Genomic DNA, 112,543 nt, shown 5'->3' with positions numbered 1-112,543 from the left:
GAGAAATCAATACATACCCAACGACCTCTGTCATTTTGTAGGAAGCAGACCAGCTAGGGCGCCTCCAGGCAGGAGTGGCAGATTGCCTACCCTGGCCAGTGATCCTGGAATGCAACTGGGAACATCTTTGGACCCTCCTGGAAGAGAAATTGTTCCCTCCAACCCAGACCCTCTTCAGCCACAAGAGAAGACACCCTCCGCCCCTGAGGATACCTAGGACATATTTCCCCATCACTCCATCTGATCTTTTTGAAGTCTCAAGAAGGTCCCAGAGATCAGAAAAACAGCAAAAGAAGCCTTGGATGGAGGACAAGCCTGGGCCTGTGCTGGAGGCAACTCCATGGAGCCTGGAGAAGAACCTTCCCAAAGGGTGGACCCTGGGGAGGGAACATTCCAACTGTTTGTAGGTTATCCCCATCCACAGACACTGCAGGCCCCCTTCACGACCTAGACTGCAGCATCCTGAGTGACATCCGTGATGTTGTGGCAACTCAACATGACAACCAAACACTCCAGGAATGTTTCAACCAACTCCCCATAGTCAACAGGGTGGTCACCACTCAACATGCATCTCATCAGTTTCCCTGCTTTGAATTATGGGATGAGGTTTTTTTGTACAAAGTAGAGAGACATCCCCAAACTGAAGAACACAGATACCAACTCCTAGTCCCCAAGCCCATCTGACAGGAGTTCCTATGGCTACCCCATACTCTTCCCAACGGACACCTAGGTAAGGTGAAAACCCAAGAAAGATTGTTGGCCCAATTCTTTTGGCCAGGGATATATAAAGAGGTAGCCAATTTCTGTTTATCATGTCTCAGTTGCCAAAAAGTAGCCCCAAAGGATAAGGACTGGGCCCCCAGCAGTTCCCTTCCCTCATGGCAACCCCCTTTGAGGGGGTGGGGATTGATATAATAGACCCTCAGGAGAAGTTCACCTAAGGTCATTACTTTGGTACTTGTGGACTATATTGCCCAATAGCTAGAGGCAATTCGTTTATGAAACACCTTTGCCTCCACCCTAGTGTGAGAGCTACTCCAAATGTTTTACTGGGTTGGCCTTTCATCAGAAGTCATCACTGATCAAGGGATTAATTTCATATCCCAGGTGTTCCAACATGTTTGGGCACTGTTGAAAGTATGACCGCTCTGGACCTCAATCTACTTTCCCTAGACAGATATGTTAAATAAGTTTCTGGGAACAGAGGCCAAAGACAGCTGCTCCCCTATCATTTCTTTGGAGTGCAAGAGGTACCACAGTCCTCCATGGGCTTCTCCCCTTTCGAGCTTTTTAATGGGAGTCAGCCTTGAGAAAGATTAGACTTGGTTAGGAAGTTTTGGGGAGCTCATCTCCACCCACTCTACCACTGTCTTCCAATATGTCATTCAAATGAGGGAAAGGTTAGAAAGCTTGGACCACTTGGCCCAAACTAACCTCTCTCTCTCAGGCCCAATAGACCCAGATGCAACAATATGATTTCTGGGAGACTGAGTGCTCCTGCTCCCTCCCCACTCATACAGAAAGTTCCGGCCAAATGGCAGGGCCTGTATGAAGTGTTCCATGGGGTGGGACCAATAGATTACAAAATGTATTGCCCAGACCAGCAAAAACAAAGAGATTTATCATGTATCATTTATCATTAAAACCCTGGCAGGGGAGGGGTAAAGGAGATCCTTCATCCACCTGGAGGAGGAGAAGAGGATCTGGGGCCTGAGGTCCCTAAGAGGGCCAAAACTGGGATAGAGGAGATGTCACTTGGGGAGGAGCTGTCTAATGGGCAGAGAAGACAAATAAACAAGCTCCTGGGATCTTATAAGGAGGTGTTCTTCCCACTCAGGGACAAACCTTACTGGTGACTTGCCACATCCACAGAGGGCTGGGGCCAAGCCCATTTGGAAGTCATATCAAATACCAGAAGGTGTAAAACCTCTGTTAGTTCAGGAAGTCCAGGAAATGTAAAGATTGGAAGTAACTGCAGAGTTTCATAGTCCCTGGTGAAGTCTGATGGTTTTGGCACCAAAGCCAGATGGAATTGTACAATTTTGTGTTTCCAGCAGTTAAACACCATTTCTGACATCGATGCATATCCAATGCCCCAAGTCAATGATCGCCTGCTGGATCACCTCAGTCAAGCCCATTTTATCACATTAGCTCTAACTAAGGACTATTGGTAAATTCTCCTTACTCCCAACTGCTGAAAAAAAACATCTTTTCTACCCAAGTGAGCCTGTTCCAATTTGTTACCATTCCCTTTGGGCTGCCTGGGGTTCTGGCCACCTATCAAAGGCTGATGTACAAGGTGTTATGACCCCACCATCACTGTGCCATGACCTACCTAGATAATGTGGTTGTCCGGACTGGGCCACATGCCTCTGGAACCTAGCAGCCATACTTCAAGGCCTACAGGAGGCCCAGCTAACAGCAAACCCAAAGAAATGCAAGGTGGGAAAATGGGAAAAGAAATATTTGGGCTATCTAGGGAACAGTAATGTCCAAGCCCTAGTGGACAAAGTTGACACCCTAGCAAACACCCCATACAAAAAACTAAAAAGCATGTCTAGGCCTTCCTAGACCTAGCAAGGTATTATAGCAAATTTGTGCCCAATTTTGCCTTATTGGTTGTATATCTTACCGACCTTGTTAAAAAATCAGCCCCTCGACAAGTTACATGGTCCCCATGTGTGATCAAGCATTTCAAAAAATTAAACAGATTCTCTGCAGCAAGGCAGCATTGCACATCCCTGATTTCTCTCAAGAATTCAGTGTACAAAGAGACATCTGAGGTGTGGTGCTATCCCAAACTTTCCACGGACAAGACAAAACCCTTGCCTTTACAAAAGTAGATAACCTTTAGACTGGGAAACCCAGTACTCTGTCCTCAAGAAGGAATGCCTGGCGTACACTGGGTCATAAAGGCACTGAGCTACTTCCTGGTTGGAACATCCTTTGTCTTAGTCACTGATCATGCGGCACTAAGGACTCGAATGGCCTCAAAGTACTCAAATGCCTGTAGGAGACAAGTTAGTACTTACTTAGCTTTACAGCCTTTTCGATTTCAAACAGAACATTGGCCCAGGAAAGCAGATTTCCTTCCAAGAACCAAAGAAGGCAAAGGGCTCTGTAGTGAGTGTTCCTACAGGGCCACTCAAATGGAGGTGGCAGGGAGGTATGTCAAGGTATATGGGATACCATTCCTCTGGGGTCAAAGGCCTGCCGCTGGCTGGCTTATTGATTAGCCCTTCCTGCTGCACCTGAGAAAAGAGCTGGAAATTAATTAGCTGGTCGTTATAAAAGAGGGCAGCAGGCAATGGAGAAGGGGAGATTGCAATTCTGTCCAGAAAGCTGAGGGAGACACTGTGATGTCCTTTGTTGCTGAGGCTCTGAGGTAAGAGCCAGGAAATTTTGAGTTGCTGAAGTTACTGGTGTGAGGGACAGACTTGGAGAGGGAACTACTCGGCCTGCACAGGCTCTTGAGGGAAGAGTCTGCCAGGTTTTGATTTGTTTTGTGAAGAAGGCTTAAAATAAAACTACTAACTCCACTGGAAACTGCTTCCCTGGATTCCTTGAGTGAGCTCAGGCAGATCTGACCAGGTAGTGAGCTGGCTCAGCAAGAGCAAAACCTGGCCCACTGGGAGGAGGGCACTATAAGACAGACAGCATGTGAAGAGGCGGGAAGGAGAGTGGGAGGAAAGCTACAAAGAGAGAGGTTGGGTATGAGGCTCGAGTTTCTTTCAAGTTTCCTGCTTGAACCATTCCCCTGTTACTAACTGCTGTCCTGTGGCCAACCCCCTTTTGCCTTAGTAAGGCTCGGGTGATTTTCTCTCACCTTTCCATCCACCACTGCAAGAGAACTGCCAGGGATCGACCATTGTCAATGAGGATTCAGACATCCTCCTTCACAGTAATTAACTATTGACCCCTGGGCTTCGCATCTGTCTCCTCTGGTTTGACCTGACCCCACACTGGTTGTTTGTCTGTTCTGTCAATCACCCTCTCCATGATCATGCCAATCAAGACCCAGGTTTGCCTGCAGTTTTCTCTCTGGGTTTGAATCCTATGGGCCAGACTTATCAGCTGTGTAAGTGACTCCACTGACTTTAGTGGAACTGTATCTACCTACACCAGTGGTGAATTTGGTCCAACCCCAGCCAGTCTCTTTCCTTTCTGCTGAAGGCTTTGAAGGCCCAGTTCCTCACTGCTTTTGGCCTTGTTTCATCATTTATACTTATGAAACATGGGTGTAAAATGCTATTCAGCTGCGGTAGCATTTTACATGTGCCCACCCCAACATGGCATAGGTGTAAATGATTACAGGAGGTGCAAGGCAGTGAAGAACTGGGCCCTGAATCTTTCCTTCATCCCTGCTTTTATGTAGTGATTGAAGGCTTAAACTTCGTCCTTTTCTCCACCAGTCTTCTCCTGTGTTGCTAATTGCAAATTTGGACGTATGTTGTTGTTTTCCAGACAACACAAGTAATACTTCATGAGCCTCTCTCTTCCATCTGTATAGTAAATGACTGTCTCAATCATATCCTAACCCCTGACTACGTCATGTCGTCTTACTGCCAAGTCCTCCAAAGTGTAAACCTCCTCCTGGTAAAAGCTTTTTTACGCCACATGTCTGACTCCATGGTCACCCTCCTTTGCTCTTATGATCAGAAATCTTGAGAGTCAGAGGTTGGCCATGAATTTTCTCTTTCCTTCCATGTTGCCCTTCACTGTGTCTGCCTAGTCCCATAGCTGAAGTTCAGATTTAATTTGGCTATACTGACAGTCTCCCCCACGTATTAATTACTTCCTATTGCACAGTACTCACTTTTATGAATTTCCTAAATCTCTCTAATCTTGGAGAGTCCAGGATTCTGGACTATATCAACCCATCCTTCTAGCCCTTCCAGTTGCAGAGGAAAGCTTGAAAGTGCAAACTCTAAAACTCTCAGAAAACAGAAGGCAAATGAAAAGATTACAACTTATATATTTTTTTAAAGTCTTATGATTTTTTTTGCAGGGCCTGACTCATATAATTTTTAATGCTTGGGGTTAGCCACCCTGTTTAGCAAAGGTGCTTGCCAGAGGATAGCCAGCCTTCTGAAACGGTCAAGTGTGCCGCATATCTCTGATAGGCTCCACAAGAAATGAGGCAACTCGGATTCAGACAGGACTAATTAACTTATTGAGTAACTGGGAGGCAGTTAATTAGGCAGGGAAGTCCCTGGGCTTGATGAAAGGAAAGAAACAACCCCCTGTATGAGAGTGTTCCCGAGGGGAGGGCTTCTTATGAGGAACCATGTGAGGAGGGCTCACCAGGAAAGGAAACTATGGAAGAATGTTCCTAGATGGGAGAAGTTCCGAATGGGATGAACCACGAGGGCCTAGTCTCACCAGAATGTGCCCCCGATGGAAGGACTTCACTAGGTAGCACCAGAATCCCCAGATCAGAGAGAGTATATGCTGTTCTGAGGAAGGGCTGTTGCAGTTTCCCTTCTGTGGGCACCTAGACCCAAGAGGAGAGACACTTCCCCAGCTGATAACAAGAGGCCCTGGCTCCTGAAAAGGGTTCCAGGTCAAGAAGGCTTCACTCTTTAAAGGGACTTGGACATAAGTGGGGTTGCTGGACGAAGGTAACTCAGTCCCCTTCTCCTCCTGCTTGAGATGCTGGGGTGAGGCCTATTTGTATAAAGTTTCATCTCTGAGTTAAAGAAAGTAGACCCCTGAAAGGGCACTGCTCATAGATATAAGCCTTTGTGTGCTTATTGAAAGCCCATTGGGGAAACTGAGGCAGAGATGTAATGGTGATGCTGCACTGGGCTGCCAGAGGGATGCTCCCATAACAGTGTCTAAATCAAGTAAATTGATCCATGGTAATTCTGTTTAAACTGAAAAAAAAATTGATCCTCAGTAAAATGTTCTTAACGTTTTTTGAAAAATCAGCCCAACTAACTCTATTAAAACTGCACAAGATGAGCTTCTATATCCTTAACCTCATTTTTTCCAGTGATGTCTCAGAAATTAGCAGTGTCCCCCATGACTGACCCCCCAATGATAACCATTTAGGTGTAATTACGTATGGAGTTTCCCTAATTCACTGGGAAACTATCGTGGTTTTACATTCTCGACAACGACTTACTAACCCATATATCATTTTTGGGGAGGACTGGAAGTTTACATCACTTCTGCCCCTAAAGCCACAAAAGCTTCCTCGTTGCTGTTCAATGAACCCACAGGTAAACAGCCAACACTGTACTTTGATGTACATCCATTATGCACACCATCAGGACAGTCATGCAGGAATTGGCTTGTAGTTGACTAGGTATAGGTTAGGGAAATTCAGTCCTCTCCAGTTCATGGGCTGGTCCTTGGCACAAAGCCTATGTACTCCGGCATTGCATGACGGATGTGAGTGTCATCCATTTCCCATGGTTATAACACTTCTAGTTTCTCTCGTACTACTGGGATTCCTCTACAAGTTGAGTCCTCTCTGACTTTAAATTGGTGCAGTTATGTAATTTCTAGGTACATTAAATAAGAGATGCTACTTAAACATTATAATCTAAAGGTTTTGTTCTTGAAAGGGTCATACTGTGATGCTTTTTAAATAATAAAGAAACTGAATAGAGAAGGAACTATTAGCTAATTGTGGGCTAATCTTTGAACAACCTTGTGCGGCTGGTTTTTTAAATAGTCTTCTACCAAAAGCACTGAGATGAATGTGGTCTCAATAGAACCCCCTACTGAGCCAATTTTACATATCAGTATATGGATACTACATGTATTATTCTGCTAGATGTGATTATAACTTCTGTTGTAGTGACATGAAGATTCAACACAATTTGCAAACAAATAAAATTGGACTCAGTTTCTTTATTTCAACGGTGCTACAATAGAAGAAAGCTAGCCCATTGTCTGGTGATAGTAATCATCCATAGATGTACTGTACAACAGTAATGCATAAACAAGAGTTATTAATAAGATCTGCTGTGGTAGGCGCCATCCCTCTGAAGAAGTGGAGGTTTACACACACAAACCGGAATCTCATTGTACCTGTTAAAAATGTTATGGTAAATAAATTCTAAACCATTATCAGCTATTCCACCATATGTATGATTCCTTTAATTTTTAGAAATTAAAACTAAGCTATATCATGCTAATTATGAGATACTGCTGATCTACTTAGTGACCTACATATATACAACTCTTGAGAAGTTAGGTCAGGTGTACTGAAACTTCTGTATTTCCTGTTGTGTGGTGGTTGCTCTGACTGCAAGGCAGTGACTCAGTGACTTGGCAAAGTGGAATTACTTGCATTTGCAAAAACCCTGCTGCTAATGGGAGTATAATTTTTCAAAGCTGTGTTAAAATCTGAAGTTCAATGCTGCCTTAATATTACCTCGCACTGAATTTATCCAGTAGACTAGGTCTTATTACATAATCGTTCAAGGTATCTGCAGCAATAGGTGAGGGAAACTCAGGCCAAAGATTAGCATAAATGAGGCCACCGAACCACAACTCCCATAAGTAGGGCCTACCAAATTCACAGCTGTGAAAAACACGTCATGGACTGTGAAACCTGGTCTCCCCCATGAAATCTGGTCTTTTGTGTGCTTCTACCCTATACTATACAGATTTCACAGAGGGAGACCAGAGTTTCTCAAACTGGGGGTCCTGACCCAAAAAAGGGTTGCAGGGGTGCCGCGGTATTGCCACCCTTACTTCTGCGCTGCCTTCAGACCTGGGTGGCCAGAGAACAGCGGCTGCTGGCCAGGTGCCCAGCTCTGAAGGCAGCAGCACAGAAGGAAGGGTGGCAATACCGTACCAGGCCACCCTTACTGCTGCGCTGTTGCTGGCGACGGCGCTGCCTTCAGAGCTGAGCAGTTGGAGAGCGGCGGCTGATGACTAGAAGCCCAGCTCTGAAGGCAGTGCCGCTGCCAGCAACAGCGCAGCAGTAAGGGTGGCAACACTGCAACCTCCCTACAATAACCTTGCATCTCCCCCGTTACCTTATCTGACAAAATATGACCAGGTAGATCATTGTTGCTGCCACAGTTATATAACTGCAACAAACTTCGTACAAAGGTTGTCAAGTAAGGTGTCGACAAAGGTTATGATTTGCTGAGTACGATTATGCTATCTGTATGCATGTATCATTTTTGTATCTGAAGTTATGATTGACTATGTACCTGTATTTCAAATGATTGCTCCTGTGGTAACCCCCACACGGTATTTAGCCTGCACATCTTGGGACTATTCAAGTTTAAAGGCTCATCAAGGAACACTTAACTCACAATGGACCATGGAAGACGCCTATCTACGCTTAGTGGACTTTCCTGTGATGGCCTCTGCTAGGACTAAGCAAAATCATGCATGGACATGTGACTTGCCCATGTGACTCCAAGCACCATCTTGTTACCTGTAATTTTCCACAGTAATTTTCCTTCACTTGACAGAAGCTATAAAAGGCCCATCTCCATTTTGCCTCTTTCCTGCCCAAACCTCTGGACTATGAATGTATACTAATGGGAGCATTCTAACCAAGGGACTGAAGACCTTCCAATGATTTAGAAGCCACCAGAGACTTAACAAGCCAGCAGTTTATTCCATCACCGCTACAAGCCTGAACCAAGAACTTCACAATTATTGTGTGTATTTGATTCCTTTAATTTTAACTCGCACCTTTCTTTCTTTTTATAAATAAACCTTTAAATTTTAGATACAAAATGATTGGCAACAGCGTGATTATTGGATAAGATCTGAGTTATATATTGACCTTGGTGCATGGCTGGTCCTTTGGGATTAAAAGAACCTTTTGTTTGATGACACTGGTTTTAAATAACCACTCATCATGAAGTCTCGTGTCTGGGTGTTGAATCCAGGCCTGGAATACCTAAAGAGGCTGTATTTCTGACTTCTTATTAGCCAGTGTGGTGAGACAGAAGTTTACTTTTGTTGCTGGTTTGGTACATCTCATGGAAGAATAACCACCAGTATTGGGGTATGTCTACCCTTTTCCCCAGCAGCTTGTCCTAAATTTGGTATTCTAAGTTGTGATCCACAGAGGCATGGTGACACACCCCACAACCCCATTCTGGGTCAGGACCCTAAAGTTACATCACTGTGAAATTTCAGATTTAAATATCTGAAATAATGAAATTTTTTTAAATCCTGTGACTGTGAAATTAACCAAAATGGACTGAGAATTGAGTAGGGCCCTATCCCTAGGGCACCACAGCACTATTTCCAAATAAGTATTTCTGGTTCTAGCCATTCCATTTGGGCAAAAAATGGAAAGACTGGGTGGGAAATTATTTTTTAAAACAAAAATATGCTTTATCGAAAACCCAGTTTTCTATCAAAAACACTCTGGAAAATTTTCAACCAACACCATTTTAAATGGTATTTGAGTCCTTGTGAAATGGGCATGAAGAGCTTGATAGGAAAGGGTAAACATTTCTAAAGGAAATCATTCAGCTGAGGAAACTTTACTTCTTCCTTTTTTTTTTTTTTTTTTTAAGACAACCTCCCCTTCTGGGGTTAACAGTTGTATAAAAGTTTCTTACATCTTGTTTATAGTGGTAGGAGCTCATTCCTGATACCAACATAGAGCAGCAAGCTGGTTTGTAAGGGCCCAGTTCAGAGGAAGCCTTGGTCTTTCAACTTGGACTATGGTCTTTGGCTCTGGATCCAGTTAATCAATGATTCCAAATGTCAACTTGTCTATAGTGTGAGTAACTGAGCTTTTATAAAGAGCAGTTCTGGACTCTTCCAGGGCAGCAGCTTGTCTTCCAGAAGGCCACAGAGATTGTCTGACCAGCTGCCTCTGTCTGTTGGAAGAGACAGGTTCACTGAGATGGACTCTCAGTGGCCTTCTCGAAGGCAAGCTACTGCCCATGTTGGGCACAATAAGCTGAACAGAAACAAGACAAACTTGATTTTTTTTATTTTTAAATGTATACAAAATTCAAATTCTTTATTGTACAAATATATTTAAAAACAGCAAACATTAACTTAATTTTTTTAAATGGCTAAGCAATTATTTTCACCTACTTCATGTAACTTGCTTTTGTCAATTAAAAAGAAAAAAAATAGGCCATCAGCATAAATCACCATCAATTTTAGCTGTGACCATCATTACAGTAGTTCACTCACCCAGAAACAGACAACTAGAAGAGGTAATTGAGGAGTATGAGAGGGTAATTAAATACATGTTTGAAATGAAGGTTTACCCCCTAGTATCTAAAACCAACATTTAAAAACTGGTCTTGACAACAGTACAGCCATCCATATGGATACTCCAGACATGGCTAACAGTGATCCCATATAGTAAGCTGTCAAAGTCTTCTAGGCAAGAAACAAGTGTGTGGGTTTTTTAAATTATTTATTTTTAACTAGAACAACCCTAGAGTCCTAACCAAAACCTCAACATGTGTTGCATATTTTACATCACATTTGTTGAAATATTAAATGTTGCTTTTTTGGTAGTAGGGTCAGATACTGCTAAATGACTTTATGACAACACCGTCCTGTACATATTCAGAATTCATACAGGATTATGAACAAACCCCTAACATAACTATCTCCTAACTCAGCCATGCTTGAAATCAAATGTCTGAGGTACAGTATTAGGTGAACGATGGTATCGTCCCATAATACTGTTCTTGGAGTACTATATTCTTGTAGTAAAACATCTTTAGAAACTATATACAAGTTGTATACAAATAATTACTGTCAATTTCAAGAGATGCCGTAACTGAAAGATTAAAAGCAGGCTATTGTAAAATAGTACATACTGTCTACCCACAGCTCCCATCTCTTTCAACAGAAGTGTCAAATGTTTGACACCTCTCAGGGTCAGGCCATCTTACCAGTACATGAAAGGCCCAAAATACAAAATTTCCCAAAAAATTCCACAAAACTGCAACAAAAATACATCATTGTACAAAACAGTGACTCCCTGGTGGAACACACTACGACTTGCCCCAGAAATTCTCTTTCCTCTTCTGAGCTCGTTCCAGAATCTGAGATGCTAGTGAGCTAGAGGCTGCAGAGCGAGCAGAGATCTGGGACAATCTGTCATCTGTGAGTGCATGCAACAAGGAAAACAAATCTATAACTAAATCCACAGATCAGACATAAATTTTAAACAATTAAGACAGCTGTGGCTGACTTCTCAAATACAAAAGTTTTTATGCCACTTATGACCATGAATGCTACAAAATCAAATACAAACAAATTTCTAAATTGTTAGCTTTGTTCTTGAAGGGGAAGCTAATTAGAAAGCTACAAGCATACTGACTGGGATTTTTAAATTAGGTGCTCAATTCCCAATGAAATGCAACGGGAGTTGAGCAGCGAGCTCTCCTTTGAAAACTGGAGTCATTGTGCCCAATCTTTACAGCATTAAATGATCCTCCAGTAGCACAGAATTGGCATAGTAACTTCTATGCTTTTTTCCCCTTCCCCAGCATATTTGGTGTGGTTTTGGTTCGTGTGTTCTAGTAATCCCCGGGTGCTGTATGGTTCCTTGGCGCTTATGGCAGCTAGTGTAAATTAGAGCTGTTCTCAACCTGTTCTCAGTTACGCCAGGGGACCAGCTTAAAGCTCCTCTGTACCCTCCCCGGCCTTGAGATGCATTGTGTGCTCCTTGGTTGTAGATGAGGATCAGGGCAATTCTTTTTATTTTAGTCACCGCAGCTGGCTGGAAAGCATGTGGGCAGTGCAAATTGCTCAGCAAAGCATCTGTATATCTGCATAAAGTATGTGAAACTCTGTAGCATCCCACAACCTCACCACACATTTTAGATAACAGCGCTGTACCAGACTGCATCTTTGTTACTAAAAACTAGTGACAAAGCATGAGCTGTCATAAATAGACTCAATTATGCCCAAATGCAGGCATTTTGAGTGTACAAATTTGTTATGCATACAAATGCATTGAAATCCCAACCATATACTTATATACACAGCTACAATTAGCAGTATGCTCATAAAGGGGATTTTTTTGTACGTGCAATTTAGGAACCTATTTTAAGAATGTTTTAACCAAAGGCTTTCAAAGATCTAAGGCAAGTTTCAGAGATGGTACTAAATGTTAAACAATCTGATTTAAAGTCACAGAAAACACAGCACATTGTGGCGTGTAGTGTCAAGTTCTCTTTGATTTCTGAAAAGTCACAGTACTATTTGTTCTCTTTGTCTGGAAAACTGATAATCTAAGACTGTTCCTGATAGTGACCATTTTGCTAGAGCAGTGACAAAATCTGTAATAACACTATGGATGTACAGCAGTGCATCAGGTCAGAGAGGCAGTCTCCTGGCATAGACACTCAATTTTGAAAGCTCCCTTGGAGAATACATAGAGCCTGTATTCAAATGCTCATGAGGACAAGATATCCAATAAGATTACAAATACTTCTATGTTCTATCTAGTTGGATTAAAAATACCAAAGCACCCTCAGGCATAATACTTTTGCACTTTGCATGTAGTCAAGGCTTGAACCAGAAAGCAGAAAGGCTTGTGAAAATGTCGGGGGGCTAAAGGGGTAGTTAAATCTGAGTTTGGAACAAATATTTATATTAGCCATACTGAACCACAGTTATGAACGGTTTCATTTTTAACGACATTTCATGGTTTGTTCATAGGGTTTGTACTTAACTTTTCAGATTACTGGGCAGAGAAAAATATTTGGATTTCTTTTGATGACATGATGATCTGGTTATGCATAAAGGTTTTACTGGTCTAGGTATGAGATGGCTGCATTATGTCCTGTATACACCCATCTCCCTTTGGGGTGCAGATAAAGTCAGAAGTCATCCATATGATACATACTGTTTAATATTTCAGAATGAAAAATACCTTCATCATTATAGTTTCTTTCCTGCAGTGGTAACTGGAAATGGCTCATCTTTGGACTTGCAATGTTCCCTAGAAGAAAAGACCACAAGTGTTATTTTTACACCATTAAAAAGAGCTGTTTCTGCATCACAACCCTATATGGGATGACACTTCATGTCAAAAACTATTTAGAACATTACTTCTAAAAATGTAACTATCAATTAGGATACTGCATACTTGCTAGTTACAGGACTGAGACTCCCTTATCCCCATAATAACAACTTCCATTATAATAAGTTTCTTATAAGGGTACCCTGAAAATGGTGCTGAGATGAGGATGGAATAAGTGTATTGGACTGTATACTTTTCAAGGCAGCATCTTTGGAGGCTGTTACTGTAGTTACACATTGAAATAAGATCTAATGATTTGCATTCAGGACTTGGAGGTAGGATATGGCCCTAGTTCTAATCCCAGCTCTAAGTGACTTTTCTCTGGATTTAGGCAACTCACTGAACCTGTTTACCTCTTGCTCCATTGTAAAATGGAACTATTACCTTACTTCATCCATCTCTGAAGATGCAAGGACTTTGTGTGCTTTTCAAGAGCAGGACCTTAAGCATGTGATTAAAGTTTTGTGGAACTGGGATTTAAGTATATAAATTTCACTTTGACATTTAAGTGCTTGAGGGGTTTTGTTATTTATCACATAGATGCCACCATAGTATGGCTACTATTGTCGTTTAAAACTACTCTGAGCCACTCTGGCTCAAATCGCTCCTCTAATGAAGAGTTCACACAGGGTATGTGTACGCTGCATTGTAAACCTGGGTCTGTGGGACCCAGGCTTATGGACTCAGTGTTTACAACCCTGTGCTTGTGTCCACACTGCGTTGTAAGCCTGGACCCAGGTCTCTCAGTTGTCCTAACACATCCATACTGCGGTATGCAGGCCTTCTGACTCTGCTCTTTGGCTTCAACTGCATCCACACTGCAACATGACAAGGACTGGACCCAGGGCAGGGCCTTAGGACCTGGGTCCTGAGTACTTGCCGACCTAAGTCGGACTGATTTGTGTGAGGATGGAAGGGTGGCTTGGGCTCAAATGTGGTTAGAGCATGGACTTACTGTGCAGTTTAGACACAGCTGCAGGGACCAGGAAATGCTGCTGAGATTCCAACAGACCTTTTAAAGACAGAGATGGCTGGATTGTCCCCTTCTCTCCCACTCCACACACAAGGGTCCTCAAAAACCTACAGTTCTCTCAAAATCCACATAGATGTCTGGTGATCCTGTAGAGGCCAGGGCCACCTCACAGATGGGACTATGATGACAGATTTTCGTCTGCCAGCAACTCTCTCCTGAACATCCCAGCCCTGCAAAGGCGGGTGCTCCACAGCACATAAAAGGGCACGTAAACATCACAGCCTCAGCTTTTCAGCTGATTCCCCCTGGAAAACTATGGTGAGAGCGGGAAATAAGGGTTGTATCACACCTAGCCTACTGTCCTTGCTCTTCTCACACAGGGTGCCCTGTAGAGTGGTATGATGATGTTGTGGAGGTGTCCAATTACTCATCTGTGTGAGTAACCCTAAAAGGAAATGTACTAGATTCCCCCCCTGCTGTCTACAGAAGAGATAACAAAACTGTTCACACAGAACCAATTATTTGAGGTATCCAGTAATTCCTTACTAAAATCAAGAAAGCTCTATTAGACAGACAGATACTAGAACCTAAGCATAGAACAAAGGCCAGATCTCCCCATAGCAGTGTAGCTCAAAGTATCTCATTTAGGTGGAGAATAGTACAGTTGTTCTAGCAAGATGAAACATACTGGTACAAAAGAGTTTCTCTGCAATAAGCAGTCATTCTTTGTTGAAGTCACAAAATTTTGGGCCCTGCACATTTGCAAGATAGCAATTACCATACAAACTAAGTGGATGGAAAAATCCTATTTTAAAAAAAAAACCCAACCATTATGCTGGAACTCGGGATCCCTGAGAGTCCCTTGAATGCGACAGCATGGATTCCAGGAGGGGAGAGTAGCGCTTTTGACTGATTTCTGCACAGGAGCTGTAGTTGGATGTGCTGAAGTGGGAGACGCTCTTTCATCAGCAGCATTGACAGTGGGCCAAGAATCCTTCCTCAGAGGCAAAGGATCTAAAGTTTTCAATCCAGCAGCTTGGGAGGCAAGTAGTGATACAGCTTCTGCTTCCCCTTCAAACTGAAATACCATAGAAAAGGCTACTATTAGTTTATACACACAACTGAAAATTTGAGTTATATCAAACATCAAGTACAGAGGCATATGCAGCTGATACATGTTGGCTGTGTCTTGCTGGAGCTTCCAGGACAGGCAAGTGACTTGAGGCTTTGGGACAGTGTTAAGCGAAGCTCACATTATGAGGGATAATCTAAACATGACCCAAAAAAGGCTTTACACATGTGTAAAAGCACTAGACTGCTTTCTCAATTTCATCTGGCCCTACACTATTAGGCCATGTGTGCATTCACGTACAATACCAGGTCAGATTCTTGCCTTTGGAAAATAAATCACTTCCAAGCTTCCATTACCATCTCTAGGAGCAGAGAAAACATGGAGACAGTTTAAACTAATGGACTGAGCAAAAGCCTGGTAGTTGGATTCCTGAATTTCTAATCCTACCTCTAACAACAACTTTGTGGTCACAATCTTTGTGTTTTGATTCCTCATCTGCAAAGCGGGACTATGAGATTAATATGGGGATTAATACTCAGTTACCTCAGAGGAGCTTTGTGAAGGTTAATGTTTATGAATTGCTCAGTATTATTAACACTGAAGGCCAGTGTAGGACTTTGAAAAGTGGGCTGACTCTTTTATAACAATAAAACAGCATTAACTTAGTCACAAAACCCCTAAAGGATTTAAAACACTACTAAAAGACAGCCAGCAACTAAAAGATGTTTGGAACACTTGGGAAGCCAGGAACATTGCTACAGTGACAGGATCCTAGGTATCCCAAGCAGGAAATTGGGAGACAGGATGCAATAATATTTGTGGCACTGTTAAAATACCAACTATTAGATATTGAGGAAAATCCTGAATAAAGGGAACAACCAATATTTTATATCCATGAGGGAAAACAGCGAAGGATATAAAGAGAGAAGGAATTATGATTATGAATAAATTTTAGTGGGTAGCCAAATAGGAAAGCTGAAGACATAAGATAGTTATAGCTGACTTGTCATTTCAGACTGAGGCTTATTACCCAGGGCAAAAGTTGAACTCTGAATTTAAAAAAAAATTTCATTAGTGTTCCTGCTTCTACTAGATATTCTACCTCACTGGGAGAAATCTGCAGTGAAATCCTACACATATTTAGAAATTGAGACCACACACCTGCTTGTGAAGTGATGTGACTAAGGACTGGGAAGGTTTTTGGAACGCAAGAAGCTCAATCTATTTCACTTAAACAGAAAGCTAAGGGGTGAATTAATCAGAGTTTATAAGTACTTACATGGGGAACAAAAATATAATGGGCTCTAGAATACAGAAGCATAACAAAATCCAATTGTCAGAAATTGAAGCTAGACTAACTCAGATTGGAAATAAAATGTACATTTTTAACAATGAGGGTAATTAACCATTGGAAAAACTTGCCAAGTGTTGTAGTGGATTCTCCATCACTGACAGTTTTAAAATCAAGATTGGATGTTTCTCTAAAAGATATGCTCTAGTTCAAATATGAATTAATTCAGGAAAATTCTGTAGCCTGTTATGCAAGATGCCAGACCAGATGACCACAGTGGTCCTGTCTGGCCTTAGAATCTATAAGCCACAAAGACCCGTGAAACTAAATACTGTCCTAGTATCTTTTTGACCCCTACGCTAGGATGCACAGAGAAATCAAATCTGAAGTAAAATGAAGCAGAAAATTCCAAGAACAATGGAAAGGGAGACTGACACCAATGCGGCATACTTCTCTACCCAACTCATGGAGTTTGGAGCTCTGCATGACTTCAGGAATGAGCTGGGATAAGGGTAGCAGGGAGATCAGCTGCTCTTGGCAGCAGGCTTTCCGCTGGACTCCGCACACTTCAGAGCAGAAATATATATGGGAAATAATGCAGCATTCCCTCCCATAGTCCTTCAGTTTCCATTGCTTAACAAAAATATGTAACTATCGGCATAGGTGCTGACTCCGTGGGTGCTCCAGGGCTGGAGCACCCATGGTAAAAAATGAGTGGGTGCTCTGCACCCACTGGCAGCCAAGCTCCCCCCGCATGCCCTACCTCCTCCTCCTCCCCCTCCCCTGAGCTTGCTGAGTCCCCACTCCTCTGCCTACCTCCCAGCGCTTCCCACCCGACCGCCACCAAACAGCTGTTTGGCAGGGTTAGCACACTCCGGGAGGGAGGGGGAGCAGTGGAAAAGTAGCATGCTCAGGGGAGGAGGCAGGGAAGAGGCAGGGCTGGGGCAGGGATTTGGGGTAGGAGTTGGAATAGGGGCAGGGAGGGGACGGGGTTGGGGCAGGGGTGGAAAGAGGCGGGGCAGGGGCGGGGGCAGGAGGAGGGTTGAGCACCCACAGGGAAGAGGGGAAGTTGGCGCCTATGACTATCAGCCTCTCCATCACAGATAACATTGAAAATTTTAGACTGGAACATCCCAATCCTTAAACAAGCTTAAAACAATTATTCAAATTGACATAAAAAGGATATCCTATCTGTATCTTTCTACACTGCATATTGACAAATGCTTGCTTTGTCTCACCCTTCTGGATTTTCTTTCTCCTGAGGCTTGTTTAGATGAAGAATACTGTGTTTCTAAAGACTTTTTCTTTCTCTGCTGTGGCGATGAAGACTTCACTTTAGATGGGGACACTAAAACTGCACCTCCTAAAGTAACAGAAGATAAAATATTTTGTTACATTAAAAACTTTTAATAAATGAATTCCCTCAAAATGTTGTTTTTCATTTTAAATATTGTTACCGACAGCTGGCGTGGTAAGATCATGATGAGTTCTTTGGGCTTCACCAATTGTTTTCAACTTTGGAGTAGAAAGCCTGCCACGTTCTCCTGAAGATACTGAAGAAGAATCTGACCTATCTGCTGAAGGTTTCGGTAGTGAGGCATTTTCTCTGCAAAAATGAGGAAGGATGGTCCAGTGGTTAGGGCTCTGGCCTCGGTCCCTGTTCTACCACAGACTTCCTGCATGACCCTGGGCATGTCACTTAGTCTATTTGTCCCCAGTCTGTTGAATGAGATAACAGCACTTCTCTATCTCACATGAGTGTTGTGAGGATAAATATGTTAAAGACACAGATCCTCAGATACTACCGTGATGGAGAGTCATAAAAGTATTTTCTAAGATAGAAAATATGACTGAACATCATGTGTTACTAACGGAGTTTGTAAAACATGCAGGGTAAAAGGCCTAGAACTCAACTGTAATTAGAGGAAACATGGGAAAGTTGACTGCCAAATACTGTACTCAGAAATAAGTCCTTGATATTTCTAAATATCTTCCTACTTTTTTTCCTACACCCAGACATTTTCAGAACTCCAAGGTTACCAATACATCCCCTCCCTCTCCCCCGTAACAGGAAACCACACCCAGGGAGATCTGGACATAGCTTCCTGCAAAGCCCATCAACACTGTTCAAGTTTGCTGAAAAAGTCAAAGGGTATGTCTACACGGCAGCTAGGAGGGTGCTTCCCGGTGCACGTAGATAGACACACTAACTCCGCTCAAGCTAGCATGCTAAAAACAGCAGGGTGGATGCAGCAGCAGGGGGAGTGGATTGGGCTAGCCACCGGAGTACAGTCCTGCCTAACCCTCTGGGTACATGCATGCCACCCTGCTATTTTTAGTGTGCTAGCTGGGGCGGAGCTCGTGCATGTCTGTCTTCCCACACTGGGAGGCACTCTTCCACCTGCAATGTAGACATACTCTTAAGCACTATATTATGCAGTCTATTCAACAGTGACAGGACGGACTACCCTTTCAGTCCTACCAATCCTCCCAAATTGAGTATGAAGCAGACTCCTAATTTTAGTTTTCCACGTGGCTATATGTTGCGCTATCACTTGCCTACTCTGAGTGGCCTTCTGTACAACTTTTAACATTTTAAATGTTATGCATTAAGTTTAGTCATATTAATCACAATAGTATTTTGTGTTTAGTTTCTACAAATTACACTTTAAAAAAAAAAGTTTTGCATTACTAAAATCTAATTTTCTTTGACGGAAATCATTCGCTGAGCCAAATCTGCGAAGCAGCTCAGGGTCTATTTCTTCCTCCATTTTGCCCTTCACCTCTGAAGGAAATTGGTGTAAGAAACAAATCCTCTCTTATTCTGAAGTTTAAGACACTCGTTGCTAATTATTAACATACAGAACTTGTCAAACTAGTGCCCTAGCTAATTACCTGTTAAGTGCATTAGCATGTAAAGTTTAGTTTATTTTTAAATCACCCCATAAAGCATGGAAAGGTAAGAAGAAAGACAATGAAATTTTAAAATGTACCCTTTTACTTTGTTGTCCACAGTAGGATCCTTATTTTCTTTCAATTTCTGAGCCTCTGCTGACTCTTGTTTATTTTCTTTTTCTTCATCTTCCTCTAATCCTGGTGGCTGATTTTCCACTTGTTCAGTACTGTCTTGTTCACCCCAAGCTAGACGTCTTCTGACTGGTACAGTAGAGGCATCTGACATGCCTAACTTCTCTGTATTGTTCTGTTGGGACTGTTCTATTGAGTCAGGCTGCCGCAGTATGTTTTGGCTTGCAGACATCTGTTTCTCAGGAACTCTATAAAACAAAGCAAACTATGTTTCCCTCACCAAATATTCACTTGTTTTTTTCCAATTTACTACGTATGTGTCTCCATAAACTGCATACATCCAATTCAAGAACCTGTCAGAAATTAAGAGTTTAGTTATTAAAATGAATACAGATTAATCAGTCATTTTCAAAAAAAGGAGCTTACAGTAGACTTTTAAGTCCATACTTCAGCACCTACTTAATTTTCACATGTGCTGAGCACCTCCGTCAATGGGAATTGTTTGATGCTGAACACTTTTGAAAATTAGGCTGGTGTTAAACAGACTTTAGAGCCTATCTTAAGGCTCCATCTTTTGAAAATCTTGTTCTTTAAATTGTTCATAGAAATCAGGCATTTGTGCATGCAAATGAAACTAGTGTACAAAGATCCATTTTGCACAAAAACAAACCAGACAGTTTTGAAAATCTGGCCTTGTATTTGATATCAGACATTATGGTGTAATAAACCATAATGTCTTAAGTTTCATCTTGCTTTTATTATGGCTACAATTACACAAATAGATCAATTATTCTCCCTCCCCCCTAACCCCATACCTCCAAGACACTGCCTGGGAGAAAGTGGGTTATATATATAGTATCCCATACAATGTTTTGAACAATCAGATTTAAGGTGAGTGACCAAACTGCTTTTTTTGGTTTAGGAATAATTACCTATACAACATTATTAATAAAAGTCTCTAAAACTTATTAGCAATAAATGACAAAATTAGTATCTGCTCAATCCATCTTTATGGTCCCCAAGGGGCAGAGGCAAAAAAATGTGAATACATAATTGCTTTTTCTTGATTTTAGAAACAGAAGTGCAGTGGGACTAGATCTGCTAATCACAAGCCTATTGTTTTCTACAAAAACACCAATACAAATGTATGTAGGCATGACAAAATTTACATAATGTAGGGTTGTGATAGCCTGGGAGTAGCCTAAGGCTAACTCACCACTCTGTAAACTTCCCTGCAGGTGCTAAATTAGGAGATAATTGATTAAGGACTGAATGATTAATCAGTTAACAGGGGTATTCAGTTCATCAGATGAGGATGGTTAAAAGGGAGACAGGAACAGAGAGGGAAAAGGAAGGGCAAAGCAGCCCAGGATCTCAGAGAGAGGAGATTTCTTCCCTCCACCCCCAGCTTGTACTTAGAGAGAAGGGTGAAGCTTGGGGAAAGTCTTATTCTGCAGAGAGACAACCATAGGCATGCGCAGCACATTTCATTAGGGTATGCACCCAGGGAATTTTTTTTTTAAGGCGAACATTTATTAAATACTCAATCATAAAGGACATTATTTTTATTTATCAAACAAACTAAAGAAACTAAAACTTAATTAAACTTAATTTTTTTTAAATTAACAACTAAACTTTACTTAAAAAATGAGACACAAAATACTAAATTTTTGCTGTAGTGATAACCAGGCGTATACAAAGATACAGTCAATTTTCATGATCTTTATCTTTAACCAGATAATGAGCTAACCCAAATTGACCAAAACAGATTAAGGTTTCTTCATCTTCCTGTCCTAGAGAATGACGTCGTTCACCAGGTTTTATGGACTTAAATTCCTCAATCACATAACTGTAATTAACTGACGAAGCCAATTCTTGTTCAATGTACAAAATAATAAGTGAATCGAGGCGCTGTTGCGACATTGTACTTCTTAGTTTGTTTTTCACATGTGCTAGTTTCAAAAATGCTCTTTCACGTGAACAGCTTGTCTGCTCCTTTTCTTATCTTAACAACAAACCGATCCATATTTTAAAATTAAAAGGGGGTATCATACAATTGAATTAAAACGTAAAGCCACGGGCTTGTTATGCTGTTTCAGTAGAGTACACGTGACAAACATTACCAACACAGTAGACACTGCACTGGGCACGCCTCACGCGGCCACTTATATAGGTCAAAAAGAAAAGGAGTACTTGTGGCACCTTAGAGACTAACCAATTTATTTGAGCATGAGCTTTCGTGAGCTACAGCTCACTTCATCAGATGCATACCATGGAAACTGCAGCAGACTTTATATATACACAGAGAATATGAAACAATACCTCCTCCCACCCTACTGTCCTGCTGGTAATAGCTTATCTAAAGTGATCAGCAGGTGGGCCATTTCCAGCACAAATCCAGGTTTTCTCACCCTCCACCCCCCCACACAAATTCACTCTCCTGCTGGTGCTAGCCCATCCAAAGTGACAACTCTTTACATAATCAAGTCGGGCTATTTCCTGCATAAATCCAGGTTTTCTCACATCCCCCCCACCCCCATACACACACAAACTCACTCTCCTGCTGGTAATAGCTCATCTAAACTGACCACTCTCCAAGTTTAAATCCAAGTTAAACCAGAACATCGGGGGGCGGGGGGGGTAGGAAAAAACAAGAGGAAACAGGCTACCTTGCATAATGACTTAGCCACTCCCAGTCTCTATTTAAGCCTAAATTAATCGTATCCAATTTGCAAATGAATTCCAATTCAGCAGTTTCTCGCTGGAGTCTGGATTTGAAGTTTTTTTGTTTTAAGATAGCGACCTTCATGTCTGTGATTGCGTGACCAGAGAGATTGAAGTGTTCTCCGACTGGTTTATGAATGTTATAATTCTTGACATCTGATTTGTGTCCATTTATTCTTTTACGTAGAGACTGTCCAGTTTGACCAATGTACATGGCAGAGGGGCATTGCTGGCACGTGATGGCATATATCACATTGGTGGATGTGCAGGTGAACGAGCCTCTGATAGTGTGGCTGATGTTATTAGGCCCTGTGATGGTGTCCCCTGAATAGATATGTGGGCACAATTGGCAACGGGCTTTGTTGCAAGGATAAGTTCCTGGGTTAGTGGTTCTGTTGTGTGGTATGTGGTTGTTGGTGTGTATTTGCTTTAGGTTGCGGGGCTGTCTGTAGGCAAGGACTGGCCTGTCTCCCAAGACTTGTGAGAGTGTTGGGTCATCCTTTAGGATAGGTTGTAGATCCTTAATAATGCGTTGGAGGGGTTTTAGTTGGGGGCTGAAGGTGACCGCTAGTGGCGTTCTGTTATTTTCTTTGTTAGGCCTGTCCTGTAGTAGGTAACTTCTGGGAACTCTTCTGGCTCTATCAATCTGTTTCTTTACTTCTGCAGGTGGGTATTGTAGTTGTAAGAAAGCTTGACAGAGATCTTGTAGGTGTTTGTCTCTGTCTGAGGGGTTGGAGCAAATGCGGTTGTATCGCAGAGCTTGGCTGTAGACGATGGATCGTGTGGTGTGGTCAGGGTGAAAGCTGGAGGCATGCAGGTAGGAATAGCGGTCAGTAGGTTTCCGGTATAGGGGATGTGAGAAAACCTGGATTTATGCAGGAAATAGCCCGACTTGATTATGTAAAGAGTTGTCACTTTGGATGGGCTAGCACCAGCAGGAGAGTGAATTTGTGTGGGGGGGTGGAGGGTGAGAAAACCTGGATTTGTGCTGGAAATGGCCCACCTGTTGATCACTTTAGATAAGCTATTACCAGCAGGACAGTAGGGTGGGAGGAGGTATTGTTTCATATTCTCTGTGTATATATAAAGTCTGCTGCAGTTTCCACGGTATGCATCTGATGAAGTGAGCTGTAGCTCACGAAAGCTCATGCTCAAATAAATTGGTTAGTCTCTAAGGTGCCACAAGTACTCCTTTTCTTTTTGCGAATACAGACTAACACGGCTGTTCCTCTGAAACCTGTTATATAGGTCAAAGAATTTTCTAGAATAGTAGTCGGAAGGGGAGGGGAGGACCAATGGTAATGTGGCACCACAGTAGTGGGGACGCATGCTGTGAGCAAACACGGGTTTTCTATATAGAGCATATCATGCAATTAAATTAAAACGCAAAGCCACTTTTTTCTTTTTGAGACATTAGGGCAGGCGTGGGCAAACTTTTTGGCCCAAGGGCCACATCGGGGTTCCAAAATTGTATGAAGGGCCAGGTAGGAAAGGCTGTGCCTCCCGAAACAGCCTGGCCCTGCCCCCCACCCATTTCCTGCCCCCCTCAGAATCCCTGATCTATCCTGCTCCTTGTCCCCTGACCTCCCCCACCCAAGGTCCCACCCCCTACCCAACCCTCCCTGCTCCCTGGCCCCTGACTGCCCCAACTCCTATCCACCCCCCCGCCTCCTGACAGACCCCCGGGTTTCCCACGATCCAACCCCCATTCCCCGTCCCCTGACCACCACCCCCAGAACCTCTGATCCATCCAACCGCCCTGACTGTCCCTGGGACTCCCTGCCCCTTATCCAACTCCCCCGGTCCCCTTACCATGCCGCTTACCCTCGCCTCCCCCGCTGCAGCGGCGTGGCTCCGGCGGGACCTGAGCTCCTGCTGCTCGGCCAGAGGGAGCTCGCAGCCCCAGTGGCAGGAGCTCAGGTCCCGCCGGAGCCACGCCGCTGTCCAGGGCCACTCCTGGACGCGCCACGCTGAGGCTCTGGGGGATGAGGGAAGGCAGGGGCGGGGGGAGCCTCCCTGGCCGGGAACTCAGGCGAGCCGGGCAGGACAAGCTTGCCCACCCCCGCATTAGGGTGTGCCTGGGCTCACCCGACACACCCCGTACGCATGCCTATGGACACAACTGTACATGACAAACATAGGTGCTGGAAGTAGGGGTGCTACCGCACTCCCTGACTTGAAGTGGTTTCCATTATATCCAGGGTTTACAGTTTGGTTCAGTGGCTCTCAGCGCTCCCACTATACAAATTGTTCTAGCACCCCTAATGACAAATAAAACACTGGTGAACCTACACAGGAGTGTGTGAGGACTGCTTGCCAAGTGAGAAGCAGGCTGCGGGGGAGCATATCCTATCTTGTTCCTTCAGTAAATGAAGTCAAACTTCTTATTTGGGTTCTCAACACATTACAATAAAATTTTAGTAGAAAAGTATTTGAAATTCCATCTGCTTTAAATACATTCATGCAAAGTCTTGTAAACATTAGGGATCTTAAAGTTGTGTTAAATCTCAATTTACTTTTTAAAAATTTCAGTTTTTAAAGCTACAATTCTACATTCCCTTCACATCCAGGATAAGCACCTTACCCAGCTAGATCTAGAGCTCTGATGGTGTTGCTAACGGTTTCTTCTGAACTGGAATTTGAGGACACGTCCCAAAGTCTGTTGTTATCTGAAAGAATCTGATTCAGATGATATCGAGAGAAGTGGGTTCCCTGTACTCGTTGCCTGTAAGCCTCCGCTTTCTCTCGAAGTTCTTTCACCTGCACATAGAGATGTCACAGGGTACATTTGTTTGATATTTTAAAAATCAGTTAAGTTATTGTGAAGTATTATTTGCGCTTGCTAATGCTAATTACAGTAGAAAGGCATGTTACACACAGAACAGGACCAGTCACAGCAAAAATACTGCAAGGTGCAATAAAAGCAAAAAAACAAAAAGTTAAGCCAAAATAGCAAATGTATTTATTTAGAAAGCATGTGTTTGAGCAGTCAAGCTAATGCATAGTTACCGATCACTTATTCAATAAGCATGAAAAAATTATGCAGCATCTATGGACAAGTTTAGTGCTGGATTCTATTTCTTCGTCAATGTTCAGAAACCATGTAATTGTTCCAAGCATTAAAACAAGAACTTAGGTGCAACCAACCTCCATATACCACATGTAATTTAGGATGTTTTGAGAATCCTAGGGGGAGGAATACAGAAACAGTCTTAATATTTCTTTTCTACGACATGACGTTAACATAACTACTGTGTGAACCATTGTAAAACTGTCACCGTAGCACTATGCTGCCTCCTAGAGATTAGGTACAAAAATGTTGTAATCCGTTATATTTTAGCAATATTTTGCATTTCTTGCAGTGATGCATTTAAGCATCTAAGTCTAACTGATCACTTTTAAATCCATAACTTCTGAACACTTCAAGGTGGATGTTTAAGTCAATAGACCTTCTCATATGTATAAAGTTAAGTATGTGCAAATGTGTTTGCAGGATCAGGACCTTAGACTGAGTTCTTTGACACTGCAATAGTCATTTGCTATACGTTTGTACACCACCTAGCACAATGGGGAACTGATTTTGCAAGGGGCCTCTAGATGCTACTATAATATCAATATCAATAGCTACGGCATTCATGCTAAGATACCATCACTGTAACATCGAGGTATGAGATGGAAAACATACATTTTAAGAACAGTAAGAAATTACTTTTGGCCTTAAAATATAAACGTTTTAACTCCTTAGTTTTAGTCATTATAATGCCATAATAATATTGCTAAAAATATTTTCACAAAATTAAGAAATTAGATTGTGAGAGCTCTCCCATTTCTCTCTCACACACACACATACAATCTTGCCCGCCACCCAAACACTGTTTGCTAATAAAAAAATCTTGCTTATATTTTTATATTCTTAAGAATTATACAAGGTCCCTGATAGCAGCAGTATTATTGCTATACTGATACTGGCTCATGAAAAAGGTTAATGGAAATGCAGGAGAATAATATAATGGCTGAGAACACGCATGCTTTTGTATTAAATCTCAACTAGTTTATTTTATTTACCCTTCATTCATATATTAGATTTCTCTGTTTATCTGCTGGAAGAATTATACTAAGGGGGCAAGTTCTGCCTTCTGTTTTACCCATGTAATCACAGTGCAGACAAATGAATAGAGGAGTGAAAATTCACTGGGGTTGCATTGATGTAACTGCAGACTTTGGCTCACTGGGCCTCTCAATTTAAAAACAAACAAACTATTCTTTGAGAATCTGTCATTTAAGACTACAGCATGATGATAATACAATGAAATTTGTAAGATTATTCAGTTTAAGCAGAGGGATGAAAATTAATGATAGTTGATAGGCTGAACTGTAACAGGCGGATATAAATTCAGAGCAATAGGACTCTGCATGGGAAGGAAAGGCATACTGAGAATGTCTGCCTCCAGTGAATTGTGAAGTACAAAGAACAACCAAGCTCTTTCAATGACCCAGGAGCTAGCATTATCTCAGCAGGACACAGACCCTAGACAGTCCTACTGTGATTATGAATTACCTCACATTAATTTTTTAAAAGGATAATTCAAGGCGATTTTTATTCTACTGCTGAAAAATAACCCTTACTAATACATCTTAGAACAAAAATAACAAGGAGTCCTTGTAGCACTGTAGAGACTAACAAATTTATTTGGGCATAAGCTGTCATGGGTTAGAACCCACTTCATCAGATGCATGGAGTGAAAATACAGGAGCAGGTATAAATACATGAAAGGATGGGGGTTGCTTTACCAAGTGTGAGGTCAGTCTAACAAGATAAATCAATTAACAGCAGGATACCAAGAGAGGAAAAATAACTTCTGAAGTGGTAAGAGAGTGGCCCATTACAAATAGTTGACAAGAAGGTGTGAGTAACAGTAGGGAGAAATTAATATTGGGGAAATTAAGTTTAGGTTTTGTAATGGCCCAACCACTCCCAGTCTCTATTCAGCCCTAATCTGATGGTATCCAGTTTGCAAATTAATTCCAGTTCTGCAGCTTCATGTTGGGAGTCTGTTTTTGAAGTTTTTTTGTTGAAGAATTGCCACTACCATTCTAAAATATATTAGAACAGTTTCCTGGAAGCAGTCACTATAGCTAAAGCTATAATGAGACTGTCATTATAACCCTTGTTTTCACATGCTTTAGAACATCTCTTTTGGGGCTGAAATAGTGTGGTCTCAGCTCATAGGTGAACGCTTTTGCAAAATTTGAGAACAGCTTCAGGTGTTTAAATTACTAAAGAGTGAAAAAACAGTTTAGTTTATGGGGGTGTGATGATGTGTGAACCCCTGACTGACATGTGTGTGCTGGCAAGGACCCCCATACTGTAGATACAGTTACACCAGCAAAACTGCACTTTTGCTGAGGAGAGGCTTGAATAAGCTATGTGGCCGACTGACAATATCTTGAATAAATCTCATTGAATTAAGAAACTTTTTTGAATTTGGTTAAACCTTATTCAATTAAGGTTAGTACCTTTGGGCTACACTGTATTAAAAATGCAATTGTGTATGTGCTATTGTGGCACTATAGGTACCTTCTCTAGTAGGAAGGGGGATGCTAATGTACTTCCTCCATTATCAGCCCTTTGAGGCGACCTCTCTGCTAAGATGTACATACACTAATTCAAACTGGATTCTCCAGGGAACAACAGAGCAGGTATAAATACATGAAAGGATGGGGGTTTTTGGATAAACACCCTGGTTTTAAACTGGCTCATGGCCTTCTTCCTGATCCAGCAAATGGAGAGGATTCTTTGTCCTGAGGGCCCTTATTCTTTGGGAAGAGTTAAAAGGACTGGATCTATTGAGGCCTCATAAATCTGGGTGCTTGTTCTGAACTGAAGCTGTGATGAACTTGTAGCCACAAGCAGTCCCTTTGGATGTCAGAATCCATGTTAGGGTGAACTCTGGTAAACTTATTAGCATGCATGTAATTTCTTTTATTTTTAATATATTTTCTCTGTAATGTTTTTTATCTTAAGAATAAAGTAGGCTTGCATAGGAAGTGCTGGGTAATACCTTATAACTGTAGCAATTATACCTATTAATCGTCTCTGAAGAGAAAGCAAGCATGTGTCCTTGAGCAACCTGTCTGTGCTGGGGATAATACAGTGAAGGCAGAGAACTGTGTATGCTGGAAATACCCCTGTTGGGAGGGAGAGAGATGCAGGTCTTCACCCAGAAAGGCATCAACTGGGGATCTGGAAGCCTGAGAGTGGGTCCCTTCGCTGCGGAAACACAGGTGCAGTTGCCATGACTATACTAGCAAAAATGCAGTTTTGTCATTATATTCTGCGTCCGCTCTAGGAGCACGTTGCCAGAACAGAATACTGATATAACTATTAGAGTGGTAGCCATGTTAGTCTGTATCAGCAAAAATAACGAGGAGTTATAAATAAATTTGTTAGTCTCTAAGGTGCCACAAGGACTCCTCGTTATTTTTGCTGATACAACTATATTGGTAAAACCTTCAGAGTGTAGATCTGACCAAAGGCCTGGGAATGGGGATATAACACTCAAGGAAATAAATACAGGCATGACTGGCACAGTTTTGTTACACTTTTTAAATTGGAGGTAGAGGTAAAGTAAGAGGAATGGTAGGAATGCGGGAACCTATCTAGCTAGAATCAGCAAGCAATGTTTTGTAGATGTCAGAGCAGAGGCCAGTTTTAAGGAGAGATTTGACAGAGTTAAGATAGTAGTTGTATAGATCTTTTCATGGAACTTTTCCACATGCATCCAGGATGGCATGGAGAAGGCAGGGTGGTGGCTGAACGGAGAAGCTGACAGGGTGGACAGTAAAAGCTAGCGTTGTTGGCAAAGTGACAGTGGTGGATGACAGCATGATAAATTACGAGATCAGCTAGGCACAAAAAGTCTAAGTTGTGAAGGACCAAAGCACATTTGTGTCACTGTTTTTTATTTTCTTTTTTTTGGAAAAGGAGGGGCGATTGTTTTGGGGGTTTTTATTTAACTGATCATAGCTTCACTTTTTCTTTCAGTTAGGGATTTATATTCGTCTCACTGATTTGCAGAAATCTATTTCTCAGATGGTGGAAATCTTTTAAATTGCAAATGTATCTGAAATATTTTATTCGGTTCTATTTATTATTTGTCACATATGGCCTGATCTTGCAGGCCTTAACTCAAGGAAAACTAGTGGAGAAGCAAAGATCAGGTCCATAAGAGTTATTAACTTGTTTTAAGTCCTTCTTGTACCTTTTCTCCTGAAGCTTGGTAAATTCCCAGCTTTAACTTACTTTTCAGCCTTTACTACTTCAACTCATTTTTAATTAGTTAAAAGGTATAATAAAAATAACTGCAAGCCTCCCTAGTGAAACTATTTCAGAGACAAAGGGTTATATTGTATTCTCATTTCATTGTGTGAGGATATTAGTCAGACACAGTAATAAGAGCCAGCAAGATGAGAACACCCCTCTAGAACAGTGGTGTTGGAACACTTTTTATAGTGGAAGTGCTCAAAGCCATTGAACCAAACTGTAAACCGTGTATATGAGGGAAAGCTACTGCACCCCTGCTCTAAGAGCTATATACTGCTCTCTGTCTACATGCAGAACTAGTCTGATATACTCTCAGGTGAAGTATAAATCAGAATCTGAATGGCAGAGCCCAGTCAAGGAAGATGAAAGGGAAAGTTAAACAACTTTTGAAGTATACACTATAAAAATATACTGTCATAAGTAAAAGAGAATCTGGTGGAGAGAAGAGTGAGTGAGTGAGTGTATAATCCTACCAGTTTTGTTTTGAATACTTCATCATGGAACCTCTTCGTTCCCATGTGACTTCCAACTAGCTTTCTCTGTGACTCCCCATAAACAAAAAATCTCCTGGGGAAGGCCAGGCTCAACTGGAAACATACGTCTATTGTCCTAGAATGTGGGAATTTGCTCATTTCCCTTACTCTCTAATGAAAGGCCACAAACATTTACCTCCTAAAACTCTCCACCTCACCCCAGTAAGGATCACTATTGCCTGATAAGGCACAAAGTAGTTCTCCATTAACAGCAGCTTCATCCATGATTTTGATAAGTACTGCATGATTAGACTAAAAAGTAGTAGGAAAAAAGATTCTAGCAGATAAACATTTTATTTCCTTGTCCTCACCCACCCCATAACCAGTTTGGGTCACCTTACAGCCACACACTATCTCAAACTCCTTCCCTGGAGTTTTTAGTGTTACCTTCACAATATCTCAAATCCTACGGGCATGGGAAATCGTCATCTGACAAAATGGTATTTCACTTTAAAAGCAAAGGGTTTCCATAACACTTGCAATCAGAGTGTGCTCAATAACTTAGAAATTCCTAAAATTTTAATTGTACTAAGCTGAGGTTTAATACATACCAAAACTAAAAAATACTGTTTGTTTTTAGTCCTCTTAGGTCCTCATGAGTTTGGTTTCACAGTAATTATTATGAGGTTCAATTGTTCTAAAATTTTACAGTGACACATCTCAACAAATTACAAAATTAGTTCCCCATATAATACTATATATACACATTTAGGCAAAACATATCTTTATCTCAACAAAGCAAAGTAAACTTGCTTGGTATAGCAAGTGAAGCAAGGGGTCGGAATACAATTCCTTTTCACTCCCTCTGCATTAGTGTCTTTGGACGCTGACTCTGCAAACACTCAGAATGAGAGGCCTTTCCCACAGACCATCTCAATTACATTTCCACTCTGGTTTGATCATAACTAGTTGGACCCTACCTTCTCAGCATGTCCTAGGCACAGAAATCCCACTGTGGAGTCACAATGTCTGCCCCATGGACCACACAAAGATATTGCAAGGATTTGATAGAATGGAGTACCTTGGGGTTGGGCCCCCTACAAAGGGGGTGAATCCTGAATTTCCTCAATGGGAGATGAGGACCCTCAGCACCTTGCTCACTGGGGCCCTAAAAGAATGCTTAGAAAATTTTATATGGATACTCACTTGATCTGGTATGTTTCTCCTGATACGTGACCAAGCTCCATCTTTGTATAAATATTGAGCTGGGGACAAAAATTTTGATCTATATTCAGTGTTCACCTTCCTAGAACATTAAGGGGGGAGGGGGGGAGACAGTAAAATTTTATTTTTTTTGTTTATCATCTAGGAGACTGTTTAAAAACAAATTTCATAATTACATAAATATAATTATAAGTGCTCTTGCACAGTAAAAGCTGCATGACAATTAAAGATGAATTCCAAAGCCAAAACTTTGAAAAATGTGTGCCTCAAGTTAGGCATATTTAGGCACCTAAAGAAGTACTGTGATTTTCAATAGTGCTCAGCACTTACTAAAATTAATTAGTCTTCACACATTTCCCCTCATGTGAAATATACAAACATATAAACATATACTGAAATTAGCTCTGTCTACCTAAAAAATTGCTGAGCAGTTCAATCATCCTCTTTTAATCTTGGCCCAAAATACAACTAACTTCATTTTCAGCATAAACGTGAAATAACCCTTTTGTCCAACACCTCTTCAGGAATACAGACTATAAAAGGCAAAAGTTAAAAAGTAAAATTAACCCAGTATATATTAATATGTAGGAAAAATTCAGTTGACATCTCTCCTAACTTTTGACCAGAGTCCTGTTTTCCCTTCCCTGAAACTGACACAACTTGGTCCCATATGTTCTACTAATGACGGTGTGACTGAACCAGCTCAAGAAGCAACACTGCAGCGCATCCACACTAGTCATTCTGTTTCAGGAGTATATATTGCAAAGCATTGACACATATCAGATGCAGTTTCTTTCTATCAAAAGATAAGTGTTGTGTGTTTGCATGTGTTCACAATTTGGATTTGCTCTAGTAACTGCTTTGAATGCTTCTGTCCTGCACAAATAGCCACTGTAGAATCATGAAGGGCAGCGGCTACAGTCTTACAGAAAGCAGATACCATGGCAGAGGATCACCACCCTTCCCTCAAAAGCCACTGCCAAACTGACTCTGAGCCTGAAGGCCGAAACACTGACAACCAAAGAGTTAAGGAGCCTAATCTCATTTTATTTTCATTTATTTTTCCATGAATAAATTGCATCTGTTGCCTTTGTGTTTTTTCTTGGTTTGTAGCAAAACAAACTTATCTTCCAAGGTCCAGAGACAGGAGTGGCCCAGGCTTAGACAGAAGACACAGAGCCACCCCATCCCAGTAAAACCTTAAAGAAAACAAGTGGGTGAAGGAGCACAATAGGGAGGCACATGGATTTACTAGAGAATGAAGGTGATGGGGTGGATTGTACGTTTCTGATTAATGTCCATTTTCTGGGGTTTTCTCTTTCTCAGATCTTAGAAGCATAGGAGCTGCTGCTTTAAAAAAAAATTAAAAAGTGTATGGACTGCCAAGGCAATCCTGGAAATGTAAGTAATGCTGAGAGGCAGAAGGTATATGCAATACCCATAGCATCATCTGACTAACTCAGTTTTCTCCATGTTTTTCAGGTGACTCTATGGCTCAGGAAAGTTTTCATGTTAATCTTGTGTGCCTTCCTATGATGAGGCATGGCGGAAACTGGGCAGAGCAGAGAACAACCAAGTACCTCAAGGCCAGCATGCAACCAGTAAGTGAGCAGCTTGACAGGTGACTGAGTTAGCAGTCTACATTTTCAAAGCAGTCACTGAAAGATAAACAGCAACAATAGGGGACTGGACTGGGAGAACTAACCGAACTCCTGCTTTTGTTTCCAGCACTACACTGGTCCAGCGTGAGCTGATGAAGGATGAAGCAGTGTTTTGGTTTATCCACAGCAAGCACAATCACAATGCTAGTATGAAGTTGAAAAAAAAGAGGTATGTGGACAAAAGGTGTTAGACAGATATGCTAAGGTAATGCACTTGATTCCAATGTCAAAATGATGAATGCCCACCACACCTCACAATATTAGGGTGCTGAATACCTAAGTTCAGTTTTTCTATACATACATACCCAAGACTTGTATGTAAAGAGCGGGGCTTTTGAGTAATATGTTGTTTATTTTTTTGTTTGGGTGGTTTCTGTTCTGTTTCTGATTTCCCTTGTTTTGGTGAATCTCCCGCTGGCTTTAGGAATGTTTCTTTCCTTTCATTCTAAGGCAAAGATAATTTTAGAAATACCATATTAGCTAACAAACTAAACAAACTCTGTAAATGCAAATTCTATGTCACACTAGCCTTTTTTTTTTTTTTTTTTAACATTTTAAATGATAGAATCATAGAAATATAGGGCTGGAAGGGACCTCAAGAAGTTATCAAGTCCAGTACCTTGCACTGAGGCAGAACCAAGTATCCCAAAGCCATCCCTGACAGGTGCTTATCCAATCTGTTTTTTAAAACCTCCTATGATGCAAATTCCACAACCTTCCTGGGAAGTCTATTTCAGAACTTAAATACCCTTATAGGTAGAAAGTTTTTCCTAATATCTAATCTGCATATCCATTGCTGCAAATTAAGCCCTTTACATCGTGTCCTACCTTCAGCGGACATGGAGAACAATTGATCATAGTCCTTTTTATAACACCCCTTAATATATCTGATGACTGTTCTGAGGTCTCTCCCAGCCTCCTTTTCTCAAGACTAAACATGTCCAGTTTTTTTAACCTTTCTTCACAGGTCAGGTTTTCTAAACCGTTTATCATTTTTATTGCTTCCCTCTGAACTATCTCCAATTTGTCCCCACCATTCTTAAAGCGTGGAGCCCAAAACTGGACACAGTCTCCAGTTGAGGCCTCACCAATGCTCAATAAAGTGGAACATTTACCTCCTGTGTTTTACATATGACACTCTTGTTAATACATCCCAGAATTATATTAGCCTTTTTTGCAACTGCATCCCGTTGTTGGCTTATATTCAGTTTATGATCCACTATAACCCCCAATCCTTTTCTGCAGTACTGTTGGCTAGCCAGCTATTCAGTGCACACTAGGGAACTTTTAGTGTACGCCAGCAGGGTCTACATGGCCAGTTAGTCCACACCCGCATGTTGTGCACTAACACACATGTAGACAAGCTCTCATACACATATTTAATGTAATCTCTACAAGACAGCAATGTTAAGCTTGCTTGTTTTGAAAAAATCTCAAAGCCTGGAAATGCCAATATTCAGGTTCCTACTGCAACATTCACTCAGCCACATCATACATCCTATATACTTTGTGGAATACATTTAACATAAAACTACACATTTAATAAGAAACCACAGGAATAAAACAGCACTACACCTATGCAAGGTGGCTAAGTTAATACTGCTATATAAATCTTATCTTTGTATTTCTGAAATTTAAAAAATATGGTACATCTTTAATGTTGCACTAAAGTAGGGGGAATTTTTGTATTTCTTCTATTATTTTGTGAGAAAGCCCCTAAAAGTGACGTGAGAAGAATTTTAGGATTTTTTAGAAAACTTGGCTTGCGCTCTTTTTTGCTGCGTTGTGATTTACAAAAGGTTTGAGGGTTTTTCCCCTGTTCAAATTTTTCATTTTTCCTGCTTGTTTTTTACCTTAAATCTCAGCTTTGTCACATGTGGCTATCTGGTTTTGCTGGAGGCTCTCAGATATATATTGCAAGAGCACACTGAACTGAAGGGGCGGGTGTGATGAATCTTTAGAAACACACTGTTCTCCAAAATATATATTCATCACTGAAGATAAATATATATAAAAAAATGTTTCCGACAGCGTAACTAAAAATTCCTTACTCCTTCATTTGCTCAACTGTCTCTTCTCTTGTAACGTTATAATTTTACTTACTTCTCCTGTTCTCTTCCAGGGTACACTATAACCTGTATTTCCAATGTTTAAAAATAAGCAGAAAACTTAAACCAAACCCCAAACTTTTCAGACTTTCTTCATACTTGCTAGAGAAGCAAAACAGAGGGCAAAAGCTAGTTTATCAAGAAACAGATATGATGGACTGAACAGAGTCCCATCCAGACCTCATTACTGAAGGATGCATAGCCTACTCTGTAGGGCTTTAAAATGGGTAAAACAGTGAGCAGCATACTAGAAAAATCTTGTTTATCCTACGACTGTGCAAAGTAGGTTAGATTTTACGTAGTTTGGAACTCTCAGCCAGACAGAATACCATTATTCCAGTGGATCTGAATTTAATAAAAAGACTATCGTCATGTTCCCTGAAGGCTGTGTCTACACCGATATTTTTTCTAAACATTTTCTACTACTGGTATAATTAGTTCAGCTCTGCTACCAGGAAAAAAAGCCCGTCACTACCAGTGTTCTTACCATAGTGTATTCTAAACCAACTCAAGATGAATTGGTGCCAAACCTGCACCAACAACCCACACCTTCTCTCAACTTCAAGTGCACTGGTGGTAGTGCAGCTGAACTGGCAATAGCAATGGTTAAGAAATCTTTGCAAAAATAATTTAGTGTATGCAAGACCTAAAAGGTAGTTGACTGCTGTCTGGGCTTTACAAAAGACATCCTAACGTTTGAACTAGACACTGGAATCTGTCTACACTACATGGTGTGCTATCAACTTAAAAAGTGAGTTGAATAAAAGTTACAATCCCTGCACGCATTTTTTCTTTAAGTGTAACTATAGTCTGAAAATTGACTGTAAAATTGGTACCTTTACACAGACTGGATTTGTTCCTTGTACATGTTCAAATGCATAGCTTTGGAGTTTTGTGATTACAAAAAAATTATTGCTTTTTACTCCTGTTAGACTTGGAGAACCAACACACTCAATAGAAAGTTAACTGAATTCTACTCCTTGTTGGTCATCAAGAGACTGCACAGGTGCCAAGCAGGGCATAACTTGCCTGGCAGAATCCATATTGCTAGCAGCAGTACACAGAAAGGAAAGAATCTCAGAGCCAAGCTAAGGATTTGGGTTGGCAGTTAGCAAAAAGAAAAATCTTTTATTTTGGAAACTGAGCACACTTCACACAGAAATCACAGAGACAAACCCAGGGAGCCTCACAATGTTATTTTTAGAGTCCTTTTTTAGAGCAGAACCATTCCCAATGGACTGCAATGTCAAATGTAATAATTATAAAACTTAACAGAAAAAAACACTATAAACAGACTACTGAAATACCATTCAAAGATGTATATGAATACCTTTCTTTCAGGGGAGATATTTACTGGTGCACATACAGGAAATTCTCTCTCTTCCAAATCACACTTCAGTTTTGGTCCCATCACTGGAGGAGAAACTTTGAAACTTCTCTCATATTCAGTTTCAGGGATAATTGTGGGAGACTTAAATGGGGGAATGGATTTACTTGTATTGTGAATAACCTTTGAATTTAAAAAACAAAAGAAGTTAATTTCCTAACCTTAAAGTCAAATTTTCAAAATTAGTTACCTTAGTGACTCCTCCAATATGCACACAGAGAAGCAAAGGGTGAACAAATACTGCATGAGGAAAAGTTACCTATTAGATTTATAGGCTAAATGGGGAAATTACTTAATTTCAGTAATTATTTTTCAGTTTATTCCTTTGCATGAATGTAATTCAGAGACATTTCTAAGTCTAGACCCAACTACTTTTCCTTATTTGTGACTTTATTTTATTTTTTCTAAAAGAGCATATTTTCTTCGGTTGGGGACGAAGGTAGTTGGCAAATCTTTGCAATTCACCTTTAGATTGGTATTCAGGATCACAGATTTTTGAAACAATACACGATAAAACCTACATTACAGCCTGTCGGTAAGTACTGATGGACTCTTTCATGGTTTAAAATAAGGCTCTTATTGCACAGTAATTTGATCCATTCCTTTTTCTGCAATTAATTCTGTGTTATAAACGAAGATGTAATAGTCAAGCAAATTCTACAACTGGTCAGACCTGATCTTCCCACAGATTATTGAAACTTAAAGGACACGCCATATGCCATAGAGATAAATTTTCCTCAACTTTGCTATATGGGCTTGGATTAGAACAATTATCTTGAGGTCAAGATAATTTGGGCATTCTTAATACACCTGTTTAAGGATCAGGTATCTCTACTACTGTAATATTCAGATGTACTTTTCATCAGGTTGTTTACAGATATAAGTCAGAAAGTCAAGATACAATACTCTGTTAATAACACTAGAATCTCATGATAAAAATTTCAATCTTAAATCCTGATACTGCTAACACTTTACATGTGTATAACTTTACTATTCTGAGTAGTCCCACTGATCTCAAATTTGTAGTAAACAGTAGTAAATTTAAACACACGTGTAAACATTTGCAGGATCAGGGCCCTTACACTGTATGTTTTTGGAGTAAACTTCAAAAGAAAAAAAACCTTACAGCTTCAGACTTCCTGTTCTTTGCAATGGAACAGCTGTTTTAATGAGCACCAATTAGGAGAGCATCGTACGGATTAGTAATAAAATCTCAATGAAAAGGAGTGCTCTGTGAAGTCTTTCATAATTTAAACAATGTGATATTACAACACCTACCTATTATTGAACTGATCCTGCAGACTCTACACAAGCAAAATTCCCACTGAAGTACATAAAATTGCAATGAGAGTTTTGCTTGCATAGGGGGAGGCAGGATCAGATCCTTTTATAAGGGATCATATGTGAATTAATGGGCTTTTATATATTATAAAACAAAAGTGGCACTGTAAATAACATACCAATCTACCATAACAAAATATAAGGAAAGTATTGTAATTAAATGACTTTATTGACTGATAAACTAAATTATATATTTACTTTTCAGATTCTTTAAAATTACCTGGTCAGCTGCAAGCATTGGAGAGTTTTTTGGGGGGGTTTTCCATAAAAACTGCCTTTGATATTCAGAATTTCTGGGGAAACTATTTGAAGGTGAAATATTCATGCCCGATTTCTTTTGCAGGACTCTGTGAAACTGTCAATGAATCAGAAAAATCTCCACTTATTGTTCTCCTCTACTTTCTGTTGCTGCAATTTTCTTTTAACTAAGCTGTTATAATCCACATCCTTCGATCAGGCCAACTAACTGAATGAAAGATACGCTATCTCATTCTCGACAATATCTTGGAAGACTACAAATCATGGGCTAAATTCTAGTTCACTTGAAATAAATGGTAAAACTCCCATGGACTTAAGTGGAATCAGAATCTGGTCCTAACAAACAGCTCTTCCAACATAATGGGGTCTTAACATAGATTAACATCAAAATACAGAGTTGCATAGAGACAAAGTTATAAGAAAAAGAAGAAAGTTTTAAGCATGAAAGCTTGCTTAACTGTATTTAATTTACTGTAATAGTCACATTATTAACTTCAACCATAGACTATAAGAAAGGGAAAAGTTTTTCTAATGATCCCTACCCCATTATCCATTTTTTCTAAGTGCTTTTTTGGAGATACAAATACTGCTTTCTGGTTCACTGGAGTTGCGGGTGGCAACTTCTTCCTACTGTTTTCTGCAAGGGTGATGGCTGATTCAATCCTAGAATCTGCAGAGTGAGACCGAATTTTTTTAGGAAGCCTGGGTGCTTCAGGTGTTTCAATGTTTTCCAGATTTCTATCATTATCGTGGTTATCTGTGTGTGACTCTGCAGGCCCAGTGCCTTCGAATTCTGGTGCGTCGTCCAAATATCCCTCCAAATCGCTGTCCCCTCTCCAATCAAAGGACTTTGAAATCTGTGGGTTGAAGTAAGGCACCCTTCTCTTGGAAATGAAGTTTGGCTCTCTTGTGATTCCTGCAAAATATGCATTAAGCTTGAGCACAATAAAATAAGTCTATTAGGATTTAAAGACACTGGAACACAAGATCAGAATGTTAACATACTGGGATGAGAATCTGAATATATAACACTAGATTGATTTTTAATAAATTTTGTAGATCTTTGAGCAAAGACAGTTTACAAACTATGGGCCTGTGAAATGTTGAGCTCTTACATACATGCTGAGTGCCTTTAATTCCCAGCTGAGTCAGTGGGAGATGTGGGTGCTTAGCCTGTCACAAGATCAAAAAGAAAAGGAGTACTTGTGGCACCTTAGAGACTAACCAATTTATTTGAGCATAAGCTTTCGTGAGCTACAGCTTACTTCATCGGATGCATACCGTGGAAAGTACAGAAGATCTTTTTATACACACAAACCATGAAAAAATGGGTTGTCATAAATATAAAGGGAAGGGTAAACCCCTTTAAAATCCCTCCTGGCCAGAGGAAAAATCCTCTCACCTATAAAGGATTAAGAAGCTAAAGGTAACCTCACTGGCACCTGACCAAAATGACCAATGAGGAGACAAGATACTTTCAAAAGCTGGGAGGAGGGAGAAAAACAAAGGGTCTGTGTGTCTGTCTATATGCTGCTTTTGCCGGGGACAGACCAGGAATGGAGTCTTAGAACTTTTAGTAAGTAATCTAGCTAGGTATATGTTAGATTATGATTTCTTTAAATGGCTGAGAAAAGAATTGTGCTGAATAGAATGACTATTTCTGTCTGTGTGTCTTTTTTGTAACTTAAGGTTTTGCCTAGAGGGATTTTCTATGTTTTGAATCTAATTACCCTGTAAGGTATCTACTATCCTGATTTTACAGGGGTGATTCCTTTACCTCTATTTACTTCTATTGCTATTAAAAGTCTTCTTGTAAGAAAACTGAATGCTTTTTCATTGTTCTCAGATCCAAGGGTTTCGGTCTGTGGTCACCTATGCAAATTCGTGAGGATTTTTACCAAACCTTTCCCAGGAAGTGGGGTGCAAGGGTTTGGAGGATTTTGGGGGAAAAGATGTGTCCAAACTACGTTTCCCAGTAAACCCAGTTAGAGTTTGGTGGTGGCAGTGGATATTCCAAGGACAAAGGATAAAATTAATTTGTACCTTAGGGAAGTTTTAACCTAAGCTGGTAAAAGTAAGCTTAGGAGGTTTTCATGCAGGTCCCCATATCTGTACCCTAGAGTTCAGAGTGGGGGAGGAACCTTGACATGGGTGTTTACCACTACAAAAGGTTTTCTCTCCCCCCACCCCACTCTCCTGCTGGTAATAGCTTATCTAAAGTGATCACTCTCCTTACAATGTGTATGAGAATCAAGTTGGGCCATTTCCAGCACAAATCCAGGTTTTCTCCCCACCCCCCCACAAACCCACTCTCCTGTTGGTAATAGCAACAGAGACAAACACCTACAAGATCTCTATCAAGCATTCTTACAACTACAATACCCACCTGCGGAAGTGAAGAAACAGATTGATAGAGCCAGAAGAGTTCCCAGAAGTCACCTACTACAGGACAGGCCTAACAAAGACAATAACAGAACGCCACTAGCCATCACCTTCAGCCCCCAACTAAAACCCCTCCAAAGCATTATTAAGGATCTACAACCTATCCTGAAGGATGACCCAACACTCTCACAAATCTTGGGAGACAGGCCAGTCCTTGCCTACAGACAGCCCCCCAACCTGAAGCAAATACTGAAAAGCAACCACATACCACACAACAGAACCACTAACCCAAGAACCTATCCTTGCAATAAAGCCCGTTGCCAACCGTGCCCACATATCTGTTCAGGGGACACCATCACAGGGCCTAATAATATCAGCCACACTATCAGAGGCTCGTTCACCTGCACATCCACCAATGTGATATATGCCATCATGTGCCAGCAATGCCCCTCTGCCATGTACATTGGTCAAACTGGACAGTCTCTACGTAAAAGAATAAATGGACACAAATCAGATGTCAAGAATGATAACATTCATAAACTAGTCGGAGAACACTTCAATCTCTCTGGTCACATGATTACAGACATGAAAGTTGCGATATTACAACAGAAAAACTTCAAATCCAGACTCCAGCGAGAGACTGTTGAATTGGAATTCATTTGCAAATTGGATACAATTAACTTAGGCTTGAATAGAGACTGGGAGTGGCTAAGTCATTATGCAAGGTAACCTATTTCCCCTTGTTTTTTCCTACCCCTCCCCCCCGACGTTCTTGTTAAACCCTGGATTCGTGCTGGAAATGGCCCACCTTGATTATCATACACATTGTAAGGAGAGTGATCACTTTAGATTAGCTATTACCAACAGGAGAGTGGGGTGGGGGGAGAGAAAACCTTTTGTAGTGGTAAACACCCATTTTTTCATGGTTTGTGTGTATAAAAAGATCTTCTGTACTTTCCACAGTATGCATCCGATGAAGTGAGCTGTAGCTCACGAAAGCTTACGCTCAAATAAATTGGTTAGTCTCTAAGGTGCCACAAGTACTCCTTTTCTTTTTGCGAATACAGACTAACACAGCTGTTACTCTGAAACCTCACAAGATCAAGTCGTACAAGCCTCTTTTGCAACTTCCAGTGTAATCAATGGGAGTCAGTGAGCATAGCTGAGGGCAGAAATTTAACCCGCAGCCACTACAAAGATTAATTTGGCTAAAATTATCAAATCATCAATCTGCACTGGCCAAGCATGGCATGGAACTTCCTAAACTACTTATGTATGTTGCATAGGTGCATTGCTGAATAGGTTTTAACCTCACAGTCACTGGAGAGCAGTAACCTGTCACCATATGCGTAATAACATTCTGCACAGACACCTGCAAAGATTTCTTCTTTCAAAAAAAAAAAAAAAATCTTCGAGAGTAGCCTTTAAAATAACTTAGTATCTTTAATACATTACACAATATTTTTAAAGCTTAGGAAACATCTTTCCCTATTTACACAAAAAAGAGACCCTGATTATCTGAGATGGTTTTAAACAATTAAAAAATAGCTGATTTATGTAAGATAAGGAGAACAAAATTAGTCATTTTAAGAGGGAAATGGGTGGTTAAACATATAGTAGTTAAATAAAGTGTGACAACAGAATCCTGCTGGAGAGTGTTAAACAACTAACAAAGGACTCTATTTGGCTGAGATGAATAGTTACAGAGTATATAAACTAATCTGTGAGGAACTAGGGTACAGCTGGAAAGAGAATATACTGTCTTTCAGGCAGAAGGTAGCATATTAAATGTCAGATGCATAGAATGTTTGGGCTACAAAGCATATAAATGCCAAAAGTAGTAATGTAACATTTGGAGGAACACTGGGAATATGGCAGAATTAAATTTTCAGCACTCAAGCTGACCTAGCTGTTTGTTTGGATAAGTGTTATGAGTAATTCTTAAATTGCCACAATCTGTTAAGAGAAACTATTAAGTATGCATTTCAACAGAAAAGAGCCAAAAGTGAGCCAAACATTATCAGTCAGTGGAGACACCAATCTGTGTCTGTGAGTAGTGTTCCAAGGATGTGTGTGATTAAATGTGATCAGACAAAGAGGTGGGCATATAAAATGGAAGCAAAGGTCTGGGGGAGACATAACCTAAGCACAACAAAAGCGATGAAAACAGATGGCTTTTTTGCCAACCCACATGATTTTGAGTCTTGTGATATCTGATGGTTAGCTTAAATCCCTAGCTCCCAGAGGCATGTGAATAGATGAGAATCTTAGTTTAAAGTTTCTAGCCCTCACGGTTATGGAAAAAAGCTTGAAAATGTGACAGTTTACAAAGGCTCAAATCAGAAGGCAATAAAAATTACCCAATTTTTTTAATTGAGATTTTAGCCATTTCTGTGACTTTGGGTCTAAGACATGATTTTTGAATGTTTGGGGTTAGTAATACTGGATTCAAATATAGAGTACATATTAGTGTACTCTAATATGTACACTCTGCAGACTATTTCATATCTATATCCCTTCATTAATCGCTTATGCCTATTCACTAGTTCAAACTTTTCCTACTCATCTTTTGCCTTCCACTTAATGTGTGGCCTCTTTTGTCATCTCTTCCCATTCCTGCCTCTGTCTTGTTTCATGCAAAGAGTAATAGTGCCTAATTATTTTACTAGAACTAATTTGCTTTATTACCTCCACCCTGTACCCCTGCAATACAACCCATCTCGTGCTAACTCTGTGCCTATGTTTAGAGCTGGACAAACACCATTGAATGACATGTACATTTCTCACTTTAGATAAAAATGTAAACTAGTTCACTCTCTGCAAAACTTGGGCTCTGTGCAAAGATGATGTATGAGTTATGGCAGTTATTTCTAATAGCTTACCTAGTTGATCAGACCGAAGTCCAGCCCTTGAGGATTTTTGCTCTCGTGAAGGGTTACAAAACTCTGACAGATCTGACTTTTTCCATTTGAAGTTCCTCTTATATTCACTCAATCCCTACAGCAAATGGACATACACTGTGAGTAGTGCCATTTTTCCACCTATCTCCCAACAACAGATCTCCCAGCACTTAAATATCCACAGGCACATTGTAAAGCATAATCGGTCAGATAAGCAGGTAGGTACCTCTGCTTCTAAAACAATCTTGATCAAAGTAAGCAAAAAGTTTTTGTTCTGTTTTCTGACAGTAATGTCAGAAACAGTGCAAATACAAAGTCATTTCACATGTCAAGGATACCATCTAGAATGTGCATATTATTTTAAGTTTTAACTACACTACATTTTTAAAAATAAATACTATGGATCCAGTTCATCTCAAATTATTCCTTGGATCATATTTGTCTGAATCAATCTTCTTTGGAGCAAGAACCTTATTTTTCTACATATTCTGCTGAACACCTCGTACATCTCTTGTACTACATAAATAAGAGCGAGATGCCACATCCCCTTAGTTCGTCTCAGTTAAGAGACCTGCTACTGGATGAGCACCCACATGCCACCCCCATCTTGTGCTAGCCTGGTACCACACTGTACCTGTACCAACACGCAACCCTCCTCCTGTACTCTACCCCAGTGCCCACACAAACGATTCTATGCCACTGCAGTGCCCACACAGATCCTGCACCATCCGCCTATCCTGTACCATCCCCCCATCCCGTGCCAGCCTAATGCCCACACAGGTCCTGTACCATCCCCCCATCCCATGCCAGCCCAGCATCCACACAGGTCCTGCACCATCCCCTTATCCCCTGCCAGCCCTGTGCCCTCACAGGTCCCATACCATCGCCCCTTCCTGTGCCAGCCCCGTGCCCACACAGGTCTTGTAACATCCCCCATTTCCTGTGCCGGCCTAGTGCCCACACAGGTCCTGCACCATCCCGTGCCGGCCTACTGCCCACACAGGTCCTGCACCATCCCGTACCAGCCTAATGCCCACACAGGTCCTGCACCATCCCATGCCAGCCCAGTGTCCACACAGGTCCTGCACCATCCCCTTATCCCATGCCAGCCCTGTGCCCGCACAGGTCCCGTACCATCGCCCCTTCCTGTGCCAGCCCCGTGCCCGCACAGGTCTTGCAACATCCCCCATTTCCTGTGCAGGACTAGTGCCCACACAGGTCCTGCACCATCCCGTGCCGGCCTACTGCCCACACAGGTCCTGCACCATCCCCCCATCCCGTGCCAGCCTAGTGCCCACACAGGTCCTGCACCATCCTCCCCCATCCCGTGCCAGCCTAGTGTCCACACAGGTCCTGTACCATCCCCCCATCCCATGCCAGCCCAGTGTCCACACAGGTCCTGCACCATTCCCTTATCCCATGCCAGCCCTGTGCCCGCACAGGTCCCGTACCATCGCCCCTTCCTGTGCCAGCCCCGTGCCCGCACAGGTCTTGTAACATCCCCCCATCCTGTGCCGGCCCAGAGTCCACACAGGTCCTGTACAATCCTCCCATACCCTGGCAGCCCCGTGCCCACACGGGTCCTGCACCATCCCCGGCCAGCCCAGTGCCCACACAGGACCAGGACCGACCGGCCCTGACCCCACTCCACGCAGCTCATCACCCGCTCCGTGCCTGCTTGGTTCGCACAGCGCCGGTGCCCGGCCGGACGGCGCGGGGGACAGGCTGGAGACTAAGCCAGGGCCCGGGAAGGCTTGGCGGGCGGCCGCCCTCACCTTGAAGCGCACGGGCATGGCGGCGGCGGCGGCGGCGGGGCCGCTCCGGGCAGGCGGCTGTAAACACTCCCGTTTCCCTGGCGAAGCCCCCGGCCCGGCTTCCCTCCCCCGGCGCCTGCGCGGGGAGCCGCCCAATCAGGCGCGGCAGCCGGCTTCCCCCCGCGGGGCGGGGCGGGGCGACAGGCCAGAGGAGCCGCAGCGGGAGCGGAGCCCGGCGTCCCCACGCCTCGGCTGCCAGGCAGCCGGCCCGGGCCCTGCCCATCCGCGCGCGGGCTGCCCCTGCTGGGGGCTGCTCCGGGGAGCCCCGAGCGCGAGGCCGGCGCCCAGCACCCAGCACGAGCCCGCTGGCTTCCCCCGCCGCGAGGCGGATGGTCGCTCCGTGCGGGGCTTCTGCTTCCCCGGGCTGGCTCCTAGCTGGGCCTTCCGCCGCTCGCCGCCACCCCGCAGCGGGTCCGCTGGCCCGGTGCTGAAGGGCTCCAGGAGCGGGCTCGGCCCCAGCCGCGCGTCGCTGGTGGATCGGTGGGGAGGGGCTCGCTGTGAGGTGCGGGCACACGCGCCTGCTCGCTGCTGGGAGCGGTGCGGGTACGTGGCGCACCGCTCCCAGGGAAGGCAAGGCGGAGAGGATCCCAGGGTGCCCCAAAGAGGAGCCCAAGGCTGCAGGTGCCCAGGAAGGGGAATGAGCTGTGCTGGTACAAGGTGCACTACTAGTGTCCACTGTAACCGAGGCCAGGTGTACACTATAAATAGGGTGACCCGGTGTCCCGATGTTTAGGGACAGTTCCGATTTTGGGGTCTTTTTCTCATAATAGGCGCCTATTACCCTCTACCCCCTGTCCCGATTTTTCACACTTGCTGTCTGGTCACCCTAACGATAAACTTCCATTGGTATAACTGTCGGCTGAAAAATTCACACCCCTGAGCAATACCTAATCCCCATGTAGATGGGGCTATGTTGACTGGAGAGCTTCTCCCCTCTATATAGCTACCGCCTCAGGGAGGTGGATTAACTACCCCAGTGGGAGAACCTCTCCGGTGGGTGTAGTAGTGTCTTCACTGAACTGCTACAGCGGTGCAGCTGCATCAGTGCAGCATTTTAAGTGTAGACCTGTCCTGAATTCGCACTAGGGAGTTACACCCGTTTAACTATATGGGTAAAAAAATCACATCCCTAATCTGTTAGTTACTTACATCAGTACCAAACCTGAAAGTAGGTTTTAGAGAAATAGAGCAAAATTGTGTTTCATGTCTTTCTGAAGCCTGTTTAGGCACTGTGCCATTACTGTTCCTCCACTCTTTGCAGCCATTCACTGACCCTTATGGAGCCAGCAGACCTTAATCTGTCTCCTCCCAAATCTCTGCTCAAGGCTCACTTCTTTTGACTAGCTTTCCACTCCTAATCTCCATTGTGGCAGTATGTGTGCCTGATCATACTGAATTAAAAAAACATGGTATAGAGAGGCGCAAAACACTAGAAATATTAAACAAGTTTTATGGAGTATTTTACATACCCTTTCTGTCCTCTGCTGTTGACCCTCTCCACCTTCGTACCTAGCATGATCTGCTGTTGCTATTCACTGATTTGTCTGTGTAGTGTAGACTAAGCTTCTTGAGATAGGGATCTTATTGTCTTTATGCCTGGAAAGCACTATGCGCTCCAACTGAAATATGGCCTATTCCAGCTCCCACTGATTTCACCGGAAGTTAGGTGGGGCCAGGCCCTGTATAAAAGGTAAATAATAATCATTCCTCTGCAATTTGTTGATTGGTGTGAGGTGATGGGGAACTTAATAACTAGCTTATAAACAAAATAAAACATTTGTGTATATTCAAGGAAATAAAGGAGGAAGCGATGTTCTGCATTCCAAATGTTCAGGAAGTTTCACATCTTGTATTAAGGGATATCAAAGGCCAAAAAATCCTAATGTTGATATGTAATATACCGGTACCCATTGGATATTTTTGAAATTGAAACCATGGGCTTCACTAAGTCAGACAACTTGATTTGCTGCTGTTATGGTTCTTTGTATTGTTCAAGAAGCTCCACCTCGATACACTTCCTTAAAGAGCCAATTAAGTGGCTAAAACCCATTTATCTCTCTGTGCATTATGTATGGCCTCCTATTTGTCAGCAGGTTCCTTGTTCAAAATGCAGACCTCCAAGTGAGAGCTGATCTCTGTTTCCTCAAATATATTGAAACTGGATCGAAACATCACTTGCATTATATCTGTCAAGACTATTCCCAATTAACCAAGTTATAGACACAAGCCCACTGGCTGCTGATGGACTCTTAGGGACTCAAAGGGATGGTGGGTTTTGATCCTTTGCTTGGAGAAGCAGTTATAACATGGCATCACCTCCCTTAGTTATCTTCACCACCACCCAAAAATATATTACAGCATATTTCTTTACTATGGATTTCCCTGTTGAATAAAATAAGGCGCAATAAGTTATCCTGCAGGAGTGAAAAACATATTCCTGTGCAGACATTGGTCACATTTGAATCATGGGAATACCACCTATTCCTTTACAGCTGTGTGTGAGGAACGGCTAATGAGGAGGAAGTCCTGCAGCAATAAATCCAACACTGAACCTCCAGAGTCCTCATAATTGTTTCTGTAATGCTATTAACTAGGCAACTGTGTTAGGCTTGATGATGCAAACTATCTGCCTCTGAATAACCCATAAACATTAGTGAGGAATAAAACAGTTATACAAGGTAACATAATGTAATAGTGTTGAAGCACTCAGACTAGTCAGATATTTTATGTGCATGCTGTAAATGTACAAATGGTTTATAGTCTTACTCGATCCAAATGTTCAGAACAGTAATATACATCCCAAAACTTATGGAAATATGGTACTAAAACTGTGGAATACATTATGCCTATAATATTAAATGGATCAATGTGTTTGTTGCATAAAAATAGTCTGTCACTTAGGGGACTATATATGATATACACAAATGGTTTGTTTGTACGATTATTCCCTGGCTATCTTATTACATGACATAATGAGGTGGTTTTGGACTTGTAGATCTGCTAATACAAGACACTTTTGCCTTCCAAGCATTCATCAAATCTGAACAACACATCCTTTTATTTCCTATGATATACACATAAGCATTTTATTTTGTTTGGACAATATTTATTACAGATTCTGATGGATTCTTTTCCTCCCACTGAATCAACAAATTCAGCTTTTGTGATTGAGTCCCACATAAAGCTCTGTTTTTATTTGTTTTGGTGTGTGTGTGCATGTGTCCTTCTCTCTTTCTCTAAACCTGATGATGGATATTTTTCTGGTTCAAATTCTTTCCCCCCAACTCACCCATCTGTTTGCCTCTTGGCATCACTGGGTCCCACTGCATATCCTGACCCTTGCCTTGGTTCTGTGCTGACCTATCTTCTGACCTTAACTCTGCCTCCAGGGTCCTGATTTCAATAAGCTTTGCAAGTGCTCAAAGCCTCCCAGCATTTGATCCATTAATAACTCTGGCAAGATTTGTGATTAAGTGTGCTGAGCTGACCTGCCTTTCACTTGCTTGTTAGACTTTTGATAGCAAAAAGCTTATCATCTTTATTAGGAACATAGGGATCCCTTCATAACTCTATTATCCATGTTGCTTATAAGTTACAGATAACCTTCTTTAAAGAGAAATTCACAGATCAGTTCCACAGAATTATTTTTTTTACATGGAAGTCCCTCTTGCCATCACTCAAAGGCTCCATGTCTCTGCAATCCTCCCTCCAGCTAAAGAGGGCTAGACACAGCTTGCTCTGGAGCCTGTCAGTTCCACTCCATGTGTCAGCCTCAGGGGGTCAAATGAGACATGTTCTCTTCCTCCAGAGTCTGTAGCCTCCAGCGCTTGCTGTTATAGGAGCAAAGGAGGAGCCCAGCTGGGCTGTCCTCAGTTCTATAGTTTAACACTATAAATAGCCAATGTTTCTCAGACAAGCTTGTCAATTTATTTCACATGTCATTTAATAACTACAACTTACTATACGTCATAATTCTGTTTAAGTTGTGGAACTGCTTCACGGGTCATCAGAAACGTGGGTTTTGTTGCCATGCGGGACTGTGGATTCAAAAATAGCTTCCAAAGTCTATAATCCTGGCCTGATGCCTCAATATTGTTCTATGTCTTTGTGGGAGACGTAAAACACCCTCTTCCAACTGACAGATGGTTTGACTCAGAATTTTGGGGAGCCCAATACCCCATCTTTCTGGTTGCAGAAGTGGGCTTGAAGTAAGGATATCCTGGTTCTATTCTCAACTCATCCACTAACTTTTGTGTAATGTGAGCAAGTCAATTGGGTCACCCTTTTTTAAAGTAACTATAGATTTGGGGTGCCTCCATTTTTAGGGTGGCCAACTGAAGACACCTTGGCTCTGATCTGGAGTGCTAAACGCCCATAACGCCACTGAAAGTGAGAGAAGTGTTCAGCACCTTTTAAGAGATGTACTGGGTGATAATACTTATGTACTCTTGTAACATACTTTGGTATCTGTGGCTCATCCATTTTTATTTCTAAAGTATGTCACACCAAGAAGAGCAGAACTGGTGTTAACAGTAGAGTCAGTGCAAGACTGGAATAAAGAGGAGGTGGGTGAAGTTGGGATGATCTGGCACCTTAAGGGTAGCGGTGCCTAGGAGTTAGTCCACCCCGCATGTGGCATGCTCCCTTTAAGATTTTGGGATGTCTAAAATACAGGGACCTAGGAGACATTGTCAGAGAGAAAATGGTCCAGAGACGAAACAGTGTTTGGGAAGAAATCCCATTACCGTTCCTCTCAAGGCCTTGAACTAGGAGCCTGGCAGAGTGAGCAGGACAAGACTCTGCTCTCTCCCAGCTGACTAAGCTTTAGGAAGGGGACTAGCATATATGCTGCTCTTCCCTCACAGGAGGAGAAGGCTGCCTTGCTGAACCCAACCCTCTGAGCTTGGGATGTAGTTAGCGGGGAAAGGAACCAGCTGGGATAGCTCAGTGGTTTGAGCATTGGCCTGCTAAACCCAGGGTTGTGAGTTCAATCCTTGAGGGGGCCATTTAGGGATCTGGGACAAAAATGGGAGATTGGTCCTGCTTTGAGCAGGGGGTTGAGGTCCCTTCCAACCCTGATATTCTATGATCCTATGAAGGAGAAGCTGGCTAGGTCCTTCAGCTGACCTAAATTGCAACTTCACCTCTGAGGAGGAGAGCAGGGGGACTCCTGCATTAAAGGGGGAGGGACTGGCTGTCTGAAGTGCAATTCTAGCAGGAAAGCTGAGCTGTTTGAGGGAGAAAGTTATTATCTGCCTGATCCACAACCCCAGCTTTAGGAGAAGTGCTGGCGGGACTCCTGTCTTGCAGAGGGAAACTAGAGGGGTTGTGTGAAATACAGCCTCGTGGCTGCTAGAGAGGCGAGTTGCAGTGCGCAGGGAGCTCCTCAGCAGCCAGCTGTGAGGAGCCACAAACTCATGGTGGGAACAGCAGAGTCTGCAGACCAGTGTAAGATGCTGATAAGCAGGGAGAGGTAGGAGTGGCTCAGGGAAGTGGTGAGGGATTGAAGGAAGCATCCTTAACCACCTAAAACAGGATCTATGGGCTGGAACCCAGAGAAGAGGCGGGGCCTGAGTTCTCCTGCCTCTGACCCAGACCAAGTGAGCACGTACAGCCTTCAAGAGCAAAAATGATGAGCCTCAGATGGGGACTGAGGATCTGTTATAGAGTCCGCTAGACTGTAGGTCTTCCTGAAATTTTTTGGACCCTTCTATTAACTGCAGAAGGGGACTGGACTGAGAGGTGACCTGGCCAGAGAGCTAAAGAGGCTTGAAGTAGCAGACGCTTACAGAACAAGGTGGACAGACAAGGGTGTGTTATACTGGCAGAACCCTGCCATTCAGAGTCCTGGCACAAGAGGCTGCTCTGGCAGCGAGTATTCCCTATGACGTAGGACAAAGTTCAAATGTGTATGGTGTACCATGCTACAAAGAAGTTAAGGGCTGGCCGCATTTCTGAGTACTAGAAGAATGAGGGAAGTAAGACAGCTAGTGGTGATATGTCATTTATTGTGCTAATGTTTGCCTTGGGAGTGCAGCAAAACAGCAGCTGCTCATACTCCATCAAATGAGCACATACACAGCTTGTAGCTATGAACTCATGATCACTGCTTCTGTGGGAAGCACTGAGCATTACTATGTGATATTCACACAGCAGAGTGTATTCTCTCATTACCCTTCACATGAGTCCATGTAATGTAGCAATTTTTTTTATTTTTTTGTTTTTGTTTTTAAAAGTACATAGCACATACACATTCCAGTAACTCATGTCGGCAATGTGTATGTAATTCCTGGGTGGCCTGAAGGATTGGTAGTACCAATGTGACAATAGAAACAAGAGACCGAGCCTGGCCTCTGGTATCTCATTACTTGGTCTTAGCTGTATTGGCCAGGTAACTTAGGTGGACTTCAGGGTGAGAGAAAAGTGGATGACAGTCCTTGACTGCATGCGGGCTATTTGCTAGATGATTCGAAGTATTTATACACAACTCATACAATTCTTCATACAAAGGTTCTCTAAGTACATGCTAAACTGCCATTTAGTGCTGCTTTGTCACTTCTCATTCCCCCTCTCTCCATAAAATCTAGTTATGGACAGTGCATGCAGTGCTAGTCCCCAGTTGGTGCTGTACAAATAAACTGATAATTCACAGTTCTGTGACACTGACTTTAAGACTGCATAGCCATTTGGCGAAAAGAGAACTCATGGAGTGAATGGAAATTAGGTGAACAATAGAAAGGAAATTACACTTAACCTTTTGGCATTCAAATATGATTCTCCCGGTTCCTGATCCTAGTCAATTCCTTGTTATTGTAAACAGGGACCCATTTGATGATGATTGTTTCTAGTGGAGTTCTGCAGAGATTTGTGCTTGGCCCTATGCTATTTAACATTTTTATCAATAACCTGAGAAAAAACATAAAGCCATCACTGATCAAATTTGCAGATGACCACTGTGGGAATACCATGTCCAGTTCTGGTGCCCTGCGATGGGGTGTACAAACCCCACACTGGAGAGCAAGGGGTTAACAAACAGCTCAGGGCCCAGGAGGTTCTGCCCAGCCACATCTGCAAAGCCTGTACAAGCTGGAGGCAGGGCTTTACAAAGGGGAGTAGAGCAGCTCAGAAGGAGGCAGCTGACAGGAACAGAGGGCTGCTCTGAGCTCTGAAGGGAAAATACTACCCAGGAACTCATTGTCTACAAAGAAGAGGCAGGCAACTGAGACTGCAGGCCAAAGACTTGATTAGAGTGAGTTACATCGGGAAGCTAAAGGGGACTGGGTGTGGTCCATGGGAGGGCAGTGGCTTAGCACTCCAAGATGTCGAGTGTAGCTGCCCACTGTTGGACCCTGGACTGGAACCTGGTGGAGACTGCAGGCCCGAGAGAGCATTACCACACCAGGAGTCTTCACCTAGGTGACAGACCTGCTGGAAAAGACCTTGACTGTTCCAGAGCCTAGCCCCAACAAAGTCTCTATGCTAAAGGAGAGGATTGGTAAGCCTTGGGGCAGAGGCACTGAAGAACTAGACTGTGCTTTAAACAGGGAGGTGCTCTGCCAAAACCCAGCATAACCATTAGGTGGCACTGTTGATGATTGTTGTGCCTTCTATATGCACACAATTCAAAAAGACTTGATAAATTAGAGCAGGTTCAGAAAAGTGCATGAGAATGATTAAAGGGTAGAAAATGTGCCTTATAGTGACAGATTGAGCTCTTTCAGTCTATTTAGCTTAACAAAGAGGTGGTTAAGGGGTGACTTGATTAGTCTGTATGTACCTATGTGAGGAACAAATATTTGATAATGGGCTGTTCAGTCTAGCAGAGAAAGGTCTAACACACTTCAACTTCCAGCCATTTGATCTAAACAAATTCAAATAGAAATAAGGTGCACATTTTAAACAATGAGGGTAATTGACCACTGAAACAATTTACCAAGGGTCAAAGTGGATTCTCATCACTAGAAACTTTTAAATCAAGATTGGGTGTTTTTCTAAAAGATCTGCTCTAGGAATTATTTTGGGGGAGTTCTGGGGCCTGTGTTATACAGGAGGCCAGACTAGATGATCACAATGGTCCCTTCTGACCTTGGAATCTATTAATCTGATGGCACTCTTAGGTGAGTGGCAAGGCAGAAGTCTACCTGATTGCCTTGTAGAATAGTGTGTGAACAGCGTATAGAAACAGTGCAGTCTTTCTAAGCATGGATTTGCATCTGTGCAAAATTTTTCATTTGACAGCATGTTCCCACTATCACAAATGTCTGATCACCACTCATTTAACAATATTTTTATTGCTTCTGCATAAAGACTTATAAAGCACAATGCAAAGGAAAGAGTCCCTGTCCCAAATAGCTAATGGTGTGAGGACCAAATTGCAGCATTTAGCCACTGGCCCACAGACGGGGAAATGCAGAGCTATTCTACCCTCGAGGGAGCTCAAGGAAGCACAGTCTCTCCTCAAGACACCTGGTGTGCAAGGGTACTGTACATTCTGTAGTATCCTAAATGATGGTGCAGGTTATTCCCCTAGTGCACGTGGCTGGCTTCACAGGCTGATACCTTCATCTGCTCCTTTCTGCCCCCTCTGAGGCAGTGTACAGGAATGGAGGTTGTTTGTAACTCTGAACAAAACATTGTGGTTGTTCTTTCCAAAGTTTACAACTGAACATTGACTTAACGCAGCTTTGAAACTTTACTCTGCAGCAGAAAAATGCTGCTTTTAACTGTCTTCATTTAAATTAAACAAGCACAGAAACAGTTTCCTTACCCTGTCAAAATTTTTTTAAACTTTCCCTTTATTTTTTTAGTAGTTTCATTTAATACTATACTGTGCGGTATAGTTGTTTTGGGGTGGGGGCTGGCTCTGCTGCTGCGCTGCCTGATTGCATACTTCTGGTTCCAAATGAGGTGCGTGGTTGTGGTAACTCTGGTGTTCATAACTCAGAGGTTCTATAGTATACCCCAGGTATGTTCCCTGTGATCTAGTGTAGGGATTACCTAGGAATTACCACATAGGTTAACTTCTGTACCACCCATGGTCCAGCTAGCTCAATATCTTGTCTGACAGTGGCCAGTATGATGCTTCAGAGGAATGTGCAGAAACCCTCAGTGGACTTGTTCATAAGGAAACATCTTCCTAATCACCATCAGTTGATAGCTGGTTTATTCCTCAGGATGTTGAACTTAATTATATTGTTGTCACAGCTTTTAGGAGCTCGCTATAGCTGCTGGTTGCACCAACTCCTGTGTGTTTTAGGACTAAATTGAGACTAGCCTCTTCTCTGGAGAATGCAATTGGGAGAGGCCTTTGCATGTGGTGGGACATGCTCCTCAGATATGTTTCCTCCATGCTTCACTCTTGTGCAGCTATGGAAGAACCGGTCCCAATCTGGCCCTATGAAGAGAAGCAGCAGGTGACAATAAACACAGAGAGGAGCTGGGCAGGTGGGCTGAGGCAAGGCTGAAGACAATAAGATCATATGGCTGCTCAGAAGAGTAGTGCATTCCTCTTTGGGCTTGCAGGGCTTTTTGTTATATAACAAAGTATATGTAACGCTCATAGTGCTGTAGGGCTGACAGCAATTATTCTTTCCTAATGAAGTCTCTCTTTCACTAATTTGCTAGAAGTGATTTCCAGCAAAGATGCACATAGGCTAGCTAGGCTAGAGGATGTGCAAGGAGCACTTTCTCAGAAAGAAGTAGGCTGAGTTTTCCCTGAGATGGGAGTATGTTAGTGTAACCATGGTTAATCATTTCACATACTCTGTCTGCACATACATGTGAGTACAAAGAAATCTAATATTAAACCGCAGGACTGTTTCCTAGCACCTTCCCATTCTGCAGCTTCCTGGAACACTTCTCTAATATAGTACCGTATAAACAGGATTTGGGCCAAATCATCCACTCCTTACTAAGGCAAAACCATTATCACTGTAACACAAATATCAAACTTCCAGATAAAACCTCAGGAGAAATTCAATAGATGGGGGCTAGATAGTTCCCTGGGGGTCTGATACAACTTCCATTGAAATTATTATGAATCTTTCAGTCAGCTTCATTTGGACTGGGAGTGAGAATTAGCCCTGCACAGTTGTGCAGTGAGCCTTCCTCTTATCCCTAGGGGACCTGTGCAGACGCCAGGCCCAGCCACTGTTGTTGCACATAAAGACCAGGAAACTAGGTACCCCACTGCTTCTAGGGCGTCTTAAGAGCAGTGTAAGTGTGCTACTATCATCTTGTCCCCACCCCCTTCCACTTCCACACCAGCTAGGCCAACAGAGGAGGTGTATATGAGGAGAGGGGGTTATTTTACAGTCTTTTAGAGGTGAACCAGCAGCCACTGTTGTGTACTCTTTCCCAACGGTATTCTGTTTGTCTTGGACACAGTCCCTCAGAACTGCTGCTGGTGTACAATCCCTCCTCCACCTGAATGTGCATGGTAGCTTCAACTAACACTCTAGGCCTCTGTCCTCCGTGGGAGGTTTTCTTGAGGAAAAGTACAATAGGACTTGTTCCTTTTATAGTGTGGCACATATGACCTCAGTTGAAAGAGTAAAGTGGGTGGGGATTAGACCTTGCCAAGCTTGTGTTCTCTTTCTGTAGAAGTGATCTTTTCTGCTGTCTCTTTTTAAATATTTGTAGCAAAATCTAAAGTTCCCACCTATTTTGGGAAATAAAAGTGCTTCCAGGCCAGCACTCTGGTCCATGTCACAGCTGCTCGGTCTCTCAAAGCTCAAAAATCAAATTTCAGTTAGTTTTTATCTTGGATATATTTTTAATTTCACTTAAACTAGCTCTTAACAACATTTCACAGACTGAGAAAATATGTGCGATTAAATATGATGATTTGGAGTCATTTAATAATTTACTTCTATTTAGTCAGCAGTTGAATGTTTTCTTAGCTAATTTTATTAGGAAGCCTCAGGTCTTTATGTATGTAACAATAATGGGCTAATTCTTCCAAATTTTACTCTTATAAGGAGTCCCCATTGAATTTGGTGGGACTGATCACATGGCTAAGGTTTATAAGATTTCCGTTTTTGCTAAAGACAAATTACTGATGCCACTTTACTGAGCTACAGGATTAGGCCCTTTGTAATGTTTTAGTTGTGATTTTCATATAACTTGAGACCCTTGGCTGTGTTTGGCTTTGGGTTTTGTTATAATATTCAGCAAAACATCTAAACTAAAAAAAGTCATAAATACACCAGAACTATAAGCTTAGTAGAGGATAGAATGACCTAGAGGATTGGTAATGGTAGGATATTGAGCCTTTCATCTCTTGGGCATGGAGATGAACCTGGCCCACGCTAGTGCTGGCTGAATGCCTTACCAGGGACAATCAAAGTCTGTGACAATTTTGGCAAGTTTCTCCTTTAAAAACAAATTAAGGAATTTCTGCAATTGTTTTACTTAAAAACCTGGGATGTCAGTGAAGGGGGTTTGTTCATATCCTCAAAAGATTCTCTAACCAGTGGATGTGCTGGATCTCAAGTTCAAAAATCTTAGCTGTCTAAATACGGTTATGCTGATGATGATGGTGTCTGATGAAGAAATATAAAATAAAGTTTTAATTAGTGTGTCCAGATAAAGCTCTATCCTGCTACCACTGAAATCAAGGGCAAAATTCTGATTGATATCCAAGAGAAGCAGGTACAGACCTATAATAACAATACACTATAGATCACAGAATCATAGAATTGGAAGGGACCTCGAGAGGTCATCTGGTCCAGTCCCCTGCACTCAAGGCAGAACTAAGTATTATCTAGACCATCTCTGACAGGTGTTTGTCCAACCTGCTCTTAAAAATCCCCAATGATGGAGATTTCACAACCTCTCTAGGCAATTTATTCCAGTGCTTAACCACTCTGACAGTTAGGAAGTTTTTCCTAATGTCCAACCTAAACCGCCCTTGCTGCAATTTAAGCCCATTGCTTCTTGTCCTATTCTCAGAGGTTAAGAACAACAATTTTTCTTCCTCCTCCTTGTAACAACCTTTCAAGTACATAAAAATAGTTATCGTGTCCTCTCTCAGTCTTCTCTTTTCCAGACTAAAAAATCCCAATTTTTCAATCTTCCCTCATAGGTCATGTTTTCTAGACCTTTAATCATTTTTGTTGCTCTTCTCTGGACTTTCTCCAATTTGTTCACATCTTTCCTGAACTGGACACAATAGTCCAGTTGAGGCCTAATCAGCACGGAGTAGAGAGGAAGAATTACTTCTCGTGTCTTGTTTACAATACTCCTGCTAATACATCCCAGAATGACGTTTGCTTTTTTTGCAACAGTGTTACACTGTTGACTCATATTTAGCTTGTGATCCACTACTCCTTCCTAGGCAGTACTCCTTCCTAGGCAGTCATTTCCCATTTTGTATGTGTGCAACTGACTGTTCCTTCTTAAGTGGAGTACTTTGCATTTGTCCTTATTGAATTTCATCCTATTTACTTCACACTATTTCTCCGATTTGACCAGATCATTTTTAATTTTAATCCTATCCTCTAAAGCACTTGCAACCCCTCCCAGCTTGGTATCAACCACAAACTTTTTAAGTGTACTCTCTATACCATTATGTAAATCATTGATGAAGATATTGAATAGAACCAGAACCGATCCCTGCAGGACCCCACTCGTTATGCCATTCCAGCATGACTGTGAACCACTCATAACTACTTTCTGGGAACGATTTTCCAACCAGTTATGCACCCACCTTATAGTAGCTCCATCTAGGTCAGGGGTCTCAAACACACGGCCCGCGGGGTTATTTCCTGCGGCCCCGCCAAGCCCCCTGTGCCCCACCCCCCACCCTCCCAGAGTTGTTTTCTGTGGCCCACCAAGCTGCCCGCCCTCCCAGAGTTATTTCCTGCAGGCCGCCAAGCTCCCCGCCCCCCCCCGCTTCCGCTCCCCCTCCCCCCCAGTGCGCCGCATCCCCGCTCCTCTGCCTACCTCCAGGCGCTTTCCAGGAGGGAGGGGGCAGGAGCGGGGAGCTGCGTGCTCAGGGGAGGAGGCGGGGCAGAGGCGGGGATTTGGGGAAGGGGTTGGAATAGGGGCAGGGAGGGGGCGGAGTTGGGGTGGGGACTTTGTGGAAGGGGTTGGATTGGGGGCTGGGAAGGGGTGGGAAGAAGTGGGGCAGGGATGAGGCCTCATGGAAGGGGTGGAGTGGGGGGGGCAGGGGCAGAGGGGGTGGAGGGTATCAATTATTCGGCCTTGGGCAATAGAGCAGTGCAGGGAGCATGCAATATAAAACAATACTTACTCCCCCTTGAGAAGGAAGCTGGAACACAAGATGCAGCTGAAGCGGTGGCGGGGGGGACGCCCCAGGGGGATTGGATACTTTAAAGTATCATAGCTAAACAACTTTGTTTTGTGTGTGTGTGCGTGCATGTGCATGTGTGAAAAAGTTTCCAGACAGCTAATGCATTGGCTGAAAAAGAAAATGCAGTTTTGGGTTGAACAAAAGTATTAAAGAATTAGACGCTAATTTGCCAAATACTATTGCCCGAGCAGTTTTTGACCTAGATTCACAAGAGGACTTAGGTATCATGCTACCACCAATGATTTTGTGATCACCCCAGTTCTAACACTCATTTGGGATGTAGGGGGCTAGCGTTCAAGTCCCCACTCTGCCTGATTTGAACTTGGGTCTCCCCGGTGCTACGTGAGTGCCCTAACCCCTGTGCTGTAGTGTATTGTGGGCTGGATGGGTCAGTCTCTTTTGTTGAAGTTGTTCCACTTTTCATTGAAATACTTGAAAAATCACTGGAGCAGTGACTGGAACCTGGGGGTCAGCAAGAGAGATGAAGAGAGCCTTGTCCTAGAACATCCAATAGCCTGGAGGTTAGGCCACTCATGGGAGACCCATGTTCAAGACTCTGCTCTAGTGTAGGGATTAAAATGTGAGTCTCCCATGTCACAGGCAAGTACCCTAGGCTATGGGGTAAACGGGCTTCTTGCCCCCATCTCCTTGCTTTTGTGAATATAGTCCAAAATTTCACTTTCTTTTATTAATGAATAAATAAAAGCCTAAAATGTTCTGTTTGGGGTCCAACATGTTTTGTTCAACCCAAAACAAATGTTTTCCAGCTTCTTGATTCACTGAAAAACTTCAGTTTCATGTTCACCAAAACCCAATAGATAGTTTTATATCTTTGGAACTGCCAGCGATCTGACAAATCAGTTATTTGACCAGCACCTGTCATGACTGCCCTGATGCTTCGCTCCAGGGAGCAGTGCAGGGAGCATGCAGTATAAAACAATACTTACTCCCCCTTGAGAAGGAGGCTAGAACACTAGATGCAGCTGTGGGCAGGTCTCCGCAGGGCTGGGACACAGAAAACAAAATACTGAGGCTTGGTCTCCACTTAGGGTTGCCAGTTTTGATTGGATGTATTCCTGGAGGTTTCATCACATAATATAATCTTTAATTAAAGATTAATCTTTAAGATGGCAACCCTATCTATGCTATTCTGATGTAAAATCTTTATACTACAAACCTTGTAACCAATATTCCTGGTGTCTCTTCCTCTTTCTGTCTCTACTTTGTACAGACACTGTGTCTGGCAGGCTCTGTGCAGCTGTCCCCGTTGAGGTTTGGCAAAACACTTTGGGAGTTAGTATTTTGTTTTTCGCCACTCACAGCAGCATCTTGCCCACCTCCCATCACCCAGAGAAACGAAGTGAGAGGCTCTACAGTTTGTTGCAGAGCACCAAGAGACTCAACTTAGCCAAAACAAATGGTTCCTCCAGTTTCTGTAAGTAATATGCTGCCTGGGTTCTGACTATAACACCAAAACATGCTGATAAGGACCGACCGGGCCGATGCTAATACAGCAGCTGTTCCACAGTCGCTTTTTGCGGCTCCCGCCTTTCTAGTTGTACTTGTTTTTAACACTTTCTGTAAGTGTCAGGGGTTGGAGCCTGCTTTATATCAGAGCTGTCAATTAATCGCAGTTAATGCACCCGATTGATGCAAAACAAATTAACTAGATTAAAAAATAGTTGTGATTAATCCGTTTTAATCACACTGTTAAACAATAACAGAATACCAGTTTAAATTGATTATAGATATTTTTGGATGTTTTTCGACATTTTCAAATAGACTGATTTGTGTACAACACAGAACAAAGTGTACAGTGCTTGTTTTGTTTTTATGACAAATATTTGCACCGTAAAAAAATAAACGAAAGAAATAGTGTTTTTCAATTCACCTCATACAAGATCGCTCAGTGCTCCTTCTTGTTCAGCCAATCATGAAAACAAACAAGTTTGTTTACATTTATGGGAGATAATGCTGCCCACTTCTTATTTACAATAAGTAAAAGTGAGAACCTGAAAGTGAGAACAGGCATTCGTATGGCACTGTTGTAGCCAGTGTTGCAAGGTATTTACATGCCAGATACGCTAAACATTCAAATGCTCCTTCATGCTTCAACTTGTAGACTCTAAAGGTTTACATTGTTTGTTTTTGAGTGCAGTTACGTAAAAATATTTATAATAATTCTACATTTGTAAGTTGCACTTTCATGATAAAGAGATTGCACTACAGTACTTGTATGAGGTGAATTGAAAAATGCTATTTCTTTTGTTTATCTTTTTTACAGTGCAAATATTTGCTTCAAAAGAACACTGGGAGGATTGCGGGTTACATTGCAGCTTGGGCACCTGTGGAATACTGGAGATGTGGGCAACAGGAATGAGAATTGCACGCTTAGAGCACTGATTTTTTTTTCTCTTTCTCCTTCTTACCTTGGTTGCTGATGGCTTCAGCAGCCCAAGATGGGAATACAGGTCAGGCTGTAATGGGCAGGTCTGTTTACAAATGCTTGTACTTGCCTTCAGTTCTTTCTACTGAGGACCACTACACTAGTCCTCAGTAATCTAAGGATTCATATGATGTCTGAGGGTGAAAGACAAAATTGTCATGTGCAGGGTAGGCATGGACTAATAACATAACAAGTATTTATTCCTTATCATGAAATGTTTTGACATTAGAAAAATTATTTAATTTAAATTAAGATGGTTAAAAGTAGCCTTTTTCTTCAGCATAGTAAAGTTTCAAAGCTGTATTAAGTCAATGTTCAGTTGTGATTGTTCTTTCAAAAGTTTACAATGTATATTCAGAGTTAGAGTTACAAACAACCTCCATTCCAGAGGTGTTCGTAACTTTGAGGTTCTACTGTATGTAGCTCACGAAAGCTCATGCTCAAATAAATTGGTTAGTCTCTAAGGTGCCACAAGTACTCCTTTTCTTTTTGCGAATACTGACTAACACGGCTGTTCCTCTGAAACCTATCACCACTAGGTGGCATGAACCTGATACAGTATGGAATGTTTCATGTGTCAATGTTTCAACACTTAATGCACGGCTGAACAGCTGATATCCAGTAAGTCAAAAAAGATCACTCACAAAGTCATCAAGCTAGACCCATTTAGGGATCCCACTCTATTTTGGAAAAAAAAAATCCTTACTAGACAAATAGAAAAAGAGTAATTTGTTCTGAACTAAAGTACGACTTCCTCCCTCCAAAAAAAAAAAAAAACACTGCTACAATCAAGCTTCTATTCTATTCCTCTGTAGCTAAACCATTAAAACAAGTAAATTTTTCTGTCTCCTGTTCCAATGATGTGGACATCTGGGGCTGCGCCATAAAAATTAGGATTGTTGGCCCCTCTGGCTCTATTATATCCCCTCTGGTCATGTCAGTACGCCTCATTTGGTAAAACTTTGCCTTTAGGCCACAAGGGTTGTAAATTTAAGTCTCTCACCAGAACTTGGAATCCAAGCCTGCACTGATACTACACTGCAGTTCTGGGAAGTGCTAATCTCACAGAGGTAGTGCCCTTTGAATGTGATGTTAAACTGGAAGGTAACTGTCCAGATAGATGTTCAAGATCCGAAGGCACTTTTCAAAAAGAGCAAGGATAGTTTTACACCCTGGTTAATATTTCCTTTCCTCAGGGAAGTGTCTGAAGCTTTGTGCAATTTATGGCTAACTGTGTAAGGCAGTCTCTGCATGAACAGTATCTAACTTGTCACTTTAGAAATTAGTTTCGATTATGGGGTTGGACACTTCATAGCTTCTGTTGGCCAAGCTTATTGCACTCTTTTTAAGACACATTAAAAGGGACCTACCTGGCTATTGTAGAGCATTTTTTTAAGTTATAGAAATATATTCTAGTTCATTAATACAATTTCAATTTAAGGTTTTGTAACAAATTATTATTATTTATACGGCTGTGTGGGTGTGGAAGGCACTTTAAAGATACAGAAAATGACAGGTCCATGTTCTAAGAAACCTACAAGTTAAATGAGATTTAACAGGACAAGCGAACAATAAAGAAATGGCTAGGTTGAAAGGACTGCAATAGTGAACTGCCAGACTTAATGATATGGCTATATCTTGTTTCCTCTTCAGATTTTTTTAATGCATCAAATTGTGTGGAATAAGGTTTCTGGACAGCATGCACAATGAAAGCCAGGGTGGAGATTAGCAACACAAAGCTGACTGTAAAAAGTGACAGGTTTCAGAGGAACAGCCGTGTTAGTCTGTATTCGCAAAAAGAAAAGGAGTACTTGTGGCACCTTAGAGACTAACCAATTTATTTGAGCATGAGCTTTCGTGAGCTACAGCTCACTTCATCAGATGCATACCGTGGAAACTGCAGCAGACTTTATATATACACAGAGAATATGAAACAATACCTCCTCCTACCCCACTGTCCTGCTGGTAATAGCTTATCTAAAGTGATGTTCATGATCACTTTAGATAAGCTATTACCAGCAGGACAGTGGGGTAGGAGGAGGTATTGTTTCATATTCTCTGTGTATATATAAAGTCTGCTGCAGTTTCCACGGTATGCATCTGATGAAGTGAGCTCACGAAAGCTCATGCTCAAATAAATTGGTTAGTCTCTAAGGTGCCACAAGTACTCCTTTTTCTTTTTGTAAAAAGTGAGTCATGTGGAGGGATTTTAAAGAGGAGTCTGAGGTTGCAGGATACATAAGATCAGAAAGGAACTTTTGTAATACTTGGAACACAACTACCAGAATTGATGCATGCTTTATTGCCTTTGTAAATTACTCTTATGCAAGATCCTGAGTCATTTGTGTCAAATGTGAATTTGGTTTGGTTTCCTGGAAGTGATGCTATGTTCTAGATGTTGTAGTGATGAGGGCTATGTAAGTTAGATTTGGTCAGAAAATGGAAGGGTGGGACGGAGGTTTCTCAGTGAAACCTGAGTTTTTGCCAAAGAACCAAAAACCTTCCTGTTTTTTGGCCCAGAAGTGACATTTTTGGGTGGGTATTGGTTCTTGGTTTTGATTCATTGATTTTTATTTTTATTTATTTATCTATTTATTTATTTTTGGTCACAGAAAGCTGATAATGTCCATGAGAATTTTCATTTAAACAAAACCCAGTTTTCCATCAAAAAAAGATTTAATGGAAACTTTTGAAAACCCCTGATATAAGTACTTGGATAGACAGAAAGTAAACATCTTATTCAACTGCAGTTTTGATTTTGATGACTGTTAATTAGTACTGATTTATTGTGCGTATCACTTCTGAGCACATGATATGCCCACACAAGCTATGCCCGGACCTTGATGATTGTAGAAAATTCTGCTTAGTGAATTTTGCAACAGCTAGACATTGTGAAAGGACTTTACCACTAGATCGGCAGGGTCTCCCCTAATCTGTGGTTAGATATGCTGGGTTTGTAATACGTCTAGAATCAAGATCCCGTTAACCCACAGGAAGCAGCATTTCCAGATGAGCTAAGAGAATTGTGCCTTGCAGAAGTTAATAATAGTAGGGGGTGGATCTTGTGCCACACCTTCATGAAGCAACATATTTTAAGCTAATGTTGAAAAATCATCCCAGCCATTTTTTAACTGGTAACTACAAATACTTATGTTGGAAATCTGGCTTACAGTTAATCAGCCAGCCAATCGGGAAAGAGAAACATACCATGTGACATGACCTTTTTGCCAAATCAAATCAGCTTGAATTTAAAACATCCAATACTCCGTACCTTTTTAATGGAGGTTGGAGTTCATGTTCCTGCATACGCCTCTCCTAGAGCCCCAGGAGAAACTCTGGCTGAGGGATTCCTAGTACTGCAGCTAGGGCCTTAAAACCACAATCCTCGCCCTTCTCGAAAAATCAGCTTATGCCTGTCCCAGTTCCACTCCCTTTTATACACCCCTCACCCCCACCAAAACCTCAGCTGTTCAGAAAATCAGCAGCACAGTGAGTGTATCCCGTATTTCTTTGTGCAGGCTTCCTGATCTATTAGACAAAATGGCTGATCTATTATTGATGGGGTTTTTGTTTTGACACATGTTTACAATTAACTTTAATCAAATCTTTGTGTAAAAACTGCCCTGTTTAGTGGATACTATTGTATTTCAGGTTTTGTTTCTTCTAAAAATACATGCAGATAGGCAATTGGAAAGCTGTTGTTTTTATTGGTATTATTTTCCTTAATGAAAATATTTTCTAATGTCAAAACATTTCATGATAAGGATCTCCGAGGTGCTACATGACACAGCTGTACTTATCGTTTCCATTAACTGCTAAGATGCTGGAGCAGTATTCAAATGCTCATTTGTTTTGTACTGAGAAGCATCTCCAAACACTGGGTGGGGTTATTGTGAACCAGGCATTTTTAAATAGACCAGCCAGCCCACCCAGGAACATAAGGGAATGTTACAAGGTCAAGTCCAATTAAAGCTCTCCTCCCTACCCAAGTATCTTTAATTTCTTAAGACAACTTGTGTGCATCATATCATTTATGTAAGTCTGTTTTGTGCTGACCTCCAATTAATTCCCTTCCCACATATTATTCTCTCCCTCACCCACCACAGTTACTAATGCATATGTAAAGATCAGACTGGCCCTAGCTTACGACAGCTACTTTTTCATCTGCTGCTGTTCTGCAGAGCAATGTTGTTCTAATGATTTAAAACCTTGAAACAACAATGACAGAAAGAAAGAACTTCCCGAATTAGTTACTTAGCAGACCAACATGCTGCTACCTTATTAGATAAGTTTAGGGGCCTGGAAAAACATTACTTTGAAGACTTTCTTTAATGGTGGAAATCGAACAAAATTCAAGTCTTAAAAATTAAATATGGACCTGAGTCAAAACTCCTGATCCAAACTGGAACCAGAATCAAATTCTACAGGCTAAATTGTTCTCTCAGTTACATGGGTGTGTGACTCTGGAGTAGCTCCATTGACCTCAGCAGAGTTTGTCCAGATTTGCTATGATGTTGCCATCAGGTCAGAATCTGAATCAAAATTTGGGTGTTTTGGATTTGGCCCATTGTTGAGAGACGCGCACATTGTGAACTCAGACCCAACCCACGATTGACATTCAGAGCTGGAATCTGGGGGTTGGTTCAGGCCCTTCTTTATTCATAATTTTTAAAAAGTTACAGCTACAAGGTACAATCTGGACACAGCTGGCAAAGGCCATTGTGTCAAACTAATTGGAAGGAAAATGTATTTGTTCTTCTAACCTTAACAAATGAGATTATATTCTTTGTCCTCTTTCAAAAGGCTTTTTAAAAACTGTGCCTCTCACTTAGACCAGTGTGAATACAGAGTAATTCTGTGGAACATGATAGTGTAGATTTTCTCCCCTGCTCTGTGTCATTCTAGTGGCACAAAGGAGGAGTCAACTGGCCTCTTCTCCCCTGATTGTAATTTCCATGGTGTGTGGAATTACCTAGTGGAAGGAGAGCCCAGGGAATCATAGAATCATAGAATATTAGGGTTGGAAGGGACCCCTGAAGGTCATCTAGTCCAACCCCCCGCTCGAAGCAGGACCAATTCCCAGTTAAATCATCCCAGCCAGGGAGCTGACTTCTACTCATACACGCATAACCCAGTATAGAGGGTGAGAAGGGACTGGGAAGGATGTGACCAAAGTGCACTGTGCTCCAGTCCTCAGCTGGTGGATGATCCTTTGGGACAGATACCATCTGATGGAATGTAGAGCAGCCTTCAGTCTGCAATTGGCTTTTTGATGCGCCCCCGCCCCCACACACACACAACTCACCATGCCGGAAAATCTGGCCCAATGGAACCTGTGTGAATGCAGGCTCATCACACACACGTGTGAATGCAGGCTCGCACACAAAATCAGGTCCTCTTTAGTTTTGTTATAGCATTTTTTATTTTTATTATGGCATATGACTAAATTTGGAATCTACCTTTCATAGGTTTATAGTTAGAACTAAGGTAAAACTCTCCTTCTTAGAATGCTGCCCCAAGTAATAATCTATACACAAATGACTTTTTACATTTTTTTAATGTATTTCTACCTGCTATTAAGAGCAGAATTGGCCTTTAAAGTTTGTAGTACAATAAAGATCCAGAATACAGCAACTCCCTGTAGCAATACTGAAATGTTTTGGGTGATTACTGTAGTATTGTGGTTTTGGTTTTTTAGGAGGTTGTTTAAATAAGGGATTTTAAAAATATTTTTAAAGGAAATATATTTCTTCCATTCATACTGCCATGCTCTCACCATAACACCAAGGTTTAATCTTTGTGGGCCGCGGCTTGTCTGCATACGCACATATGTTTGTAGCACCAAGATCTTTCACTTGTGACCGTGCTGTGAAACAAAGAAAGTGGATTTTTAACAAGAAGCAGAAACCAAACATGTACACACCTTTTGCCCATCTGTCCAGCTGAAAATTGAAATGTCTTTTTTTTTTTTTTGGTAATTGTGGCTAATGTTGACGGAACCCTGACTTATACTAAATAAAATTGTTTTATCAGGTCTGTTAGTAATTCAACTGAGATTTAAACATTTTAAAGGGAGAAGCAGAAGTGTATAGGAGTTTGTATTCTATGTATATCTCTACATATTTAAAATTGGGATAATTGGTGAATTTTGATCCTTTTGTTCTAATTATTTGTTTCTGAAGTTTGAATTACATACACAATCTTCCAGTACATTTTAATCTTTCGGTGGTTGGGTAGTTTATCATGGGCAAAACACTTAAAACCAAACAACTAATTCCTTATTAAAGACCTTACTCACAGATATTTTACTATGAAAGTAGTCCCGAGTGATTTCAATTGCACCATAACAATCTAGGCTCAAGTTTTAACTCTGTGCTTATTGGGACAACTTGCAATGTGGTAAATGGGAATCTGCCTGAATAAAGACTAAGGATTTCATAACTTGGATAATATTTTGTTACAGGATAACTGCAAGCTAAAAAGAATTCCTTGAACGTGCAAATATTTTGAGAACTCTTTAAGTACGATGAATGCATTGGGAAATATTTTATTTCCATTCTCTGGTGAACAGCTTCCCACTGTATTTCAGTTTGAAAGATCTGGAGGCAAACTAGGAGGCAAGGGAATATAGCAATCATGCCAAATAACAGATCAGTAGATTTATTACATACAGCTGCATCTGTGGTTTTATTTATATTTTCAGAATAAAAGGAATACACTCTAAATGGAAGGAATATACTGGACTGTCACCATTGTCTCATCAAGGTTCACTGCAATGAGCATGTAATTACAATTTCTTCTATAAAATCTCCAAGGACAGGTCTGAACTGTGGCGCAAAATTGCTTATTGTAGCATGTTTTGAACAGAAGCGCTACATGGAAATTTAACTCCTATTAATTATATTTTATCACAGGCAGTGTGTCTATTTACTATGTGCAGGAGCTGCATGCGGTCTAGAGAATCTGGAATTATGCCTGATTTGACTAATTTAGACCTTTGCAGCTGACTTTGTATTGATCACACTTTCAGGGCAACCATCACCACAGACTGTGAGCTACTTTAGGCAGCATATTTTGCTGTTCCATGAAAAGAATGGTGGTTTAGCCTTCTATTCCTGTATATTGCAAATAAAACATCGATGTCCTGCTTCTCCACTGCCTTGTACCTTGGATTGTCACTTACACCTGTGGCCGTGGCTGCAAAACACTACCTCATCAGAATAATAATGTTATCTACCCTCTCCACACTTGCTTTGCACAGGAAAGGGCATGACACTGCTCCCAGTGAAGGCAATAGCAAAACACCTCTAAACTAGAGTAGTGCGGAATCAAACCCTGAATGACTAGGCAAGGCAGTGGAGAAACAGGCCCATAAGACTTCTGTACTATCCAGTTTCATACTATGAGCCCTGTCCTGGAGAGTAAACATTACACCAAAGCACTTCACCCACGTGAAAACGTTTGAGTCCTACACTGAGCATGGATAGGTTTGTGCTTGTGGCAATTTGTGGGTAAGTTGTCCACTTCACTACCCCATCACTGTCCTACGTGGTTATTTTATTTGTATTACCCGGAGGCTCCAGCCTCAGCACTAAGCCCTGCATAAATATAACACATGTCCCCTGCCCAGAAGAACTTAGCGTCTCGGGTTCCCCATCAGAAATGTGTCATCTGCTGTGTGGATTATCCTCGGCTTTCCCCTTCTGCCGCAGAAAGGCAGTGTTGCCATAGTGATAGGCCCTGCCGCTGCCACCTAAGCAGCCTCCAGAACTGGCCCTATGCAAAAGCAAAATAAAACAAGATAATACTTCATCATAAAACTCCTTGTGAACTTGTTATAAGCTCTTTGAGGCTCCGTCCACATGATAGTTTGTAACCACCACTTGGAACCATTTTCAAACCGTTACAGAATGTTGCGATTGTGCAAGGCTGTATATGCACTCTCTACTGCTGTAAATAAGAACAGTACTGTATATAGCATCACTTTTGGATTATCAAGGTGGCTTTTTAAAAAACAAAAAAAACCTGTCCACAGTGCACGGGGGGAAATGATGCAATCATGCTAGCAACTGTCATAGGAGTCATGGGGGAGCTAATGCAGCAAGTTTTGCCGGACTTGACAACCATTTTCCAACATGATTGTTCCTAGCATGGTTTGTTGAAATATTGCTCAGACCTAAGGTGAATAACCGTTTGGGGTGCCTCTTGCAAGCTAGAATCACAAGCATATCAGATCACCTTGTCTCATAAATTATTTGTTATTCATCTACTTATGTTCTCATAATGTTCTGTTTTGTCCAAGTTCCAGGCCCCTGCCTGGCTCAATTAATTGCTAGTTTGGCAAGGAGTTTGAGAAATGTTATACCCTTACTGCGATAAACAGTGTCCTATATAAAATATACAAGTGCTTTTTATTGAACACCAGAACATAAGGAAGAAATAGTGATGCCAGCAGAGAACGGAAACACGTTTCTGACAGACAGACCACTTTGGCCCCAGGCAGATGCAAAGGAATACTGTAATATCAGCACCAGCACAACTTTGTCATCATGACATGGCACTTTTGCTTTCCACAAACATTCCAGCGTGCACGCTTAAAACTTAGTCTCTTCAAATGGTTGAGGATGTAAAACTCCATCCCTCAAGTTTCTTGGGGAAACCAAACACAACAGAAGCATGAACATAGAGGAAATTCATGTTTAAATTAGAGTGAATTCTTGTGGAAAACATTTTTGCTGCATTCACCCAGCTGTAATTATCTGATGACTGCTCAATGAGTTTTGGGAAATAAATTGATGCCCAGAGGGAGAAAACACTGCAACTTCACAACACAGCACAGGATGTACTGTATTATATTCAGGTTCTTAGACCAGAGAATCTGAGCACCTGCATCATTTAGTAAGCAGAAACAAGTCTGAATAGTCTGCCCAGCTCATCATCTCTAAGATGTATAATGTGTACTCAAACCTTTATCCTGACTCCCAGAACTTCTGACACTCTTCCTTTACTACAGATAGGATACAAGGTACTTGAATAAGAAATTTAACCTTGGTGACATGTAGAGTTTATTAAAGACTGGCGGTAATACCATTAGAATCAGATGATGTATGACTGGACTGAATCAACTGATGAAGGACAAAGACAGTCTTCACATTTAATTGATTGGTTATCTTTTCTGTTGCTGTGTGGAGTTTTACTAACTAGACATATAAAAGGTTTCTTAAAGTGCCTTTGGCAGAATGAAGCAAATATGAAGCGTATTGCAACATTAGGCTCATGCAATGGGCCAGATCGCGTTTGCCATGTTTAGACAAGTAAACCCATTGAAGACAATGGGATTTGCATGAGTAAAAGGAACAGGATTTAACCTGACGTCTGAAAGATACTTTGGATGGGTTTCATACACCTGCTGCTACATTTTATTTATTTTATTTTCATAAATGATCTGGAGGATGGTGTGGATTGCACTCTCAGCAAATTTGCGGATGATACTAAACTGGGAGGAGTGGTAGATACGCTGGAGGGGAGGGATAGGATACAGAAGGACCTAGACAAATTGGAGGATTGGGCCAAAAGAAATCTGATGAGGTTCAATAAGGATAAGTGCAGGGTCCTGCACTTAGGATGGAAGAATCCAATGCACCGCTACAGACTAGGGACCGAATGGCTAGGCAGCAGTTCTGCGGAAAAGGACCTAGGGGTGACAGTGGGCGAGAAGCTGGATATGAGTCAGCAGTGTGCCCTTGTTGCCAAGAAGGCCAATGGCATTTTGGGATGTATAAGTAGGGGCATAGCGAGCAGATCGAGGGACGTGATCGTTCCCCTCTATTCGACATTGGTGAGGCCTCATCTGGAGTACTGTGTCCAGTTTTGGACCCCACACTACAAGAAGGATGTGGATAAATTGGAGAGGGTCCAGCGAAGGGCAACAAAAATGATTAGGGGTCTAGAACACATGACTTATGAGGAGAGGCTGAGGGAGCTGGGATTGTTTAGCCTGCAGAAGAGAAGAATGAGGGGGGATTTGATAGCTGCTTTCAACTACCTGAAAGGGGGTTCCAAAGAGGATGGCTCTAGACTGTTCTCAATGGTAGCAGATGACAGAACGAGGAGTAATGGTCTCAAGTTGCAGTGGGGGAGGTTTAGATTGGATATTAGGAAAAACTTTTTCACTAAGAGGGTGGTGAAACACTGGAATGCGTTACCTAGGGAGGTGGTAGAATCTCCTTCCTTAGAGGTTTTTAAGGTCAGGCTTGACAAAGCCCTGGCTGGGATGATTTAACTGGGAATTGGTCCTGCTTCGAGCAGGGGGTTGGACTAGATGACCTTCAGGGGTCCCTTCCAACCCTGATATTCTATGATTCTATGATTTGTTGTAGTTTAATATAAAAATGCTTCCTAAGGCCATTTAAAGTATGCCTAGTATATTATTTTCAGGTGTTGAAAGGAGGATTGATGTCTGAGAGGAGCCTATAGCAGGGTGAGGCAGGTGAGGAGTATGCATACTGAAATCTCTAGCTGACTCTACCACATATTACATAAAAATTCCAGTTTTTACCGGGTGTCCTCATTACATCCCCTTAGGCTCACAGAGAAAACATGTTTGTCAAACATTAAATAAAAACAAATATTGCTTTTCAAAAGTGAGCTTGAGCTATCAACCCTTCACATACTGGCCTCTGTTGAAGTCAGTTAGGTGAATTTAGCACTTGCTACAGGTGGTGGATAAACAGCACTGGAGACTAATGTTCTCTCACCATGTAAAGTGTGCTAGGCATCGCCGCTGTGCAAGCTTTCGCAGGTGGTCCTGACCAAAAATCCCACTTCTCTCTCTTTTATTTTTTTAAATAAAGAAAATGGGCCGGATTCTCTATTCTCTTGTATCGGTTTATACCAGTGTAACTCCACTGGCTTTGATGCAGTCATACCAGCATAAAAGTGGTGTTGAAAAATCAGGCCCTTGCTTCTTTGTCTTCATTTGCAGTTCTATTTTGATGTGCTCAAAGTAAATCTTCAAGCTCAAGTAAATTGAAGTGTACAGTTATTTGCCAAGAAAATAAGAACCAAGAAAATGCATAAAAATACAAAGGGTTGCATCTTCCATAGGAAACTGTAGAGATGTTCGGTGAAATAATTTCTCTATTGTTCAATGGCCAGAGCACTCTTTCCAAAGACCATGCCTCTGATAGCACATCCACATTCATTATAGAAATATAGCAAGCCGCATTGTTCTCTGTACAAAACATTTCCTCTTGCCCTCTTGTAGGGATTTTTCAATTACTGTAATACTTTCATAAGAGAAGGGGAGGTGGACGCTTTCAGGGGATATTTCAATGATGTTTCACTCACACCTCCTCCATCCATGCAGCGGAACAAACCCCCCTTTAGCCATGTGTGTGCTCTACTTTTCATCACACTTCTTTGCTCTTCTTCCCTACCACTTGAGTATGAAGCACCCTCAGCATGTCAGCAGGCATTTTCTTTTCAAACCCCTACCCTACACTTTTCCTCTTATCATAAGCGTCTAAGTACCATTCAAAAACAAGAAAAGAAGCTACAAGATCGTCCTGACTGATTATGCTCTACTCCAGCTGCCCTTGACATCTTTGCTGTTGCCAAACAATGAGATGGTAAATATTGCTGGGGGTGTGGGGTGAGGTCATGGGCATAACACAGCACTTGTACCTATTTCAGAATCATTCAATCGCACGTTGCCATTCGAAGAATATAACTGATTTACTCCATGGAGAATTGGCTTAAATTTCAATGGAAATTTTTTCAAAATGTTGACAAAAAATGGCAGATTTTGGTGACATTTTTTAGCAATGCCCCTGTTTGCTTTTTAGTCTGTTTTTGACTAGCTCAAACAAGAGGTATTCCTATGATGGTCTAGTAAAGCAGTTCAGTTTCCTGAACACCCGGGGAACCACTAATATTTCATTTGTACCAGTTAAATATTTTGTTAGTTAGAGCACATACAAAGAAGTTGCACAGCTACAGACTAGGGACCGAATGGCTAGGCAGCAGTTCTGCGGAAAAGGACCTAGGGGTGACCGTGGACAAGAAGCTGGATATGAGTCAGCAGTGTGCCCTTGTTGCCAAGAAGGCCAATGGCATTTTGGGATGTATAAGTAGGGGCATAGCCAGCAGATCGAGGGAAGTGATCGTCCCCCTCTATTCGACATTGGTGAGGCCTCATCTGGAGTACTGTGTCCAGTTTTGGGCCCCACACTACAAGAAGGATGTGGATAAATTGGAGAGAGTCCAGCGAAGGGCAACAAAAATGATTAGGGGTCTGGAACACATGATTTATGAGGAGAGGCTGAGGGAACTGGGATTGTTTAGTCTGCAGAAGAGAAGAATGAGGGGGGATTTGATAGCTGCTTTCAACTACCTGAGAGGTGGTTCCAAAGAGGATGGTTCTAGACTATTCTCAGTGGTAGAAGAGGACAGGACAAGGAGTAATGGTCTCAAGTTGCAGTGGGGGAGGTTTAGGTTGGATATTAGGAAAAACTTTTTCACTAGGAGGGTGGTGAAACACTGGAATGCGTTACCTAGGGAGGTGGTAGAATCTCCTTCCTTAGAAGTTTTTAAGGTCAGGCTTGACAAAGCCCTGGCTGGGATGAGTTAATTGGGGATTGGTCCTGCTTTGAGCAGGGGGTTGGACTAGATGACCTCCTGAGGTCCCTTCCAACCCTGATATTCTATGATTCTATGATTCTAAGTTGGCAAGCTAGTTGCCAGTGCAGATCATGGCATGCCCGAGAGAACTGCAGTTATGATACACCAGTGACTTTCTAAACACAGAGACACATCACTTAAGGATAAAGTAAGAAGAGGATCCTAGAAACATTATGAGGAAAAAAAAATGATCATATATGTGCTACTGCATACTAAAAGGATACGTATGGTATGCTGTACAGGATCTTGGCAAGTGTTACTTTATTTTCCATAGAGAGAACTGAGCCAAATACAAGTAAATGGTGCACCATTTTCTTACAGCAGTTGAACATTATAGTAGTCTTTAACAATAGGTATTTCAGGATAAATTCTGCTCTTGGTTGCAGTCGGACTACTCCATCTGAGTCAATGGGACTGCCCTGTGCCTACAAGAAAAGATGTGTGCAGTGTTGCTGTGTCAGACCTAGGATATTAGCACGACAAGGTGGGTGAGGCAATATCTTGTATCAGACCAACTTCCATTGGTGAGAGAGATAAGCTTTCGAGCGACATACCCAGAACTCTTCTTCAGGTCTGGGAGACTTACTCAGAATGTCACAGCTAAATGCAAGGTGGAACAGATTGTTTAGCTACTTATGTTTTGCAATCTGTTCCACCTTGCCAAGATCCTCACACATCTTGTCTCTCTCTAATATAAAAGATGTCTAGTGTTATACCAGGGTCCTGGGTGACTGGACTAATGACTTCTGTTTCCTTTTCTCTCAGGAGCTGCTGTGTGGGCAAGTCACCTGACCAGTCAGTGCATCAGTTTCCCTCATTTGCTTACACAAGTCGAGAACATGAAGTCCTTACACGCACGCAAAGCTCTTATTGGCACTTGCTTCCCGTGAACATTTATTATAACCTTCCCCCACCCACCCACAAGTCGTCTACTTGCCTGAAGCAGCTTCCTTCCTTTTTTCTTTTGGTTTGAGATGCTGGACTAGAGAAAGGGGTCACATGTGACTAGCTTAGCCTATTGAATTTAGATAATCTATCAGATTCAGCAGGTATTTGCAGACTGATATAAACAACAGCCTTTCCCACAGAACGCTCCCGCTGCACCTCACTTATAAAGTACGTCTTTTTATTACAAATATGAGACTATATAGAGATCTACAGGATGAATGTTTAAAATATGGTTCTAGTTTTGTTAGTCACTGTTTGGAACTGTTATTCCTACATCAGCATTAAGGAAAGCAAGTTGTTTGCTACTTACGATTATTGGTTTTTCATTTAATTAAAGGCTTAGCCTTATGCTCCAGTATCCACAGAGCCAGTTAATGCTTAATTGATATTGTGATATTCATTTCTTCATTGCCTTGTGTAGCTGCAAGGGGAGGGGTAGGAACTCTAGATCTGGGGCTGGGGTGGGGTGGGTTAAATAGTACTATGAATCCACAAAAAGATTTCTCAGTCATCCACGTCTGGTTGCCGAAAGGGGATTAGAGAGGACTAGAAATGCTGGTACCTTGGATCCTGAAAACACACCTGTGCATTGTTTGTGAGCAAGGCTGGATTAAGGTAACTGGTGCCCTACACAAACCAGGAAATGGATTTCCATCTCCCATGGCCCTGCTCTGCTGCCCTCCCCTACACTGTGACACCCACCCCCACTCAGAGCGGCAATAGTAGGGAACCTTCTATCCTTCCAGACAGGCAGAGGCAATAAGCCCCCCACACCCCACCCCACTATCAACAGTAGTAGGTGCCCTCTTTCCTCACCAGAGGGTCTGGGGGCATCAGCTGGAGCCTAGTACTCACATCCTTGTTGTGGGGTATGTGCTTGGATGCGTGGGCATGGCCCATTGCACTCTTCTCCTCTTCCCACACACAATCTTCATTTGAAATGGGGCAGGGTTAACACTGTACTGAGGTGACGAGGCCATTTCACACCTCTCAGAGCTATTGTTTCCGATTGTCTGCAGACACTACTGCACTGGTTACACGAGTCACATTTTCAAGCTTCTCTTTCCCAATAACGAGTGCTAGAAATATACTTTTTTTTTTTTAAATGAGGGATGAGATTCTGATGTAATCACATGACTCCAAAAGTTGGGGCCCAAGGCATGGATCTCTAGTGCTTATGTGTTAATCTGGCCTTGTGTGAGAATTATCACTGTTTTGAGAGAGAAAAATAATGCTATACTGAGACCAGTACTGGCAGGACATAGCATACTGAAACTCTCTGCATCAGTAACTATATTTTCTTGGCATAGTGAAAGACAGGGAATAGAGGAAACTTATAATGTAAAGATAATTTGTGTTCTTATTCAACAGTCTCTACAGGATGGCTATTATTGATATAAGATTTCATATCTGCTGAACAATAACCACCAGCTGCGATAAAACTCATCATTGTCACCCCTGCTATAACTACAATTCAGATGCTATTTTCACCCTGTATGAATCAATACTATGTCAATATACACTGTGTTTTAAATAGGTCTTGGGGACATTGTTCAGAGCTCTCTAAGTGAATTCAGTGGAATCTGAACAGCCTGGCCTGGGGAAATGGGGCTAAAGAAAAGATACAAATGTAAAAATCCAAATGTTAGAGCAAGATGTCCAAACCTATATGAAAGAATTAAGCACTATCCTTAAAACATACATGCCTAGTGCATGCTAACCTCAGTTTATCCATCATTCTGATGCTTTGTCTTTTAAAATGTGATGCCAAACTCCAAATCAGCTCTGTCAAATTTCAGTCTGTTTTTCAAAATTGCTCTTAGCCGTGGCTCGGCATGACATGTGTGTGATATTGCTCCCAATCAAAGATAAAATCATTACATTTTTTTTAATCAAGAAAAGTAAATGAATGTGTTTGTGAAATTGCAGGCAGGGATAATATCTGGCTCCTTGTTCTATACTTACCAAATGTGTTTCCTGTTGCCTTCTAAGTAGCGTTTACCAAAATACTGTGAATGGTTAATGTGCAGATGAAATGTCAATAAAGATCAAAAGGAGGAGTGAAGACAATGATTTATTTCAATATGTAAAGGCTAGTGCTTCTATATGGAAAACTACTGCAGCCAACAGCCCCAAACTCTGATTATTGCTATCTGCCTACATTCAAAAGGCGGGGTTTGCATGAAGGCGGGAGGCTTTGCTTCTATCATGTTTTTGTTAAAGAGCTTAGTTCTGCCTATGCCCAATGTTTAATGCAGCCAGTTTGGAGAAATTACTCGTCAATTAAAATTCTATAAAAATAAACTGACATTATCATAATCCTCCTTACTAGGAAATGTGTACAGTTAAGAGCTTTATCATCCTAGCCTCTGACAAAATCCTGCAAGACTCGTGGCTGTGGTATTAATTGATTGGTGTCATTTATAGGTAATCTAACAACACTGAATAATTTATTTTCCAATGACACATGCTGAAAATAAATGGTTGCTCTGATAAGTGCATAGCTTTGGAAGGAAGTGTACTACACAGGGCTTCAGGTAAAGATTAAGGTTCAAAGATCTCTTTCAGAATCCTCTATTATTCGCTTTAGTATACAAGGCTTTCATTACAGTAGAGGTGCATAGAATTCAATATCCTTTTTCAAATCAGATTGTCTGTTATGAATTTTAAAAGTCTAGAACATGGATACATGAGAACAGGAAATGTACAATGTATAGCACAGCCTTGCAAATCACCATAAAAATTGACCAGTTGAGGCACAAAATCTGTTTTCCACTCTTTTACGTGGTGCAGATGAGGCAGAAAAAGAAAAAATTTTGCAAGAATCACTTAGTAGGAAGTGGCTCTCCTTATTAATCTACACCATTTTCCAAGCCTCATGGATAGCCCTAGTTCATCTGCTCACACGTCTCAAGATTTTAAACACCAAAGAGCAGGAAAGACTGAGGTCATATAGAACATATAACCTATCTGTGCTATTCCTATGCTTTGTTTAAAAAAGAAAAGGCTAATGTGATGGCCTACTAGATAAATGGCTATATGTGATGGCCTAATGTGACAGCCACACTATAATGTGATGGCCTCCGGGGGAAGGCACACAGTTAAAGCAAAATCTGTTTACTTACAAACATATACATGTAGTGTTCACAGTAGAGGCTCATGCACTCATGTAAATGGGTGGAACCCTGAGCCCACTGACTTCCGTGGGGCCAGGATTTCATTCAATGTGAATTCCAATGTGAATTCCAGGAATGACTTACATCAGTGAGTCCAAAATATCCTAAACCTAGAACCTCTCTTTTTTTGGTACACTAAAATGCAGAATGACAGAATTCCTGTAAATTCAGTCTTACTGGTAAAATTAACTATATGCATGTGTCTTATAATAAGAATGATCATGTGCATTGGAAGTGAAAAGCCTTATAGAATTAAATAGGAATTAAGTCAACATAGAATGTAGGACTCTTCCATAAGAGTAGCATTTCTAGAGTGGTACACATTTGAGTAGAATGCTGACTGCAGCCAGCAGGTCCAGCCTTGTTTCCAGAGAAGTCAGCGGCAAAACTCACATTGACTTCCTTCAGTGCTAGATGGACTTCAAGGTTTTCATTACTCACACCCTGAATATAAACATCATTTATATCTGACTGAAAAAATGTGACTTTATTATTTTAAAGCATTTACCAATAAAACAATCCTCACTAACATCTGATTGCTCCGTTTTTCCACTGCTATGCACATCGGAGCATAAATGAGTACAAGTTCAACTGATTTTGTAAGTGGTGTAATACACGGGGCAATACATGGTTTGGGATGAATAAAACATTATACACAATTTGCAGGGCCCAGGATCTCATTGTCTTACCATTAGTGCAGAGTAAAGCATGTAAAAGCACATTGTATGACAGACTGAAATATGTGGAGACAATTCTGTATTAGGCTGTAATAAGCATGTTAATTAGAATCATAGAATATCAGGGTTGGAAGGGACCTCAGGAGATCATCTAGTCCAACCCCCTGCTCAAAGCAGGACCAATCCCCAATTAATTCATCCCAGCCAGGGCTTTGTCAAGCCTGATCTTAAAAACTTCTAAGGAAGGAGATTCTACCACCTCCCTAGGTAATGCATTCCAGTGTTTCACCACCCTCCTAGTGAAAAAGTTTTTCCTAATATCCAACGTAAACCTCCCCCACTGCAACTTAAGACCATTACTCCTTGTCCTGTCATCTTCTACCACTGAGAATAGTCTAGAACAAACCTCTTTGGAACCACCTCTCAGGTAGTTGAAAGCAACTATCAAATCCCCCCTCATTCTTCTCTTCTGCAGACTAAACAATCCCAGTTCCCTCAGCCTCTCCTCATAAGTCATGTGTTCCAGACCCCTAATCATTTTTGTTGCCCTTCACTGGACTCTCTCCAATTTTTCCACATCCTTCTTGTAGTGTGGGGTCCAAAACTGGACACAGTACTCCAGATGAGGCCTCACCAATGTCGAATAGAGGGGAACAATCACGTCCCTCGATCTGCTGGCTATGCCCCTACTTATACATCCCAAAATGCCATTGGCCTTCTTGGCAACAAGGGCACACTGTTGACTCATATCCAGCTTCTCGTCCACTGTCACCCCTAGGTCCTTTTCCGCAGAACTGCTGCCTAGCCATTCGGTCCCTAGTCTGTAGCGGTGCACTGGATTCTTCCGTCCTAAGTGCAGGACCCTGCACTTATCCTTGTTAAACCTCATCAGATTTCTTTTGGCCCAATCCTCCAATTATTATTGTTCATTCTTACAGTAATCCTGGATGCCAGCATGGCTGTCAGAATAGCCTAATTTAACCAATAAAAGAATAACCACTTTCCCTAAACACTTTTCCCATTAACTCAGCTCATAAAGAAACAATCCTGCTCCCCTTCCCATCCAGGGTCAGGGAAAGCCCTAAATGCAGTAGAACAACCTTATTTCTGCCATGCAGGGGCAGACTCTCAAGAGGTCAAGCCTGCATGGGGAGGAGTGTACGTCAGTCCATTGATTGCAGTAATAACTGTGCTGGTGCTCTGTGCTACATAAAGTTCAGTCCATCCTCCCACTGAACCCAAAGATCCCTTACACAAGGCCAGTTTACTCAGGCTCTGAGCTCTAAAATGTGAATATTTGACTCTACAGTAAGAGCCAAACAGCCATGGGAACCTCTTCATCCTTCTGCTTCCTGCATATTTCCCCTCTAATTCTGCCCAGGGCAGGTACCAGCTCTCACATTCCAGGAGCAAAGTAGGATTTTTTTTTTCATTTCAATTTTGGCAGAGAATAGCCATGCCCTTTCTACTTGCCTGTCCATGAAGCTCTGTTTTACCTCCCTTAAGCCCTTCCTCTTCATCTTTATCATAGAGCTAAGGTTTAGGGAAATGGAAAATTTCCCCCTGGGTTTTTGTATTGGACTGTCACCAGTACCTACCCTCAGGCCCAGATGTATGCAAAATTAAATTAATAAGCTTGTATTGAGATGGATATACCAAGTGTTCAACAGTTATGGCCTGTTTATAAACTTTTGTAAAGGAAGTGTAATTTGGGGGCCCGGGGATGGATTACCTGGACTTGACTGAAATATACTTTTCATCCTTTCACTTTTTAAAATCTAAGTGTATTCTTTGGGTAAAGATAGTTAGATAATATAGGCAACATCCTCAGTGGCTGTAAATTAACATAGCTTTATGATCCTGTATATACATACATTAGAGATGAGCCCAAGGTGCAAAGTGGATCAAGAGTCAAACTTTCCCAACACTTGAGAGTGTTCATATCTGTGGTTACGGATTTGAGGTGGTTATAGAAAACTTATGCCTGGCAGTTATTTGGGCCTTGTATTCCGCTGTCACTCCCTTTCCAACTCACTATAAAGAGAAATTGTGGTTTGCATATGTTTCACTACCCTTTACACATACATGTTATCAAGCCAAAAAATTGTAAAGTATCCATTAACTTGGGGGTATACTGCATCTCAATTTTGTGTACCCAGTTTGAGACACATGGGCCCAATTTTTACAGGTATTGAACATCCACAGTTCCCAATGTCTTCAACTAAACTTCTGAAAAAAAGGTCCAGTGACTCTAACTGGAACACATCAAACCACTGATCACTTTAAAAAAATAGTTTACCTCTTCTCTAGCTGCATTGACCTTAAACTGAACACTTAGCTTTAGCTCAGAGTTATAGAACGCTCAGCTGGTATCAGATTCTATTTGACAACTGGCAACTTTGGTTCTTGGATATATGTAAATGGGAAATGTTTCTATCGGTTCCAAATGCATTTTCAAATTCCATTTTTGCTCAGAATATTAGTGGGTGCTACTCCTGGTGCCTCAGAAGTATTTTTGCTCACTTTTATTGTTATATACCATTTATTTAGGTTGTCACAGGATGTTGTTTGTCTGTTTGGTGTAGTGTGATTAAGAAGGCCTAAAATCAGCGGAAAGACAAAGAAATGTGCTCCAAATGTACACAGTGGGACAAATCTTCTGCCCAGTGCCTAACCTGAGTACTTGGGTTGAGCATTGAGGTGACTAGCAGGTGCAGGGGATGAAGGAATCTTCCTTCTATGGCTGCTACTGTAGCTTCCCACCACAGTCTCCACTTGGGTAGTGGAAACAGCTGCTGGATCTCTGTAATTATGGAGTCCTGACACCACTGGTTCACCAGCCTGCCTCCAAATCCTTGTATTTGGCACGGATGCAGAGAGTGCCCCCCATACACACACACACAGAGCTAGGCTTTACATGCCGTAGGGGGTGTACACACCTTGCAAGGGCTGTCAGAATTCTGCCTCTCCAACATGTTCGCCCAGCCTGTGGAGAAGAGAGCAGGATTTGTTCCTTAGCACAGAAAAAGTTTAAGGTCTCAAACACAGTCTCCTGTCACAGCAAGACACTGAGATTATTCTGTTTCAGGTTGCAGGGCCATGTGACCCTGTTTCAACCAATAGCTATAATAGTTGCCATCATCTACTATTGACCATGTAGGACAAAAGCGCAAGGAGTTTTGTTTGCTCGATAATGACAAAACTAGTTATAGAGCAAATGTACCATACAAAGCAGGCTTAATAATTAAGCAATTGGACAGGATAGACAGCAAAAGTCTACACATTTTTTTACATGCCTCAGATTGCATTTGAAGACATATGGACAAAGATCAAGCAATTTTAACTAGAATATCAAAGAACTATTTTTGCATTTGAACCACCGCTGGGGATTTTTTCTGCACTCCTGTAGCATGATGGTGATACTCAGCCATAAATATTTCAAACACAAAACTGGCCTTGGGCTGAGACCTTGGGGTCTGTTCTCCCAAACGCTGTGTGTGTGTTACAAATGTGCAGGGTGGTGGAACAAACCCCCTTGTCTGTCAGTAAGCCTGGAATTGATTTTCAAATGTGAGTTATAAACACCTGACAAATAGGATTGATGGTGAAATCGCTGACAGATTCTTAACTATATTGGTGCTAGGGTTCATCATCACTACAGTGCAGACAGTTGTTCATACTCAAATGAAGCTGCTTATGCCAGAGAAAAGAAGAGGAGAACTTGAGATTTCTGGAGATAGCTTAAGGATCAATACTTGCTTTTTCAGATAGCACATAATTGATAGATTTTTTTGGACTGTTCTGTAACTAAATAGCTCCGTTAGAACTTAAATATAATATTTTCAATGCATTACTTTCAATGGAAAAAATCTTACTAATAGAACATCAATTTTGAGATTTTAATCCCACAAAAGTCAGGGACATTCAGATGTAAGATTCCCATAGTAAATGTATTGCTAGCCCATTGTGCATATGTATTATCATAAGTGCTTTCCTTACACAGTAACATAACACCAAACAATGTGACCTGCTGTATGACAAATATTTATTTTATAGACAAGAGTTAAGTATGTGGAGGTTTGAAAGGTCTAATATGCCAACTGAAATAAATAAGACTGGGCAGGAATTATGACATCAGACATTCCCAGAAATTACTGGACACAGTAGTACATTTGTACACACCATTGGTCACTGAAAAGACAGTATGATTTGTCAAACTTGATGAGGTCAATCAAGACTAGTATCCCCCCCATTAGCAATAGCCAATACATGTTGCTTCAGAGGTGAGTGGGGAGGAGTGGGCACCAAATATTGTCATATATATTTTATTTTTACTATTTCCAAAAGATATATTAGATATAATAATATGTTAGATAGATATAGATATAATCAGGGCTGGATTAACGCAGGGCTTTTGGGGCTGCAGCCCAGGGCCCTGGGCTAAAGGGGCCCTGGTACAGAAGGGCTCAGGCAGGCTGCCTGCCTGCATGCTGTGGCCCCACGCTGCTCCCAGAAGCGGCTGGCTGCTGGCGCATCTCTGCAGCCCCTGGCATGGGGTGGGGGGGAGATGTGCTATTCCCCTCCTGCCCGGGGCACGCAGAGACGTTGTAAGCGCCTCCCAGCTGGAGCCTGCACCTCGCACCCCCTCCTGCACCCCAACCTCTGCCCCAGGTCAGAATCCTCTCCTGCACCAAACTCCATCCCAGAGCCCACACCCCGCACCCTCTTTTGCACCCCATCACTCTGCCCCAGCCTGGAGCCCCCTCTTGCACCAAACTCCCTCCCAGAAAGAAACAGCTGTTCTAAGGGAAGAAGTAGGCTATATTGAATTAACTTTACTATATTCTACATGTTTTAAGACTGAAATGTAACCACAGAACGGCTTTATGTTAATTAAAAGCCAAGTTTAGTATAGCATTAATAGCCTAGATGCCATAATTGTGATCATTTTGTTTTAAATTAGGAAAAAGACTTGTATACAGGGGCCCCATAAAATCTAATAGCCCCGGGCCCACAGGAATATTAATCCGGACCTGGATATATTAGATATAGATTAATAGATATGATCCCTGCCCCAAGGAGCTTCCCGTCCAATTTGAGACACAATATGATCACTTAAGGTTAACAAACAATATGAAGAGGTTGGGGGTGAAGAAGGACAAGGGCAGCAAGCATGTGGCTACTCAGTTTAGGCATGGGCATATCTTAATGTGCGCTTAGCCAACAGTATGTACAAGGTTTGGAATAAGAAAAGGAGTACTTGTGGCACCTTAGAGACTAGCCAATTTATTTGAGCATAAGCTTTCGTGAGCTACAGCTCACTTCATCGGACGCATACTTATGCTCAAATAAATTGGTTAGTCTCTAAGGTGCCACAAGTACTCCTTTTCTTTTTGCGAATACAGACTAACACGGCTGTTACTCTGAAACCTGTCAAAGGTTTGGAATAGAAGTGTGAAGCGGGACTCCTTCAAGGCCTTTGCAGGCAATCAGTTGATTCCTTGAAGCGTGAAAATCCGTTATCCTTATTTTAACTTCTTCACATCAAATATTAAATAGATTGCATGGAAGTGACTGGCTTGTGCAGCATAGAGCCTAAATTCAAGGTGTAACTTGTATTTTATTATGCATCTCCGTCTCTTGGTAAATACAGCAGAGAGACTGTTACTTAGAAAAAACATAACATATTCTTAGTACACAGCTACGCTTCTTATTAGATTAGATCTCTATTCGTCTACTGTTTTCTTGGAGAAGCAAAGGGCTGAAGGTTCAAGAAAAAGACAGCATTTTAATACAGTCTACTTGGTTTTTCTCGTAGGAGTCCTGGTCATAAAAGCTAATTAAATTATACTGATCTCTATATGCAAGAACCATTCTTTTTCTCACCCTCAGAAAAAAAATTGGAAATGATTCACAATACACAACTCTTTCTGAAATAATTAAGACACATCAGACTCTCCTGACACCTTTCTTTGTGAAGAATGGATTTGCTCAGTAGTTATTTAACCTTCTTGAGTAAGTGACATCCCTCTCCAGCTTTAGGAATATGCCCGATATGTTTATTTCAGCTCTTGCTTTGGAACTGATAGTAAGATCTGCATGGACAATTTACAATTCAAATCTCATTGATAATTCTCTAGAGAGGAAGTAAAGGAGAAATGAAGAAACCAACAGCACTATTTAAAATTAGATGATAGGCTTAATACTTGATCGTTATGCAGTCTTTTCACGTTATCTTTTATAATGGCCACTCTTTTCACATTAAGTTATTCTGCCTTGTGAGGGGTTTTGGCTTTTTTGTAGTTGTTCAACAGTATCTCAATCTTGATTATGCAAAGGACAATCCCACTATTTTTCCATCCTGACCTCTCATTATTTCCCCATATCTCTATAGATCAGGCCCAAAAGCCGTTTTAAACCAGCTGGGGAGCTTGCCCCGCTCCAGCACGCCAGCTGGGGCGCTGAGTTTGGGGGCCGCACCACACGGCTCGGCCTCGTTCCAGCGCTCCAACTGGGGCGCAGGGTTGGGGGCAGCTCCCGGAAGCCATGGCATGGCCCCGTTCCGGCACTCTAGCCGGGGTGCAGGGTTGGGGGCTGCTCCATGCGGTTTCCGAAAGCCACAGCATGGCCCTGCTGCAGCTCCTATGCACTCCAATGGCCCCCTCCAGTGCTCCAATGGGAGCTGCAGGGATGGTGCCTGCGGATGGGGAAGTGTGCAGAGCCACCTGGACCCACCTCCGCGCAGGAGCCAGAGAAGGGACATGCCACTGCTTCCGGGAGCTGCTTGAGGTAAGCGCCACTAGGAACCTGCACCCCTGAGCCTCTCCCCATGCCCCAACCCCCTGCGCCACCCCTCATCCCCCTCCTGCTCTCCGAACCCCTCAATCCCAGCCCAGGGCACCCTCCTGCACCCCAAACCTTTCATCCCCAGCCCCACCCCAGAACCCGCACCCCCAGCCAGAACCTGCACCCCTTCCCGCACCTCTGCCCCAGCCCTGATCCCCCTCTCACCCTCTGAACCCCTCAGTCCCAGCCCAGAGCACCCTCCCTACATCCCAAACTCCTCATCCCCAGCCCCACCCTAGAGCCTGCACCCCCAACCAGAGCCCTCACCCCCTCCCACACCCGAACCCCAATTTTGTGAGTATTCATAGCCCGCCATACAATTTCTATTCCCAGATGTGGCCCTCAGGCCAAAAGGTTTGCCCACCTCTCCTATAGATGATTTAAGGCCAGATTTTCAAAAGTATTTAGGCACCTGAAAATGCATAGGTGCTTTTTAAAATCCCACTAGGTGCCTACCTGCATCTTTCAGTGCCTAAATACCATTGGAAATCTGGCCCTAAGCAGCCCTTACACAAGCAAGGATCCCAAGGATGTCAATGGAATTTCGGCTGTATAAGAATTGCAGAATCAGGTTCCTCTAGAGCTGGAGTCAGTGTATTTCAACCAATGTCTTTAAAATAGGCTTCTACCACCAAGGAGCATTGTCCAAATGCCTTAATACTGTTGTTCAGAAAACAAATGGTAAGAATTAGCTCAGTTGGCAGCTGAGAGCTTCTGCATGCCTGCGTAGCCTTCCAGACCTCCCACCTTTTTGTTTTTCTGCAGATACGACAAATTGAGAAGTAGGACTTTTTCTTCCACTGGCTGAGGTGGTATGCTATTATCAATGGACAGGCTGCTGTAGTGAAGTGATACTGTTCGGTTTTGCCTTATATTGTTGATGCCCTGGTAAAACTCACTAAATAGCTGTCTTTCAGTCTCTGCTAGACTTTCCCTTCTTGTTGTACTATTTCTCTTTCTCTCTTTTTCTTTTTCCTTGGCCAGTAGATAACTGCGAGCATTTTAAGAACTATGAACAGGGCAAATACCTCTTCTAGTTTCCAACTCTGAACTAAATGGCAATAGAAACTACAAGCATGCATATAATTAAATTCCTTTCCCTATATCCCAGCCTCATCCATTCTTTCTCCTAACCCCAAGCATTTTTAAAAAAATATCCATGACCTGATTTTAAAGTACTACACTTACTGTATTTGAAATAGCAACAGAAGTCCAGAAATAAGATAGCTTGACATACTTTTCATCCTCAAATAATGTGCATTTGAGACTTTGCTCAATGAAATGAATAAGTGTTTTTCTATTTAAGTGCATAGTCTGAGTTAAGTAGTGTATCTCAGAAAGAATTGTTTGAGAGGCTAAGATTAATTGCTGTGATCCACAGCAAGAGAAATAAGAAGTGTAATATGAATAATAAAGGGCTTAGAAAAGAAATGTATGAAGCAAATAAATTCCATGAGTAAAGGGTGACCAGACAGCAAGTGTGAAAAATCAGGATGGGAGTGGGAAATTATAGGAGCCTATATCAGAAAAAGACCCAAAAATCGGGACTGTCCCTATAAAATTGGGACATCTGGTCACCCTACTGAGTAACTGACCATAACAGCAAATCCATCTGAGACAATGTCCTCAATTCTGTGGCATTCTTGAGAAAAATTAGAATGAACTATCAAAGGAGGCATCAAATTAAAAAAAATCGACCTGAACTAGAACTCTTCAAAACACAGTGAAAATTTTTCATGAAACAAATTGTCAACATTTCAATTTTTTTAAAAAAATGCTGACAATCTCTCATAGGAAACTCCATGACTGAGGTGGGAAGACTAGAGGAGGTATCATTGCTAATTTAACCAAACTATGAGAGGTACCATTATTGATCAGGTTAATGATGGATCACTACTTACATTTAAAACTATTTAGGGCCATATTGCACAAAGGGATCCACTTCAATAGATTAAGTCAATCATACCAAGGAAGACTTTAATTAACCTGTCGTCTTCCAAGAGCCAGTTTAGGATTCAAGGCATCTTATTATGATGTAAGGTATATTAAAGTTCTTGGTTGTTACTTTTGTTTGAGGAGGGGAACGTATTAGTAACAAAGCTGCATCTCTCTGTCAAACTCCAGAATGTGCAGTAGTATGCAGGCAGTCCAGATACAAGAGCTACTAGTTGAGGATCAGATTGCAAGAGAAAGAAAATATAATATAACACACTGGAAAGTGAACCTGTGAAAGAGAAAGAATAACAGTTCCCATCAAAATGGGTCCCTCTTACACTGTTCTTAATGTGACCCCGTAGGACCTAGATCAAACTCTGAGTAATGTGGCCTTCATGACATACTGTTTCTCCTTTTTGGCCTGAGCAGTTAGCTCTCTCCCATCGACTTAGCATGTCTTCACCAGACTCGCTAAATCGACACCGCTGAGTCAATCGCAGAGGTGCCAATTTAGCCAGTAGTGTAGATATGGTCTTAGAGTCCTGAAGGCTGTTTTGGTTAGAAAGAGAAATTGATGGAGTCAAGTATTTCTTTAATGCAAACTTGTTTATTTACAAAGAATGCACAAAGTCCTGTTTCTCTGAACACAGGAGGACTCAAACAGGAGATATTTCATTGCGCACAGTTCAAGCCTTTTTCAGCCAGGACTCAGCTCAAAAAGCTTTATCTAGGCTTCTTATTTCATTAATTTATTTGTTTTCCCCTCTGCTTTTTCTCACTGGAACAGGTACAGAGAAGGGCTACTTGGATGAGCCAAGGAATGGAAAACCTGTCTTAACTAAAAGAAGGCTGAGAGGAGATATGATTGCTCTCTATAAATATATCAGAGGGATAAATACCATGGAGGGAGAAGAATTATTTAAACTCAGTACCAAAGTGAATACAAGAACAAATGGATATAAACTGGTCATCAGGAAGTTTAGACTTGAAATTAGATGAAGGTTTCTAACCATCAGAGGAGTGAAGTTCTGGAACAGCCTTCCACGGGAAGCAGTGGGAACAAACGACATATCTGGCTTCAAGACAAAGCTTGATAAGTTTATGGAGGAGATGATATGATGGGGTAGCCTAATTTTGGCAATTAATTGATCTTCGACTACTAGCGGTAGATATGCCCAATGGCCTGTGATGGGATGTTAGATGGGGTGGGATCTGAGTTACTACAGAGAATTCTTTCCTGGGTGTCTGGCTGGTGAGACTTGCCCACATGCTCAGGGTTTAGCTGATCTCCATATTTGGGGTCAGGAAGGAATTTTCCCCAAGGGCAGATTGGCAGAGGCCCTGGGGTTTTTTTCGCCTTCCTCTGCAGCATGGGGCATGGGTCACTTGCTGGAGGATTCTCTGCACCTTGAAGTCTTTAAACCATGATTTGAGGACTTCAATAGCTCAGACATAGGTTAGGGGTTTGTTACAGGAGTTGGTGGGTGAGATTCCGTGGTCTGCGTTGTGCAGGAGGCAGGACCGGTGCAACCACTAGGTGAACTAGGCGGTCGCCTAGGGCGCCAAGTGGTTGGGGGCGGCCAAAAGCGCGCTCCGGGGAGGCGGAGGAACGGAGGTGAGCTGGGGCAGAGGAGCATGGGGAGGGCTGCCTGCACCAAGTAAGGGGGGGGGGGTGGCGCACCGGGGAACCACTCCTCGCCCCAGCTCACCTCTGCTCCACCTCCTCCTCTGAGTGCGCCACCCCGCTCTGCTTCTCTCCCTCCCAGGCTTGTGTGCCAAACAGCTGATTGGCGCCACAAGCCTGGGAGGCGGAAGAAGCGGCGGCGTGCTCGGGGAGGAGGCGGAGCAGAGGTGAGCTGGGGCGGGGAGTTGCCGCACGAGGCGCGCCTCACGGCGGAGGGGAGCTGCCACAGCTGGGGCGCTTCAAGGTGGAGGGGGGCGGTGGGGAGCTGCCGCAGGGGGGGCACGTCAAGGCGGAGGGGGAGTGCAAGGTGGAAGTTTCGCCGAGGGCGCAAAACATCCTTGCAGCGGCCCTGGCAGAAGGTCATACTAGATGATCATAATGATCCCTTCTGACCTTAAAGTCTATGATTCTATGATTCTCTAGGCTCTCTCAAGGCTATGCTCCCAGTATTTGGTCTGCTGTCTCCTTGGATTTCTGCTCCTTTTCTGCTTGTGTTTCTCACCTCTTTCCTCTCTGTCACACATATGCCATGCCAATACAATCAATCCCCTGCCCCTGAATTTATCAGATCACAGAGGAACCCCCTTGAGCCACATGGCTGACTCATATGGCAGTCTTGTATGTGGCTTTGTTTTGGGCAGAGACTCCTATTGTTTCAGCTATCTAGTCCATATAGGAGCTCAATTGCATGTTGCCTTTATTCTGGATGAAAGGTTGCTGTTACACCCCTCAACTTCAACAAGACCTAATAAACACCCCGCCCCATGACAATACTATCCAACAGCAGAGTGGTAGAACAAGTGAGTGTTTCTCAGGGACTGTCTTCCTTGTGTCTAGTATCGTACCAAGCACCTCAGCACTTAACAAATAATAATATTTCAAGTTTGCGTGTGTAAAGGTGAACTTGTGCATACATGAAGAAAGAGAATTTTAGGTTGTAACTGGCCTACTGGACTGGAACAGCCTGATTTTACCAGTGTACTCTAACCCTCCATTTTAATTTTCATTTGTGAATCTAGTTTTGGTCTTGTCCCCTTCTGAAGGCCCCAAAGCAGTATCTAAAGTGCCTTTAGATTTTTAATCTAACATTTTTCTGTGGGTGACTAGATCAGTTGGGCCAATAAATATGGCTGACACATTTTAATTAAAATAGTTGCATGGATCAGTTATATCCTTGTTGGTAGATGTGGACAGAGATTCACAGCTTTCCTTATTAAAAATGTCTGAAACTGTTCATCAACACAGCTATTATTCAGAAGGTGAGACTCTATGCAGCCTCTTATCTTCTCAGTGAAGCGCTGCCACTTGTTTGTGTTTACGATACGGATGGTTAACCTAGATGACATTATTGTGGAATAGCTAATAACCAGCGTGGGCAATATGATTACAGTCTGTGACCATGGCAGAAGAGCTGTTCTCCTAACACAGTCCATTCTAGATTCATGGTGACTTTAGTGAAGACTCTGGGACACGTTTCCCCAGTCATTGCTTCCTTCCTCCCATCTATCCCCACCCACAATTCCATATCTCTGTCATTTCCTTCTTCAGAGAGGGGCCCCAGTTTCTGCAGCTGTTGACTTTGGTTCCCAAATGTGCTTCACAATCCTTTTGAATGGCTGCAGTGATACTTCGAAGGTGGTGCTAAGTCACAGCCAAGGGCTGTCGGGGATACTGAAACCTAAAGGCATCCATTGAACTAGACCAAAATAAAAATAGGGATGCTCTTTTGGTAGAAGGACTAGGGTACATGCTTTGAAGAACTATTGGAGCTGCTATAATTCCTATACTTAGATAATAATACATATATTATTATGATGTGGAAACTAGTATCTATCTCAGATACTTATATGGCCACCATCACCATAGTATATGAGCAGCACCTCATAGTCTTTAATGTAGTTATCCTTACAACTCTCCTGTGAGATAGGGTTGTTATCCCCATTTTACAGATGGGGAACTGAGGCTCTGAGAGGCTAAATGACCTGCCTAATATCAGACAGGAATAGAATAAATGTGCTTACAGCATCCCCTATGGTATGTGAGGGCCTCTACTGGCTGCTGCTCTCTGCTGTCCTGTATTTTGCCACTGAGGGAGCATACCTGATGAACTAGCAGTCTACTGGCTTTCTCCATTGCTCCCCCAAACTTCTTCTGCCGATAACCATAAAGACTCTTTCCTCATTTGTCCTGCATGAATAAAATATAATCTAAGGTTAAATTGGGAGCTGAAGAATGAGTGGAGAGCAAAGGGATTTGACACAAACTAGACACAACGTTTTCCAAACAGGTCAGTCGGTTGGAATTTTGAAGGCCCAGAAGTTTTTTGCCTGGGACTGTCCTGAAGTCTTGCCTCTCCATTTCAGGAGACACAGAAATAACTTATTTCAGAGTAGCAGCCATGTTAGTCTGTATTTGCAAAAAGAAAAGGAGTACCTGTGGCACCTTAGAAACTAACAAATTTATTTGAGCATAAGCTTTCGTGAGCATATGCATCCGATGAAGTGAGCTGTAGCTCACGAAATCTTATGCTCGAATAAATGTGTTAGTCTTGAAGGTGCCACAAGTCCTCCTTTTCTTTTTGAGAAATAACTTATGCAGCTCTCCATTTTCTTGGTTTATCTGTGGGGACAAAACTAAATTCACTGTTAAACTGTCCAATTTCTTGATCCCACCCTCCAACTAGCCACAACCCTTTCTGGTGGATCGGTTTTTCCTTTTACCTACTGTCTAGTGAAAAGATATTTGAGGGATCTTCTGATTAGAACTGGTAGGGAATTTTTTGATAGGATCATTTTTTTTATTACAAACAGTGTAGATTTGGCAAAACCAAAACTTTTCAAGGAAATGCACCAGTTTTGATTGAATCTTCGTCAGGAAAGGTTTTTCAGGTCCAGGATGGAATTTTTGCTCGGAATGAGAAAGTACATACCTTCCCCAGAATAGCTCAGTGGAGAGGGCACTGGGTCATGGGAGTGGAAGAGCAGGTTCAAGTCCCTGCTCTGCCTGATTCAGAGACTTGAACCTGGGTCTTCTATTTCCAGTGGTGCTCTGGCTATTCTGGGCTTGTCTCTTTCTGGTTTGAAAGGTCTCTGTTTCAGCTCAATGCAGAATGAGGAAAAAACCTGAAATCTCAAATGTTCCTGCGACAGAAAAAATGTTTCCTACCTTACTCTACTTCTCAGGATAGTAGAATTTTTCTCTGCATTTATCAATCAGCACTTATTTTGAATCCTTTAATTAGCCCTTTGACTTATTTCTACTCATTTTTATATAACTCCCAGTCCTCTTCCGTACAACAGTGTTTATATTTGCTAGAATACAGTGTCTGCTACTTGCTTCTATTATGCTTTTTTATATCTACTTAAGCACTTTTCCTGTGGTATCGTGGCTTCTGTTCCCCATTTCCTAGTTTAGACTAAACAAGGAGGAACTGTAATTGTTGAACCAACAGTTTCTTGATTATACCCGACTTGGGTGCTGCAGACTTAGCTACTTGCAAACTGTTGAAAGTTTTAGTGGAATTAGTGTAATTGTGGGTGCTTACTTCTAGTGAACTGTATAAAGTAAAAGTTGTACAAGAAGCCATTATTATTGTGCAACCTTCTGTCTTTAGTCAATTTTGCTCCACTTTCACTAGAATTTATTAAATCATTCATCTTTGCTCTGTGATTATTGGTTGCCAGAAGAGTAGAGTAGACACTAGGAAAGCTTGCAATAACCAGGTGAAAGAGAGGCTGTAATAGCCACTCTCCTGCTCCATGAATGCATAGCTTGATATCCAGAACCACAATCAACCACGAGGATAAAAGAGAGTATATGATAAGACATGTGCTTCATTCTTTCCTGTCTCTGATCTTTTAATTCCAATATTCCATTTCAAAGCAGTACTGGAATAAAAAACAACCACAACTGAGCAGTCATTAAAATCTGTTCTTTTTAGGACTTTTCTGGACTAGCTGACCCTCTATCACTTCCATTTCCTAAGAATATTGTAACTATGGTAATGAGAATTGGCCTGCTAAACCCAGGGTTGTGAGTTCAATCCTTGAGGGGGCCATTTAGGGATCTGGGGCAAAAATTGGAGATTGGTCCTGCTTTGAGCAGTGGGTTGGACTAGATGACCTCCTGAGGTCCCTTCCAAACCTGATATTCTATGATTCTATGTAGACTGAACCAACATCGTGAATCAGAACACACTAGATTTCTGAGAAATTCCAGTTGGGGTATTAATTTTGTGGTTTGAGACAAGTACATGGAATATGTCTGTGGCTTTGATAAGCCATCTGAGGAGTTTATTTGTTTTTAGCTTTTTTTAAATATTGCGTTATGTACATTATAGGTAATGTTGCCTCCTTTTCCCTTTCTTTAATTTCCTGTGGTGTGGCCATCAGGGACTGCCCATCACAGGCATGGTGAGATGAGATAGGTCACCAAGGAATTGTCTCAGGAGGTATGTTGGTAGTGTCAGCTGTCCTCTGTTGCCTCAAATAAAGGGTAACAGCTGAGACTAACGTTTAACGTTTGTTACCACTCCAGACAAACACGAGTATGGAGTTCTTAATAGACTATACATGTTTCTTTTAATGTATTTGGTTTAACTCAGTGGTTCTCAACCAGGTATTTGGGGTTCCTGGGGGCCGCAAGCAGGTTTCAGGAGGTCCACCAAGCAGGGCTGGCATTAGACTTGCTGAGGCCCAGGGCAGAAAGCTGAAGCCCCATCACATGGGGCTGAAACTTGGGGCCCCAAGCCCCGCCATCCAGGGCTGAAGCCGAAGCCTGAGCAACTTAGCTTTGCAGGGCCCCCTGTGGAATGGGGCCTGTCAAGGTTCCTCCCCCACTCTGAACTCTAGGGTACAGATGTGGGGACCTGCATGAAAAACCTCCTAAGCTTATCTTTACCAGCTTAGGTCAAAACTTCCCCAAGGTACAAAATATTACACCCGTTGTCCTTGGATTGGCCGCTACCACCCCCAAACTAATACTGGTTACTGGGGAAGAGCTGTTTGGATGTGTCTTTCCCCAAAAAATACTTCCCAAAACCTTGCACCCCACTTCCTGGACAAGGTTTGGTAAAAAGCCTCACCAATTTGCCTAGGTGACTACAGACCCAGACCCTTGGATCTTAAGAACAATGGACAATCCTCCCAACACTTGCACCCCCCCTTTCCTGGGAAATGTTGGATAAAAAGCCTCACCAATTTGCATAGGTGACCACAGACCCAAACCCTTGGATCTGAGAACAATGAGAAAGCATTCAGTTTTCTTACAAGAAGACTTTTAATAAAAATAGAAGTAAATAGAAATAAAGAAATCCCCCCTGTAAAATCAGGATGGTAGATATCTTACAGGGTAATTAGATTCAAAAACATAGAGAACCCCTCTAGGCAAAACCTTAAGTTACAAAAAAGATACACAGACAGAAATAGTTATTCTATTCAGCACAGTTCTTTTCTCAGCCATTTAAAGAAATCATAATCTAACACATACCTAGCTAGATTACTTACTAAAAGTTCTAAGACTCCATTCCTGGTCTATCCCTGGCCAAGACAGAATATAGACAGACCCACAGACCCTTTGTTTCTCTCCCTGCTCCCAGCTTTTGAAAGTATCTTGTCTCCTCATTGGTCATTTTGGTCAGGTGCCAGCGAGGTTACCTTTAGCTTCTTAACCCTTTACAGGTGAGAGGAGCTTTCCCCTGGCCAGGAGGGATTTCAAAGGGGTTTACCCTTCCCTTTATATTTATGACACACCCCCCAAATCTCAGCTAGGGTGAAACACTGGCTGGGATTTCTTCCTGGAGCTCTAGGAAAAACAGAGTTAATAAGACACATGCATCTCTAAATATACTACCAAGTACATAAAGACTAACAATATTTTCCACATCTCAAGGACGATTTTAACCAGTTGATTCTGGGAAACTTTCACGGGAGAGTGCATCAGCCACTTTGTTAGAAGCTCCTGAGATGTGTTGGATGTTGAAATCAAAATCTTGGAGAGCTAAACTCCACCGAAGAAGTTTTTTGTTAGTTTCCTTGACGGTGTGAAGCCACTTCAGTGCAGCATGGTCAGTTTGCAGGTGGAAACGCCGTCCCCAAACATATGGGCGTAGCTTTTCCAGAGCGTAGACAATGGCATAACATTCTTTTTCAGTGACTGACCAGTTGCTTTCCCTCTCAGACAGTTTTTTGCTGAGAAACACTACAGGGTGGAATTCTTGATCAGGTCCTTTCTGCATTAAAACTGCTCCCACACCACGCTCGGACGCATCTGTGGTGACTAGGAACGGTTTGTCAAAGTCTGGGGCCCTTAGTACAGGGTCAGACATGAGTGTCGCTTTAAGCTTGTTAAAGGCCTTCTGACACTTTTCGGTCCACTGAACAGCATTTGGCTGTTTCCTTTTGGTTAGGTCTGTCAATGGGGCAGCGATTTGGCTGTAGTGCGGTACAAATCGTCTGTAATAACCGGCCAAGCCTCAGAAGGATTGAACCTGTTTCTTTGACTTTGGGACAGGCCACTTTTGGATAGCATCCACTTTGGCCTGTAGGGGGCTGATAGTTCCTTGACCCACCTGGTGTCCAAGGTAAGTCACTCTGTTTAGGCCTATTTGACACTTCTTAGCCTTAACAGTTAGTCCTGCCTCCCTTATGCGCTCAAGGACTTTTTGTAGATGTTCCAGGTGGTCTGCCCAGGAATCCGAAAATATGGCCACATCGTCAAGGTAGGCGACTGCATATTCTCCTAATCCCGCTAGGAGACCATCTACAAGTCTTTGGAAAGTGGCGGGTGCATTTCGCAGCCCGAAAGGGAGTACATTAAATTCATACAGCCCGAGATGTGTGATGAAGGCTGACCTTTCCTTGGCAGATTCATCTAGCGGTACCTGCCAGTACCCCTTGGTTAAGTCCAAGGTAGAGATGAACTGGGCCCGTCCCAGTTTCTCTAATAGTTCATCTGTGCATGGCATTGGATAGTTGTCTGGGCGAGTTACAGCATTTAGCTTACGGTAGTCCACACAAAAACGTATTTCCCCATCTGGTTTGGGAACTAGAACCACTGGAGATGCCCATGCACTTTCAGAGGGGCGGATTACACCCATCTGTAACATATCCTGGATCTCCCGTTCTATAGCAGTTTTAGCTTGAGGAGACACCCGGTAAGGTTGGACCCTAATTGGGTGAGCATTACCTGTGTCAATGGAGTGGTATGCCCATTCAGTCAGTCCTGGGGTGGCTGAGAACGTTGGCGCGTAGCTAGTGCACAGCTCCTGGATCTGCTGTCGCTGCATACGCCCAAGGGTCATGGAGAGGTTCACCTCTTCCACACCACCACCACATTTCCCTTCGTAGTAGACACCTTCGGGCCACTCAGCGTCGTCTCCTCCGTGGGCTGTAAACTGACAAACCTTTAATTCTCTGGAATAAAAGGGCTTTAGAGAATTAATATGGTACACCTTAGGCTTTCGGTTGGAGGTGGGGAATGCTATGAGATAATTAACAGCTCCCAGGCGCTCCTGGACCATGAATGGCCCTTCCCACGATGCTTCCATTTTATGGGCCTGGAGTGCCTTTAAGACCATGACCTGGTCCCCTACTTTGAAGGAACGCTCTCTGGCATGTTTATCATACCAGGCTTTTTGCTCTTTTTGAGCATCCTGTAAGTTTTCTTTAGCAAGGGCTAAAGAGGTTCGGAGGGTGTTTTGTAGGTTGGTTACAAAGTCCAGAATGTTAGTTCCTGGAGAAGGTGTAAATCCCTCCCATTGCTGCTTCACCAACTGCAATGGCCCCTTAACCTCACGGCCATATACAAGTTCAAATGGGGAAAACCCTAAACTGGGATGTGGTACAGCTCTGTAGGCAAAGAGCAACTGCTGCAACACTAGGTCCCAATCATTGGAGTGCTCATTTACAAATTTACGTATCATGGCCCCCAAAGTTCCATTAAACTTCTCCACCATGCCATTTGTTTGATGGTGGTAAGGAGTGGCAACCAAGTGATTTACCAAGAGCTTCCCAAAGGTTTTTCATAGTTCCTGCCAGGAAATTAGTCCCTACATCTGTGAGGATGTCGGAGGGCCAACCTACCCTGGCAAAAATGTCTGCTAGTGCCTGGCACACACTTTTAGCCCTGGTGTTGCTTAGAGCTACTGCTTCCGGCCATCGGGTGGCAAAATCCATGAAAGTCAGTATGTACTGCTTTCCTCTGGCTGTCTTTTTCGGAAAAGGACCCAGAATATCCACAGCTACTCGCTGAAATGGAACTTCAATGATGGGGAGTGGCTGGAGAGGGGCTTTGACCTGGTCTTGGGGTTTTCCCACTCTTTGGCACACCTCACAAGACTGGACATAGGTAGAAACATCCTTGCCCATTCCCTCCCAGTGGAATGACCCCCCCAAACGGTCTTTGGTCCTGTTCACCCCAGCATGGCCACTAGGGTGATCGTGGGCTAAGCTCAAGAGTTTGACCCGGTATTTAGTTGGAACTACCAACTGTCTCTGAGGATGCCAGTCTTCCTGGTGTCCACCAGAAAGAGTTTCCTTGTATAAAAGTCCTCTTTCTACAACAAACCTGGATCGATTAGAAGAGCTGAGAGGCGGTGGGTTGCTCCGTGCCGCCGTCCAAGCTCTCTGGAGGCTTTCATCTGCTTCCTGTTCGGTCTGGAACTGTTCCCTTGATGCTGGAGACATCAGTTCCTCGTTGGATTGTGGACCTAGGCTTGGTCCCTCTGGAAGCGATATAGGGGATGGAGCTGTTTCTCTTGACTGTGAACTGCTCTCCGCTGGTGCACTATGTTGGGATTCAGGCTCCGGCTGAGCCTCTTGTGTCGGGTTATCGGCTGCTGCCAGTTCAGGTTCGGTGGGGCTCTCTGGTGTTGAGGTTGCAAGTACTGGATTCAGTGCTGACACGGGGTCTGGTGTTGGTTGTTCGGCTGGTTCCGGTTCTGGGACTGGTTCCGTCTGGGTCTCTGGGACTGGATCCACTACTGCTGTTGCAGACATTGGCCTGGGGTCCGGGTCCATCACCTCTGACTGGGTCCTGATAGAAGTTTCTGGAACAGAGCTAGGCCTCACAGCTCGTTTAGCCTGGCTGCAGGTGACCGTTCCCACCCTCTTGGCCTGCTTCACATGATTGGCCAAGTCTTCCCCCAACAGCATGGGGATGGGATAATCATCATAGACTGCAAAAGTCCACATTCCTGACCAGCCCTTGTACTGGACAGGCAACTTGGCTGTAGGCAAATTGAAAGAGTTGGACCTGAAGGGTTGAATCGTCACTTGGATCTCTGGGTTGATTAAATTGGGGTCCACTAAGGAAGCATGGATAGCTGACACTTGTGCTCCGGTGTCCCTCCACGCGGTGACCTTCTTCCCGCCCACACTCACAGTTTCCCTCCGCTCCAAGGGTATCTGGGAGGTATCTGGGCCTGCGGACCTCTGGTGTGATTCCGGTGCAATGAACTGTAATCTGTTGGGGTTCTTGGGGCAGTTGGCCTTTACATGCCCCAGCTCGTTACATTTAAAACATCGTCCAGCTGACGGGTCACTGGAGCGAGGTGGGTTGCTGGAGAATGGGGTGGTGGGACGATAAGGGGTCTGGAGGGTTCTTTGGGAGGTAGGTGGGGCCTTGGGCAGCCCCCGGTAATAGGGTGTGGTCTGGGGTGGTCCCTTCTGGTCTCCGATCCAACTGCGACCAGTTTTCTTCTTCTCTGCCACCTCCACCCATCTGGCTCCAATCTCTCCTGCCTCGATTACAGTTTTGGGTTTCCCATCTAGGATGTATCTTTCTATTTCCTCAGGAACACCCTCTAAGAATTGTTCCATTTGCATTAGGAAGGGCAAATTTACTGGAGATTCAACACTTGCTCCTGATATCCAGGCATCCCAATGTTTCACAATGTGGTAGGCATGTCAGGTAAATGACATGTCTGGTTTCCACCTTAGGGCTCTGAACCTCCGACGAGACTGCTCGGGTGTTATCCCCATTCTGACTCTCGCCTTGGATTTAAACAGTTCATACTTGTTCATGTGTTCTTTAGGCATTTCAGCTGCCACCTCAACTAAGGGTCCACTGAGCTGCGGCCTCAGCTCTACCATGTATTGGTCAGTAGAGATGTTGTACCCATGGCAGGCCCTTTCGAAGTTTTCTAAGAAGGCCTCAGTATCATCACCTGCCTTGTAGGTGGGGAACTTTCTGGGATGGGAAGTGGTACCTGGAGAAGGATTGCTAGGGTTTGTTGGTATATTCTGCTGGGTCTTTATCCTCTCCACCTCCTCCACATGCTTCCTCTCTTTTTCCTTCTCCTCCTCCACATGCTTCCTCTCTTTTTTCCTTCTCCTCCTCCACATGCTTCCTTGCCTCCATTTCCCTCTTGTGGGCAGCCTCCTGTACCTCCTTCTCCAGCCGCATGAGTTCTATCTGTCTTTCATGTTCCCTTTGTTTTTCCTCAGCCTGAAATTTGGCTAATTCCAGCTGTAGTGGAGCTGCGGATTTTGTCATTCTAACCTCTCTGTTTTTAACTAACTTTACACCCGAGGTTTAGAAATAAACAAACAAAACTTGGCTGTAAAATTTTGCTGTGCTGGAATAGAATACCTATTCTCTGATAGTGATCTTCAGCCTACAGAAAAAGACAATTCCCTTGTCTCTGCTCTGGGCCCAAATTAAAGCAAAAAACCTCCAACTACTTGGAAACCTGCTTACCCAGCCCAAAGAAAAAGCAAATGGGTAGAACATACACCCCCTATTTACTTTTAGGAAGAAAAGAAAAAAAAAAACTCTGGGTTGGAAGACTGTGAATTTCCCTGCAGGAGTTAAGTACCCTGCCTCCAGGCAAAGAAAACCTGCAATTCACAAAGATAATCCCCTTTTGTCTCTGCTTGGCCACAAAGCAGAGAAAAAACAAGCTGCTTTCAGTTTCAGCTGCTTTCTGGACTTCCTTTCCAAAGGAAAAAAAAAATCCTTTTTAAAATCTGTATTTCTAGTTCAAAAAATTTCAACTGGATCTCAAAATGATTTCAGGTTCATCCCACCACTATGCCACCATGTCAAGGTTCCTCCCCCACTCTGAACTCTAGGGTACAGATGTGGGGACCTGCATGAAAAACCTCCTAAGCTTATCTTTACCAGCTTAGGTCAAAACTTCCCCAAGGTACAAAATATTACACCCGTTGTCCTTGGATTGGCCGCTACCACCCCCAAACTAATACTGGTTACTGGGGAAGAGCTGTTTGGATGTGTCTTTCCCCAAAAAATACTTCCCAAAACCTTGCACCCCACTTCCTGGACAAGGTTTGGTAAAAAGCCTCACCAATTTGCCTAGGTGACTACAGACCCAGACCCTTGGATCTTAAGAACAATGGACAATCCTCCCAACACTTGCACCCCCCCTTTCCTGGGAAATGTTGGATAAAAAGCCTCACCAATTTGCATAGGTGACCACAGACCCAAACCCTTGGATCTGAGAACAATGAGAAAGCATTCAGTTTTCTTACAAGAAGACTTTTAATAAAAATAGAAGTAAATAGAAATAAAGAAATCCCCCCTGTAAAATCAGGATGGTAGATATCTTGCAGGGTAATTAGATTCAAAAACATAGAGAACCCCTCTAGGCAAAACCTTAAGTTACAAAAAAGATACACAGACAGAAATAGTTATTCTATTCAGCACAATTCTTTTCTCAGCCATTTAAAGAAATCATAATCTAACACATACCTAGCTAGATTACTTACTAAAAGTTCTAAGACTCCATTCCTGGTCTATCCCCGGCAGAAACCAGCATATCGACAGACCATAGACCCTTTGTTTCTCTCCCTCCTCCCAGCTTTTGAAAGTATCTTGTCTCCTCATTGGTCATTTTGGTCAGGTGCCAGTGAGGTTACCTTTAGCTTCTTAACCCTTTACAGGTGAGAGGAGCTTTCCCCTGGCCAGGAGGGATTTCAAAGGGGTTTACCTTTCCCTTTATATTTATGACAGGGCCTCAGGCAATTTCCCTGCTTGCTACCCCCTAACACTGGCCCTGGCTTTTATATGCAGAAAAACAGCTGTGGCACAGGTAGACCATGCAGTTTTTTTAGCCTGTTGAGGGGGCCTCAGAAGGAAAAAGGTTGAAAACCCCTGGTCTAACTGATGCTATATTTGGGGTCAGAAAGGAATTTTCCCCAGGTCAGATTGACAGAGACCCTAGAGATTTTTTCCCTTCATGTGCAGCTTGGGACATGGGTCACTTGCTGGTTTGAACTAGAATCTCTGTACCTTGAAGTCTTTAATTCATGATTTGAGGACTTCAGTTACTCAGCCAGAGGTTATGGGCGTATTACAGGAGTGGGTGGGTGAGGTTCTGTGGCATGTGATGTGCAGGATGTTGGACTAGATGATCATGATGGTCCCTTCTGGCCTTTAAGTCTACAAGTCTATGAAAGTTGTAACAATCTGTATTAAAAAATGTGTCTCTCATTTTTTCTTTAATGGTTAAATATCATGGTATCACATTATCCTTTCCCCTTCCCATTATTCTTCACATGTGCTAGTGGAGAAAACTCAGGTCTCAAAAGAAGAGAATGAGTGAGATCCTCATCCCCATTCCAAACACTTTATGATGGGTAAAACAGCCAGAGCAGAATAAAGGGGCCCTAAAAGCCCTGGTACTAGCCAGAGGAGAATTCACTTCTGAAAACAGCTGTAAGTCTGCCTCCCAATGACATTCTTACCAGTCCTGGCATGGTGCGGGGAGGGGCAGTAATTCTGGGCAGCACTGCAGCCTCTAGGGCAGCTGGGTATATAACTTAGGCTCCCCCCATCGCTGTCTATATTATGGCTGTAAAGTCCAGGATTGGGACCGTCTTGCCCCTTGCCAGTGAGTTTTATGCTGTCCTCTTAGAATGGGACCAAGGGTTAATAGCAGGTGGCTGGGAATCAGGATTCCTGGGTTCTATTCTGGCTTGACCACTGATTTGCCATGTGAGCATGCATAAATCGTTTAACACCTATGTATATCTATTAAATGGATATAATACTTATCTCCCACGCAGGGGTGCTGTGAAGCTTATTTAATTTTATAAAAATTATTTTAGATTCTCAGATGAAAGCAGCTATGTTTCTACACAAGAGTATTAATAGCCCACATCAGGCTAGTCTGATCTTAACACCAAGTAATGAGCTAATTATCATAATGTGAGGAGCCAAATTCTACTCTAGAATGCACACACTGACTTCAGTGGGCACCTCACTGGAAATCTGAGATCAAAACTTGGCTTGCAGTTGGGGAGCATCTAGGGTTTAATGCTAGCAGTGCCATTGGTTTTTAACTAATTATGTATCTTTACAAATTGCTTACAATTTATACCACTGAAAATAATTGCAAAGAATTACACAGGTTATCTTGTTGAATAAATCTAAATGATCTGGGTTTTTTGGGTCTCCAAAGTTTGCTTTATAATTTTTACTTGTTTTGACATATTTGTACTGCTATTATTATTATTATTGCTGAAAGTTCTTGGGTGTCATAAATAGTCAGCAGGCAACTTAATTAGTCATGAGTGTACATTTCTGAATGTCAGCTGAATCCCTCCTTTTGAGCGTCTGGACTATCAAGTTAGCAACTTCAGGGAAACTTTCCCCTAAACCACATAGAACATTAATAAAAGATAAAGGTTCTCTCCACTTAAAAACGGAAAACCCTAGATAATCATACTGCCCATGTGTTAAAGGACCTGTGCCTTGTCATTTCCTTATACTTGTTTAGATTATATGTCAGTACATGCAATATGTGGATAGATTATGGATTGTTTCCTGATTTTCTGGGACCCTGCAGCTTTTCCTAGAATTGGAAAGGAAATGTTAAATTCAATAAATAGCAGGAGATGTTACTGATACAGAGTCAGTGTCAGGAAATGCAAAAAATGTTAGACAAGCATTGTTAATATTGTGCAAATATAAATAAGCTACTTCTTGATCTTCAAATTCACAGTGATCATACGAAAGTAGTAAAATAGGCTTCATATTCCATTTTTTAAAAATAATTTTGCTACCAAAAAACAAACAAACCATGGTTCAGTTGACGTACAGAATCTGAAAAAGTCTGTTCCTGCAATTTCCCTGACTGCAGAATTTCCACTGAAGCAATGGGAGTTCTGTTTATGGAGGTCTTGCAGGATTAAGCCCTATCTTTGTCCCTGCATCATTCAAACTATCTCTCATGAGAGAAGAAAGACATACATTTTTGTTTTCCAGTATTCTTTCACTGAGCTATTAATATATTTGGTACATAAAAATTATTGGAAACTGCAACTTTGTGTACTCAGTGTCGCAAAAAATCCCTTACATCAGGATATATGAAATCCCGGTTTCAAATTAAAATTCCATTGTCTTCCCCAGCACAATGACTTTGATCCTGCTTCAACTGAAGTTTTGTTACTGAGTTCAACAGAAGCAAGAACAGACTCAGATTCATCACTAATTATTACAATTAAAAACACCAGAGAGGAGCCTCCAATCGTGAAACGGGGAGTTCCAACTCTGTAACCTGTTTCTTCCCTCCACTCCATAGAAGTCCCTACAGAGAGGCTTTAAAAGCATACGATGCCCACAGAGCTAGAGGGCCAGGGCTTGGATGGGGACCCGATACATTGATTTTTCTTTATGGTCTGGAAAGGGGAGAAGCTCAAATTAATAGAACCTAAGGCAGAGAGGCCCACAGAAGCTGGTAAAGCTAGACAATTGCAGGAAGCAAAGCGCATCTGTATTGGTCTCTCTTGGTTCCTGTAGAAGCATCCAGAGATTAAGGGAGGAGAACTCTCCATTTCTTCCATGCTTCCTCATACATGCAAGGCATGGGAGAATGAGTAGGAAACTCTGTGTATTAACTCCCCTCTCCTCTGTGCATAGGTGCTGGAACTATGGGTGCTTGGGGTGCTGCTGCGAGACGTGACATGATTTCCATCATATATAGAGTTTACAGTTTCATTCAATGGCTCTCAGCACCCCCACAATACAAATTGTTCCAGCATCCCTGCCCCTGTATAGATTATTCTTGACTAGGGGGAAATGAAGACCTTAGTTTATCTTAGCCAAGTTTCTCTAAACTAACTTACCAAGAAAATAGAACATTCTCTCCAGTATTAAGTCCTACTCTAAATTTATGAAAGAAGAGATCAAGATAATGCAGAGAGTACAGGATTTTCTTAATTTAACAATTGTCTTTATATCTTAAGATGTTATATAGCATATTTTGTAATGCATTTTATAAATCCCCCCTCCTTCTAGCTTGTAACTAATGTTGAATTTTCAGTAATCAAATGTCTAGTGCTAAAATACATGTTTAATCTCATTGTTCTTGTGTTTCGTAAAAGTAGGGAACTGAACAATACACTGGATTTCTTGGAACAAATGAGCATAGCTCTTGGGGCCTGCTCCAGCTCCTATTGTTATCAATGACTCTGGTTTCAATCAATGTTCCATTAGGCCCTTATGTTCAATGAAAACTACTTATTACTGAGGGCCTGATCCAGCTCCCATTAATTTTAGTGGAAGCTGGACATACCCTAACGGTTTACCTGTGCTCATTCTGAATCCAGACTTTGTATTTCTTTACACTTGTTCTGTACTTTGTTTCTTACTCGTTGCTGGGCTAAATACAAAGCTTTTAAAAACCCCAACCTATGGCCAGACCATGCTAGTGATTTAGAATTAGAACTCTCTATTGAGAGCAATGGGAAGTTCTGATTAAAAATCAGTGATACAAAATGACCATAGGAAATCTGCTTTTCAAGCTTTGTGGGCCAGACTGGGCATAGCACACAATAAAAATGAGAACATCCTTAATCAAAACCCACTAGTTCTTAATAAATGTGTTGATTTCATAAAGCACCTAACACACTTCTGGCTCTATATAAATTTGTGTTTAGATGATGTATTGTTGAAAGTCTGAGCCCTGTGTTCAGGCACTGATTCTGATCCTTTAAAGGTCTGAATTTTTTTACACACAGACGTAAAAAATATTAAAGATGCAAGTTCACTGTAGCTGATGTGGTCAGCTACAATCTCCTTTGTTCATTGTTTGTTCTCAGTCTTTTGAATGATTTTCATTTGTTACTTTTAATTATTTTGCTGTCCCAGGAGAAAAGTAAATAATCTATTGGCAATCAGCTTTCCTCTGGCTCTAAACTCTATGCTCCCTGAGGCTTCGATACTCTGAGCAGATGCCCCATGCCATGAGGGCTAGAGAATAATATGATCAGAAGAGGTGGGAGGGAGTGGGGTGTAAGAAGACAGCTTTCTTGCTCATGATCATATTAATGTCAGCTCCAGCATTCTTCTGGACAAATTCCCACACTTATTAGGTTAAAGGGGGCAGGACAACTAGAGACATTTCACTGGTCACTAGTGCATCGGAGCAGCCCATAGGTGAAATGACAATAGGGACCAGGTCCAGAAGAAAAAAGGTGGTTTAAGCGTCCCTTGTTTTCCTTTTTTAAATGAGAGCTGTACACATATCCGAACAGCTCTTCCTGCATAACACAATATAAATATTAACAAAGCTGATCACTTCCATGTCCTTATACTGTACCCTTCCCATAATGTCATTTTCGCAGTTTTCTGCAGACTGCCTAGCACCCTCCTATATCTGTGTTAAGGAAGTTACAGCTGCAGGGTTTTCACTCCACACAGCTTTTAGTTTCATACAAGGAACTAAAACAGTGTTCACATGGCAGCATTGCTGCTGACTCACTGAAGCACAGCGGTGATGCTTCCTAAAATCGTATGAATCTTAATGACCTGTTTCACATTTTGTTTGACCTTCTTGCCTACGAAGTTGTAAATGAACCTTTTCATTTCTAACACCTCCCAGCTATAAAGCTGAACAAAAAACTCTTCTCTAGCGTCAAGAAGCTACTAAAAATGCACCTGCTTCTTCAGGAAGCTGTGCTCCATAGGCCACCCCCAGCGCGGTATGTGCTCTCTAATCTTGTACTGTCTTTTTCTTTTCTTCTTTTGTGTTTGTGTTGCAGGCTGTAAGCCCTTTGGGGAAGGAGTTGTTGTCTATTAGACACTGACCTCTTCCTATACAGCATAATGTACATTTCCAGCTCTGTACATTTTTTTTAAAGTGTTGCTTTCATTTCAGCTACACACTGAGTTAGATTCCTAGCCTTTGAGTAATTTTCAGCAAATGTACTTTTCTTCCCCAGTGTTTTATGAGTTGCTTCCTGCTCTCTAGCCCTTGTTACTATTTGGTAATAGAGATGAGATAGAGTATTATTACTAGACTTAAATATTTTGAGGGTTACAGTTTTAATTTTTCAAAAAATTCAAATGTGCCTGCACGAGAAGGGAAACGCATCCCTATCCCCAGAGAGGCCTTGACTTGATTAGCACTTGCATTTAGCTCAGACAACTCATTATTAATATTGTTACCTATTTCTAGTGAGTCTGACTGAGAGATCTGCAAGGTTACTAGAGTTAATCACTACAAAATAATATCGAAAATTATCCAAGAGGATGGAAAAACTGTTCTGTTAAAAGTCAACATTGGGTGGTACAAAACAATGGTTTGAAGTAACTGGAAATTCACATAAAAATATCATCTTATCCATAATCTAGTAAGTTACGTCACATTCAATAAGTACAATTTTTTATGACTTTCACTTAATCTTAAAGTACTGGGGCCAAATTCTCCGTTTTTACTCAAGCTAGTGAAAAGGTCTGTCATGCCTCTCAAAAATAAATAACAAGGAAGTCAGCAGAGACGAGCTCAGGAATGACTGGAGACATATAGAAACAAACACATAGGTACTTGCTTTCAGTGTCTGGAGCTTCTAGAAAAAGCTAGGCATGGCAAAGAGGGAGCCTGTCATTGAGTTAAGGATGGGCTTACAAGAACAATACAATACTTAACTTCTTAAAGTCTGAAAACTCTGCTGTAAGATTCTATCAAATGAAAATATTGTGGGTCCAATCCAAAATTCCTCTCCCATTGGGCAAAACCCTGCCTTTCCCATTAACTTTGCTACTCAGGTTAAATTGCAAGTAGTCAGGGGAGACCTGTTCACATAAAGAACCAAAGTGGAGCCATTTCCCCCACCTAGGCCAACATCAGAGGGACCCATTTTTCCTCCCCAGCCACCCTCCAGCCAGAGGCTGCAGACAACTCATTTGCCATCACCAGTGCTGCTGCAAGGAACAGCTGCCAAGTAGGAGATCCACCTAGAGGAACCTCTGGGGTACTGAAGAGAGATGATGATTCAATAGGATTGATGGTAGAAGGATTGGTAGATCTGGGTAGGGAATAGTATAGAATTCATGAAGGAGGAGGTAAAACAGTGGAACTCAAAGATTACTTTTTTAGGGGCGTGAATAGTATTTTACGCTGGGAATGTTACTCAGATACTAAAGTAAGAATGGTATAGAATAGAATGTTCCCCACTGCAGACCAAAGAGGAAATGTTTTGAGGGTTCCACTTGTTATGATTTTGGCAGTATGTCACCGAAGCCACACTCTCAGAGCAAAAATGAGGCGGTTCCAGGCTATATTTGAGAACTGTGGGCTTCATTCGACCCATAGCTCATAGTTTAGACACACTTGGGCTAAAGATTATGACATTCTTGTCCTAGTTTTAAATAATTAACTCTGCACTTGCTGTTTTTCCTGTGCTGATGCTTCTAGTGGTTATCACAGGGTATGTCTACACTACGTAATAAGGTCGAATTTATAGAAGTCGGTTTTTTAGAAATCGGTTTTATATATTCGAGTGTGTGTGTCCCCACAGAAAATGCTCTAAGTGCATTAAGTGCATTAACTCGGCGGAGTGCTTCCACAGTACCGAGGCTAGAGTCGACTTCCGGAGCATTGCACTGTGGATAGCTATCCCACAGTTCCCGCAGTCTCCGCTGCCCATTGGAATTCTCTGCTGCCCAATGGGTTGAGATCCCAATGCCTGATGGGGCTAAAACATTGTCGCGGGTGGTTCTGGGTACATATCGTCAGGCCCCCTTCCCTCCCTCCCTCCGTGAAAGCAAGGGCAGACAATCGTTTTGCGCCTTTTTTCCTGAGTTACCTGTGCAGACGCCATACCACGGCAAGCATAGAGCCCACTCAGGTAAACGTCACCCTATGTCTCCTGGATGCTGAGAGACGCGGTACGGCATTGATACACAGTAGCAGCAACCCCTTGCCTTGTGGCAGCAGACGGTACAGTACGACTGTACTGAATCAATCCTGAAGCACTTGCATGAGAGGAAAGTGATCAGGAACAGCCAGCATGGATTCACCAAGGGAAGGTCATGCCTGACTAATCTAATCGCCTTTTATGATGAGATTACTGGTTCTGTGGATGAAGGGAAAGCAGTGGATGTATTGTTTCTTGACTTTAGCAAAGCTTTTGACACTGTCTCCCACAGTATTCTTGTCAGCAAGTTAAGGAAGTATGGGCTGGATGAATGCACTATAAGGTGGGTAGAAAGCTGGCTAGATTGTCGGGCTCAACGGGTAGTGATCAATGGCTCCATGTCTAGTTGGCAGCCGGTATCAAGTGGAGTGCCCCAAGGGTCGGTTCTGGGGCCGATTTTGTTCAATATCTTCATAAATGATCTGGAGGATGGTGTGGATTGCACTCTCAGCAAATTTGAGGATGATACTAAACTGGGAGGAGTGGTAGATACGCTGGAGGGGAGGGATAGGATACAGAAGGACCTAGACAAATTGGAGGATTGGGCCAAAAGAAATCTGATGAGGTTCAATAAGGATAAGTGCAGGGTCCTGCACTTAGGATGGAAGAATCCAATGCACCGCCACAGACTAGGGACCGAATGGCTAGGCAGCAGTTCTGCGGAAAAGGACCTAGAGGTGACAGTGGACGAGAAGCTGGATATGAGTCAGCAGTGTGCCCTTGTTGCCAAGAAGGCCAATGGCATTTTGGGATGTATAAGTAGGGGCATAGCGAGCAGATCGAGGGACGTGATCGTTCCCCTCTATTCGACATTGGTGAGGCCTCATCTGGAGTACTGTGTCCAGTTTTGGACCCCACACTATAAGAAGGATGTGGATAAATTGGAGAGAGTCCAGCAGAGGGCAACAAAAATGATTAGGGGTCTAGAACACATGACTTATGAGGAGAGGCTGAGGGAGCTGGGATTGTTTAGCCTGCAGAAGAGAAGAATGAGGGGGGATTTGATAGCTGCTTTCAACTACCTGAAAGGGGGTTCCAAAGAGGATGGCTCTAGACTATTCTCAGTGGTAGAAGAGGACAGGACAAGGAGTAATGGTCTCAAGTTGCAGTGGGGGAGGTTTAGATTGGATATTAGGAAAAACTTTTTCACTAAGAGGGTGGTGAAACACTGGAATGCGTTACCTAGGGAGGTGGTAGAAACTCCTTCCTTAGAGGTTTTTAAGGTCAGGCTTGACAAAGCCCTGGCTGGGATGATTTAACTGGGAATTGGTCCTGCTTCGAGCAGGGGTTGGACTAGATGACCTTCAGGGGTCCCTTCCAACCCTGATATTCTATGATTCTATGATTCTATGACTGGTAGCCGTCATCGTCATATCCGAGGTGCTCCTGGCCACGTCGGCTGGGAGCGCCTGGACAGACATGGGCGCAGGGACTAAATTTGGAGTGACTTGACCAGGTCATTCTCTTTAGTCCTGCAGTCAGTCCTATTGAACCGTCTTATGGTGAGCAGGCAGGCGATACAGATTGCTAGCCGTCGTACTGTACCATCTTCTGCCAAGCAGCCATGAGATGTGGATGGCATGCAGTCATTCTGCATCGTCTGCTGCCAGCCAAAGATGTAAAAGATAGATGGAGTGGATCAAAACAAGAAATAGACCAGATTTGTTTCTGTATTCATTTGCTTCCCCCCCTCCCCCGTCTAGGGGACTCATTCCTCTAGGTCACACTGCAGTCACTCACAGAGAAGGTGCAGCGAGGTAAATCTAGCCATGTATCAATCAGAGGCCAGGCTAACCTCCTTGTTCCAATAAGAACAATAACTTAGGTGCACCATTTCTTATTGGAACCCTCCGTGAAGTCCTGCCTGAAATACTCCTTGATGTAAAGACACCCCCTTTGTTGATTTTAGCTCCCTGAAGCCAACCCTGTAAGCCGTATCGTCAGTCGCCCCTCCCTCCCTCAGAGCAACGGAAGACAATCATTCCGCGCCTTTTTTCTGTGCGGACGCCATACCAAGGCAAGCATGGAGGCCGCTCAGCTCACTTTGGCAATTAGGAGCACATTAAACACCACACGCATTATCCAGCAGTATATGCAGCACCAGAACCTGGCAAAGCGATACCGGGCGAGGAGGCAACGTCAGCGCGGTCATGTGAGTGATCAGGACATGGACACAGATTTCTCTGAAAGCATGGGCCCTGCCATGGTGCATCATGGTGCTAATGGGGCAGGTTCATTCTGTGGAACGCCGATTCTGGGCTCGGGAAACAAGCACAGACTGGTGGGACCGCATAGTGTTGCAGGTCTGGGACGATTCCCAGTGGCTGCGAAACTTTCACATGCATAAGGGCACTTTCATGGAACTTTGTGACTTGCTTTCCCCTGCCCTGAAGTGCATGAATACCAAGATGAGAGCAGCCCTCACAGTTGAGAAGCGAGTGGCGATAGCCCTGTGGAAGCTTGCAACGCCAGACAGCTACCGGTCAGTTGGGAATCAATTTGGAGTGGGCAAATCTACTGTTGGGGCTACTGTGATGCAAGTAGCCCACGCAATCAAAGATCTGCTGATATCAAGGGTAGTGACCCTGGGAAATGTGCAGGTCATAATGGATGGCTTTGCTGCAATGGGATTCCCTAACTGTGGTGGGACCATAGACGGAACCCATATCCCTATCTTGGCACCGGAGCACCAAGCCGCCGAGTACATAAACCGCAAGGGGTACTTTTCGATAGTGCTGAAAGCTCTGGTGGATCACAAGGGACGTTTCACCAACATCAACGTGGGATGGCCGGGAAAGGTACATGACGCTCGCATCTTCAGGAACTCTGGTCTGTTTCAAAAGCTGCAGGAAGGGACTTTATTCCCAGACCAGAAAATAACTGTTGGGGATGTTGAAATGCCTATATGTATCCTTGGGGACCCAGCCTACCCCTTAATGCCATGGCTCATGAAGCCGCACAGAGGCAGCCTGGACAGTAGTCAGGAGCTATTCAACTACAGGCTGAGCAAGTGCAGAATGGTGGTAGAATGTACATTTGGACGTTTAAAGGCGCGCTGGTGCAGTTTACTGACTCGCTTAGACCTCAGCGAAACCAATATTCCCACTGTTATTACTGCTTGCTGTGTGCTCCACAATATCTGTGAGAGTAAGGGGGAGACGTTTATGGCGGGGTGGGAGGTTGAGGCAAATCGCCTGGCTGCTGGTTACGCGCAGCCAGACACCAGGGCGGTTAGAAGAGCACAGAAGGGCGTGGTACGCATCAGAGAAGCTTTGAAAACCAGTTTCATGACTGGCCAGGCTATGGTGTGAAAGTTCTGTTTGTTTCTCCTTGATGAAACCCCCCGCCCCTTGGTTCACTCTACTTCCCTGTAAGCTAACCACCCGCCCCTCCTCCCTTCAATCACCGCTTGCAGAGGCAATAAAGTCATTGTTGCTTCACATTCATGCATTCTTTATTCATTCATCACACAAATAGGGGGATGACTACCAAGGTAGCCCAGGAGGGGGGGTGGAAGAGGGAAGGAAAATGCCACACAGCACTTTAAGCACAGCACTTTAAAAGTTTACAACTTTAAAATTTATTGAATGCCAGCCTTCTTTTTTTGGGGCAATCCTCTGTGGCAGAGTGGCTGGTTGGCCGGTGGCCCCCCACACCGCGTTCTTGGGTGTCTGGGTGTGGAGGCTATGGAACTTGGGGAGGAGGGCGGTTGGTTACACAGGGGCTGCAGTGGCAGTCTGTGCTCCAGCTACCTTTGCTGCAGCTCAACCATACACTGGAGCATACTGGTTTGGTCCTCCAGCAGCCTCAGCATTGAATCCTGCCTCCTCTCATCATGCTGCCGCCATATTTGAGCTTCAGCCCTGTCTTCAGCCCGCCACTTACTCTCTTCAGCCCTCCACCTCTCCTCCCGGTCATTTTGTGCTTTCCTGCACTCTGACATTATTTGCCTCCACGCATTCGTCTGTGCTCTGTCAGTGTGGGAGGACAGCATGAGCTCGGAGAACATTTCATCGCGAGTGCGTTTTTTTTTCTTTCTAAGCTTCACTAGCCTCTGGGAAGGTGAAGATCCTGTGATCATTGAAACACATGCAGCTGGTGGAGAAAAAAAAAGGGACAGCGGTATTTAAAAAGACACATTTTATAAAACAGTGGCTACACTCTTTCAGGGTAAACCTTGCTGTTAACATTACATACATAGCACATGTGCCTTCGTTACAAGGTTGCATTTTGCCTCCCCCCACTGCGTGGCTATCCCCTCAACCTTCCCCCCTCCCTGTGGCTAACAGTGGGGAACATTTCTGTTTAGCCACAGGCAAACAGCCCAGCAGGAATGGGCTCCTCTGAGTGTCCCCTGAAGAAAAGCACTCTATTTCAACCAGGTGACCATGAATTATATCTCACTCTCCTGAGGATAACACAGAGAGATAAAGAACGGATGTTGTTTGAATGCCAGCAAACATACACTGCAATGCTTTGTTCTACAATGATTCCCGAGTACGTGTTACTGGCCTGGAGTGGTAAAGTGTCCTACCATGAAGGACGCAATAAGGCTGCCCTCCCCAGAAACCTTTTGCAAAGGCTTTGGGAGTACATCCAGGAGAGCCGCGAATGCCAGGGCAAATTAATCCTTTCACACGCTTGCTTTTAAACCATGTATAGTATTTTAAAAGGTACACTCACCAGAGGTCCCTTCTCCGCCTGCTGGGTCCAGGA

General features: G+C 42.6%; 1 protein-coding gene and 1 long non-coding RNA gene across 7 annotated transcripts; one reads left to right on the top strand and one right to left on the bottom strand.

The window, feature by feature from the left end:
* Positions 1-9,917: 9,917 nt before the first annotated feature.
* MDM1 (Mdm1 nuclear protein) lies at positions 9,918-45,506 on the bottom strand. Of its 6 annotated transcripts, none has more exons than XM_048835844.2 (15): positions 44,820-45,506; positions 43,128-43,242; positions 38,406-38,779; positions 37,826-37,960; positions 36,208-36,387; positions 33,075-33,214; positions 31,091-31,190; positions 25,235-25,273; positions 24,672-24,847; positions 19,330-19,611; positions 17,794-17,942; positions 17,575-17,699; positions 14,802-15,051; positions 12,851-12,919; positions 9,918-11,071 (listed from the first exon to the last, which is right to left on the bottom strand). In XM_048835844.2, exons 1-15 carry the CDS (start codon positions 45,180-45,182, stop codon positions 10,962-10,964), a joined length of 2,607 nt encoding a protein of 868 aa, XP_048691801.2. In that variant the 5' UTR covers positions 45,183-45,506; the 3' UTR covers positions 9,918-10,961. The 6 variants fall into 6 exon arrangements, with proteins under 6 accessions (XP_048691801.2, XP_048691799.1, XP_074980473.1 ...); XM_048835842.2 differs by having other exon boundaries at positions 44,921-45,031; XM_075124372.1 differs by lacking the exon at positions 44,820-45,506 and adding an exon at positions 44,702-44,752.
* A 6,605-nt stretch (positions 45,507-52,111) lies between these two features.
* Positions 52,112-76,653, top strand: LOC125630236 (uncharacterized). Its single transcript, XR_007354596.2, has 4 exons — positions 52,112-52,208; positions 59,506-59,709; positions 73,788-73,885; positions 74,167-76,653. It is a non-coding gene; the product is annotated as an uncharacterized LOC125630236 (long non-coding RNA).
* Positions 76,654-112,543: the final 35,890 nt, after the last annotated feature.

This window comes from Caretta caretta, chromosome 1 (genome assembly GCF_965140235.1).
Source record: "Caretta caretta isolate rCarCar2 chromosome 1, rCarCar1.hap1, whole genome shotgun sequence".
Taxonomy (NCBI): Eukaryota; Metazoa; Chordata; order Testudines; family Cheloniidae; genus Caretta; species Caretta caretta.
The sequence above is the reverse complement of the archived record's forward strand: the minus strand, read 5'-3'. Positions and strand labels throughout refer to the sequence as shown.

Coding starts and splice junctions, on each gene's coding strand:
- MDM1 (XM_048835844.2), bottom strand. CDS start 45,182: ATGGGCAGGGCCCGGGCCGGCTGCCTGGCAGCCGAGGCGTGGGGACGC. Junction 31,191..33,074: donor TCTTTACATACAAGTCTTGG/GTATGTATGTAT, acceptor TTAATGTTCTAG/GAAGGTGAACACTGAATATA. Junction 24,848..25,234: donor ATTACATGTGGTATATGGAG/GTTGGTTGCACC, acceptor CTCTATGTGCAG/GTGAAAGAACTTCGAGAGAA.